This window comes from Acipenser ruthenus, chromosome 3 (genome assembly GCF_902713425.1).
Source record: "Acipenser ruthenus chromosome 3, fAciRut3.2 maternal haplotype, whole genome shotgun sequence".
NCBI lineage: Eukaryota > Metazoa > Chordata > Actinopteri > Acipenseriformes > Acipenseridae > Acipenser > Acipenser ruthenus.
The window spans coordinates 75,115,964-75,249,922 of record NC_081191.1 but is presented as its reverse complement, the minus strand read 5'-3'; the positions used below and the strand labels follow the sequence as shown (position 1 = coordinate 75,249,922).

The 133,959-nt window shown below is 36.4% G+C and overlaps 1 protein-coding gene across 4 annotated transcripts; it reads left to right on the top strand.

The window, feature by feature from the left end:
• The first annotated feature begins 33,769 nt into the window (after nt 1-33,769).
• LOC117394383 (RB1-inducible coiled-coil protein 1-like) lies at nt 33,770-115,942 on the top strand. 4 transcript variants are annotated; one of them, XM_059016831.1, is made up of 25 exons: nt 33,772-34,268; nt 37,164-37,188; nt 39,333-39,514; nt 44,968-45,097; nt 50,668-50,794; nt 51,890-52,060; nt 52,622-52,824; nt 59,690-60,107; nt 62,215-62,385; nt 64,768-64,952; nt 71,735-71,921; nt 72,005-72,086; nt 72,350-72,414; nt 72,866-72,969; nt 73,379-73,505; nt 73,701-75,631; nt 78,745-78,925; nt 84,062-84,170; nt 91,104-91,365; nt 94,520-94,574; nt 94,954-95,001; nt 97,931-97,989; nt 106,364-106,491; nt 110,965-111,035; nt 114,991-115,942. In XM_059016831.1, the coding sequence occupies exons 4-25, from the start codon at nt 45,027-45,029 to the stop codon at nt 115,066-115,068; spliced, it is 4,833 nt and encodes a 1,610-aa protein (XP_058872814.1). In that variant the 5' UTR covers nt 33,772-34,268; nt 37,164-37,188; nt 39,333-39,514; nt 44,968-45,026; the 3' UTR covers nt 115,069-115,942. The 4 variants fall into 4 exon arrangements, with proteins under 4 accessions (XP_058872818.1, XP_058872814.1, XP_058872806.1 ...); XM_059016823.1 differs by lacking the exon at nt 37,164-37,188; XM_059016835.1 differs by lacking the exons at nt 37,164-37,188; nt 39,333-39,514 and having other exon boundaries at nt 33,770-34,268; nt 110,971-111,035.
• The last annotated feature ends 18,017 nt before the right edge of the window (nt 115,943-133,959 follow it).

The window sequence follows — 133,959 nt, the reverse complement described above, 5'->3', positions numbered from 1 at the left end:
AAATTAGTGGCTTAAGGTGTAGGAAGGCTTTTGCTAGGTAAACAGTGGCAGTTACTAGTTTGGTTTGAAAATGGGGTGCAAGAGGAAAACACTTAATGAGTATTGTGCACAATCCCCTGGCCGACGTCTCTGCGGCAGAACGAAGAGGACCTGTCTGCCGTACCTTCCAGTGACTCCAGCTGTGCTGAAGAATAAGTGCAAGTAAGTGTTTGGTTCTGTGCATATTATTTTTACTTGTAAATTTATGCTATAAAAGTAATATACTTTTATATGTTGCATTTCTACGCTTTATTTAAGACATTTTTTTTTATTTATGTAGGATCTTTATCTTTACCAGATATAGCTGTGCTGTGACCAAAAGTTATTTCAATTAGAATGTGGTAACCATGGTTTTGTTGCATATTGAATATGATAACGGGGCTTCGCTAAATTAGACATTTCTCAATGGCATTAAGTCTGGGTGTTTTTTTTTTTTTTTAAAGCATAACGGTCGATTTCACCCATTCGCTGCTTGAATTGAAAAATAAAGATAGAAAAAAATGGTAAATTCTTTCTAAAATAAACATCGATATTTTTTATCATCGAAATTCAAGTAGATGTCTTTGTATTTCCTTAATTTTGCAGGGTTAATAACGGCTTGATGTTTTTTACTCACAACACCTCACTGTTCAGCCCTTGTTGAATGAAGTTCTGTATCATCATTCTGTTGGTTTTGTTTTGATGCTGATCGTCAAATAAAAAAATGTATACATATTAGATATTTATTGTGTGTGTGTGTGTGTGTGTGTGTGTTTCCAGTGATATGTGTATGTAGCATGGGAATCAGAATCTGGAGGCATATCGAGACATGGTCATCATCCAATGGACTGCATACCGCTTCAGATTAACCAGTGGGCTAGTGGACTGGTAGACTTTCTGCAGTCTTGCATGGATTGTGACAAGCATTTCTAGTTCTACAAATTTGCATGATCATTTGTTGCAGTTTTTCAGAATAATGTGAGTAAAAGTCATGATCTACTTTATCGTCCTACTAACATGTGATTGGTTTTGTATACTGTTTCTCATAAATCCCAATGAACTGATGCATTTTGCTAGCTCTTAGTGATAACCTCAAGTTTTGAAGGTTGTTCTTGCCTACATACAGACTATATACAGAGTTTCCAGTTTAAACTACTGTACCTTTGGGTCAAGTACTAAAACTAAGTTTTGTTGCTTGTAACCCTTACATGGAATTTTTGGGATAAGTGTATTTATAAATGAAGATCCAAGGTTACTAAAATGGAAACAAAAGGGGAAAGGGAATTTTCCTCCTCATAATAAGCTTCCACCACTTCCAATCACTCTCGTGGGCAGAGTAAACCTAAATCTTAGCTAAGGCAAGTTAAACAAACAAATATAAATCATAATGCTGCCCAATTGCTTGGTATTCCAGGTGTTTTTTTTTTTTTTTGAGTAATCTCAATCACAAAATACAGGATTAAAAAATCTGGATCACATTTATCCAGATTACAAGTTTTGAAAAACCGGCACTAGGATTGTTAGACTTAATACTACATACGAGAAACTGCAAACTGAATACTTCCCAGTTCTCGCAGATTCTCAGAATGCACATTCTGCCTAGATTTAATATGCCCCTCAGTCACCACTTGCCTGGTGTCGCAGTATTCAATCACATAAAAACAACAGACCTTAATAATGATTTATAGTGCTTCAGGCATCAAATGGACTGTCATTGAATTCAGATAAAAGTTCTATATTTATACTCAGTTTTTCATTAGGAGTGGTAATTTAGATATTGATTGACACCCCAGATATGCACAACCTCTTCTGTTTTGGGGAAAAAATATACTTTAAAAAGCTGGGGCAAAACGTCAAATATTCACACAATCACTGCTTGAAGTGAATTTGTTGACAAAAGTTACATTATTGTATTTGTTCATAAAACAGAATTAATAAATGAATGTGTTAAAACAAAACAATTTCATGCAAAGAAAGAAACATAAACTGTACAGAAGGTAATTTGAAGGTTTATCAGTTTTTAATATATATATTTTTTTACTTTACAGAAACGTTTTTTGATAATTTTATTTATACTTTTGTTTTCTAGCTAATTCTTATCATCTTAGTCGCAAGTAGATTTCTTTTTATTCAATGTATTTTTCTTCAGCGAACTAAAATAAAATAGCACTTAATAAATTACATTTCTCTTCAACTAACCTAAATAAAATAGCACTCAGTAAGTTACCTTTGTTAGTCTGAAACTTGAAAGATTACACCACAAACAGCTATTTAAAACTAAGTTAATATTTTACATGACTCACTTTGGCTAACTTTCCATTACATGTAAGTAAATATTTTCAAACTGTCAAATTACATGTAAGTAAATATATGTATATTAAACATTAACTAGCATTATGAAACATTTGCAGTAATACTTTTTATTACTTGTAATTGTCTTTCAAAACAATTATATATCACTAGCAAACAGGTGGGTTAATCATTTAATCAGTTGTAGAGCAGATGATTAATTGATCAATAGAAAATGTCAAAATTAAAACCTTATATATATATATAACACAGTATGTTCCATGTTTGCTTTGGTGCTGTTTATTTTCAATGTAAACTTCTTGTTCACATGTTTGCATTGAATGTTCCATTTTTTTTGCACCCCACTCTTGCATATGTGCTGTTATTTATTTCGAAATAAAGGGCAAGAAACATTTGCATCTGTTGCCTGCTGAATGTTACATGGACTAATTAGAAAACAATATCCGGTAACTGGACCATCAAGTATAAAACATGGAACTTTTTAAACCATCTAAGAAATTATACAAGAGATTGATCCTGTAATCATTGGGGTTCATATGAGAGCAACTGACACACCAGATACTGCAAGAACAACAGATATGACAAAAAATCTGTCGGTTGATTATTGTCTGCACTCTTAAATGAACCTGATTGTTGTGAACCTGTGTTTGGTTGTTATAACTCAGAAGGATGTCCAGTTAGTAACCAGTTTGTGTGTTTCAACTCCAGTTCTGGTCTCGCCAGTTTACCAGTGGTTCCTAGAATTCAGCAGGAAAGATTCAAGCATGACCGTAGGAGAAATTGCATGCATTATATTAATGAAAGCTGTTGTTATAGTAACAGAGCACAGTTAATAATTAATTGGATTCATTCTAAATTCTTTAAAGATCAAAGTATATGCTGAGGAACAAACATTTCATTTTTACCACTGGTTTATAGAAAAAAAAGACATAATTGTTTTTATTATCATTAATTACTATAAAACCCTTTATTTTCAGCTGGGACGTATAGTGGGTTTGGTGGAAGAGTGCTGAAGAGTTGTGTTGATGCTTGTTAATTAAACACTTTGGCAAAAACTATTTATTTTGTCATGCCAATAAAGCCTCTTTTGAATTTGAATTGAATGAGAATTGAATGAGAATGTGTAAGATTCAGACTCAGAGCTCTGGCTTCAACACTGTTAAACACTGACATCACTATTTCCTAACCTGGTTGTTTATGGTAGTTATGGATCAATTATCTTCAATACTAATCTGATTCAGTTCACTATCGATTGTCAATTATAAAGTGATTTGAAAGACCACTTTTGTTTAAATTGTTTTACACATTGCTTTTTTGTATACCATGTTTCATGAAATCAACATTTTAATTGTACAGTGTTGAAAATTAAGAACACAACTGTATAGCAAGGATTGTTATAAATTGAATACAGAGTTGTTTCTGCAAACTTCAAAATTGCATTCCCTAGTTTCCATGTTTCATGACAATCCACAATTGTATGATGATGAGAATTGTTTACATTAAATACAGTACATAGGGGCAGGTGTACTAAGATGGGCCAGTTGCAGAGCAAACAAATCACAATTTGCATTTTCGTTCATAATTTGCGAAGTATACATTTTGTCGTATGTAGAGAAAATATGTTAAAGAGCCGCAATGTATAATTGAAATCTTTGTTGTGTCTTCTTCACAAGATCTCTGCAAGAGTCATGCGATATTGTTAAATAGCGGGAGTTGAGTTGTGGTTTGCTGCAGCAGAGAGTGCCCGAAGTCCAATAATCAAAACAACATTGTTTTTGTTAGGAGGTGTCGGGTTAAAAAAATACAATAAAATCGCACACACATACATTTTATAGTGCTCAATGTATTTTACATGTATAACTCATTGCTCTGAAATAACACTAATGTGTTTTGGGTAGGCTACACATTACATTATGCAAAAATATATAAATCTGTACAGTAGTAAAACCAAATGAACACCTAGCGCACTTTCTTTTTACTTTAGCCTGTAGGCTACCGGTATGGTAACACATAATAAATCATGCTGCTGCATTGTACACATTGGTGTACAATGCGAATAAAAGATTATTTTAAATTGAAACTAAATTATTTTAGCATTTTATTATTATTATTAACTTGGCAGTTTAGACAATTAACACAAAATAGATCATGGTGCCGCATTGACAAGTTATGATACTTGCAGGAGGACAGTCAATTCTCATTAATACGAATTTCAAGGGACTAGCAACAAATTTTGCATTATACCACTAATTTGTATCATTAGTAGCCTATAAGCCAAATGTATACTGCCCGTTTTTATTTAACTTAGTCACGGGTGCAGTGCTAAATTGTGCACAATTACAAACCACCTGCACATTAATAGAATAGGTGTTTCCTATTCCTATACAGATGTGGAGGGCTTAACGGCACAGTCTATTGTGTGCAGTCTATTGCTCCCAACACGTTGGGGGAAACCAGAAGTGTCATAGAAATTTGATTTCAAGGCTTTACGTACACCCTGCTTTTAGGGAAAAATAGGGAAAAATTTGTCTGTTTGCCTAAAAAATGCATTGAGCACAACTGGCAACGCAAGAAAAAAAGCAGACTGGGAAATGCCAGCAACAATTGCGACTGTTTAAAACATGCTTTCAAATGTTCGTAACAAATTGATGCAATTGTAAGTGTCGCAATTGCCTGCAGCTTTTGTACCTCTCATTATAATATTTGAGAACCCTCATTTGCACTATCTCTATCCCCTTTTTGCGAATTTATGCAGGAACATCCATAATTTCATATTCATCTACGCTTGAACTGCAAACAGAAACTGCGGCTGCAAAGCATTCCCTAAAAAGTTGCAAATAGCATTGCCCTTGTTTTGTACATTTCACCCAAGACTTCTGACTTGTTTACGACTATTGCGACAGCCACAACACTTTCGTACACCTATCCCATAGTTGTTTGCTAATGCAACATTATAATAAGTTTTATTATAAATCTGGGATTCAATCATCCTGACATATTTTATTTACCCTGATTGTGAGATGAACACACATTTACATTTTGGTTAATATTATATTTCCATTTCTGTAATCCTAATGCATTTCAGCTAACCTTTCACCAAAACTTCACCCCAGACAAAGGCCTTCTCTTCAATGGGTTACATCAAGTGATAGTGTAGATCTATCAAGCTTCTTTGTTTTGAATTTGAATTGTAATGAAAGTGTTCAATTAAAGTGTAAAAGAAGGTTTTAATCTGGAGAGTAGGTTTTCCTCTTCGATATTCTGCATAATGCAATCAATCTAGTCTTCAATGTCTGTGTCAGCTTTTAGAGCTTTATAAATAGAACATTCATTATTAGAGAAAACATGAAGTAAAAACTCTGAAATGTCAGTCCCTTTAACAAAATGTCCAGAATCAATTTAAACCTTTTTAAATTTCTCTTTATAGTGAAACATGCCACATTGCACTTAGGAGTGGTTGGTTACACTAGTGCCAGTGGTACTCAGACCTCAGTTGTTCAGGTGCCATATTAGTGATCAGAATTTACCAAACAGCCACAGAATACACAGAGGTGAAGAATGGCAAACCCACCGTAGTGTGAATTAATTATTTCATTTACTATAGTGCCATACATTCATATTTATGCAGTATGACCGGAGGGGGCCAGTTAGTCTGTCACTTCAAGGTTACATGGTTCAGTCTGGCTTGTCCCATGGTTGATCGAAAGTAGGTCTTAATCCTATGAAGGGTTGAGAATGACCTTTCCGATGTACAAGAGGACACTGGGATCGTAAGTGCAATCTTTCAGTTTGACCAGCTCTGGTAGCAGTGGTTGCAAATGTTCACCTTGCTCACAGCTCAGGAGTTTTACTGCATTCTCAAATGTTGACAGATGAACGCCATGTTCTTTTGGAAGAGTGGGGCTTTCCAAATCCAACTGCCTCAAGAGTTGTTTTTGCCCAGAACTGATTAAATCCATTGTGGAGTTGACTTATACTACCTTTAAGCAAATTAGTAGTTCATTCTGCTTGATGAAACTGCATGTTACTCCTCTGCAAGGGAGTATTTACCATTTCCACACGTGAAAAAATGAGTAAAAGCAACTGGAGAGTGAAGTTAGTGCTAAACTTCTGGAGATGTACAGCGAATCCACTTGCTTTCCCTCCCGCTTCACCTGACCTAATAGCAGAGTTGAAATCTGTTGAAATCAAAATCACGCATGCAGTGGATGATAATTTTGAAACTCCTGCATACTTAGGGCTCTTTATTTTTCAGTTTATATTTTTGGTCACGTCATGTCCCTTAATTAAAATTCTCCCGTAACTTGAATGAGACTAAGATTCTGTTTGACAATGAAAACAAACAAAAAAAGGCATCTCCTTATTTAATTCAAACAAAACACAAAAAGCAAGTTCATTTTAAAAAGCTTTTCCTGGATTTAAAATCTTTATGATTTGTTGCAAGCATGCTATAACCTGTTTTGGAAATAGTTTCCTCTTTAATTATGATTTAATTAAATCAATTTAACTTCACTCGCTGTTTGAAATAAAAATAAGGAATTGCCTTATTGTTTACATTATTTGTATGCACAGTGGTTTAGAGATAACATATAATACTGTTAAAATCAATATTTTCTTTTCATTTCTTTTTGCATTTCTTAGTCGACCGCCTATGACCCTTAGAAGTACCCCCAGGGGTTTCCATACCCCCGGTTGAAAACCCATGCAATAGACTACTATGAAATCTATAGAATTACATCACAAACAGGAATCTGCAGTAGTATTAAATAGTAGCTAAATTCTGAATGTGTGTTCTTTGCTTGCATTATTCGGATCATTTAATTGGAACAAAAACGGTGCTCATGCTGGAATGTAACTTACGGTTTACCAAGCAGAACACAAGACGGAAGTTTATCATGAAAAAAAAAAGTGTGGCATCTTACAGTTTTCCTCCAAATATTATCCAGTTTCCAGGAAAGACAAACAACTTGGGGTTGGACCTTGGGGTGCACAATAGGCAAAAACCTTTGGTTCACTAAAAATAAACCCCTGAACTAAAAATCTTTTCGTTGGTGAAAATTATAAAGGATGGTATCACATTTTGAGGTACCACTGCACTTTTTGATATATTTTTAAGCTTACATTTAAATATTTAAAGTAAATGGTCTGAATGGAGTAGAATTGAACCAGTGTGGATATTGGACTGTATTTGTACACGTTGCAGTATGTTATTGTTCTCTAACACATACTGTATGCATGGCCCACTTTTTCAAAATAGAGAATTGTTGTATATAACAGAACAAAGATGGAGGACAAAGAAAGGACAAAGGTGGAGGTTGCACAGCAGGTTGAGAGTGTGAATTCCTGACAGTTGCACTTTTAGCTTTTAAATAGCTGTCTAAATCATCAGTAATTAGTTGGAGATAAAAGTTAAAGGCTTTGCAGAATTATTTTACTCTTTATTAAAAGTATTCATGTCAGTCCGAGCTGTCTTTTCAAACAGTGTCTTTGAATAGAAAGCATCTAAAATATTTTTTCTCTCTTGCACATTCATATTCTGTTATTTCAAGGGAAAAGGTTTGAAAGAATGTATACTTGCAATTTACATCCTATCCACATAAATGCAATATCACATTGGTCTATTTTAATAATCTGAACAGTGACTGATATCAATACTGCATCACTAAAAGTCAAATAAAAATCATTACAAATGACCATATGAATGCCGAAGGAGTATTTGACACAAAAATCTGTAATATCAACTGTTTAAATGATTGAGGAATAAAAAGGCAATTATATGACTTGCTTTTACACTTTTAGTGTGAACATCACATGCTTTTTCAGTTGCACATATTTTATGAAGAGCTAGTGTTAAATTATTAGTGTTATTCACCAAGATTAAATCATTTGTTGACCAAAAATTAATTAATGCAACAGGTGCAAGGGCTGCGTGGAGTAACAACCAGGAATTGAGATAGGAATGATGTGCTTGTGACTTTAGAAAGAGGACAGGATTTCCACTTGTCTCCTGGAGGTGAGACTGAACTGATTACCCTCCAAGGCTGGGAAGCAAGCGTTACTTCCCACAAGGGGAAATGAAGAGAAGGATAATGGATAGATCAAAGAGAAGTCTAGCAGTCTCCCTGGCTTACAAGGGTTACCTACTCTTATGGATGTCGGCACGGTCATACTTCTGAGGCTGAGCCATGCAGGGAGACAGGAATGCTAAAAGTGAGAAAAATAAACATGCATGGAAGGTGTCTCCAGAGAGGGAGACACAGATGAAAGCAGATAATTAGTAAATAATGCAGGATTTCCCCTTGACCAATGGAGAGCCGTCCTCACAGTGGTGAGATCGGCCTTCAAGGCTGCAAACCGTTATTTACCCCAAGAGGAACCTAGTGATAGAGAATGGGAAAACAAAAGAGCGTTAGGATATATTTGGCTGGGGGTTTCCTCTGGCACTCAGGAACTTTCCTCTTGGAGGATGAGGCTGACGTGGTTGGGAACTGAGCTTCATGTGCCCCCAAAAGGAAACCCCCGGTTCTTTGCAACTGCATCACCAATGCAAAGAAGAAGGGTTAGTAAAGAAAATAAAGTTTAATTAGTTACAATTTCACATAAACAAGATTGAACTACACTATAAGGTACTATAGTTATAAACCCAATTATGACTAACATATAAGTGAGCACTTAGCTCAAAGCGAACACATTACGTTGTTTATACTCCGATTGTAATTCTCTATAGTGAATCTTTGTGTATATCACATGGACATTGCGTGCCAAACACTTATACTTAACATACACAAGATTTAACTAGACTATAAGGCATTATGATTGTAAACCCCTTTATGTCAAACATATAATTAACAAGGAAACACTCACTCTCTCTCGTCCCACTGCAGTGACTGTAAATCTCATAACCTGCTTTCTCTGACGACTAGTGTAGCTGTTCTCTTGCCCTCTCCCTCTCTAGCTCTGTCTTTTATGTCCTGAATCTCTTACACGTCTCTCGGTTTTGTTTTTGTTATCGTTATCTGTTGTCCTTTCTTTCTTTTCATTTTCCTGTAATGAATCTCGTTGTCCACTGCTACTTCCTAAAAATACTAAAAACACTGTGCCCACCTGACCACGTGAGTCAAATCCCTGGTCACGTTCAATCTAATCCCCTTAGATTACCATGGGTTTCAGATGAAAGTAATGATACAGTCCAGCAAGTTGTGTCGGTTACTAATACCCTTGTGCAACAACAAAACACACAATCTAGTTTAATAAATCAAACCTTGCCATAATAGAAGTAATAATAATTTTAAAAAAAACACAAAGAAATGTGCTACTAATCATAAATATAATACATAAAAACAGCGTATTTTCCAGTTTTCAAATGAACTTGGTCACCTTGTGACACAGAAACAAAACATTAAACGCAAAACAAAATGGCACGATGGCCAAGCAAACAAAAATAGAACACAGAAAATAACACAAGTACCGTGCTGGTGCAAATCCAGTGCACGTAGCAATTGTCGTCTTTCGATATTTCTCTTTCTCTCTGTCGTCTTTCTCTTCTACTCCAACACAACCAACCCCAGCTATTGATTGCCTTGCTTATCCCTCGACCACCAATTTGTTGATGGTTAATTTGTCAATAAATTATTAGCTGCTGACCACAAATTCTCACAGGAGGTATTTTGGCACAAGAAGCAGACAAGAAGCAAACATTGTCCCTGCCATCGTACATTTAATTCTAAAAATAACAATGCAAATACATTTATTATTAATAATAATAATAATAATAATAATAATAATAATAATAATAATAATAATAATAATAATAATAAACACAGGGGTGGGGTGTACCCCGTCACAGTGATACATAAGTAATCATTGCAAAGCCACGAGAGACAGGGCTAAGCACATTAAAAACATACCATGGCAAATTAACTCCCATAAATGTTTCCCATAGTAAAAACACAGAAAAGTGTAACACAGTAAAGCACAGGGAAGCACAGACAGCAGAAATGGAAAGAAAAATTAATGGCCTTTGGAAGTCAGTCCATCTGCTCATATTGGTATGATAGTCTAGTATAATCAAAGTATCTGATAAATTAGCAGACATTTACCAGATAATAACTATTAACTGTCATTGAAATTAAGTAATGTAAATGTTATTTACAGTCTTCTAATGGAAAATGTTATTTAAATCACTAAAATAAATAATTGTAACTTCAGAATATTACTTCCACGGTACATACTGTACTGTGCAGTACATTCGACTATATAGGACAACGTCAGCTGAAGGCACAACTACACCAGTTTTATTACTTGTGTTTGAGAGTATAGGGTAAATCAGGTCCCTGTTAGAATAATACATAATATTTTATCTGTACTTGATTCTTTAAGATTTCTTACATTACACCCCTAAGGGTTGAAGCACTCTCTCCTATGTGTGGTCACAGCCTAAATGCATACAGTCATTCAAAAGGGCGAAGCTGAAATACATTACATATCCATTGCAGAGTCATTTAAATAGTCATATTGACACCTTACGATGGTTAAAAATTTACAATTTAGTCTTCTATATTCTCTCTGGAAAATGTGTAACATAGTCTCATAATTACTATGTGTAATTCCTAGCAATCTAATTTGCCTTTGAGCGAAATAGACCAGCTTTAAAACTAATGCAATGTTTGGAACAATCATCTCAGTTCTAAACAACATGTGCAATTAATTAACTACAACATTTGTTTTCTGAGCCGGCTCCATTATCTAGGGTAATTCTCTCTCTTTTTCCCTTTTGGCTTCATCAATACGTTTACATTGAAAGAGATTTGAATTACACTTTGCATACATATGCGGCCTTAGCAGTCATGTGAAGCCAGCATGTTCATAATTCCTTCTTTTATCTTTCAAGCAGAAGGGCAACGTTTCAGAAGCTATTGATAACCTATCACTACATTTTACATTCAAAGGGGTCTGTCGAGCCAGTGATTTAAAAAGTTTGTGGCATTTGCTTTCAGAGTTACATACTTGTCGTCCACAGAGGAATTGTGCACAAAGAAACGGCAAGGTTGTGGAGTTTTAATCCATATCCAATTTTATGCAAATTGACTGATGTGGTTAGAATGTTTTTTGACAGCGCACACTGGATTTTAGCTTGTGCAGTGTTTGTTTGTTTACCTAAAGGCAAGCGGTGTAGGTTTTCTTAGTCTAGAAGTAACATTTTATTAATGATGAATGTTCCTTTTTTTTCTTTTTAGACAACTCCTACAGTAAACACTCTAGCAATGGGCTATTGACAGATCCGAAAAGGTTTATGGAGGCATCTTTTGAAATTTCCATGACATTTTATTTCTAAAATACGATTTTACTGTCCTCCTGCACTGTATGTCCTTCCAAACAACCCATTTATATTTTAGCACATTATTTTATCTGAAGTGTGACTGCATGCTTTGGAGGATTTGAAATCACATCTGACCTCAAGCAAGATCAGGGTCAGTGTTATCATCATTTCAGGCTCAATATATTTTCTAAATAGGTCTGTATAACTGCAGGGCACATTATAACACTGCTGACTTTTGTGAAAACCTTAAAATGATAGACAAACCATGTTACAGTCACGACCAAGAAATGAGAATTGGGGAAACTGTGAAAATAAACATAAATAAATAAATTAAACATCTACCAAACAGCACCATAGAGTGCTTAATATAATCAATGGGCATAAACACTGGTGCCGTACAATGCAGTACAAACAATGTGTATACTCTATACCAGTGGTTCTCAATCTGTGGTCTGCAGGACACTGGTGGTCCACCAGCTCCCTTCAGGTGGTCCATGGAAAGGTTACATAATTATGGAAAGGAAGCGGCAGCATAGTTTATAGCTCCCATTGCAAACCCAAAATTTGAGACCTTAAAAACTCAGCTACAGAAACAGGAAGAAAATGCATACATGGAGAATATCTCCGTTAAAAAAGGTCTAAACTCTCCATCATATATAGTTTTGGAGTGTCTGAAATATATTCTTTAATAGGGAGTTTTCGTGTATTGCGCTCATGTGCACTCAACACAACAGTTTGTAAAGTAAGGGATAACCACTACAGGGCGTGCATTGTGTTGCATTAATATACTGCTGTAGTTGGGTTGGAGGCAACACATCGCACAAGCCCTGGAGTGTTATCCCGCTGATAAAACGGATATAAAAATAGTGTTTTTATTTAAAAAATAAAATAAATTTTTTTTAATTATATATCCTTCCGCTTTGGAGACAAAATAGTCCCTCAAACCAGGTTATATTTGTTGTAAGCATTAAACTGGAGGCTTTCAATGTGTCCAATAATTGTAATTAATTAAAATGAATGAAGCCTCCATGCTGGTCTCAATCGCTCCGCAAACAGAGCTGACATAACTGCAATGTTAGCCTTGTTAGTGACCAAGCATTTAAAAATGCCAATCATTTTTTTTTGTTGATAATAAAAAGATACCGAAAATGAGGCAAAGACAAAGTTCACTATCCACGCATTACTACCGCTGACTTGGAGAAGCTAATACAAAAATACATGATTGGCATTTTTAAATGCTTGGTCACTAGCAGGCTGTCAGCACTGTTTACGGAGTGATTGAGACCAGCACAGAGGCTAAAACATAACAAAATGGAGTACTCCTTGACCAGCCGAATTACACACTGAAGCATAAATGATCATAAGAGACCATTTAGATTTTCAAGGCAAACCGTTTTGAAGTCTGTGGCAGGGTGAAGGTAAAAAGGTGGGTAAAAAGGTTGAATCATAAAAGGGAACTGATTAGTGGGAGATGGTGCGTGGGGAGACAGGAAGGCCGGAGAGCCAGAAGTTTGGTTTGGTTTGGTCTGGAACGTCTTTTGCCTGCAGCAGTGGAGTAAATAGTGGAACAATGGCGGTAAACGAGGTCAGTGGACTGAGTACCATCGTCAGGACTTGAAGCAAAACACTGCGAAACTACAGCAGGGGCAGACGTTTCCTTCCCACAAGGATATATCTGTGCACATTGTGTGATTATTGGTGATCTGGACTGTGGGAACTGTATTTGTGGATCTGTGTTTTGTGTCCGTATAATTGGATTTCACGAAATATAAACTTTGATGTGCACCTAAACACAGTGCCTTGGTGTATTTTGTACACACACACACCACCCAGGGACAAAGTTAATTATCATTTCTTTATGTTTCATCAAATCAATAAAAACACTAGCTGCCAAAACATTTTTGTTTTCTTCGATTTCATTAAGTTGTTGACTTGTTAAATCTTTGTGTCTCTTGCTTTTTATTTTTTCTTGTAATTCTAGCCACCTGTCCACTGTCATGCCTCCGAAAAGATCAAATGTGACGAAAGGAATGTCGCTCATTTCTATAAACACTTCAAAAGGCTTCTCACAACAATGTGTATATTCATTGCGAGTTTAATATGTTGTGTATTGATAATTTATTAATTGAACTGTGCTTCGGCAAAAAAATTTGCATTGTACAGTATATAACTGCATGGTAAAAAAATCCTCAACATCCAATCAGCATGCAGCATCCAAACATTCCGTTTTATAAATAAAGATTATAGCTGGTGATTCATAGCTCTGATTGTGCTGGTACCTCATGGGTGCATTGCAATTTCACAGATTATTAATTCACATAAATCAATTTCTGCTGTAATGATCAATTTAAAAATAAAAACTATATATTTTTTCCCCCTCTGTAAATTTGTATTAATGAAAAGTAAACTAGAACCGTTCTTTAAAACTCACATTTTAAAATAACTTTGCTCACAGAAACAGGCCCATCCATCGCATTAAAACAAAGAAAGGTAAGTCTATGATTATTCTGTGTATTATAGTGATTTTTTTACGTGCTTATTTTTCAGTCAGCTATACTGTTTATTGTATGGTCCGCCGAGATAAAAAAAAAAAATCAGGTGGTCCACGAACACAAAAGTTTGAGAACCACTGCTCTATACCTCTGTCAGGGAAAGAGGGAGTTATGTAATTCCTGAAAAAAATCCATTTGACCATGTTCTTTTTTATTTTCACCATGGGTTTACAACAAACTTCTAAATGTCGCACCAGCGGGTGTGATTTTATGGTAATTAAGGAGGGGCTTTGCTAATATCTTGGATGTCACGCATCAAAAGAACCGTCCCTTACAAAAAAGTACCATGGTATTACCATGATAGTACCATGGTACTGCATGGTACATTGAAGGTACAGCGTACAGTGTGCTTTGTTTTGCTGATTCACTATTAAATGAAAAGATCACTATATGAGCTACAAGATGTACCGGTCAGATCTTTTGCTAAAAAAAAAAAACACAGAATATATCACGTCTGTACTTACATGTGTGATTTCAATTGAGTGGACAGGATTTCCATTAGGGTGGGTGAAGCAGGCATCTGGCAATTGTGCCTATGGGGAGCGCTCTGTGCTGCTCATGAACCTTGCTGTTAGACAGCAAGATAGCTAGACAGCCGTGTTCCCCCCGATACCATTGCTGGTAGAAGGGTGGTCCTTTTCTGTTTCCTTAATAAAACACAGACGTTTTTGGGAGTACAATACTGTTTGGACCTTCACTTTGTTCACCACAACACTCACACCTGTCACACCCTACTATAAAGTACTGTTTTTTACCCGGTAAAGGGAATTGATGCTTAAGTATAGACGCGCTGGTGTGGCACTTTCCTACTGGCCATCAAAAAAAAAAAAAAAGTGACGTGAAGCGCTGGTGTGTCCAGGCCTTTAGGGTGCTAAAAGGCATGGTGCAAACATAGATACACAGTATAAAAAATGTAGGCATTAATGAATGGGTTAACTTTGCGTTTGTTTTCACATTGAAACATTTTACTCCTACGCACTCAACAGCTGTATAGTTGGCTCACCAATCTGAGTGCCTCTCGTGGCGACACGTTCTTGCAAAATTGAGCTACAACAGTATTACATTGAAAGTCTTAAATAGAGTGAATACAATCTACGTTAATAACTTTTACCTTTTTCCAGGGGCCTACATGAACATTAATGTGATTTCTACAGTAAGTAGTCATACTTTAATTTAATATAAATTAAAGCTAAGCCGTGTATTGCAGTGTTTTGTGGCAGACTGCAAGCACCAGCCAAAAAGGGAAGTTTCTCCAGATTTCCTATAGTAGCTCATGCTAATCTCCTAAGGAAGTGGTATGTCGGTTTATGCTAATCTGTATTAATAAAATGAATAAGAAATATGCAAAACCATTTCTGTATATAAATGTAATTTGTAGACCAAAGTGATTTTCCATTTCAACATTACTCTTTTTCATTTGAAGTAGTTTCCATGTTTTTCCATTTAATATACCTATAACTTTATATTTATGTACTGGACTTTTACTTTCAAGCTACATTGTTCAAGTAAATGCCAATACATTATTTATTGTTATTGGTATTTATTTTAATCAAGCAACAGTTAACAGAATTGAAAACATATTAAAAACAAAAGAAAAAAATACAACTTACTATAGAAATCGCATTAATGTTTACAGAAAATGCAACAGTGTGACAGAGAGCAAATTAATCTGAGTCAACAATCTCCCTCCCGATCTGTGAGGACACTGTATAATCGGAGCAGAGTGCCCCGGAATGGATGGTTTGGCAGTTCGTTCCAGGGTCAGTCAGAAGCCGGCCATCCAGGAAGGGGACAGGGCCACAATATCAGAAGTCATTGCCTTAATGCGGTAGGCGATGTGTCAGTCACAGATTGGAGAAGACTTGATTGGCCGCACCACCGAAATAGGGCGTGACGGAGGGTGTTTAGGGGAAGTGGCCCCAGCAATCTGTTCCTTTTGATGTGGTTACCTCTAGGACCAAGAAAGGAAGTGATCAATCTGTAAATCGTGAGTGAAGTGTTTTGTTTGTTTTGTGCAACTGTGTATATTTGTCTTTGCCAGACGTCTAATATGAATCCGGGAGCAGCTGCTTCAAGCCAGCGATAAACCCGGACTGCAAATAAATCTAATAACTATGTTATATAATGTTATATAAATCTAAAAATAACTGTTATATAATGTTATATAAATCTAAAAATAACTATGTTATATAATGTGTTGCCAGAATTAGTTACCTGTCTGAAAAAGGAACCATTACAGTTACAAGTAACCGAAAAATGTAATTGTTTACAGTAATGCATAACATGTAATGTATTTACTCTCAAACGCTGCTTAATATTGTTCTATTTTTTAAAGAGAATTGCCTTCTCCTGTGCTTCTAAACAGGTCTCAATATCTTAGTGTCAAAAGCACAGTGCAGCACTGGCAGCAATGTCAAATTACTGGAGCAACAGAGTTAAAGTTAATTTGAATTACCCACGTTCAAACTTGACCTGTAAAAGCATGAATATTAAACCAATATCTAAAAGAAGTTGTTTTTATCATCACCTATATATATTTTTTTATTTTTTCCTGAGGAGTTTTTATTACACTGAAAACATGATATTGGCATCATCTGAAACGGTTTATGACCAGTTAAAGAAGCTCCGGCAGCAACTTTCAATGGTCCAACAAAAGGCTATCAACTCTCATCCTTCATCATAAAGATATAATTTTTTTCTATACTTGTCTTGTCCAATACTAGTCTGCTGAAATATAATTTACAGGTGTCAATGCAAACTCTGCATCTGGAACCACTGCACTGTACTGTCCTTTAAAGAGGTTCATCTTATACCAACAATACCCAAGAACCCCAGCTGTTTTAAATTGCTGAAAACAAGATACAATTGCAATGTTTTTTTTTAAACTCTAAACATAAAATATTGACCACATTTTCCTGCTGTAGTTTTGAAATGAATGGCAAAACACGGAAGGTACAACATAAAAACAAAGGATAGTTCTTTTGACAGCTCTCAAGAGAAACATGATTCCTTTCCATTGGATTTAACAAATAAGGACTAGACTCTCAAAGCAATTTACTCCAAATTGTCATTAACTTATTTTCTTTACAAGTTCAAACACACTCAGTAATGTTACCAAACCAGAGTGAAACACCTCAGACATTTAATTTAGGGACTGGTTAATAATCAGAACTGAAAACCTGTTTTATGGAAAAGTTTAGTCCGTTGTTCATAAAAAAAACATTATTTTATATTTTGCCTGACTGAGGCACTTTTCTTTGTTTAAAAAAGAAGAATAGTTTTGTTTTGTATGAAGTATTTATTTTATTTTGTTACTGAACAATAAAGTGTGCAGACCTCCGCTAAAATATAGTTCTGATAAGAACGATGTTGTATCCTTACCACATTGAGCAATCTGTTGTAATTACATTTGAATATTATTTTGTATATATGTATTTATTACATAAGTGATTATTAAAAAATGAAGCAATATCTTTCTAAAAACATTTCACATATACACATACAGCTAAGTAAGGCATAAAGTATCCAGCCATATAAAGATGCGATTTTTACAAAATCAGCCAAGTTTTAAATACATTTCTAAGGGTGCTGTAGCATTTAGCTGCACTGTATGATTGTACAGTTACACATGAAAAGAGATCAAATGCTTTCAGTTCTGCTATGCATAAATGCCCCCTATTGGATGATTAAAGTGTATCACTGTTGAACTCATAATTCCACACAATAAATATATATATACGGGCAATTATATATATATATATATATATATATATATATATATATATATATATATATATATATATATATATATTTACACAAAACTAATCTACATGGAAATGATATAGGACTTGCAAGAGTGTTGTTATGCTAATTAGAGGGAATGGTTTTTAAAAGACCACTTTATATAAGTTCCACTGAGATGCACATCTTATTTTCAGGGATGCCTCATTTCCATTTACTGAGGCAGGGGAATAGAAGAATTAATTGAAAATTAGCCAGGGTGATTTATGCAAAATGTTATTCTTTTTATCAATGAAATTTGACCTGGACACCATACCACGATTACCACTAGTCTTCTTAAAAATATCCACAAAACAGTCAGGATCTTTATGTAACATCTCGTAAAAAAGAAGAAACCGTTCAAGAAACATTTCCTGCATCAAGAGTAAGCTTTATAGTTTTTTTTTGTTTGTTTTGTTTTTTACTGTCCTGTTACCTTTTATGGTGTTTGAGTAGTTCTTAGTGAAATTACTTTTTTGTTTGTTTCTTTTTTAAAATGTGTCATTAATTTTTTACATTAAATCTACATCTGTTCATAGCTATGGCAGATCAATCTTATATTTCATATCTCTAGAGTGGGCATACAACTACTGCACAACAAATATAAGGCAAAGCACCTTAATGCAAACTCATGGAAAAAAAAAAAAACATTGTAATTTCAGTAAGAACGATGTCAAGAATAAGAGTAACAAACTGACAAATAAACATTTAAAATATTATTTATGTGAATTAAAACAGTTTCCTTCTTCCATAAATGTAATTTACAGGAATAATAATTCTGCTTGTGGAAACGTCATTCAGCGTAAATGCTGGTATTTGCTACCACCTAGTGGCATTGTTCATTACTTCAAAGGATCTACAGTTAAGAACAAAAGAAAAGTTAAACAAGAGGAGGCCATTCGGCCCATTTTGCTCATTTGGTTGTTACTAGCTTATTGATCCCAGAATCTCCTCAAACAGCTTTTTGAAGGATAAGGATATAGGGCAGCAGTGTGGAGTAGTGGTTAGGGCTCTGGACTCTTGACCAGAGGGTTGTTGGTTCAATCCCAGGTGGGGGACACTGCTGCTGTACCCTTGAGCAAGGTACTTTACTTAGATTGCTCCAGTAAAAACCGAACTGTATAAATGGGTAATTGTATGTAAAAATAATGTGATATCTTGTAATAATTGTAAGTTGCCCTGGATAAGGGTGTCTGCTAATAAATAAATAATAATAATAATACCAGGGTGTCAGCTTCAACAACATTACTGGGGAGTTGCTTCCAGACTCCCACAATTCTCTGTATAAAAAAGTGCTTGTTTTCTTTTCTGAATGCCCCTTTATCTAATCATTTGCAACCCCTGGTCCTTGTTTCTTTTTTCAGGTTGAAAAAGTCCCCTGGGTCGACATTGTCAATACCTTTTACAATTTTGAATGCATGAATCAGATCGCCGCGTAGTCTTCTTTGTTTAAGACTGAGTAGATTCAGTTATTTTAGCTTGTCTGCATATGACATGCCTTTTAAACCCGGGATAATTCTGGTTGCTTTTCTTTGCACTTTTTCTAAACAGCAATATCCTTTTTGTAGTGAGGTGACCAAAACTGAACATAATATTCACAATATTCTAGATGAGGTCTTACTAATGCACTGTAAAGCTTTAGCATTACTTCCTTTAATTTAAATTCAACACAACTAGAACTTTTTCATAGATTCCTTCTTCAATTTTAGTATCTCCCATATGGTATCTATAATGGACATTTTGAGCATGCCAAAAGGTAAACTTCCAGTATCAAATTAAACAGGTAAATTATTAGTTAAACTTTGTATGTTGGTGAGGTTTAGGGGACATACAGTACTTAATGGAAATACTTAATAATGTATATTTGTGCAGTATATAAAGCTATATAAAGCTTTTTCTGTAATATATAATTACAGAGGTTTAGCAGTATGAATTCTAAACAAGCAAAGCAATCGACTTTGTTAGGCAAGAGAATAAACAAGCCACAGTCAAGCAATGGTTTTCAATGTATTTTATATTTCAACAGGTGACTTCTACCATGAAATAGCCTAGATACAAAACAACAGCATTATAATCAAGTTCAGCTCCAGTAGATTATCCAAACTGGGAAGAAGTGGATCCAATGTGTGAACTGAAAGTCAGGAATAGGTTTAGTAGTATTTTATAACTCACATTTTTAATCTTATGGACATCCTTGGGGGAAATCCAATGGCACCTTTAATATTGACCTTAGACTTAAGATGCTGTTGTCATGTGACTTTTTTGTTTACAATGACCTAACCTGATAGCAAAGCTTTAAGATATTAACTTCATACTCGGTGCACAATTGTCTTCTGTAATGCTCAGGTTAATTCCCAATTGTGGGTATCAAACAAGAAATAATTTTGTGGCAGTCATTTTACAAAGATGACACCACTAAAGTGTAATATCACAGAGACCATTTGAGGCCTTGACTTCACTTGTGTATGTGTTGGTGACCATAAAATTGACCTACTAATGCTTCCATATTAAGGTTATGCAACATAAGTCTTATTGTCTTAATATTTGGTACACAACTGTATTATATTATTATTATTATTATTATTATTATTATTATTTATTTCTTAGCAGACACCCTTATCCAGGGCGACTTACAATCGTAAGCAAAAACATTTCAAGCGTTACAATACAAGTAATACAATAAGAGCAAGAAATACAATAACTTTTGTTCAAGTAAAGTACAAGTTTGACAAACCACAATTCAATAATACAGCAGGTAATAGTGATAGTTACATCAGGATATGATTAAATAGTGATAGTTACATCAGGATGTGATTAAATACAAAGTACTACAGGTTAAACACTTGGCAGATTACAGTATTCTGAAGTACAGGATTAAATGCAGTAAAATAGGGGCTGATAAGAGCAAAATAAAGCACATTTACATGAAGGGTGATAGTGTCCCAGGATACAAACAGAGGAGTTCTACAGGTGCTCTTTGAAGAGGTGAGTCTTAAGGAGGCGCCGGAATGTGGTCAGGGACTGGGCAGTCCTGACATCTGTAGGAAGGTCATTCCACCACTGCGGAGCAAGGGTGGAGAAGGAGCGGGCTTTGGAGGCAGGGGAGCGTAGCGGTGGTAGAGCTAGTCTTCTAGTGCAGGCGGAGCGGAGAGGTCGAGTGGGGGTGTAGGGAGAGATGAGGGTCTGGAGGTAGCTGGGTGCAGACTGGTCAAGGCATCTGTAGGCTAGTACAAGAGTCTTGAACTGGATGCGAGCGGTGATCGGGAGCCAGTGGAGCGAGCGGAGTAGTGGAGTAGCGTGGGCGAAGCGAGGCAGAGAGAACACTAGGCGGGCAGCAGAGTTCTGGATGAGCTGGAGCGGACGGGTGGCGGACGCAGGGAGGCCAGCCAGGAGGGAGTTGCAGTAGTCTAGGCGGGAGAGTACCAGGGCCTGGACCAGGAGCTGGGTAGCATAGTTGGTGAGGAAGGGTCGGATTCTTCGGATGTTGCTCAGGAAGAATCGGCAAGTGCGTGCCAGTGGAGATGTGCTGGGAATAAGAGAGGCAGGGGTCCAGGGTGACTCCAAGGTTCTTAGCTGAGGAAGAGGGAGAGAGTGTGATAGATTCCAGAGGAACAGAGATGGAGAGATCAGAGGAGGGGGAGGAGGAGGGAAAGAAAAGGAGGTCAGATTTAGAGAGGTTGAGTTTGAGGTGATGCGAGTGCATCCAGGAGGAAATAGCAGACAGACAGGTAGAGATACGGGAGGAGATGGTGGAGTCAGAGGTGGGGAAGGAGAGGAAAATCTGAGCATCATCAGCATAGAAATGGTATGAGAAACCATAGGACTTTTCCCTGATTCTAAAAGCCAAATTAGATTAACGTTGTAGTCCAGTATAAATTCAACATTGCACTTAAATATTTTTAAAGGTTTATATTATTCATTACTAATTAATCATTTAGCAGATGCCTTTATCCAAAGCAACTTACAGTCTCTAGGGGGTGAACTATGTGTCAATAGCTGCTGAGTCACTTACAGTAGGACCTCGGTTTTATGTCTCATCCAAAGGATAATGATACCCATGTATCATTCCTGTTAATTGGTTTCCAGTTATTGTTTTGCTTTTTTTAATCAAATACTTTTTGCAAGCCATTGTGGGGAAATATTGGTGTTTAGATACCCAATTAAGGTAATTAATGTGTGTAATGGTTTTATTCAGAACTTAGAAAGATCGTGAGGTAACAATCACACAATAAAACACGCAATACTGTTATATATTTTATACATTTTATAAAAAGTTTGCAGATAGAATACAGTAGAAAAGTAGGAAAGAAGGTTAAGATAAAAATAGTAGAAATCAGCACATTAATCTAAGTAAGCAATAATGGTCAGGCAAAATTTCACTTCAGTGTCAATGTAAATTACATGTGAAAGCTAGAAGACATTAATGGTGCATAATTTCTCATTAAGAACTAATTATATTGCTAAGTCAGTAAATATAAAAATGTGAATATGCAAGCAGGATAATTGTTTTAATAAATATGAGTCAGTAGGCAAATGAATCTATATTCAGTGGATTGTAATTCAAAACCCTTTCCAGCCCAGCGATTCCAAATAGAATCATTGGTAGTAATGAAGGTACTAATTGGTTGTAATTTGGACCAATGGTGATGGATATAGGAGAGAGGGGCTTTCTTGGTCATTTGACTTACTGTATGACTTGAGGGTATATGCTTCTTGTATTATGCCTAACCTATTTTAACTTATTTGAACATTGATTTATTTAATTATTACAGTTATTGTGTTAAGAAAATGTTATGTAGATGTATGTACACATAGTCTATATGTTTTATCACTTTTAAAATTATTTTGGTTATTTTTATGTAGTTTGAAAATGTGTGATTCCAAATGGAGTCAGTGGGCCTTTATTATGCACAATACCTGCTGCAGTACCCTAATTCTTTATCAATCAGTTGTCAAAATGATATATCCTTCAATTAGAATTACGGCACAAAAATATTTTAACACTAATTCATCTGCTCTTTAAGGAAAATAAGATTCAGCACCCCTTATTCAAGTTCATAGATCACCTTTTTATCTGGTAATTCACTTTCATGGAAGATTAAAACTAGACTTCTTTTTTTAAGAAAACAAAATATAACACACACCGTTTTACATCACAGCACTATCAGCTTTTCTGCAAATATCAATTTTTCCATACCCCAAGTATAGTTTTCGTTTAATAGGAGAAAATACTTGGGGCTCCTGAGTGGAGCATCCAGTAAAGGCGCTATGCGCGGAGTGCAGGATGTGCCCTATAGCCTGGAGATCGCAGGTTCAAATCCAGGCTATGTCACAGCCGACCGTGACCGGGAGTTCCTAGGGGGCGACCCACAATTGGCTGAGCGCTGCCCGGGTAGGGAGGGCTTAGGTCGGCAGGGGAATCCACGGCTCACAGCGCATCAGTGACCCCTGTGGCCGATAGGGCGCCTGTGGTTCTGCAGTGGAGCTGCCAGATCTGTGTTGTCCTCCATCACTATAGGTCTGGTGGCATCGCTGTGGATCCGCAGTGCGAAACAGGAGCACGTTTCGGAGGACGTGTGCTCCAGCCGCCATTTCCCGAGTTGATGGGGGGATTGTGAGAGGTGAACTGAGGATACAGATAATAATTGGGCATACTAAATTGGGGTAAAAAATTGGCGACTAAATTTTTATAAAAAAAATAAATAAAAAATACTTAATTCAGATGCAGTGTTAAAACAATGTGTGACAACTTGCAGGAAGGTGCCCCTTTTCAGGCTTTGTTTAACAAAACATAAATTCTCAGTAGGTTAATTCAGTCCATTAAACAGTCCCTAATCATTACTTGTCCTCTTCTTTAGTGAAGTTCTCTGTATTTTAAAGTCCTTTTAAACAATCTTTTTCTTCAAGTTTATTAATTATTGGGTGTTTTCTAGATATTATTCAGAGCTGCAGTTTAAGATGTTACATGCTGCCTTCTTCTGACTGGCTTAAAACAAAACTCATTGAAAACAATGACAGCTTCTCCCCTGGCCTTGAAGTTTTTTTTTTCAAACTTACAATATCTCTCAACACCTTGCACTTCTATGGAGTAGAACTTGATCAAGTCTGTGGGCTTTGCTTATCAGTGTAGCTTGACTACTCCTTTCTACATCTTTTATTACAATTTTGCAGAATCTGTACAATTATAAATAACTTTTAAACACAAAGAACAAAAAGCTATACTCCTTTCTCTGGTTGTCAGACATATGCCTATATGCTGAATCTTATTAACCTGTTATGTTCCTTTGTCATGTTCATTAAACAGTCAGAAACAAGGCAGTTTAGAACTGGTTCAACTACAAGTATAATTTATCAACAACAAACATCATTGTTATTTTTAATCCTTAACTAAATGTAGTACTGTGGCAAAGTGGTAATTAGTGTGCAGGTGTAGAGCAGGTGAAGTGCAAGTGCAGTAATCCAATGAAACAAACCCCTTGGTAAACGATTGCAGCCGCTCCTCCAATCCACGGCTGCCACATCATTTCCCTTCCGGGTCGATGAGTTCGTGTACGGAAGCTCCGCCCCCTTTCTAGATGACCGACTTCCTTTTAACCCTGGGAATGAACCAACCAGTCCAGGGTACTCTGTTCCCATTACTTAGCACCCTCACAAATATATACACAATAACAAGACTCTTAGTTGTGGTTCATCAATCCTCTTGTGCTTTTATCGAGGAGTAATGCGGTAGCTCACTGATCATCGAGTTTTCCAATGTTTCCCCAGCCTCCAGCAATCCCCTGCTTGGCTCTGCGGTTTCAAAACACCAGGGTGACAAAACAACAACAGTGTCAGCTCTCTCCGCTTTCCTCCTGTCCAAGGTACACAACCAGACTCCACCTCCAGCCAGGGATCTCTCACTTCTTCTTCTTCTTCTTCTTCTTCTTCTATTTGGTTTATGGCCACCAAGTTTTTGTCGAAACTTATTGTCGCCACCTACTGTTCAGGTTTGTCAATTAAAACTGCTGTGAACACTTATTTTAAAATATCTATGTTATATATTTTTAAATCTTCTGTTTTTTTCTAATTCTTTCCACACCTCCCTATACCTAACACATTCAACCATAATACGCTCCACTGTTTCCTTTATACTACATTCCATACATAACCCATTCTCATGCGCTCCAGTCCTATATAAGTGTTCTTTAAGTATTGAATGCCATATAAGAAGCTTTATTAATGCCACCTCCTCATTTCTATTCCACCCATACCACCCTTCCCTAATTTTAACTTTACTTTGGGCCTTATAAAACTTCCTACCCTTTTTTCCTTTATCTCATATATTCTGCCATTCATTAATCTGTTTCTCAATTATTTTATAATATTAATTTAAATCACACTGCACATCCATATCCACTTCTTCTTTCTTCACTGCTATTGTATACAGATGGAGAAGGAGGATGGAGAACCCTCATGACTGTGTGTCCAACCAGGGTGGGTTATCATAACGTGCATACCAGGAAAACTGCCATGTTTATGTAGGGATTCATTTAGGGGAATTTTAATCCAACCATAGTTTATTTCAGTTATGTTAGGAAGAAGGTTCCTGGTGTGGGACTTCCCTGTGTAGCGGGAGTAGCACATGGCCCAAAGTTTGGCCACCTTTTATTTCTTAGCTGTTTTTGAACAGTGTTTTGTTTTTGCCTTCTTGGATTTCGTTATTGTGTACACTGTGTTTGTAACAGCACACTCCTGTTACACCATCATTGTGTTTCTTCCCAAATGTAAAAGTCTGTATAATAATCAGAATGAAATGAAAAGCAGTAATTACAGCTATTGTTATAGCTGTTACCACCCTCACAATTTCCATAACATCTTCACATCTTGACTTAACTGAAAATAAAACCTGATATATTTGCTTCAATTTAAAATGTTATCTTATTTTAATTAATTATCTTATGCCAAGTCAAACTGATCTATTTGTCTATTAGATTTCCTGCACATTTAGTCTTTTGAGTTTTTCATAGCACTGTAAGGAACAATAAAACTACAAAAATACTTAGTACAAGATGTGCTACACATCGCCTTAGTCATAAAGCCAGTCACATGTGCTACAAGTCAAGTTATAGGTTACTCATTGTTAAGCACAGGAATTAATTCAGTTACAGACATTTGAGCAACTCACTTGCTCTTCGTGTTTAACTTTAGCATAGTTTTTACAACAAGGATATTCTCAATCAGCTACTTTAATACTATAACAAGTGTACACCGCAGTTAATGGTATACTTGTAAGTGGTTTTCTACAGAACTGTAAGCCCACTTGAAAATATACAGCATGACAGGACAGACACACAGCAAAAGACAATAATACAAAAAGCCGCCCGCATTATCATTAAGGTGAACAACACCACTGCTAACCATAAAACCGCCCATCAGCCACTTACTTTCTGCTGTCTTGGAATCCACAGTAACAACTGACCTGCTCCCTTGCAAAACTTATAGAACATAAGAACATAAGAAAGTTTACAAACAAGAGGAGGCCATTCAGCCCATCTTGCTCATTTGGTTGTTAGTAGCTTATTGATCCCAGAATCTCATCAAGCAGCTTCAACAACATTACTGGGGAGTTGGTTCCAGACCCTCACAATTCTCTGTGTAAAAAAGTGTCTCCTATTTTCTGGTTGCTCTTCTTTGCACTCTTTCTAGAGCAGCAATATCCTTTTTGTAACAAGGTGTCCAGAACTGAACACAATATTCTCGGTGAGGTCTAGGCATTGTAAAGTTTTAACATTACTTCCCTTGATTTAAATTCAACACTTCTCACAATATATCCGAGCATCTTGTTGGCCTTTTTTTTATAGCTTCCCCACATTGTCTAGATGAAGACATTTCTGAGTCAACATAAACTCCTAGGTCTTTTTCATAGATCCCTTCTTTCAATTTCAGTATCTCCCATATGATATTTATAATGCACATTTGTATTGCCTGCGTGCAATACTTTACACTTTTCTCTATTAAATGTCATGCATGCATTTCCTTGACTCCCTACTGCGTTCAGTTTGAGAATTAATCTTTTATGCGGGACTTTGTCAAAAGCTTTCTGGAAATCTAAATAAATCATGTTGTATGCTTTGCAATTATCCATTGTCGATGTTGCATCTTCAAAGAAATCAAGCAGGTTAGTTAGACACGATCTCCCTTTCCTAAAACCATGCTGACTGTCTCCCAGGATGTTGTTACCATATAGGTAATTTTCCATTTTGGATCTTATTATAGTTTCCATAAGTTTACATATAATAGAAGTCAGGCTTATTGGTCTGTAGTTATCTGGTTCGGTTTTGTCTCCCTTTTTGTGGATCGGTATTACATTTGCAATTTTCCAGTCTGTCAGTACAACCCGTGTCAAGAGACTGTTGCATGAGCTTGGTTAGCGGTTTGTAAATAACTTCTTTCATTTCTTTGAGTACTATTGGGAGGATCTCATCCGGCCCAGGGGATTTGTTTATTTTAAGAGCTCCTAGTCCCTTTAACACTTCTGCCTCTGTTATGCTAAAGTTATTTAAAACTGGATAGGAACAGGTCGACATATGGGGCATGTTGTCTGTGCCCTCCTTTGTAAAAAACCTGTGAAAAGTAATCATTTAATATATTTGCTATTTTTTTTCTTTGTCTATGATTTTGCCATTTTTTATGTGTGTGTATATATATATACAGTCACCTCGACGTGCAGAGAGAATTCGGGCTGCCTTGCATCAGTCAAGTTTACCTTGTTTCTAGGTAAGCTGTGGGGCAAGGCTGAGTCGATTGGTGCTGGTGTAGCATGAGAAACTGCATCCTAAACTAAACAGAACCGTGAATGAAGATCATGTTTCCGAGTTGTTGTAAGATCAATAAAGAACTTTTTAAGTATTTATGTGTCTGTTTCTACTTTTGTAAACCGATGTTTTTGTCTGGTGTCTATGTATGCCTCTTCTTTACCCCTTTTATTTTCCATAAAGCAGTTTTTTTCAGCTGGTGAAGGGTTAACCTTTAAACAGGTTCTGACTGTAAGGTGTCGATCATGTATTTTTGTTACACTTGAATTATCTGTACACCGGTTTTGGGACGATCAGAGTTGGTTTACTCTGGTCCATCTGGCGGCTTTATGTTTTACCCATTCACAGTACCTGAGTTGTTTGGCACTGCGTTTTTCCTGAGTTTCAGGTAACTATATTTAACTGGGTGGCTTTTACATGTTTAAACTTAACTGCGATTAGTATCTTGCTGATATTGAATGATCTCTCATTCAAACAACGCAACTCTGCTCAGAAATGTTTATTGTATTGCTGCAATAAGAATAAAATAAAACATTGTTGAATTTTATTCTGGACTCGTTTAAAGGCAACAAAGGTAATCCACTCTCTATTTGTATTGTACTGTGTCTGTTAAAAAATGTTCTTTGCCTGGGTGGCTGTGGGCAGTTGACCAGCCAGGGCAGATGCCGAGATGACATAAAATTCTAAGCTAATTCGGCATCTGCCCGGGTGGCTGTGGACTTTGCGAACTGCACGCGCATTCCGGCAGCTGCCCGATTTCGGCATGCCGGGCAGTTCGCAAAGTGATCGAGAATGCCCTGTTCACATTTATTTTGCACTTCTATGTTATTTTTAAAATTATTTTATTGATTTGATTAGTGGACGCTTTATGTTTTCTGACACTTTTTGATAATTGATTTGTATCACACGTTATGTTGGCTTCTCCACCTGCTTCCCTATGTTTGCCCTGTTGGGCACGGACTAATTGAATTATTGACAAATTTATGCACCTGAATATAAACACCACATGTTTTTACAGACGGGATGGCTACCCTGGGGTTTGTATGTCTGTGCAGGAGTGTATGGAGTGCCATTTGTGCCAAAACTATCCGTCCGTTGGTTTCTCAATTTGTCAATTCGTGAATTTGTCAATTTGTTTGTCAATTCGTGAATTGGTCAATTTGTCCAGCAATTCGTCCACAAATTTGTCAGTTCATACAGTAATTCATAAATGTATTTTCTAATTCATCTAATAAAACATCTAGTTAAACATCTTTATTTGCCATCAGCGCGGGTGGCTGTGGGTGTCATGGCAAATTTTGCCCCCCTGCCAAATTTGTCCCCCCCTGAGTCATGTGACATGTCAGCGTTCTGTTGCTATGCACGTCACTGCTTTTGCTCCACAGATCTTGACACTGACAGTTGGAGTTCGTTGGTGCCGTCATACAATTGTAATCAAATCATTTCTCTTTTTACAGTACAAATTTGTAATACTGTGTTTTTTCCCCCTCAGAAAACTACATTTATCAATTGATATGGATCACTTAAGAGCGGTATATCGCTACCTCAGCACAGGTGAGTATCCTGAAAAAGCCACCAAAGAAGAGAAGAGGGGTATCAGAAAGAAAGCCAGTACATTCGTTTTGAAAGGTAAAAAAAAAAAAAAAATATCGAAAATTAATATTAATACATTATAAGTTATTGAAGCCGTCCTGTATTTTTGAAGATGTACATAGACATTTAAATAAATGATAAACATGTGTGTGTAATATATATATATATATATATATATATATATATATATATATATATATATATATATATATATAATATGAAAGAAAAGGTTTAAAAGATTAAAACATCTCTCTATATATAACTAATAGGAGAAATGTGAGTACCAGAAAACAGAATTTGTATTAAAGAATATATATATATATATATATATATATATATATATATATATATATATATATATATATATATATATATAAATTATGTAACTTAAGAGTCTAAGAAATGACCATTATAAAGGGCAGAGACAGTTTTCCACATGTCAGTATTGTCAGTGGTTCTGATTCTTTTGAATAGGTTTTAGCTCATTCTTTTTAAAAACATTCATTTAAAAACCTCCACTCATTAAAGTATTTACTGTAGTATTATCTTTCCTTTTGGGATCAAGAGAATGATGGGGAAAATCATTCAACGATTTTACTGGAAAGGGATTATAAAGGACGTGGAGCAATGGGTACTTTTTTATTTTTTAAAAACCTATTTTTTTTGCTTTTTGTCGCTTTTCCATTCATGATTTAAGTATTACTTGTTTCATCATTACTGTTTCCCTTAAGTTCCTGAATTGTGAAGCATGCCAGAGATTTGAGAGGGTGAAGACTGTTGCCCCAGAACTGAAGCCAATCAAAGTTGTTTCTCCATGGTACATGATCGGTGAGTATTACATCATTAAACTTTTATAGTGAGGTCACACAAAGAATGGAAGAACATACATAATTTAAATGTAGTCTGTAATATGTAGAAAACTAAGAGCTTAGTCTGATAACAAACTTTCTTGATAGCCAGTTAAACAGATTGTAAGCATGTGCTCACAAAACATCATTTGACAACAGGTTGCAGTTTACAGACTAATTAGAGCAAGTGTCACATGACATCCATCTGTAATGTGATTAATGTGTCATCCACAGGGGGTGGAAATCTGCTATGTTTTGTACCGATAGGTGCATCAGGACAATTTCTAGTACAAAAGGATGCAACACCCATTGACAACAATGACTGCCCAAAAAAAAAAAAAAAGGTGCCCCATTTGAATGTGTTTGACTCTTTGGGAACTAATAATAACCATGATTTCCGTTCCCAGGTCGTATCACTGCTGCAGTACAGTGGAAAGACAGTTCGGATCGTGTGGCCACATGTACAGCAGCAGCAGGGATGTAGTGACTGTGATCCAGGTAAGTTATGTTATGATCAAAAGCAAATGCGTGATCATCTTTTTTCTTGTTTTGTAGCTGGATCTCTTACTCCTTTCCCGAGCTGTGAGAGAACTCCCCTGCCAGAGGTACATTTCTGTGATGTGGAGGTCTACTGCATTGTTAATAAGGCTCATTGTCTTCAGTGTTTATTTTTCATGAGCACACAACTACTCATTTTGAAGACTTTTTTTTTCAGGAGACCTTGATTCTGTATTGAGACGTTTTTATTTGGAGAAATATTGCAGATGCTTTTGCACTTTCATTTTTAATTGGTATGGTAGTCTTAGTTTCTGAGCTACTGAATTATTGCCTGACTTGAGTATTTCCAGGTCAGAGATATCCAAAGTAAACTGGATGTCAGTTCTAACACCCACCTTGTTTAATGTAGTTATTGTGAACCAGCTGGGGGAGGGGTTGATTCACTGTATTGAAGTGAAATTGTGCCAAATAAGGTGGGTGTAACATGATATAAAAGTACAGTAAATGTAATTCTGAAGTAATAAACAACTTCACATTTTACATGTACATGTTTCAGACAGTACATGTAATGCTTCAATTTCAAATTCGATTTCCATTCCTATTAAATGATATTAGACAATTACATACTATACAAGTTAACAGTATGAAATGTCATTTTTAGACAGACAGCCTCTTCAAAGTCTTTCTTTTTTTGTGGGTTATGTGAGAAGGCATTTTAAAGTTCTGTTAAACCTGCTCCTAACACCCCACTCCATAGGTCAGGACCTTGACGTGGTGAGTGGGCTTTTTACCAAAGCTGACCTACAGTATAGCCTTTTTTTTTTTTTTTTCACCACTGCTTACGCATTAAGTCCTGGATAGCACTTTACAATGGAAATATGCAACCTGATCATGTACTGATCATGTTTTATTGTGAAGAATACAGAAAATAAAGTTTGTTACATTTTTCAACATGTTGTGCCTTTTTTGTGAATGTCTTTCTGGTTCTGACTACTACAACTGATACACAACTCACTAAATTATTGAGTTCAGATTTCTGCTCGCCATGCAGTGCTCTGTTAAGGGTTCACCAGCACTAAGACTGGACAACTCGGATCTAGATTGACTTCTACTCTAGCATTTACACAAATCTGACATCCTCTATGCTTCATTAGTTAAGAGCCTGAATTATAGACACTAAAGTCAGGGACAATATGTAGTGGTTAACAATCACATTGCTTTGGTTCCAAATTTGTACTTTTGAGTGTTCGAAGTTATGGAAGAAACATTCTTATTTTATAGCATATGATATAATTTGGCTTCATACATATTTAACAAATGCATATACAGTATTACTCATAACAAAGGAACAACAACCAATCTGCAGACCTGCTTTGAGAAATGATAGGCTCCATTCCAGGATGATGCCAATGATCTGACAAACACTGTAGGAAGTGGCAACACATACAAGAGGGTGTATTACTTCATTTTTTTATGACAAGTTATATGGTTAAACTAAGAGAACTTTGTTTGCAGATTTAGTGCAAGACCATGCATGAATAATGCTAAATATTAAACCTTTTGACCTGTTAATTCCTTTAATTTTTAACATTCCCTAAATATTTCTCACAATATACACTGAAGCTACTGTATAACCTATATTAATCATACTGCCTTATTGGAGTAAATAACAATATTTGTTGATCACAAACTTATTGGCACATTTTCAATTAAAGTCTGTAAGTTAAGGTTAGTCTTAATTGAGTTAGTCACTATTAATCAATTAGAAACCGCTACTTATCAATTTAGCAATATTAAAAAAAAAAAAAAAAAAAAAAAAAAACATTAGCTGTAAAACATGCACAGAAACTGAAGCAAAATAGTTTGTGCACTTAGCACAGCATGGTCAAAACAAAGGAGTTGGATCTAGATGTGAGAAAACCACTTGTTACAGTAACTACTACAGCAGAAGGGGAATCGATAAAGAGCGTTGTGGATAAAAAAAAATCGTAATACAAAAATCCACAATAATCAAGAAGTATTTGAAGACTAATTTAACTGAAACGATGGAAATAAGTGGACGTCCCAGGAAAATTATGACTATAGCATAAAGAATTGTTCGAGCAGCTCGCAAAAATCCACCATTAACAGCCAAGGATTTAAAGAAACATGTGGTATTGCAGTGTATGAAATAACTATACAAAGTCATCTAAACACAAAAGGCTTATACGCGACCTTAATGGTAACCACATTTGACAACAATTCAAATAAAAAAAAAAAAAAAAATAAAAAAAAAAGCGTCTTGAATGATCTTTAGTTAAGGGTGTCAATAATTTTGTCTGCAACTGTATGTAATCATGACAACTCCCTGATTGTGATCCATATATAGCAATAATAAACATCAACATGACTACCCACAAATGTGTAGAAATTATTACCAGACTATACTTCTAACTTATTGTTTGTTATAAACATTTTGTTTATTTGAAAAGTTACAATTTTAATATAACGTTTGCGTTACAGTTGTGATCATTTAAGCTGTTCTACTTTATTATTATTATTTATTAGCATATATATGTAATTAAACAATATTTAATGTATTTTATATTTACTGTAAAAGCTATTATGTAATCGCGTGAAGAGCAATCAAATGCAATACAACCATTTATGATACAAAAAACATTGTTAAATATTAAAAATAAATATAATACGAATAAATGCCAATAAAAAAGCAAACGTAACTTTCAATAAGTAAAATGCCGAGATGTTTTACCCTATCCTCTCTTCGCATTGCGAAACTTAATCGTCACGTGACTCGTACGCTAATATGTCACATGATTCAGGGAAGGGAAGGGAAGGGAAGGGAAGGGAAGGGAAGGGAAGGGAAGGGAAGGGAAGGGAAGGGAAGGGAAGGGAAGGGAAGGGAAGGGAAGGGAAGGGAAGGGAAGGGAAGGGAAGGGAAGGGAAGGGGGGGCGAAATTTGCCATGACATGGGCAGTTGACGAATTTACATAAAATTCGATGCTAATTCGCCATCTGCCCACCGGTGCTGGGCACTTCTGGCGCTGCCAGAACTCACACACACATCTTTGAACATGCAAGATTATTTGGATAGATTTAAAATTAACACACAATTATTTGTTTGTGAATTATCCTAAATACTCTCAACATAACAATTTGTTAATATGCTGCATAATTCAGCAGGCCTACTTACAATATTATTTATTTAATTAATTATTTATGTATTCATTTCTCACTTTGAACGACATGCTGTTGTCCCCGGATGGAGGTCACCCTTTCGCCTTCCTTCTGCCTTACTTTGCCTCACTCCCAATGTGCACCGCGCTGCGCAGTGACGACAGAAGCAAAACACAACAGCACTCAGAAACAGGGTGTTGCTTGAGATAAACATTACACAATCTTACGCGTACAGAACCGACTGAAAGATAACAAAAAACACAGTATAGTTTGAGCACGAAATATATTGATACTGGACAACACACACGTTGCTGTATATAAATTAAATGCTAGCAATCCCAGAGCAGTTATTTGGAGGATGTAATACGTGCACAGATAGGTAAGTCTACCACTGTTGGTTTTGTTATTAACATCAGTTCTGTTGCTGTAATTTGAGTTGGTACATTCAGTAATGTAACTGAATAAATTGTTAGCCGATATGGTATGGGAAGTATTTTCTTTAAACAATAATAATAATAAAAAAGATTTCACATAAAGCTGGTTAATCCCGAACAGCCTGACAGTTGAGTATCTGTGTAATGAATGTTGACAGCTGTTTGTGCTGAGGCTGACCAGCATGCAGTGGGCCTGGTAATTGAAAACAAAGCACAAAGAACGTTAGACAGGGCAAATCTAAGATCAAAAGGTTGTGAAGCATATTTAGAATTAAAATCACGCATAAAGAACATCATCTTAGTAGGCCATATTCAGTTTCTGTTTTAGTTACCGTTTTGAAAAGGTAGGTTAGGCCTTGGAGTAGAAATGTATTTTACTGTGCGACTGGTGCTACTTAATGCATTGAATATTACAGCAAACATTTTGTTTTAAATACTGAACATTGCACTCTTTGTAAAAGTAAAGTAGTTGTTAGTTCTGTATTGTTACATTTGAATGTGACAGTGTGTACTGGAGATGACTCAGCCTGGATTTGTTCTGACAAGCAATGGAACAAAAAACGTTCACATTTGTAGATTGCTATGGAATTATATGAAATAGGAGCCTACATGTGCCTGTTAATGAAGTCAAGTACATTTTTTGTTTTTAAATTAAAACTTGAAACCGTAAAGTTGGTCACCATCATCAAAGATGTGTAGGCTATTGTTTATGGAGAAAGTGCAGTGAACATACGTACTGGATGTAACCTCGACAACCAAATTCAATACAGTGGACGATTCACCATTGTTCTTGGTTTATAAATGACAGTATTAACAAGATATTTTAGAGTATATTTCTGTGCTTGAGAAGCACTGTAATCAGGTTTGACACTAGTACAAAACAAAACACCTGCACGGATCTGATACTTTGAGAACAATTTGTTTAATTTACAAACTGGCTGGCATTACATTGTTATGCGATTTATCTGCATACTGTTAATTTTTGAATATATATATATATATATATATATATATATATATATATATATATATATAATATATATATATATATATATATATATATATAATGTGCTTTAGATAGAAGGGCTTAATGCTTAATCTTTGAAATTCCAGTCATTTAGTAAATAGCTATCAAGGTCATACGATTTATAAATGATTGCAATTGCGTTAGTAACTAAATGTGATTGTAAAATTTAAATCCTTATTGAACTTTTGACAGTAATTTGATATAACCTACTAATATACTAACTACTGAACACTCATTAAGTCAAAACACTACCACCAAAGAAAAAAGCAGAGATCTAAAATGTTATATCAGTAACATTTTTGTACATAATTAATTTTTTTTTTAATTGAGAGAAGTATGCTATCTTGATGTTGTCATATTGCACACCCATTTTATTCGTCCACATTCTCTTAATAATGTAGCACCCTTCTGCAAGTATAACTTTCCTATTACTGTGTACAGTTTTAAGTGTTTGTCTACTGTCCTGCACTGTTCCAGTGACTAAAGTTTGTCTCTTGTATACTGTGTTTTTACAATTAAATACAAACTTTTTTTTATACCTTTGAAAGTTCCTATTTTTTTGAAAAACAGATTTTTTTTTTTTAATATTCTTTAGATAGCTGAATAATTGTGTAAAAATATGGTATCAGGTATCAGTTGGATTTTTGATGATTCTGTAAAATTGGAAGATTTTTGTGTTAAAAACGTTTTAGCAGTACATTTACTGTAGCTCCGGTTGTCATTTATATATATATATATATATATATATATATATATATATATATATATATATATATATATATATATACTGTCTGTGTGTGTGTGTGTGTGTATATATATATATATATATATATATATATATATATATATATATATATATATATATATATATTTTTTGTTCACCCACCCTTTTCTAGATTTTTGCAGTCACTCTGAATGTTTTACAATTTCTGTTGCTCTGATATTTGCATAGTTTTCTCTATTACTCTTCTTACTACCTGTTGTCTTGCCTAAAGGCTTATCTGGTTTTCCTGTGGTTTTGTGACTGCTCAACTATGTTGACACCACCTGCAAATGGAGTGTTGTATAAAGCCCCAAACAAGCAATTATGAACAAAACATTCTGCATTTTATACATGGGGGGGCGCCGTTGTCCTATTTATATTAAAGCAATTTGACACACTTGGATTATGGGGGGGGGGGGGTGTAGTGCTGTTCACTTAAGCTTATACAATAGGTGAAGAATTGTTGCGCACTGAAGTCTTTACATCAGTGATACATTTACCTTACTGCAAGTAATTTAACATGTTTTGAAACTACCCCTACACACTTTTCTGTTTATACTGTAAATGAATCAGCAAAGGATGCAGATTATAAAATATAGAATATAGGGTGCTATATTTAGTTCATATTTAAAATAAGTAGGCCTGTTTAGCAGTATAGTAGTATTAGTGTCATCATTTTAACCCATCTGATAAATTCAGATTGTTGTATCTCATCAACATCGGTATACATAATAATGTAGTTATAAATAACAGGCCCAGTTTACTGCAGCTGTTTTGCTTTGGTGCAATCTGGGTTTCACTATCATACAAAAAAATCTATAATTTTTTAAAATGTCATTAGTAATGTTATAATTTCAGTAAGATTGCCTATATTAATTTTGTAAATTATAATGCACATAATCCTGAACTCAACATTGTTTTCTGACCGACATTCTGTACTTGGAGCAATTGGCCTAAACCCTACCAATGTCAAGTAAGGCCAGTTGTAGCCCTTTAATTTTACTAAAAGTCCCTTGTCTTATTTTTTCCCCATTTTATTTCTGTTTTCAGATTACAAGCATTTTATTAACCCATGGTAAGCATTTCAGTGATCATTTAATATCTAAACTGTCAGTATTTGTTGCTAAAAAATATGACCATGTTTAAAAGTAAAGGAAAATGCATGGCCCAATCAGTAAACTATATTCTGTGGTGAGATAGTCAGAATAGGGTTTTTGAAGGCGAGCACAGCCACAGTATGTTTTTACAGTAGGGCAGTTCATTTCAGACACTTTAAAGTGTATCTTTCAGGTTTTTTAAAATGTTTTTTAAACATTTTATAGGCCACACCAACCTGTCAGGGTGTCGGGTGCATGCCTTTCCAGGGAGAAAAAGTGCTGTATTTCGCTCCTGGGTGCGGTTTGTACAAGTCAAAAGAGAGGACTACATCGCGAAATCCGTTCAATAAAAATAATTCTGTCATTTGTTGCGCACACTTTCTCTTTCTGGAGGGCGACTTACTTGAATATAGCATGGGATTTAGAAGCAAGCAACGAGTCAGGCTGAAGTCAGATGCGGTACCTTCAGTGCAAGTCAAATGTTTTGTTTTTTTTTTGTTTAGTTTTTTTTGAATAAATATATAAGTTAGGTTTTATAGGAAACCACCATGAACACACATCGGTATATATATATCTATATATATATCACTATTTTGAACAAAAGTTATTGTGTTATTTCTTGCTCTTATTGTATTACTTGTATTGTAACGCTTGAAATGTTTTTGCTTACGATTGTAAGTCGCCCTGGATAAGGGCGTCTGCTAAGAAATAAATAATAATAATAATAATATATACAGTAATGAAAATGGATAAAACTAGCTGCAGTGATCATGTGGAAAAGAGTGGACTGAAAAGGGATCAAGTATCAAAAGGATTACAAAGAAGTTATGATGCAATTTTTAAGATCATGATTATCAGAAAAGCTGATTCATACAGCAATTATTGTGCTGCTGAAAAATTTGTGTCACCTAAAACAACACAGACAAAACAACTACCATTGAGCGCCCACTCAGAGGAAATCGTTTTGTGGACTGTGGGTTGTCTGTTTCTTAATTTCCTTGCTTACCTAACGAGTAAGTTACAGTATTTGAGTTACATTACTATTTTTGACAGAAACTTACGGTCATAATATCGGCACTCACTTTTAAAATTATATAGAGACTTTAATTATTGTGTGTGCATCATCAGAATACAAAGCATGTAAATAGTTGTTATGGCGTTACCATACTGGAATATAAACCTGTATTTCTGGACTACAAACAACTGTCCGAACTTTACTGCATCAGAAAATTTGTACCACTGACGTAATAGTGAGTAAAGAAACGTTTATTTTTCCATATTGATTGCTGAAGTTGTCTTATCTGCTATAATGCCATCTTAACAATCCTTATGTCTGCTGTACGTTATTGTAATGTTTGTAATTTATCGTCTTTGAAAAGGTTTCAGTGTCACTGTCAGTGGTCTGCTGTTCTGTGACAGTCTGTGGCCTGTGATCACAGACAAAATATGACAAAAATGGGTATTATAGGCCATAACAGACAATCGCTAAACTAATATAAACTAATTGCAGAGTATAGATACTGAAGCGTATATTATTGGTAATCAAACGCATTGCAATTTTGGAAATTACACTCACCATGCAGTGTTGCTGATCCGCCACAACTCTATTTCTTGTCGATCCCCATTTAGTCGCTGCCTCGTCGGCGGTTAAAAAATGTCAGGTTGTGGCCCCTGTTCACTAAAATTAATTGGGTCTGCGCCGTCATCTTCGATGTTTTCAGTGGATGTTTTCATGTGTGTTTACCTTTTTGTACGTAATTTCTGGTTTTATTCCCAGCCAGCGCAAAATCCATCATATCTTTGTTGTTTATTAATATTTTTTAACTGCATAAAATATATTTTATTTCTATTGATGAAATCTATACAGATATGTATTGGTGTGTTTGACCTGCAAGACACACTTTAAAGATGTGGGCAATCATTAGTATAATAATGAAGTGGCTTTTTACTTGGGCATAGTATGTCAACCAATTAGGACTGGGTCTCAACCAGAAAAGGGACATTTTGTTGCCCAACTGTCTCAGATTTTGCTAAAAAAAATTAACCAGGGTGTTTTGGGCCCGCTGAGTTTAGAAATGATACCAATTTTTTTATTTTTTTATTTTTTAATTTCCCCTTCCAGCTGTGATCTGGCAAAAGTCAACCTAAAGTGAAAAAGTGACCCTGACCAGAAAAATCACCCTGGGCTCAACTTAGACGCTACCATCATGTGTAGCACCTCGTTCAACTCCTAATCAGGGCTTTCGGAAAAAAAAAAAAATCCAGGAGCACCTAACTCACTTTTAGCAAGTTGCCAGACGAGGGGTAAGTGACAAGTTTATTCGAACTTCAACCCAACCCTTTATCCTGCAGGGGATGTGGGTCCTAAAATGTTAGTATGGCTGTAAGGACCTTAGGGACCACTCTTCCTAATTTTGTGAAACACTTTTGGTTTCAGGTCCCTCCACTGGTCATTAACCCCCTCTGAAATTTTATTTTTTGATATTTGTACCAAGTTTAAGCCAAAATAATTCACGTAGGGTGGATAGATGTTGATGAGATCTATAAGAATCAAGCAAAATATAGATTTTTGGCAGATTTAAGTTGCATTTGGCATGCATTTGAGCATTGCTTATGGCCACTTTGAGGCTAAAGTACCACATAGTCCTAACCGAACTGTTGTTATTCTTCAATTTTGCATTGTCGAGGGTTAGATCTAGAGTAAAAGGTGACAGGGTGTGCTTCCAGTGGCACTAGCTTGGAGCTAAGGGGTTACGAACAGGGCCCTGTGAAAATCGCAATTTCACGGGCTGTGTGAAAATCGTGAAATTAGCCCAATACCATGATTTTTACAATATTCTTAAGAAACAAAAATTATTTCATAATTATTTGTATTTCATACAAAAAAAATCACATTAGCGAAACTGTACAGCTCTGATATGTGCCTGCGTGTAATATTCGCCATGCACGCAGTGCTGAGCAGTGATTGTCATGTGACTATATGCAGTCTAAGCGGGAAATTAAAGTACTACACACTGTAAACAAGAAAATGGATGTCTCCTAAAAAGGCAAGAAATGTGTCTGCAGCAGATCACATAAAGCGGTATCCAGCAGGAGTTTACACAGCAATGGAGGTAAGCTCTTCTGTACGTCCTGCAACGTTACTGTAGATCACTACCGAAACCTGTCTGTTGACAGCAAGTATTCACCGAAAGAGAAAGGTGGAAATCCAGAGCAGTACTGCGACTGCTTTACTTGTGAAGAAACAAAAAACGGTGACTTCCATATTCCAAAAGTCCACATTAAATTTTGACCTGACAGAGGCTTTTGTTTGCGCAAGTATCCCTTTTGAAAAATTGGACAACCAAAAGTTACAGAAATTCTTCAGACAGAGTGTAGCAAATGGTGGAGTGATTCCTTCATCAGCCCAGCTGAGACGTGAATACTTACCTAAAGTTGCCGAGTATCACAAGCAGAAGATTATGGAATTGGTAAAACAGTCTGATTGCTTGTCAGTGGTCGCACTGACGAGTCGACTGATGCGCAAGATCAGTATGGGTTACACATTGTATTTGTTTTGCAAGACCTAAATGGTGAACATGCACCTGACGTACTAGAACTGAAAGCTGTCCTTGCAGATACACTTTACCTACAGGCTGTTAATTACAACACTGTTTCACAAGCTATTGTAAAGTGCTTGAATAACTTGGATGTTAATTTTGATGTCAGTGCATTTATCTGTGTATTTGCTGTTTAAAAAAAAAAAATAATAATCTGTACACATAATTTATAACATATTTCCATGCACATTCCGCAAAATATGATACTTTACCCGTGACACTGCCATGAATTTTAAAGAAAATGTCCGCGATTTTCACAGGGCTTTAGTTATGAACTTGTGTGCGGAACTTAGATTTCTTTGTTACAGTGACACATTTGAAACTACCAAAACCTCACTTAGGTGTGTGTTAACTACAAACTGATAGAAAACATCGAATCATCAAATTTAAAATTATTGCGGGTGTGAACTGGAACAGGGAGCGAGCTATTCTTCACAATGTTCTTCCATTCTTAGAACAGTCTGTCCTTGCCTGAAACCAAAGCCAGGCCAAACGAAGAAATCATAGAAAACAAGTGCTGCACTGCACAGTCAGTTTGTCAACTCTGTTGAAATTAACTTTGTACATTCAACTTAAAAAAGAAACGTCCAAATTAGAAACATCAAAACTCCCTTTTCGCCAACACAATTTTAAAATGAATGTAGTCTGCCTTGATTGTAGTAAATGCAGACTTATGTGAAACAAATAGGCCTACTAGCTAACTATTACACATTATGAAGGCACATTTGTTTTGTCAAAATTACAGATTACTTTTTTTTTTTTAGTCAGCATTATTTAAAAAAAAAAAAAAAAAAAACTCTAGCATTCCCTTAAATGCACATCTAGTCCTTGCTCATTCTACTGCTTGTGTTCACTGTTCAGGTGAAAAAAAACCTAATCTGGCTGTCCCAGCCTTTTCGCACCACATAAATGTAGCGCACGGCATTGAATATTCCTAACTCGGTTGGAATGACTAAATCAAAACAAACAAACAAACAAACAAAAGAAGAACCATAAGAACCACAGTTTTAGTACTTTTCATTTTCAAAAGTATAAAATAAGTGCTACAGTGTTGCCAGGGATATAGGAATATCCCTACTATTCCTATATTATACGTTTTTGGAGAGGTTAGCTGCATATACAGAAGTTAATGGGAAACAAAAAGAGGCTATATTTGTAGCTTGACTTGACCTTAGTGTGAATGATCGATTTCAGCTCCATGTTATCATATGGATTTATTCAGCCAGGTTTAATATCTCAAGACTATGCCAAAAGGAAATTCTCTTAACATTACTTTTGGAAATAACGTGTACAGTCTGTTGTGACGGAGTCATATTTAACCAAAATGCTATAAATCCTATCGACTGTGCGCCACCAATCCCATTTAATTTACACTTCGCAGCCTACCAGATGTGGTATGTATCCTGTACACTCTCCGAGCATTTTTACATTTTTAAAATTGCTTCCCACCCACCTTGTCTTTGTATTCCGGTGTGTTTTTTATATGTACATTGAGTGAAGTTGGCGACTCAGTGAGTGCAATAAGTTGCATTAGAAATGGAGAAATTAATTTGCTACACGAGGTAACGGTTGCAGGGACCAGCACTGGTATTTACATTTACTGGATCCGAGGATGACCCAAGCCCCAGTGCATTATTTGTCAGAAAGTTTTTTCATACAAAACTCTTAATCCTGCAAAATTGAGATGCAATTTATCTACAGAGTTCAGAATGTGAAAGAAATAACCTTTTTAAATAAAAAAAAACAGCAACTTTCAATGTGTAAAATTACAACATTCCTTGATGAACTGGTAGCGAAGATTCAAGCACTGGAATCTCATTAAGTTCGGTACGTTATATATATAGCCTTCTTTACTTCCTACATGTACTTATACATATAGGCTACACATACAAGTTAGTTTCAAAATGCTGTTGTGAGAAAATCCATGGCAAGTGGTCTTTTTTTCAGATTTCAGGACATTATATGTTAGCACTCAGTTTCTTGTATTTGTCAAACCATTGACTTATTTAATAAATAAGCCATATCTTCTAAAACTATATGTATTTAGCAGTGTGGAGTAGTGGTTAGGGCTCTGGACTCTTGACCGAAGGGTCATGGGTTCAATCCCCAGTGGGGACACTGCTGCTGTACCCTTGAGCAAGGTACTTTACCTAGATTGCTCCAGTAAAAACCCAACTGTATAAATGGGTAATTGTATGTAAAAATAATGTGATATCTTGTAAGTCGCCCTGGATGAGGGCGTCTGCTAAGAAATAAATAAATTATTTATTTATTTATTATTATTTACCATTAACATGACACTCTATATGAATTATTAGGATGGTTTTGAAATTGACTGAGGTTGCCTCATTTGTGCAAGCCAATATACTAAGTAAATGCAGTACTGTACATCTGTTCAGTACAAAATGCTTTCATTCACGCCGATGTTATACCTGTATTTTTCAGTTACGATAAGAACTGTTGTGCAGATGATTTGAATGTGAAAAATTCCACAACTTTTGAAAACAAATTGTTTAAAACTATTTTCTTTCTTTTTTTCTGCTTAATTTTTTTTTAAAAAGTCTGTAAAGTGAAAGGAATTCTCTCTCTTTTTTTTTCTTTTTTTACATTTTCATATAGACCTATTTGTTGTCTCCATAACTATGTGTTTGTGTATCACTTTAATAGTGGACAGGTGTCAGACAAATGACGATGACGTTTTGTGTGTGACGGGCAGCAGTTTATCGTAGTGGAAACGCTGGACCAATACAAATTACTTATTTTCTGGCCTACAATTGTTTAAAAAAATTCCTCTTGCTTCTCTTTGTTTCAACTTTACTATTTTTAAAAGATCTATTTTTTCAGCAGGCGTGATTGTGCTTTTCTCAGCATTTTCAAAAAGAGCTTTTTGAGCATAGCAACGCCAACGATGTCAACGTATTGACGTTTTATAAACGTGTGTTCTATTGAGTCATATTGGGTGACACTCCTAAACAGTGTCATTAGTGTATTCACTGGTTCCCATCCGGTATCTGTATGGTTAAATGTGCTTAGACTGTGCTACATGAGATGTATTTGGGCATGACTATCATCTGTATGACATTTCCCTGCCGATGATGACAACTGAAAGTGCAGAGGCTAGGACCACCCCCACTCTCCCCATCAAATTGCACCCTGATGTGAACTGTGGAAATTTTGTGAGAATTTGGTCAACCAAAAGAGGAATGATGTGGTGACAGAATTCAGGGAAAATAGAATTTACACTTAGTGTCTTTCTGCTGGAAAATGTCATTTATACAGATGATATTCATGCCTAAATATATTTGTGCTGCATCTCATGTAGCACACAAATTATGTTAATGTCATTTGGGTCACATAGTTAGAATTTCTCCAAGTCTAATCTGCAGGAAAACAAAACAAAAAACCCCCAAAAACCTTAAAAAGAGAAGTCATTCAAACATCAATATAATTCAGCTGCATGGTTTATTATTCATGCAGCTTACTATAATAAATAAGTTTTTGTAAAAAGACACTGTTCTGCTCCAGTACATTCTTCTAAATGCAGTTACCGTACAGGAGATCTGTGGGCTGAAATTGTCAGGAAGTACTGCATTAAATTGTTCTCAACAAAGTGGGTTATTTTGTGATGAATCGAATGAAGGGTTTTAGGAAATACAGGTATACTATTCTAAGTTTGGTGGCTACTGTATACGTAGCGTTTGAATGACATTTTTATTTGGTAGTGTGCTTATAGGTAATGGGGTGCTTTCACCACCAAATTATTCTGCCCAGATCCAACCAAGGTTTAAGCTCTTCTACTGTGTGATTTATTTTTAAAATGCATTCGCTTCCTAATAAATGGTGAATATAATGCACAGCTGCCCAAAAAGAAGTAATTTGTTACAGGTTGTATAATTTTTAGTGGTGCAATCAGCACACTAATTTTGTGTTTGGTTATCGTATAGACATTTATCAACAGTAATTGATGCATTGATGTTTTATTTTTCAAAATAAAGAACAGGCATTAGTTTTTTTTTTTTTAACAGAAGATCCAATAACTAAAAACACCATTGTGCATAACAGTGTAGACTTTGTTTTTACAGCTGTAGCAGGGATTGAATGTTACTAAAGCTTGTTCCTAATACTTGTTCTGTTTTTTTGTATTCTTTCTTGGTCTAGGATTCTAAATGACTAAATGAAAATCGAAGGGAAACGTGAAGGACGCTGGAGAAATCAACATGAACTTATATGTGTTTCAGGTCAACAATGGAAGTACCCTGACTTTTGATACTGAACTTGCTGTACAAACGTAAGATTTAATATTTAAATAAACTTATTCTGCAATGTATTGACAGCAAGTTAAACAGTAAGTAGAGGTGTTCCGATAAACATACTTTTTATATATTTTTACACTTACAAATTTAAACTCTCTCTCTCAAAGGTATTTTCAAGATGTCTGCTTAGTGTACACGGGTTTGAGATCAGAGGTGTGCCCTCTCCCTGATCACTGACAGGAGGCGAATGTTTTTTTTCCTACTAGTATTCCTGAAGAGACAGGCCCCAATAAAGCACGGGCAGTGACGATGGTGTGGTTTCTTTCTTTCTTTCTTTCTTTCTTTCTTTCTTTCTTTCTTTCTTTCTTTCTTTCTTTCTTTCTCGTGTGAGTGTGGGTGAAGCTTTGGAGTGTGTGTGAGAGCTGCTGAGGTCTGTGGTTGAATTATTTTTTTGTTCTACTGTTGCGCTGTTCTGTTTTTTTTAGTATTTAAAGTGGTTTTTAAAAAAAGGGGGGCTGACTGGCTGTGTCAGTTTCTGGCCAAAATGGCCAGTTCGGGGGGTCATAACCCCTCGAATTAACCCTTTGAAAAACTAACTAGGAGACATGGAGTAAAGCTTTCACCGGAACAGTTTTGCCCCCTCGAGAGGTGTGTGCTAGTGGTCGGGGAGATAGTGGGATGCGAGAATATTAAATCTGCCTCCCATATGAGTGGAGCTATTATAATTTTTCTGAAAAAAACTGAATTAGTAAATCAGATCGTAGAAAAGGGGATAGTTTTAAACGATACGTTCACACCGGAGTTGCCGCTTGCAGCCCCGGCACGAAAAATAACTTTAAAGTTTAAAATCGATAATCACAATTACGTGATTGTGATGTCTTTTTATTGGTATTAATCTGATTTTTAATACCACAGTTTTTATTTTCGGTACCAGTTACAGGAAAAAAAAAAAAAAAAACACAGACCAGCTTGCAAACTTCCAGACAGGCCAGGCTAAAATGGCAATTTACAAGAGTAGAAAAAATAGAGTGAAGGGGGAGGGGAGTGAGGATGTGATAATTGTTTTTAAAATGTTAGTGAAATGTAGACTAAAAATTGAGTATGGGTACTATAAATTAATGAAAGATATAGGAATATTTGAAGAACTGTGGTGTGTTAATGACGTATTGTGTAAAATAGATGGAATAGATTTAAGTATTAAAAAAAAATAATAATAAAAAAAGGTTTTTGAATTTTGAAGTAATAGGAAGCGAGCTATTAAGACAAAAAAATGTATTCTGTTTAATCAAATGAAAATAAAGGAAATTGAAAAGTCAAAAAGTCTGTCTCGTAGCAAAGGATTGTGGGTCGTGCGTGAGGAGGTGCTGTGAGTAGAAGCTCTGCAAACTTTTTTACTGCATTTTTCTGGTTATAAAAAAATTGCAGCTACTGTTTGTCTTTTTAAACTTGTGAGCTGACTTTTGTCAGCTTGAGGCTCCCAGTATGTGGTCACATTCAGTGGGTTTTGAGGTTTTTAACCTGCAGGCACGGGTTTAAATGCCTGCAGGTTAAATCTGAAAACACTGTAGAATATTTTCTTGCTGTGGGAGAATTTATTGGTTGTGGTAACACAAAATCAGCTTCCAGAATGAACAAAGCAATTTGTTGCTTTCCTTAGCCAGGAGCAGCTTGTTAATAGATTGGTTCAGAGTGGGTTCTGGGTTTAAAGAAAAATGTTTCTGGTTTTACCTTTATTCACCCCTTCAAAAAAGGTCATGCTGTCTAATGTTCCCCCTTTTAATAAAAAATGAAGTCCTGGAGAGAGAGAGCTGTCCCGTTATGGCAAGACTGTGTCTCCTATAAAAATGATACCGCTTCGTTGTAAATGCCCAGATATTAAGCACTTAATGTCTTTAAGGAGACAAACATTCATGTTACTGAGGGATCAGAAGGAAATACTGGACCTTCCAGTAAAGATCACTAGACAGTAAGGACTATATTATTATTATTAGTTCTGAAACTATGAGATGTTTTAAATGTGGAGAGCATGGGCATCTGAAGCAGGTCTGCCCCCAAAATAAACAACCAGCTGACAGTGCAGACAAGTTTATCAGTGCTAAGATTGCACAGAGAACGCAGGTGGAGAGTAAGGAGGCTGGACAGGAGAGACCAGAGCCAGCAGCCCAGTGCTGCGGTGAGACAGAGCTCTTTGAGTCACAGCAGCGCTGTCGCTGCGGTGGCTCAGGGCTTGGGGACAGGGAGTCACGACAGAGCCGGACCTCAGTCTGAATCTTTGTTGGATCCCTGTTAAGGGAGAGGGGTGAGCGGTAGCACTGGGGCTCAACTTAGTGCTACTGTCGCTTGTTCCTCATCTGGCTCCCAGCCAAAGTTGGAAGCGCTTGATGCTGAGGAAATTGAACAGGAATCGATGAAGAATCAGAGATATCCGGCTGTGACGAAGACGGTGAAGAAGATGGGGCGCTCCCTGACATCTCGCTGTTCTCTGACATCTCGGCTAGTCAGCAGGTTAGACCCAAGCTTTGCACTGAAACAGATCACTGATTTTCTAGATATCACCAAGGAACAAAGGGGGATAGAAGTGAAGCATTACTTCCCTAATTTAAAATTATTTCTGTGTTCCTGCAACGTAGTACTAAGGAAATCTACAATTGTTGAGTTTGACCAGAAAAAACAGTTCTGTTTATTCAGTGGTGTTAGATGTCTGTTATTATTATTATTATTATTATTATTATTATTTATTTCTTAGCAGACGCCCTTATCCAGGGCGACTTACAATTGTTACAAGATATCACATTATACATTATTTCACATTATACAGATATCACATTATTTTTACATACAATTCCCCATTTATACAGTTGGGTTTTTACTGGAGCAATCTAGGTAAAGTACCTTGCTCAAGGGTACAACAGCAGTGTCCCCCACTGGGGATTGAACCCATAACCCTCCGGTCAAGAGTCCAGAGCACTAACCACTACTCCACACTGCTGTTACAACACTGTTTAAAAAATTAAGCTTTACTATGGGTAAGTTTCACTCCAGTGCCCTTTCATCTCCCTTTGGGTTTAGCCTATTTTGGTTTAAACTCTTTTTAGCTTCTATGGCATTTTTTCAAATAGGATCCCTAAATAAAAATGGCAGCAGAGATGTACATAAAAGATCCTTACTGTTTGAGTTTTGTTAAACAGAAGCAGGGCGGTGTTGTGTTCTTAAAAGAAACGCACACAGATGCAGAGAATCAAACACTGGTTAAGAGACTGGAAGGGAGAAGCAGTTTTAAGCCATGGCTGTAATGTTAGTGCTGGGGTTGCTGTTTTATTTTCTCCAGGGTTAAGAGCTCAGTTAAGTGGTATACATGAAATTGTGCAGGGTTGTCTTAAGAGTGGAGGCAAATATAGACAATGTTTTTTACTTTTTGTAACATATATGCCCCTAATGTAGGGAATGAATGTATTGCCTTTTTTAAAAAACTAGCCCAAGCTCTTATCAAACTGAAGCCCTGAAAATGTTATTTTACTAGCTGGTGATATTAACTGTACCGTGGACCATGTTGCAGACAGGAATCATGAAGAACCTCACCCTAAATAAGAGTGCTTTTAATCTAGTTGATGAGTGGAGAGTTTTTAATCCCACAGAGAAACAATACTGTCTTGGTTAAAAGCTAATTCAAATCAGATAACAGCTTACACCTTACAGCACCTTTCATTTTTCTTTATACAAGATCGTCTTCAGTTTTATACAATATTAATACATAAATAAATAAATCAGATGGTTTGATCATTCCATTTAAAAGCATAGGCATGCAATATAGCTTCTTTAATCTGAAAAATTCCCGGAAAACAGAAAAGGTGGAACACTGCTCATATGGTAAACTTACATTCTAATCACCCTGTATATTGTGTGTGTAATTTTGTACACTCTATACACTGAATGCATGCCTGCCACAGGGCTCCCCTGGGTCCTAAACCCTGCTAGATATAGACAGGGATTGCAGTAACCACACACTGGCCATGACTTCTGCAGACATTAAAGGTTTGCTGACATAAGGGCAGCAGTGTGGAGTAGTGGTTAGGGCTCCGGAGGGTTGTGGGTTCAATCCCTGGTGGGGGACACTGCTGCTGTACCCTTGAGCAAGGTACTTTACCTAGATTGCTCCAGCAAAAACCCAGCTGTATAAATGGGTAATTGTATGTAAAAATAATGTGTAGAAAAAAAACCCAAATGTAATTGTATGTAAAAATAATGTGATATCTTGTAACAATTGTAAGTCATCCTGGATAAGGATGTCTGCTAAGAAGTAAATAATAATATAGCTATTTATTACCATTCACTTTTGCCCCTGCCCCCCCCCCCCCACTCCAAAGTAGTCTAGTTTGATACATTTGGGGCTACCCAGAGAATAATATAAACAGATTGATAATTCAAAGTAGTCTCACTTTGATATGAAGGAATTTATGTATTTATGTATTATTAATATTGTATGAAACTGAAGATGATCCTATATGAAGAAAAATAAACTAACTTACTTTAAGAAAGGGACATACTGTATTGTATTGTGTATGTTTATCCACAACTTTAAACACTCAATTGTAAATCTTACTTAAAAAAACATCCCTGTTTTCATCCCTTCATGTAAAAACGAGACTAGTTGGAATTCTCCAGGGTAGCCCCAATTGTAAAACTATTAAAAAATAAATAAATACATAAATAAATAAACCTTAATGTGGTAGCCTAATAAATACATTGCCGACCTAGGCGTTTAAATAACATTATCAAACCATACTATTTATTTAATATTTGTTTGTTTATTTATTTATTTATTTACATTTCAGAAGTACAAAAACTGATCTTCTTCAAATCGGCTTTGGGTAAAGTGCATTTTCTGGATTCTGATGGGGTCATATTTTGGCTTGGGGTCCTTATATACATAAATAGATTTAAAAAAAAAAAAAACACCCTTGTCACTGCCGCAGCTTCATTGGGGCCTGTCTCTTCTGAAATACGGGTAGGAAAAAAATGTACGCTTACTGGCAGTGATCAGAAAGAGGACACACCTCTGATCTCAAACCTGTGCACGAAGCAGACATCTTGAAAGACCTTTGAGAGAGAGTTTACATTTATAAGTGTACAAACTTGTCAGGATTAACGGGTATGTTATTTACTTGTCAGAAATTAAAGGTATGTTATTTAAATAGTTGTAGTAACGTGGGGACGTATAACTATTTTTCAGAACCCCGCTACTTACTCTTTAAGTTGCTTTCATAGGTAGTGTACAGAGATACAGTACAATGTACTGTATATTTTGATCACACTCAAAGCTCAGCAACCGTATCAGCATCATGAATTGGAAAAAAAAAAAAAAAAAAAAAAGAAATACATTACTAGGGAATGCAGGGGTGGGGCAAAGCAATATATCAAGTCTTGCGTGCTCACCCTTGTCCCCAATTCCTTTGTGCCTTTTCCTTTGTTTAGTTTTTTTTTACAATTTAAGATTAAAATGTGATATGTCTGTTTTAAATACTGTTGTCATCTTGACCGACATTTGTTAAAAAAAAATCAATTTCTATTAAATTTTTCTTTGTTTTTTTATGATTTGTGTTTTTAGTGTTGCAGACCTTAAACATGCTATCCAGGTCAAATATAAGATTGCTACCCAGCACCAAGTTCTTGTCGTCAATGGTGGGGAATGCATGGTTGCGGATAGGCGTGTTTGCAGTTATAGCGCAGGCACGGTAAGTGTAAAGTAAAAATCTTTTTGCATCTTGCTAGCATCTGAATTTCCCTTTTGATACACTTTAGGCATGATATGTCGTATCTGCCAATTCCTGTACAATATGCAGCGCTATTTTCACTTCCTTTCCCACTATACATTATTGTTACTCAATTATCAGTACAAAAAGTGTACCATTTAAGTAAAATGATACATTTTACAATTCTCATAACTTTAGTGCTTATTTTCATCCATCACAGCACCATAACTTCAAAAATAATAAGAGTTTAGAGCTAATATTTTGGGATTCTTCCCAAATCAATGTACTTGCATAAGCAATATCAAAATAATCAGACAGTGAGGTGGGAAAGATCCCCAAATGTAGTCCATTTGGTGTGGAATGACCCTGTTTTCATTACAGTTACATAACTATATCTAAAGATGAGGAAAGGTTTACCTGATTTTCACAAATGTACTGTCAGAACACATTATATTCTTAGCACTCGTTTAGCACTGTGCCAGAGAATCAGCTGAAAGCCTGTATACCCACTGACTTCATACATACACAGTCCCCCATACTTCCTGTGTTGAGGCAGGCACACAGTCAGCGACACTTAAAACAACCAATGGGTGATCACATTTCAAATCAAATAGGAAAGCTTGGCTGGTGGCTGACACAGCCACTACATGTGGTAAGAAACTGCTTTTAATCAGAGTTCCCATTATCATATTTTCTGATGCATTCTCTTTTTCATTTTTTTCTGTTTTTTTACTTTCATTTTAGTATTCTGTATAACAATATACTTAACTGATCAAAACGGACTTGCTTAAAAATAGTTTTAAAGCTGGTCAGATAGAATTCTGGAAATAAATCAGGCTGTAACAAAATAATCAAATTCCTTTATGGTAACCTCCGACCCCCATCCCATCCATCCCATCCATCCCATCCATCCCATCCATCCCATCCATCCCTACCAAAGATTCATGCCCAGAAATTAGTGAATACTTTGTGGGATTTCACACGAACATGTCAGGAATTAACTGCTTCTTTTGCTTGAGTCTGATCTAAATCTGAATATGAACAATCCCATTTCTGTTCTTTTTCCTTGCCCTATAGGATACAAATCCAATTTTTCTGTTCAACAAAGAGATGATTTTGTGTGATCGCCCCCCAGCTATTCCTAAAACAACTTTTTCAGTGGAAAATGAAATGGAGCTGAAGGTGGAAGAATCTCTAATGATGCCAGCTGTTTTTCACACTGTTGCCTCAAGAACACAACTAGCTGTGGTAATTAGATTTTGTTTTTTATGTACCCGACTGTATGATTAGGTATCTTAATATGTTTTACCATAGTCTACTCCTGTTTTCTTGTCATTTGATACTGAGATGTATGATTTCAGTATTATCAGTATGTGTCCATCTTGAAGCAAACAATTATATTTTGTCAACATTGGGAGTATAATCGAGATAGATGGACAACCTTGATAATTTCCTAGATTTTACTCTACCCAAAACCAAACATATTTCCATTAAATTATAAGAATAGGCAAATGCCAGCCCCACCTGTGCTCTACCTGTCTGAATAATTGTAGAGTAGGTGGTGCTGGCAGAGTTATAAAGTTACTCTGTCATGTTGTTTGAATGGAATAAGGAAGGCTGTTCAGTGCTGGCACTTAGGATTCTATAGACAAGCACAAAGTAGCTCAAAGGCAGATTTATAGAAAATTATATAACTCAATATTATAGCAACAAGCACTTAGAATTATTACAAAAAACATGAAATAGTAAGGGCAGTATCATTGACAATTGACATGACATACTGAGTGATTGTATTTATTTATTTCGAAGGAAATGTTTGAAGTTGCCAAGAAGCTTTGTTCATTTTGTGAACGCCTAGTCCATGATGAACACCTTCAACACCAGGGCTGGGCTGCCATAATGGCTAACCTGGATGACTGTACACTCTCTTATCAGAAGCTGCTTTGTAAATTTGAAACTGCCTATAACAATTATCAACAGAGCATTGAGGACATTAAGCAGAAACTTGCCAGGTAGGCTTCTTTCCATATATATTTTATTCGGTGTATAATGGTATAGTAAATATAGACTGGTGAGGAGGCTCATAGTGGGAAACTGTAGCCCACCAGAGAAGAACTATAGTTACCAACAGGGTATTATAATGCCTGAAGCCGCAGGCTGTCTCCTGGAGGTAACTGTAGTTCTTCCTGAGGGGCCTTTAGTTTCCCACTATGAGCCCAGGTCTGCAGTCTATATGTTTTATGACTCAGTCAAGTAAATTACAATAATTAATAAAGCTTTAGTTTTAAATGGTACATTACTGGTTTTTTTTTTTGGCATAGAACTGTCTGTCTGACTTTCTCATTATGTTGTATTTATTTACATCAAGTTGGATTTTAGAAAGTCAGAAAACACTGAAAGCAACGTTTTTATTACGATTTTAGTGTTTGCAGCATCTTTGTTATGTAGTATATTTTGTAATTAATTTTCTGTTACGTAACAAAATCGATGTCCAGGTGCGACATTTTTCTTTGTGTGTGGAGAGGAGGAGGCTCAGCATGATTATGTAATTTGTGGGAGGGAAAAACTAATTATTGACTGAAAACAACATCACAGGGCAATAGTTATATCTATTTTTGGTCATTTGATGAGTATTTGATGAGGTTTTAACCAATTACATGCCAGAATTTCCAAGGACTGATTTTATATAATTATATAGTTGTAGTAAAAAGTTTACATACCCCAATGGAAATTTATAATTTCTCAAAAACAAATAATTATAAGAAACATGTTTTGTAGAAAAAAAATTTGCTTTTGTGAATGAGGAACAAAAGTTACAAGAAATAGATGGCTACAATTACTTATTTCAAGCAATTTTTTGGCAAAAAAATGCTAATTCAAAAGTATTCATACCCTGACAAGGAAATTGAAATCAATAGCTAGTTGAGACACCTTTAGCAATAATAACCTCTTTTAAACAATTAGGATATTTGTCAATGAGTTTTGGCATGATTCATTAGTGATTATTGACCATTCAACGCAAAATTGTTCCAGTTCATTCAAATTCTGAAGACTCCTCTTGTGCACAGCCTTCTTCAACTCATACCAAAGATTCTCAATCAGATTTAGATCAGGACATTGACTAGACCATTCCAGAACCTTGATTTTATTCTTCTTTAACCATTCTGAAGTAGATTTTGATGTGTGCTTTGGATCGTTGTTGTGTTGGAATGTCCAGCTGTGCTTTAAACCAAGTTTTGTAGCGGAGGGTTTCAAATGATTGGCCAGTATCTTTTGGTATGCTATGGAATCCATTTTACCATGTATTGGAACTAAATTTCCTGTGCCATTAGAGGAAAAACAGCCCCATAGAAGGATATTACCACCTCCATGCTTGACAGTAGGTATGGTGTTCTTTTCTTTGTACGCCTCACCAGACTTTCTCCAAACATATCGACTATCAGCGTGACCAAATAGCTTGATTTTTGTTTCATCACTCCACAAAACCTTTGACCAGAACTCGTATCCATCCTTCAAATGCCGTTTTGCAAACTTTAAGCGATTGTCCTTGTGACGTTTTCCTAAGTGTCTTTTTCCTTGGACTGCGACCATTGATACCATTACCATGCAATACTCGGCCTATGGTTGAAATGGAAACGCCAGTCCCACTTGCAGCCAATTCACTTTGAATATCTTTGGCAGTCAATCTCTGATTGTTATTAACCTTCCTCACAATTCTTCTACTTGTTCTTGGTGAAAGAACCTTCTTTCTTCCAGACCGAGGGAGCGTTGTGACAGTACCATGAGTCTTGTACTTCTTGATAATAGAAATAATAGTTGAAATTGGGATACTCAAATGCTTGGAAATCTTCTTGTATCCTTCTCCAGCTTTATGACAATAAATCATTTTCTGCCTAAGGTCTTCAGATAGCTCTTTACTTTTTTCCCATATTGACTTATTGGTAATGACAGCAATCATCCTATGCCTAACCATTTTATACACTCTAGAAATGTTCACCTAAAATCCAGCATTTTCTAGACTTTTGTAGATTAGATTCTGTATTATCATATTGAAATTTCTCACACTTTGTAGACAATACTCTCATAGCATCAAAGGGTATGAATACTTTTGAATGAGCATTTATGGAGTTTTGCAAATAAAATTGCTGAAATAAATAATTGTAGACATCTATTTCTTGTAATTCTTTTTCCTTGCCCACAAAAGCAAAACTTCTGCTACAAAAGATTTTTCCTGAAATTCTTTGTTTTTCGAGAAATTTCAAAAAATTATAAATTTCCATTGGGGTATGTACACTTTTGATTACAACTCTATGTGTGCGTGTGTTCGTGTGCGTGTGCGTGTGCGTGTGCGTGTGCGTGTGTGTGTGTATGTATATATGAGGTCGACACGGGTAATATATTGTACTGCATAAAGTATACTTTAGTCTCTGACATGTTTGGTTGTTTCTTGGACTTTATCCAAACAGAGAAAATATAATTGTCCCTTCAAAATACAGCAATTACTAATGTCACTTTTCACAAGGAGGTTTGCATGAGGATAAGGAGAGGCCATAAATTACAACAATAATTATTTTTAAGTAAAGTCACATTTAACATGAGCTAGTAAAACCTTATGTTTGCTTGCTTACCAAGCATTCCAAGCTGTTTGGCAGTGCAATTGCCTTATACAGTCTCATCAACAATGGAACTCCTCTTTAATCTGGCAATATTTTCTCAGGGACCTTAAAGGCATGTCTCCAAAATAATTCTTCAGGCTTGTGACTTGGATACAGGAGCTGATGCAGTTGTAAGAGTTAGAAGAAAGCCAGTTGTGCATGACAATGTGTTTAATGTGACCCTGCTGAGAGAGCATTAACCCTCATAAGGTAACCGGTGCTTTAGTATCAGTTATTATGTGGATCTAGTGACTTGATTTTTGTTTCCTTTTACGTAGTTGTCAGGCACCCACCATGTTACACTATGCATAGGATAATTCTAGTCTAGGTAGCCTGGTTGAAGTTCCCAAATTGTTTTAGGTTTGGGGTCCACATGGACCCCAGGTGTAGTGATCGATGGGTGTGAATATCTCAGGCACCATAATAGCAAGCTTTCTGGCTTGTTTGAAAGTACATAATTAAAGCTTTCCAATTATGTATCATATGTCCTGAACAGCAAATTACAGCAAACCGAAACTAAGGCTTGAGTCGTGACATAAGTCAGCTCCAAAGTTTCGTTTGTTGCCTATTACTCGGTCGCTTCAACAAATAGAGTTCTGGTTTCAACTTCATTTAAAAACGCAGGCCTTGCACTTTCAATTGATGTCAGGCATGCCTGTGTGCATACTTTCTACCACCCCCTCATTCAGTGCTCCAGTGCTGTGATGCACAGAAAATCAGTGTGTTCAAGTGCCTGCAACTCAAAAACGGAAAAAGCTAGGAATACAGTCAATATAATGAAAGAGGAGGCTTGGGGCTTTTCAGTGATATCTCACCTGCCTGTGACATGTTCCTAGAATAAACTACAGTGTCCAGAATACAGTGGTGCCTTCACTTGCTCGGAGACAGCTGTGCGCATTGAGCATCTTATCCATTTTGCATAGCATAAACAACACATTATACCAAATGATGTCTAGAAGTAAAGGAAAAGCAATATAAAGTGTTCATATACACATTTTCATTCATTCATTTACTCCAGTTGTTAGTTATATGTTGTTTTATTGCTGGGGTCCGGTTGGACCCCAGGTTACTAGGAAAGCCAGTTTTCTGACATGTCCTTATGAGGGTTAAAAAAGTTTAGTTATTAAATATATTTAGTATTAAAAAAAAAAATAATAATTAAAAGAAAGAAAACAAAACCAATGAATGTAAAAATATAAACACAAGAAATAATCACACCAACAGATCTGTTACAGACATTCTCATGATTCAAATTACATGTAGCATGACCCAGTAAGTGTTAATTTATCAGTATGTGCATTTTCCGGAAGGGTTGTTAAATATTAGAATATATAATAAAAACAAACAAAAAAAAAATACTAGTAAACATATTAGTAAGTCCACCTACCTACATTTGTTTCCTTGATGTAACAAGACCAGAGGGGGGTTGATCATACTTCATTTTTTATTATAAAAGTAGCTGTTTCCTTAGGTAATAATGAAACATATACATAACCACAATCTTTATGGAAATTTACTCCAATCAGCCCTGGTAGAGAAACCTGTGTTATTGACTGTCACAAAGACGGCCAGAGTGGGTGGCGTCAGACCAGAAAAGGAATACACAGAGACGGTGGTTGTGATGATGAGCCGAGTGCAATGGCTGCACTCAGCGTTTAATAACAAATAAAAGGGTTGTAAACAGTACACAAAACAGGACACGGCACTTGTGCCAAAATAAAAAGACAAACAAAACGTACTAAACACTAAACAGACGGTGCAGGACAGACGAACACAACACGGTGAGCAGATTACTACTACTACTTCTTCTTATTATTCTTCTTAACATTTACCTCCGCTCCAATCCCGTTCTCCACTCACCGAACACCTAACCCCGACTGCATGCTATGTGTCTCTATATATACTGTTGTGCTGGGATTCAATTACTAATAAATTATTCACTTGAATCCCAGCACGTGAATTAATTACGTGCAACCCCGTGCCACACATTACATTTAACCAGCACGTGAAGTGATTTGTGCTCTCCTCGTGCCTAAATACAAATCTACACTTTCTAAATACACGTGAAACACAGACCCGTTTATATACCGTGTACCAATGACTATACACCAACATTAACACACGCAACATACATACACAAATGCACACAGGGACGGGGCACATTGCCACATTGACAAATAGAGGAGCCAATAGAAATCCAGTAATTTTATGATTGCTCTGTTGAACAGAATCCTGCCTACCAAATGTAACCCATTATTAACCTCAGAGGCAAAGATAAAACAAATAAAAGATGCTGTACAAATCTTCTCAAATGAAATGTGAAAAAAACAGCACTGAAACACTATGTTTAAAAAAAAAAAAAAAAAAAAAAAAAAATGCTGAACCTCGCCTTCTTTAATATTAGTATCACAAGGGTCTCGTAATTTATAACGTCACAGAAACCCTAGATGTAATTATTTACCTGTAACTCAATGAAGCCTATCTATCTATCTATATATATATGTGTGTGTGCACATCATTAAATCGAGTAACAACAGATCAAATACGTTAAGGTGTAAAAAGAAATAAGGCCCAATAAGTATTTCCAGGAAAGAGATTGAATGTATTTTATTTTAATCTATTTTATTTGTATTTGCACATTAAGGTGTTTTCTCAACTTTTTGTGCAAAAAATACAATTTAAAACTATATGTAATACTAAATATTCTTTTGGGAGATCAGTTCAATGTATGGCTCCGTTCCTATTTTTTTTCCTATTCCTGTTTTAGTAAGTTTCCAGACCTTTTTATGGATACAAGGCCATTGCATGCTGCCTCTGTAATATAGCAGGGAATATGTCACAAAAAGCAGATGAGGGGGGCATAGAAACAGCAATTGTTTACATTAGTGCAGTAATATATGTCAGGAATGTTTCTGCAGTTCTGAAACTTAATGAAAGGACAGCAGTAACCAATAGGTGTTAAGTATCCGTGGAAGCTCTGCTGTTATTACATTGTTATATATCCAGTGTATGATGGTTTTCCTCAAGATAAATGCAATCCTTCGTTTTTTTTGTCCATTTGTGAATTAAAGAGCCAGTATCATGTCCATATAAGTTGTAACAATACCTATAAGATATATTAGACCTTGCTGTGCTGCTTCATTATGAACTGTTTTTTAAAACATAACTACTTATTGCTGTATCAGTAAATATTACATTTTAAACTGTGTTTTTGATTGATACTAAAAAAAGCCTGAAAAAATGTCTTTGTGAAGCTAAGGCAACCTAATTTTTGCTGTTCAATCTGTGGCTCAATTTACTGTTGTAATTGCAAACACAACATTTTAGAAGGTAATTTTCCATAAAATAGCCAATATATACAAATGATTTAACACCTATTTTGGGTGGGGGTGGGAAAAAAAGGTTTATTTTGAAATTACAGAAATAGCTTATTATCAATGTACTTTTTTTTGTTGTCATTGGACCAGTGCAATCATCAGTTGTGGGCTCTCCATGGAAAAATAACTTCACGCTATTTTGATAGTACCTTCAGGTTTTGTAGTAATTTGGGTGTCGATGTAGTTTTCTTTCATGGAGAGAAACGCCTAAATACAAATTACCTAATTAATATTAAGATACAGGAGTGTATATTTAAATGTTTCTGTCTGCGTTCGAGTTTGGCCTTACGTGACTAGTGATAATCATGCAGTTTTCTTAAACTGGGTTTCCACAAAGTTTTTAACTTGTGTTGAAGAACTGCAAGTGCAGCCTGCCTCATTTGGCTACCAAAAAATATAATAAAAAAGCAAGGAAACAAAACAAAAACCCAAACATAGCGTTACACTAATACAAAAAATGAATAGATACCAACATTACATAAGAAAGTCCTGTGTACTATTTGTGTATTATTTGCTAAACCATTTTTTAACTGCATATATATTTATTATAAACATATTCTACATGTACATATATCATATATACAAGTTTTCCTACAGAACCCTAGCTTCAACAATTCTGATCCTTATAGTCTACGAACTGAGATAAAATACCATCACTTTAGGTTAATGATATATAAATGATCTAGTCAAAATGTTTAGTACACAGTATATTTTCAAAATACTGGTAGTAAATCTACAATGTGCTGTTGCTGTTTATATTACATTTCAATATGCTATTAGTTTCATTTAATATGCTGTAAAAGTAAACATTAGCACATTTAATGATGTCTGTTGCCTTTTTAAAGTCTAGGGAATGCGGTATCTGTTATGGCTAAGATTCCACTCCTGGAGTGTCTGACCAGGCACAGCTATAAAGAAAGTTTGGAAAGACTGAGCTCACCTGCTGATCAGGAAGGAGCAGAGGATGAAACTGATGAGGAAAAATCTACTGAATCAGTGCTACACTCTGGAGAACCTAGAGCTAGTCATAAATCGTCAGCTTCATTTTCCATATCAGTGGAACATCCAACTCAGGACTGTGCAACACAAGAAGACAAAGAGACAAGCAGTAAAAGTCAAGATGCTGTGCTGCAAGACTGTGATCCGCAAGAGAAGAGTGACTTGCCATTATTTAATGTCTCTTTATTAGACTGGATAAATGTACAAGATAGACCAAATGACGTTGAATCTGTTGTCAGAAAGTGCTTTGACTCCATAAACAGAGTAAGTTTTTTTTTCTTTTTTCTGTCAGTTTTTATTTATTATTATTATTATTATTATTATTATTATTATTATTATTATTATTATTATTATTATTATTATTATTGTAGTAGTAGGGCTGTATTTTTTTCACAGTAAAAAATGCTTATTTCACTGCATTTCACAGAGGTATTTCAAGATATTTCACGATTAAACATAATATGTATCAAAGCAGAAAAAATAGCGTTGTCACATTTAAAATTGATAATTTTCTCCAGAATCATTATACAGCAAATGTTCTAAATATTTAAATACCTACCTGACAAACAGTGAGTAACCTCATCCAATTGTGGTAACATTGTTTTGTTTGTCTGACTCCAGTGACATACTTATTTTTGTCTGGAATACCCTTATTTCCCAAGTTGTTTTTGAATACTGTATGTGCACATTTCTGAACGGCACATTTCAGCTAATTTGCAGTCACATTTCCAACAACAAATATCTCAAAAACCATATGAGATACAGACCTTACATTTGGAGGCTATGACCGCTCATTCAGAACTTTTTGCTTTTTGGTACATATATAATTATTTCTATCTAATTGTATAATTGGTATCGAATAACCAAAAAATAATGGGTTGATGTCAATTACATGACCTTTGATGCATTTCTGACATTTCCATATATTCAGGATTATACTTTGTACAAGATTTATCCTTGAACTCTAACCCAGTGTTGCTCACTTTGGTTTATAGATGACATATCTATCTATCTGTCTATCGATCTATCTATCTCTATCTATCGATATTGATATAGGCCTAGATGTTACACTCATAGTCTGCATTCGGGCAATTACCATTTCGCGATTTGAGCATTTACAAATTATCAGAGAACAAAACGAAAAGTTATTTCGGTCTTTGAGCAAATTATTTTGATCAAATTGTGAATTGGAAAATATCATACCAGCAAAGAACGAAAAGCAAAAGGGACCGCTTCTACGGTCTTTGCTTGTTTGGTATTTTCCAATTCCGCAATTTGATTCGCTGTACTCAAATAACGAAACACAAAAGAAGAGACAGCTGCTTCTTGTCTCTTTTGAGCTTCGCTCTTTGCTTGTTTTATATTTTCTATATTTGATTATTTTTTTAGGTGATTGACTGAATCCTGACTGAGTGTAACACACACACACATATATATATATATATATATATATATATATATATATATATATATATATATATATATATATATATATATATATATATATATATATATTATATAAACATTTAAAACAAAAGTTGATAGTTTAGTACAGAGAAATAAATCCCAGTTTACATTAAGTATGGCGTGTGATTGTTTTTAACCCCTGGACTTAGGAATAATTTTCCACAGTATACAATAAGTTGTATTTGTGAAAATGGTATGGTTTTCCTGTCAGAATACTGAAGTGTGGTTATCCCATTTTACCAAAAGTATTAATTATTAAGATACTGCTTCTATAATACCATTATAAAAGCACGACTTTAAAATACAGACTGTTTGTTGCATCGTCTCTGTTAAAAAACAAAACAAAACTCTCTCTCTCTCTCTCTCTCTCTCTCTCTCTCTCTCTCTCTCTCTCTCTCTCTCTCTCTCTCTCTCTCTCTCTCTATATATATATATATATATATATATATATATATATATATATATATATATATATATATATCTTTATGTAATGTTATGGACCGATAGCCGATATAAACGAACTCCAGCTACTCGCCCTTTTTTCTGTTTTGATTAATGACACAAATAACACAAGCCTAGTAAAATTATTATTATTCCATATATGTATTGGATGTCTATCCATTTTTTAAATGAAATAGTTCCCTGGAAGTATTTTAGTTGACATTTATCCTGCTTACTTTAGTGTCCTTACTGCTTATATAAATTGATCAATATAAGGAGTAGGACAATGAAACATTTTGTATTTTGCAACTGAAACAGAGGAAATAATTGCACATGTCTTGGTGAAAGAGGCATCTGGATGTAGTTAATAAAACGTGTAATTTTTTTTATTTTTTTATCTCCATTTAAGTTATAAAATGTTGGAACCTCATATTTATACTGCCATATTTTCTTCACGTTACAGCTTGATCCAAGAATCATTCAACCCTTTTTGGCAGAATGTCGGGATACCATTGCCAAACTGGATAATCAGAACATGAAGGCTATTAAAGGTCTTGAAGACAGGCTATATGCACTAGACCAGATGATAGCCAGCTGTAAAAAGCTGGTAAATGAACAGAAGGAACTAGCACAGGTAAGTTCACTGGAAAATAACCATGGATGCATTCATGCTGTGGTTATATTACAAACTAATGCAATATTTTACAGCAGATTGGCCTTATCAACAGTAGATGCATTGTCAAAAGAGTTATTCTGCATATTGTAAAAATAATAATAATAATAATAAAAATAAACTGTTTCTTTTTTTCTTCTTTTTTCCCTCCACATGCCCTGTCCCCAATGCTCTCAATTACACTGCCCACATGAGTGGTTGAGAAGGACTCATATTTAGGCAGAATCATCAGCAAAGCCTCAGTAAAACATCTGTAAATAAACTTGATTATAAACTTAGTCTCATGCTGAACTTTTGGCCTTACCCCTAAATGAGACAGTAATATTCCTTTAGATTTGCAATATCATGATACTGCAGCTATGTTGAAAGTACTGTGTTCTCAGAAAAATCAATTTGCTAGACATTGAAGAGGAACTTTTACTAGATGATGCCTAAACTCATACAACTGTTCTTTTCAGGTAGAAAAAATAAAACCATGACAAAGCTTACTCTTGTAGTAAAAGACGTCAAGCTTGTTTTCAACATCATCTCCTGTATTAAACCCCTGCCTCTGCTGACAATTGGGATTAACGAAGGCAAAGGAGTAGTAGAAAGTCAGATTTACTGTAGAAAAATACTGTTGAAAAAGTGGGCAAAAAGGGGATTGAATGTTTAAGTGATAAATTCAATTTAAACAAAAAGGGTGTTTGTGCTAGCAAATGATAATAGTCAGATCTATGAAGTCAGTGGGTGGGTTTTTTTTATTTGTTTTGGTACAAAATTATGTACAGTAACTGTACTTGTACCGCCAGCATTTTGAAGATATATGCATATACGCAAATAATTAACTATGTAGGTCTAAAATGCATTTTGTATTAAGAAAAAAAAAAAGTGTATAATTGATACCAGCAGGTGGCACTGCTTGAAAGAATACCATTTTGTAATGAGCCGTTTCTGTGTGTTCAATAGGAAGTCTTAACAACACAAAGTCCTAATCATGTTTGTATTTCATCACATTATAATTTCTGAGTTATGAATATAAATACATCATAAATGACAGTAATGCAATTGCATTATTTAAGAGAGTGGATTAACTTTTTTAGCATGCTGCATGTGCAGCACAGTTAAATGTGTAATATTGTACTGTAATAAAAAAACAAAAACTAAAAAACAAAAGATACTTGAGTTACACCAGACCAAATCATTTTTTTTCCCCTTTTGTGAACGAATTCTGTTCAGTGTGTATACACAATAAATACATATTCAAAACTGCCAAAATTGCTTTTTTGGTTCTACTACATAATATTATGATAATTTTAGGCTTAAGGCTTAATCCATGTACATTGGAGCATCTGGTTATGGCTAAAATCAGTATCTTTGGGAATGTCATTGATGTGTGTAAATATTGATTTAATTCAGCTCAAACAAGCCTATTTGTAGATTTCTCAGACTTCCTGCTGTGTTCACTTATACATTGATAGGCATTAATCAGCCAAGTCTTATCTGCTAGACTGTTATATACAGGGAATTAGATTTTAGTTACATATTGATTGAATGAAACCAAATTACATGGCACATTGTTCTTAAGTTTTTCAGGTTAACATATGCACAGGTGTGGCCAAAAGTTTAGCATAGAATTCGAGGATTGATACATCATTACTATATATATATATATATATATATAATATATATATATATATATATATATATATATATATATATATATATATATATATATATATATATATATATATATATAGTAGATTGAACAATTGCTCTAACATCCTTACACCACCGGTCAAAAGTCTCCGTCTGTCGTGTGATTGGTTCACATCACCGTCAGTCCCGCCCCTTTTCAAAGGAACACCTTTCTCCCCGGCACTCTTCACGAGAGAAAATGGCTGAACACCGATTCTGTGACTTAACAGAAAATTAATTACAAAACATACTACAAAAGAAGGATGTTCCAAACACTAAAATGGTGATTAAAAGTCACTGTCAGTGTTTAGTGACTTTCTGAAATTCTAACTGTTCAAATTATTCAGCAGGTTTCATTTGACTTTATGAAGCAAAATGTGTTAGGGTGATGAAAAATGTTTAGCCATAGCTATAGATCTGCTACAAGTTAGATCATTAAGAGTGTACTGTAGCTCTCTTCATAATGACCTGAATCTCTAGTGACTATTGACTGCTTTGCTTTACAGGTATTGGATTTCACTTTGGCTCTTTTTGGTTTTATGCTCATTTTTATTGTTGCTAAAACAACATTTGCCCCATGTTATTTTACAGCCTTTTATCAGTGTATTTCATATTACTATCTTTGAATTTATGTTAACTAATAATCTCCATCTTTTCTGTTCAAAGGGATTTTTAGCCAATCAGAAAAGAGCTGAAAATCTGAAGGACACTTCTGTTCTACCTGACTTGTGTCTGAGCCATGCAAACCAGCTGATGATCATGTTAACCAATCACAGGAAACTATTGGATATTAAACAGAAGTGCACCACTGCCAAACAGGAGCTTGCAAACAATCTGCAAGTCAGACTAAAGTAAGTCATAAGTATGTTTACACTGCATAATGTAAAACTTATTTGTAGGACAATCCTATAACAGTCAGTCAATTAAGAACTATTCCAAGTTGTATTACTTGGAAAAAGCTGCATAGTTACATTAGTAAAGTTCAAATGCAGAGATGCTTGACACAACAAAAAGGCAGAGGTGTTTGGCTAAAACAAAACAAAAAAATAATAACAACAAAGAACCATCTGAAAAGGTCATCCTGTTTTATTCATATGTTCTCAAGTAAATGTAATCGCCCTGGTTTATTAGCCATTATTATCCTCAACACTCAAAAAGGTGCCCAGTAAGGGGTGCTTTTATGTTTGTCACGGCAGCACCACACTTTTAACCTCCACACTTAGCACACATGTCTCAGAAACAGGCTTCATATTTGCAGGGTTGTAGAAACACTCTGGGTGTAACGTGTCAAGATGAAAAGTCTAGAAGTGAGTACATATCATGGTACACACAGCACAGTTCTCACAATCATTAATGCCAAGTGAGTATATGCTGACATCATATCCAAGATAGATTATTATTATTATTTTGTCAGCAGATTTTTAAGCAAACCCGACGACTCATCTACTACTAATATCTCAATAAGCACTTAAGCTGGCAACTGGAAACATGTTTTGCACAGAGTTTAATAAAAACTCCTCTGGGATAATCTAAAGGCACTCTTTCCTTTAACCTATGAACTAGGATGTCTGCCATGATAAATATCTAGGGCCCTATGTAAGGGCAAAGTGCCTTACGCTTGTGCTAGATTGCGCAGTCCCCTTGTTGTGAGTTTGAGGTGGCGCAGGTGGAATTCCGCTTACGCTGACCAGGCTTTTTATTACCTGTTTTAATTTTTTTAAACCTTTAATATTTTAGATCCGCACTAAAGTTTCTGAAGCCAGAGTGCATTGCCAAAACAGAGTATTGGAGCTCTCCTAAAAATCAATAATGGTACATTGTAAAAATACACATACTAACTAATGTTTACAGAAATGTATACTAACTCAAGTGGCACAGTTAAATCAATTAAACATAATAATAATAATAATAATAATAATAATAATAATAATAATAATAATAATAATAATACATTTACCGTTGTTTTGCACTAACTTTTTTTTTTTTAAGACTTCTTCCTGGTGTAAAATACGAATGCCCTCATTGTAGCATAACCTGAAAAATGCAGCGCTTTTTTAATGTATATTAAATAAAGTGCTTTACGTACACCTATGTTTGTAGAAAGTCTGTGTTAACAGTACATACCAGAATAATAGGTCGCAAGCAGTGATAGGCTACAGTATAAATAAGGTGAAAACTGAAAGGGTAAATACTGTATCGCTGGAAAACAAAAAACAAAGATGTGTTTTCACAGCCTGGCGATTTCTATGTATGGTGTATAAATAGGGACCTACCTAATTCGCGATTTCGCGGAAATCGTGAAATTGAGGGGTCACCGCGAAATTCACCTCTTAGGGGCCAATGCATACAAACAAGTACGGAGAGGAAAAAAAAAAACTTGTTTAAATGAACTACTGCACAACGCAAGTGACGCAAACTACGTATCTTCCTTCTGTAGATATCCCATTTTTATTCCTTCGCCGTCCCGTGTGCACTGCACTTAAGCAAAAAACGAACAAAAAATGTCCACAAGTAACATTTACAAAATAAATTCTCCAAAGCAGTTCACGTTCTTGTTTACTATTCAAATGACAACGTTTTAATCAGCCTATCATTACGTCTTTACTGCTTTTATGTGACCTGTACTGTGCAGGAGGGGGTGGGACAAAGTTGGTGCTGCATTGTTTCATTTAGGTTGCTAAAATCTAGTTTTCAGCATTGGAGGTAAAATAGTAGAAATGGACGACAAAGAAAGCAAACTATATTTCGGCTGATGATCGTTTCAAGTTATTTCCCAAATAAACTACATGCAGACTAATTGTTTTCCATATCTTAATGTGTATTTGGAGAAAATACGATCGATTGCTATTTAGCTTCAGAATCACACATTAAAGAAAAGGCTACTACAGAGGCTACTGAACAGAACGTAAAATAAACAGCTTTCAGAAACCAAACTGGAAAGTCAGCGCAGACAAGAAGTATTCCTGTCTGCAAGTTAAATCAGTACTAAAACGATCCAGCAGAGCCACCTCGCTTCAACCTGCTGCTGGAATTTTAGACCCGAATAGCCACGTCTTCTTTGTTTTGACTCGGTACTAATAAAATAAATTATTGGATGGGACAAATAACATGAGAACGAACGTGCTGCATACATTGACTTAATTAAAGTATGCCAGATGCTCTTGTGTAACCGAGTTTTTGCGCTGTTTCTAATCGATTTCCACATCTGTATAACTTGGCAAAGCTTTGCCTTAACTTCCAACCAATTCAGTGGATGCAGAACGTGCAGTCTCAATGTATGGGCAAGTCAACTGCAAGGGGATGCTGCATACTTGCCTTTAGTTTAACAAATGCCAGCACTCTGTTTTAGTAAGGAAGCAAGTACCACTATTTTTAGGCTTTATAGTGTTCTGAAATACTGTCTACTTAGGTTTATTTAATGTTTAAACATGTCCGCGAAATCCTAATTTTATTCCGCAACATACCCGTGAAAAATACGTAAATTTACCGCAATTTAAGTAGACCCCTATGTATAAATAAATAAATAAATAAATAAATAAAACCTTGCCTGCTAGCCAGTGCTGTGTTAGTGTTGCATTGGCACAGTGAATTGTATGATAGTGAGTGACAGCAGTACAGGCAATTAATCCTTGACAAATGTGAGTTGCGACTGAAATCCATGAAAAGTGTCTGCATTAATAAAATACAAATACCAAAATAAAATGTGGACTTTAGGTATTAAATAAGTGGTGGCACCTCATCCCCCAAAAATGTCCCAATGCCCATGTCTGCTCCGGCCCCACTACACCCCTGTTAGCGTGTGTCATTCAGAAGAGCCGTGTCTACTGCATATCTTACACAGAGTACAATCAATACAATAAATTCAGTTATTCACAAATCCAATACATCATTCGAAAGGTTGGAGTCTATATTTAGAAAACGTGGATATTATTCATTTAGGATAGTGTTGCAAAATGGCAGTAACATCTAACTAGGGCTCCCCCAGTTGCCAGCTGCATACAATGTTGTCTGTAAGACAGATCCGTGGGACAATAAATACATAACTCTGTACTGCATACATCGTTAATGTTCCCTTTTTGTAATGAGAACAAAACCTGGTTAGTTTGAGACGCAGTCACCCCCGCCTGCGCCATCATCGAAATCGTTCAAAGCTAACATGCAAACGAGGCCACACTGCAAGTTATGCCGACCACCAGCACTGAAAAACACAGAACGGAAAACGGCAGGGCAAAATCGCATGACAGGGCAAAAGCAGTTTGCGCTGAGTTCTTTCATCAAAATATCGGGCAAGTGCGTTTTGTCCTCGAGGTTTGCCCCGTCATTAAAATAGGGCCCCTAAAGTTAAAGATAAAAGTCAACCTATCTAGGTATAAACTGAGAAATAAACAATTGCTTAAATGAAATGCCTGCTGTGTTTGTTTCTATTTTTGTAATGTTTACAGTTGTTTTTCACATTTTGAGTAAAAGGCATTAAGAACCAGCCTCTTTGGCTTAGAAGGACAGGTTGAACAATATGATCAATTAACAGTTTTTTCCTAATTTACACTAAAACCCAATTCCAGTCCTCCCTCGCTATAACGCTGGTCTCGGGGGACACACAACATGAGCGTTATAACCGAAGAGCGTTATAAATGGGGGAGGGGGTGGGGCCGCGGGACACATAACAACACACATCTGACTAAAATCTAAGTAAAATAACTCCCTCTCTGTAATGCACATATAGTGAAGAAAAAATGTAACTTTCTGTGAATTAACCGTGCATAACGCACCATGTAATCAACGCTATATTTTTACAAAAAAAAAAAGAGCGAGCCGGGAGAGGGGAAGAGGGAATGGGCTCGCCCCAGGTTCGGCTGCCGGAGCGGGGCTGAAGCGTCTCGTTTCCCGGAGAAAGCTGCAGCTCCTCTCGCAGAAAAAAAAAGTAAATACATTAGGAAAGATAACCACGTAATAAGCCTAATATTTATTTAGTTATAAAACGAATGCTGAATAAGATGTCTGTGTTATAAAGTGCCAGCGCAGCTGTTCTTCAGTTCAGATACTGTATCAAAAGGGATAGACAGAAACGGCAGTTAGACTGAGAAGTTGTTTATAGTTTGAACAACACCGGTACTGTATTTACTGTAGAAATATTGCATGAATCACTAGTATAGGGAATTGGGGGACATGCTGTAGGAGTCCTGAAAAAGAAACTGGAACACAGACTGGCTTAAAATGTACTAGTTAATGTTAAATGGAATGTATAAGGTAATGTCCTTATTAAAAACAGTTCCTCCTGCACGTGTGCATTTATTTCAGGAGACGTTTTGAAGTGATCGGAAATCAATACTTCCCTAAAAAAAAAATTCTGCTTTCCAGATGTCTTCCTTGGGTGCCTTGACCCTACAAGAGGGGTTAAACTGCACCCCTATAAACTGAGATTTTTAGCAGTATTCTTTTGACTGCAGATTCATTTGTTAAGATCCATTATTTGATCTTATTTCATTGGTTCTTTTTTTGTGGTTGCTTAGGCAATCGGAAGTGGTATACTGTACCGTGCCTCGAGGTACTGCAGATGTGCAGTGGAAGTTTTCCATGGATCCCACTGTAGATGTAAATGTTTTGGACAGTATTCACAAGCACTAGGAATACATTCAAAGCATGTTTTCATTTCTTTGAAGCAAACCAGGCATGACAACAGGACATTTTAGCTCCAGGACGTGAAAGAGCATTTGCAGTACCGTGCCGTACCTGCGTACGTCAAGGATTGCCGTCTATTCTATGTCTTTTTTTTTTTCAATCAATCTGATCTCTTTGTGTACATGCCCTAAGGCAGTGTTAGTAATGTGATATGTGTTTTGTCGGGAAGGAGAGATCGAAATAATCACATGACTATTATCCAATTGCGTTCCGTGCAGAAATCCCTATCTGTCTGTGAAGACACTGAGAAGAGTTAGGGATACCGCAGCAGACAATCAATGATCTGAAGTATATACATAGTATTTCATTGTGTTATTTCTGCAGTTTTGTTTCTTTACCTTTATTTTATATTGGTATTTGATTGAAAACAAAATATGCAAGCGTACATCGATTCTGAGAACGGGAATGATGAAGAGTTTGAGCCATGTTCGGTGGATTACGAAAGCAGCAACAGTACTTGGAGTATCTTTTACAGTACTGTGACAAAATACTGTAAAGCCATAAATATTTGCGACCAAAACTTTTGCCGAATCACATCAAATGTTGGCGACCTGTTGCAATATACAAAGTATGTATTGTTAGTGGAATAAGATATTGTGCCAACAATTTCAATTAAAAATATTTTTTTACCGATTTTCCCGGAAAACAGAAAATGTGGAACACTGCTCATATGGTAAACTTACATTCTAATCACCCTGTATGTTGTGTGTGTAATTTTGTACACTCTATACACTGAATGCATGCCTGCCACAGGGCTCCCCTGGGTCCTAAACCCTGCTAGATATAGACAGGGATTGCAGTAACCACACACCGGCCATGACTTCTGCAGACATCAAAGGTTTGCTGAAATAAGGGCAGTAGTGTGGAGTAGTGGTTAGGGCTCTGGACTCTTAACCGGAGGGTCGTGGGTTCAATCCCAGGTGAGTGACACTGCTGCTGTACCCTTGAGCAAGGTACTTTACCTAGATTGCTCCGGTAAAAACCCAACTGTATAAATGAGTAATTGTATGTAAAATGTAATTGTATGTAAAAATAATATCTTGTAACAATTGTAAGTCGCCCTGGATAAGGGTGTCTGCTAAGAAATAAATAATATAATAATAAGGGGGGTTTAACAGTAGAGTTTTGAGCAAAATACAGGGGAAATCTGTCCCGGGATATGTCCGGGAGAAGGGTCCAAAATACGGGAGACTCCCGGTGAATACTGGAGAGTTGACAGGTCTGAAAAGGTAGAGACTTTGTCAGTAAGCTCAGATCCTTATTGAATGTAATTGTCTGTGAATTGCTTTTTTGTTATGTTATGTTATGTACTGCAGCTTCTAAAGTTTCTGGAAATATATTGAGAAAAAAAACTCAGTATTCAATACAGTTGTTTAAAGTCATACTACTGATGTGCTCCCTGTTTGGTTTGAATAAGGTAGTGTTGTAGTATCAGCATATGCTGTCTGTTTGCAACCCATCCAAATATTTTATTTTAATGGAATAATGGTGTGGGAGTGACGACACCAAAATTAATATTGTATTTCTCATAACCTTTTTTTGTTTTTTCATAAAAAAAATAATAAAATAGGGGTTCTTTTTTTCTGTTTTTTAAACCAGATCTTAGTCTGGAATCTAGCATTCAAATCCTACTATAGAATAACAGGGAAAACTGATGATGTGGCCTTACTAAGCAGCTCTTTATATACTGTACAGTAAGGAAAGTTATGGAGTATTACTGTGGGTATTCTCATTCAAATATTTCTCATTACCCCATGAACATTAATGGAGTATCCTCTGTACCTGATGTTTTTATTTTTAGCCCTGTTTTCTTTAGTTAACCACCCTGTAATGGATTTATGTATCAGAATAAAACATAATTTCTTCAGCACCCTGCAGAATTGTCATATTACTCCTAGTTTTTAATGCTATGAAAGCAAGAAATGTAACCAGATTTTAATGTGCATTTTTACAGGTGGTGTTGTTATGTGATGCTTCATGCAGATCAGGATGGGGAGAAACTGCAGGCCTTGCTTCGTCTTTTAACTGAGCTGTTGGAGAGAGTCCGGGTGGTTGAGGCTCTTGGCATTGTTCCTCAGATGTATTGCTTGGCTGTTGTGGAGGTTGTTAGGCGGAAGATTTTTATAAAACACTACAGAGAAGTATGCAGTTTGATGCTTTACTTTATGTCTCTAATAAAAGTTGTGTGTTATGTGTTTGTATATTTACTTTGTTTTCATTGCAGTGGACCAATGCTCTAGTAAAGGATGGAAAACAGCTCTACGAAGCAGAAAAAGCTAAAAGAGATTCATTTGGGAAGTTGTTCAGTAAGTACAGTATTTCCATTCCTGAAATAAGCATATTTCTATGAATATAGTAATTGTTACAGCTGCGTATAATGGTATTTAAAACAGGATTAGTTTAGGTTAAACAAAAACCTATCTCCATTTGGAGACCTAGACTAAACACTGTTTTACAGGAACTAACCTCATCCCTGCCAACCACCACCCAAAACACATAACCACAACACTTTATTTACAGAGAGAGACAGAGAGACAGAGACTCTTATTGTTCTTTTATTTTTTCCCAGGAAAATCTTTTCTCAGAAATCGCTTGTTTAGAGGACTTGATTCTTGGCCTCCCACTTCATTTTGCGTAAGTGAACTTGTTTTCAAGCAAATATATATTGGGAGAGAATAAATAACACCAGATGGAATTATGAGTCACATCAAGGTAGGTTCTGACATTATGGACTATAAAAGCAAAGCTTGAGTGGTCTGGTCATCTTGCTTTGTTTTATAGTTTTGTCTAATAAAACAGACATATTGGCTGCACATTCCACTGCTGTCGTAATTCACAGTTTTGATTACAACCATGAATTACAAGTCAGAACTGTGGGTAACAGAGGCTAACCATATAATATAAATATTTCATTGCTTAATTGTCATTTTATAAAGTGTATTATTATCCTGGCAGATGATGCATTATCTCTGGCAAAAGTTAAATAGTGGAGCTGGCAATACATATGTTACATTTAGTATATGCCTATGTTTTTTTGGGGGGGGGTGTTATTTATTACTAACATATTTATTTTACTTTTATGCAGACACGTAAGCCTCGCAAGTTTGACTTTGAGCTTCCTGAAATATCTTTATGTGATCTGCAGTTTTTGCAGTCTTGCTGTCCTCCAGAAGTTCAGTCTTTTCTCAGGTATGAAGACATTTCATTAGATTTGCTTGCTTTGGTCAATCTGACTGATTTTTATATATAAAAAAAACAACATTTAGGACAATTCATGTTTGATTCCGCTATACATTCTGGAATTATTAAATATACACCTTATCACTCTTTAATTAATTAAAAACTAAAAATCATAATATTTTATTTTTGTTCACTAACATTGTGTGCCTTAAATTTATGTATTCTAGTTTAAAGTCAAATACAGCGTGAACAACTATACAAACAAATTTTTTTAGCTGGATATCTCTAGCTATTTTAAGTGTATGAGGGTTGATCAAAATTCTTTTGGGTGTAAATACAGCAGTTAAAAATAAATAAATTCAAACATATTTATGTATTTTACTGTGTCGTTTATTTTAATCATGGTTTAACTTTTCAGGGTTCCAACACTGTGTGACTTTGAGCCTTTACACCAGCATGTACAGGTCCTTCACCAACTGGTTAAAGCTGCTCAGAGTGTGGATGAAATGTCAAAAACCATAACAGACCTACTGAGTGAGCAAAAGGTACCTGGCATAATTATTGTCATTGAAAGCTACACATTTTAGTTTGTTTAGCTTTTATTGAATGCAAAGTAAAAAAAAAAAAAACATTTTAAAACAAAGGGAAAGATACATTTCTATCTGATTGATAAATGGGAATGTTATTTGTTACAATTTAATATGACTTTTTCGATAATATTTGTTTTATGTTCCCTATAGGCATCCAGTAGTCAGCCAACTCCAAAGTCCACTATAGTACCAAGGTCGGAAAGCACAACAGGAGCTGCATCTACCTCTTCCAAAACGCCACCCTCACTCAACCTTCAGGGTGGCATATGTCAACCTCTGAGTCTCCATGGCCTGTTAGAAGATTTATCTCCGGATAGCATTGATGCCCATACATTTGACTTTGAGACCATTGGCCATCCAAACATGGATACACTTTTAAAGCAAGGATCTCTAGACTTGGACTCCTTAGCAGAAAGCCCCGAGTCAGACTTCATGTCTGCGGTTAATGAGTTTGTCATTGAGGAAAACTTGACTTCCCCTAACGTAATCAGTGATCCACAAAGCCCTGAGATGATGGTAGAATCTCTTTATTCCTCTGTCATTAATGCAATCGACAACAGGCGCATCCAAGATACAACTACTTTGGAAAAGGAGAACACCAAAGTTGCAATGTTGAAAGTATGCATAGAAAAATACAGGTCAGCTGCTGAGGAATCACAGGGCAGTTTAAAGAGCATCAAGGAGGATCTTTGTCATTTCAGAGGACTGGTTCAAAAGGAGCAGAGAGATTTTAGCTTTGCTTTAAAATCTGTATCGGGAGAAGTAAGAAACATAATTGATAATATTAAGTATTCTCACAATGAGAACTTAAAAGAAATGCATCAACATGAACAACAAATCCTTCAAAGGGATTATGAAAATGAAACACAAAGATTGAGGGAAGAATCCAATTTGAACCAGAAAAACCTGGAGGAATTAAAAAAGGTGTTGTTAGAGCTTGAAGAAGGCATCGAAAATAAAGAAAGTGAAATTTCTTTGTTAAAAAATGAAAAAGACATGTTTCTAGAATCAGAAAATAGCAAAGATCAAAAACTGCTTGACTTGGAGCAAAAAATGCTAGACCAAAATAGTGAAATACAAGAGCTATTGCAATCTAGAGAGTCACTGAAAGGAGATTTAGCTAAATTATATCTTGAGATTGAAGATAACAAGCAAAAACTAAAGCTTGAATTTGAGAACCTTGAAAAGAGCCACCTAAAGGAACTGGAGGAAAGGCTACAGATCAGGCATGCCAAAGAACTGCACGAACTGGAAAGGGAAAACCTTGAAAACCAAGAAAACATAGTAAAAGAAAACCAAGAAAAGCTGCATCAAATGCAGGAACTCCATGCATCAGAAGTTCAAGCACGTGAAAATCACCTGAAGGAACTTGAAGTCAAAGTTTCTGAGCTATCTGATATAAGGTGCAAGTTGGAGGTCGAAATAGCCCTAAAGGAAGCAGAGACAGAAGAAATAAGACTGCTTTTGGACGAAACCAGATCCCAGCAGCAAGAGACTGTGAGGATCGAGGTTGAAAAGGAAACTGATGCTTTGAGAAGAGAGATTAATGATTTAAAACATCAACTTCAGGCTATGAATGATGAGTATGAAGTTGGACTTGCAGAGCTGAGAGCTCTAATGAGAATTGAAAAAGACCATTGTATCTCTGAGTTAGTTGACAGTCATGAAGAAGAGACCACTCTTCTCCACTCTGAGCTAACATCTTTACAAAAAAAAGCCATGGATGTTGAAAGGGGCCTTAAAGAACAAATTAGGCAGTTTCAGAATGACCTTGATAATCAGATTAATGCTCAAGAGAAAGAAAAAGAAGAAAAGGAAAGGGATTTTCAGGAGCAGCAACAACATTTTAATAATGTTATATGTGGTCTTCAGGAAGAAAACAAACTTCTATCGAGCAATCTGCAGCAGGAGAAGCAGACTAATATGCAGATTTTTAACAAGGAAAAGGAGGAAGCCGTCAAAGCTGCCCTGGCAGATGCTTTTAAAGACTTTGAACACCAGAAGAAGGCTATTGAAGAAAAACTGTTAGAAAAGGTCAAACAGCTTGAGAATCAGTTGAAAGAAAAAAGCTTTACAGAAAGGTAATAAAGTTAAGAACTCAGGAACGTACAATAAATTAGCAAGAAAGCATACGTTATTGACAACCTAATCACCGTTTTCATGTGTCCCTTTTGGAATTCAGGTCAGCATGAGTTACAGTTTCCATACTCTGCTACCTAATTTGTTTTGAATAGGATATGACAGGATTTGGAGTGCTGAAAAACACCCTCTTTCAAGTGTATTCTTGCTGTTATAAATCTTTAAGAACTTTAATTATTAATGGCGTTTTTTGTGCAGTAACTGTTGAGCAGGTAAATTGAGAATAATGCTAATGACTAGCAGTATAATAAGAAGGAAACATAAGACATATAGAAAATAGTTTTTAAAACAATTCAGTCAATCTGAAGAAATCTTGAACACATTTTTAGTGAAACTTGATTTTCATAAATGTTTACAAAATTCCACCTAGCCTTAAAGAATAAGTAGCAGGGTTCTTTAGTGCGGTGATAGTGTAAGGATTATTGCCCACATTGTCAAACAGGTAACACAGCAATAATGATATGGTACGGATCAGAAAAGCCAGAGCACTTGTTGTTATGTTTTTTTTTTGTGTTTTTTTTTTTTTTAATCGCTCTTCCTGCAGTGATTTAGAGGACAGATCTCAATCCCCCTGTGCAGCCATTTTGAAAATAACTTTTAAAACAGACTTTAAAGTTAGAAATGAAAAAAGTTATCAGGATGTTAACAGTGAAAAGAGAAATTACAGGTATGTTATTTAAACAGTTGTAGCAACACCTGGGGATGTATAACGCTATACTTTTCAGAACCCTGCTACTTGCTCTTTAAGTCGTGCTGCTAAATGTAAGCTAAGAGCTTCAATGATTTGGGGATACTGGAACTCAGGTTGGGACATAATTCAGTCTATTGCTAGGGATATGGACATTCTCCAGCTGAAGTTGAACCCAATTTCAACATGAATTAGGAGCTATGTTGTGATACGATGGGGCGTGTAGACAATAAAAGACGAAAAAACAAAGATGGTTTATTTACAAAAAATAATCAAAAGGAAATTGTGAGGGGATTATGGAGAGAGATTAAATATTGTATTTATTTATATATATTTCAGCAATTTTTTTGCAAAACTCCAGAAGTGCTAATTCAAAAGTTACCCTTTGATGCTGTGATAGTATTGTCTACAAGTTGCTAGAAATTTCAATATGATAATGCAGAACCTAATTCTAGAAAAGTCTAGAAAATGCTGGATTGTAAGTGAACATTCTTAGAGAGTATAAAATGGTTAGGCATAGGATGATTGCTGTCATTACAAATAAGTCAATATGGGAAAAAGTAAAGCGCTATCCGAAGACCTTAGGCAGAAAATTATTTATTGTTATAAAGCTGGAGAAGGAGGCAAGAAGATTTCCAAGCATTTTGGTATCCCAATTTCAACTATTGTTTCTATTATCAAGAAGTACAAGACTCATGGTACTGTCACAACATTCCCTTAGTCTGGAAGAAAGAAGGTTCTTTCACCAAGAACAAGTAGAAGAATTGTGAGGAAGGTTAATAACAATTTGAGATTAGGTTGAGTATTGCATGGTGAAGGGCTCAATGGTCGCAGGCCAAGGAAAAAGCCACTCTTAGGAAAACGTCACAAGGACAGTCGCTTAAAGTTTGCAAAACGGCATTTGAATGCTGGATATGAGTTCTGGTCAAAGGTTTTGTGGAGTGATGAAACAAAAATCGAGCTATTTGGTCATGCTGATAGTCGCTACGTTCATAGACGCCGGAGACTGGTGGGACAACGGGCCCTGCCCACCCACTTTTAACAGTGAGGACAAGAAGAATATATATATATATATATATATATATATATATATATATATATATATATATATATAAAATACCCTGAATCGCATCGTTCTTCCAAAACACAGTGACACAGATAAGTCAAATGAATCCACAAATTAAGACGACACCGGAACAGTGTTGATAGACAATAATCCTAACGTTTCGCTAGTTGTACAGAACTAACTTGAACTTAATATTTGGAGTCTGAGCTCCCCCCTCTCCTTCTTCAGCACAGCTGGACTCGGAGTCAAAGGAAGGTAAGACAGACGGGTCCGGGTATTGTGCACAATATACATTAAGTGTTTTTTTCTCTTGGGGCCCATTTTCAAATCAAACTAGTAACTGTCACCATATACCTAAAGCAAAAGCTCACATACCCCTTGACCTGCTATTTTCAAAGTAGGCGCTTTGAATGACAGACGCTGTAGCTGGCAAATTAAAGTACAAGTCTTGATGCCTGACCGTCATTTAAACAAATGAGAGCATTCTAGGACTACTTCACTCAACGAGATCTGTCAGAACAGGGTGAAACTACAGTACTAACGGACCACTGAGATGACTGACAGCGACCCCCAGCCATTCAGTGCGGAACGGAGACGGGACAGACAGCAAGTATAAAAACTATGCAAACTAGAGAGCAGGGGCGGATTGACGAACGGGCCCGTGGGGTGTGTGCCCAGGTACCCCAGCAATTTAGGGGGCCCCCACTGTAACCAGTGGATCAAAATATAGCAGTAAATAAATATAGCAAAAATGTAGCAATAAATAAATATTCTTTAAAATAATGGATGAATACAATATCCAGGTGTTTGTAAGTATATCAGAAGTTTGTCGCTGAAAGATCTCTCCGCTATCAAATCAAATACACTACTACGTCTGTTTTCCACAAACTCTAATATGCAAATAAGTGATATTTACTGCAGGTTGATAGCCCGTTACACAGCACTGGGAAAATGACTGTCTTAGTATTCTTGCGTCATTAGTATAGTAAGCGCGCCTGACCAAACATTCAATTCAGTGCTGGAAGAAATTCAAGCATGAATATCAGTGTACATTATCAGCTAAAATAACACAAAAAAGTGACGGTCACCGATTTTGTGTTTTTTTTTTTTTTTTTTTTTTCCTTATATCAGTGACATGCCGATAGTGTGTGTAATATATATATATATATATATATATATATATATATATATATATATATATATATATATATAATATACTTAACTCATCAAGATTTCTCAACAGTAATAATATAATTTTGTTTATTTATTTGTGCTGTTGTGTTTTTGTTTTTGTTATATAGAGAGGTTTTGTCATCTAGTCATACTGAGGCACTTGCTGGGAAACCACTAACTAGTAATGCAGATCTTCAGGAAAAGTTACACGAAGAAAGGGCCTCTTTACTGGGACAACTTGAACGGCTTGAAAAAACAAAGAACGAAGAAATGCAGACCCTTAAAACATCATTGATAGCAGAGCAGCAGGTAAAGTTAATGGATATCAAAAACAGTGCTGTTTAACCTTCTTCACCAATCTACTCTTAATGTAAATCCTACAATCCTAGTCGCTCCACTATTTTATTTTTGGTAGTAGATGGCAACCAAACACTTTGAGGTAACATTGGTACATAGCACTGTTTTATAATTCTCTGTCTGGATACTGTGAATACAGATCTTAGTGACATACTTTCCACACTTACTTGTATTTTAATTATTTTTATTTTTTTGCACATTTTTCAAAATACTGTAATTTGTATGTCACATTGACCTTTGTTAATAAAGTATTGACACATGTTTAGCTGCAAAATTGGAATTCATATATTCAGACTACCACTTATCCATTTGACCTAAGCATTAAAGGAAAATAAAAAAATAAATATGTTAAACAATCATAGGTAATTTTGGAGATTTTTTTTTTTTAACTTTAAATTAGACACCATTAAAGTAAAGTGCAATTATCAGCCATTTAAGTTAAACTTAACTTAAATTGACCTTTATATCACATGACTTGTATGAAAATGAAAGTGTATTGACAGTATGTGGATGATTTTCTCTGTCCATCTGTCTTTTATGTCATATGTTTTTACATGTACATACTGTAAATGTAGGTCATAATGTTTCTTCATGATTCGGATAGCTCTAATTTTTTAATTTATAGCTAGGCGGAGGATATGCGTGTTTTTTACTTTCTTTTGTAATAAATCCATCAAGAACTGGAATGAAAATAAATCAGCTAGATGGTTAGCAAAGGTTCTGTGGAAATTGGCTGCTTGTCTCTCAGTCTGTCCCTTGTGAAGTTCGTTACCTCAGTAGGAGGTCATACAGATGGTTCATAATGATTCATGTGGGAGTGTTTTCTTAACTGTTCCTCACTCAGAGGTATATTCAGTTAATCTGCATGTTTGGATCAGACAGTTAACTTTAGTGTTACATCGTGAATACAATGAATTCAGAAAACTCCAGAAAAGAATCTAAATTGCACATTTTAATTATCCAAAGCATTCTTTTATCAACCTGTTTTTTTTTTTTCTCATTTTACATTTGCTAGTTTTGGACAACAAAGTTTGGTATCTGTACTATTCTTAATATAGTTTCCTTTTTTTTTCTTTTTCCATGACAGTCAATGCCATTAATTTCATGTAAAATCTGTCGGACACATCCAATGCAAATGCCATACTGCAGTAATCAAGGAATGTGATTGGGGTTTTGGACTGACTAAAGAAATCAAGTTAGCTGGGGGGGGTTGGAAAGCAACAAACATTTTGTAAATCAATACAGTTGTACTGTATTTTCATAACCTACAGTATTTTGATGTTGTATTTTTCAGAAATACGTGTGTGCTCTAAAAAGTAATTGTTAATTTATATATTTCATTATAAAAGTTTACCACAGTAAAATCATAACAAAGTGTGATAAGGCACAGTGAACACATTTTAAAGCAAGTACTGTAAAGCCCAGAAAGGTATTGAAAAGCATGCAGTACTGAAAACATGGCAAACCATAGTAAACTGGTTAATTCATATGTACATGCATAGAATACTTATAAACTCATTCTCTAGTTCTACGCTACTCCATTCTTTGACATAGACCAAAATCTTTAAACATCTTCTAAAGCTTTCTGTTGAGATTTATCTTTAGTTTTAATGATCTTTTCATCTTTTTAATCTTGCTAAGGGTCTGACCTAGAGGTTACAATTAAATACCATGTGAGCAGGAATCTTAAGCACAGAATGATTGAATGGTCGGAATTATTGGAATGATTTAATCTTCTCTAAACCCTCTTTTTCCCACAGTTACTTACAAACCGAAACACACAAACTTCCAAAGAGTATCTGAACTGTGCTTCTTTATTACTGATCAAAACAAATTAACTTCATTTTGGAGCAATCCAGGCCTTCTGAGTCTAAAACAAAAGAAATGGTACCCAAAAGTCAAAATGTGTGCAGTGACAGCAATTTAGGTTTTCTTCATGCAAATGGGAGGTGAAAGGTGAAATATAATTCATTTTTTCACACAAAACTTGTGACAAACAGGTGTCAAAATTGTTTCTTATCTTTTTTGTATTTATTTGTATTAACTAATTAAAATATATATTATTATTTATTTATTTATTTATTTATTTATTTATTTATTTATTTATTTCTTAGCAGACGCCCTTATCCAGGGCAACTTAGTTGTAAACAAAAATACATTTCCAGAATCACAGTACAAGTAGTAATACAATTAAGAGCAAGATAAAATACAATGACTTCGGTTCTAGCAAGTACAAGTATATGACAAAGTACGATTCAATAACTGAGCAGATAACAGTATCAGTGATAGTTACATCAGGATATAATTAAATACAAAATACTACAGTCCTAGTCATTCCACCACCTATATATATGTGTGTGGTTTGCAGAAGTATTCACCCCCTACCAATAATGTCACATTTTATTGAATTACAAATAATGTGTGCACAGTTTTTCAAAAACTTTTTTTTATTCAAAGCTGTAGTGGTTAAACTGAACACTGTTATATGAGGAGGAGGTTAAATTATGTCAGCAAAACTTGCAAAGAAAATGTACTAAATGAAATTCACTGGTTGCATAAGTTTTCAGCCCCTTAAGTCAGTACTTGGTAGAAGCACCTTTTGCAGCAATTACTGCTATAAGTCTTTTTGGATAGGTCTCTACTGGCTTTGCACAGTAGGATGGTGAAATCTTTGCCCATTCTTCATGGGAAAATTGCTCCAGTTCTGATGAGTTTGTTGGGGATCGTCGATGGACTGCAATCTTCAAGTCTTGCAATAAATTTTCGATTGAATTCAAGTCAGGACTTTGACTGGGCCACTCAAGAACATTAATTCTCTTCTTGTTCAACCACTCCAGTGTGGCTTTGTCCTGCTGAAATATGAATTTCCTCCCCAGTTTCAGAGTCTTGACTGACTCAAACAGGTTTTCCTCAAGGATTTGCCTGTACTTTGCACCATCCATTCTCCCCTCTATCCTGACAAGCTTCCCAGTCCCTGCTGAAGAGAATCATCCCCATAACATGATGCTGCCACCACCATGCTTGACAGTTGGGATGGTGTTGACTGGGTGATGTGCAGTGTTGGGCTTGCACCAGACGTAATGCTAGGTATTTAGACCGAAAAGTTCAATTTTTGTCTCATCTGACCACAAAACCTTTTTCTACATGTCTGCAGTATCATCTACGTGCTTTTTCGCTAACTCCATACATGCTTTAAGATGAGGCTTTTTGAATAATGGCTTCTTTCTTGCCACCCGTCCATACAGGCCAGCTTTGTTTAGGGACCGACTTATTGTTGATGTGTGAACACTGACTCCCATCTCAGACACAGAAAATCTCTCAAGGTCATTGTTGGCTTAAGAGTGACATCCCGAACCAGTTTCCTGCTTGCCCAGCTGCTCAGTTTGGGAGGGCGTCCTGATCTGGGTAGTGTCTGGGTGGTATGATGCATCTTCCACTTCTTAATGATGGACTTCACTGTGCTGAGAGGGATAATCAGCGCCTTTTTAAATTTTCTTGTACCCTTCTCCTGCTCTGTGCCTCGCTACCACTTTATCCCTGACTTGTTTTGAAAGCTCCTTGGTCTTCATGGTTGCTTTGTTGGATCACTATATGAGTTACAGCTTGAAAGTCTTTATATACCTGAGGGAAATTATCTACAAGTTAAACCACTTTGAGTACACACAGGCTGAAACCATTTCACTCATTTTGTGACCTTTCAAACAAATCATTTGCACCCAAGCTGATTTAGGGCTGCAGTAGCAAAGGGGTTGAATATTTCTGCAACTGAGATTAATCTGTTTTTCTCTGTAAATCTTATTTATATTCTATAAGCATTTTTTAACTTTGTCAATGTGGAGTAGTTTTGTAGATTCTGCATGTAAAGTCTAATTTGAAAGTGTTGTGGAGTACACTCAGGTGCCAACAAAATGTGAAAACTTTGCAGGGGGGTGAATACTTCTGCAGTTATATCAGAAGTTGGTTATATATTGTCATTTGAACCTAGCTTAACTTTTCCCAATACAGTCTTGAAACAGACGGGGAAAAAAAAAAGTTATTTTAGATGATAATACTATACAGGCAATTTACACTCTACACTCAACCTGAGTATTTATTTGGCAGGAAGTTGTCTGGTCAAGTGCATTATGGACCCTGTAGTTTTTTTTTTTTTAACAGGCTATTGTATACTGGTCTGGCATGCAAGTATAAGAAAAAAAAAAAAAAATACATCTACAGCCAGTCTTTGTGAGACAAAAACCTAGATTGTTTAATAATGAACCAGAATGCCACTGCAATTTACAAAAATATACAGACTTGCCAGCCGCTTGCTTATAATTTGTTAATTTTTATAAATATGTCATTAGTAGTAAACTAAACTTGAGGCATTTACACATTTAAAATTGGCAGCCTTAATTTAAAACTTTACTTTTGAATATGCATGTATTTGCATATTCAAAAGTAAAGATGCTGCTGATTCATGGTACCTTATGTGTTGTAGTTCAGACTCAGTCTAGCTGCAATCAAAGCAGAATATATTTATGCTTTTCTGTGACTTTCAAAGCAGTTGATACATATTTGAAAAACATTGAACGTTCCCATTATTTCACTACAGGATGTGAATGGAAAGTATTATTATTTTTTTTAATACTGTGTGAAAGCCTCTTCTTCCTAGTTACATATTCCTAAAAAGATGTGTATCTAAAAGATTATCTTTGATCAGCTTTAAAACCTAAAAAATGCAGGCCAATGTGTCTAAAGACAAAAGGATCATTCTAGCTCAAGTAGACCATTGCAGGGGTTGCTCGTTGACTAATGTCAGTTAATTCTGTTTTGTGGAAATCCCTTGAAACAAGCTTTACAATTTTATTATCAGTATTTGACTAACTCCCCCACATGGAGAGAAATGAGGCCTTAAGCCACCAGAATGTGACTTGTGCAGGTTCAAACATTGTCCTCATGTCAGGCAAGCGTTGCATTGCTCTTCTATTGTGTGCACACAACACCTACCTATGAACCATGTTCTCCATCACAAATGCTTCTGAGAACAAGAAATACTAGTTGCTGTGTTGATATTTGTTAAACTTTTTTTGTTTTGCTTTGTCATGGCAGATGAATTTCAATACTGTTGTTACAAGAGAAAAACTGAAGAAGGAACAAATAATAAACGAGTTAAATGATAAGCTGAAAAAGGCAGCACAGCAGCAGGAAAGGGACAAAGGTATGTTTTTAAGTATGCTCTTTGTATGCTGTTTTTTTTTTTGTTACCTACTGTTTGTATTTTAAAAAATTTATGCGTTAGTCGTATTGGTATTTGGGTATGTTTAGAAATAATAATTTGTTATTGCTCATTTGAGTAATGCCAGATAATATTAAGAAAGCACATTCGACCTGTGACCAGTTAAGGTGGTCATATTATGGTCATGTGAATTTTCAAGCCTCAGTCACATAAGGCCCAATTTTTATGACGGTGTGTGTCCTCAGATTTTGATGAAAAAAAAAAATACTTTGCCCTGTAATGTGATTTAGGTGAAATGCTTTCCCCAATCTTTTTTCCGTCAGCACTAGTGGTGGACATGATTTTTGGGGTTTGGCCTTATTTACATGTTAACTTTTAACTATTTTGATGATGGTGCAAATGGGGACAGGGGGTTGCATTTCAAGCTAATTAAAATAAGCAGTATACTGTAGTGCTGCTGAAAAATACAGATTTTAGATTTGTATAAAACAGCTGTGTATTTTAAAAGCTGTGTCTGTACAGTGTCACTTTGGACACTTTCTAAAAGCTGTATTGGTGAGACAATTTATACATCAGTGATACTGTGAAAAGTTAAACAAGCCAGTGTTTGGAATTAACAAACCTTGGTCATACAAAAATGATAAGTAAACACAAAGAAACAAACCAAAAAAAAACACATTAAAACAGTACTATACCTGAAATGTAAGCTTTTCCTTATGAATTCCTGTCAGCAGATACAGCAAATTGAGGGTTACTCTGTTAGACATTAATGACATTTTGTAAAGCTGTTGCATACAAGTAATGTTCATGTACAAAGTAATCTGTTTACTTTTGGAGCCTGGAGGCTCCTTTTATTTTATTTATTTATGTATTTATTTATTTTTTTAAATGGTCTCCTTATTACTGCTGTAACTGCTCAAACTTACATATACATGCATCTTATTGTTCAAATAATACTTTAAGCATAAAGACATGACTGGGGTGGGGGAGGGGGAGTGGAGTGATAACTCTTTTAAAGCAAAAACTTTTTTTTAAAATGTTTTATTTTTAATTATTATCTCAATGTGTAAATGTGTGTCAATGCTGAAAAAGTTGTCATTATTTATATATATACACTACCGGTCAAAAGTTTTAGAACACCCCCATTTTTCCAGTTTTTATTGAAATTTAAGCAGTTCAAGTCCAGTGAATAACCTGAAATGGTACAAAGGTAAGCGGTAAACTGCCAGAGGATAAAAAAAAACTTTAGGTTACCAAAAACTGAAAAATAATGTACATTTCAGAGTTATACAAAAAGGCCTTTTTCAGGGAACAAGTAATGGGTTAACAACTTACAGCTGTTCTGCAGCAATGGAAGTAAATTAAGCCTTGAAAGTTGATGCTACAGGTGTCCCAACTTTTGTTGATTACTTACAAACCCTCTGTCTGTATAAAAGCAGTGTTGGAACAGACTGTGTTACTACACCCTCTTGAGCATTATTTGGACAGTATTGTACTGCAGGAAGTAGTATATTGCTCTCATAATGGCGAGAAAAAGGCAATTAACAAAGGAAGCCAGACAGACCATTATAACCCTTAAAAGTGTAGGTCTTTCCTTTAGAGAAATTGCAAAGAAAGTTTCCTACACCATCAAAAGGCACTTGGAAACTGGAGGAAACTCTGACAGGAAGAGGTCTCCTGTACTCCAAATAAACAAGAAACCTAATGCTATTGAAGAACCCTCAATGGTAATGAAAGTTTCTTTAAAAAGCCTTTATTATTTCTTATTCTTTTTATTGTTATGTCCCGAAATCAGTGCACAGAAAACACGGACATTTGCAGAGCTTTTTTGAGATGTTATAGTAATAAAATAATGACTTGGATTGCATTATTGAGGAGTTTGGTGATAAAACGAGTGATCCGGAGATGATCGATTGGTATGTACGACTATTATTATTATTATTATTATTATTATTATTATTATTATTATTATTATTATTTATTTCTTACATAGGTGAACGCTATAGCAAACAAAAGGGTGGGGCGGGGCTGGAGATGCCTAGTGAGTGCTTTGTTGATATGAGGGCCATTTAAACCCGTTTGACTGTGAAAGAAAATACTTTTAAAATTAATTAGACCTGGCGTGCCTGACGTGCGATTAATAAATGGACTGCAAAGAGTTAAACTGCGTAAATTTCAATAAAAACTGGAAAAATGGAGGTGTTCTAAAATTTTTGACCGGTAGTGTGTGTATATATATATATATACACACACACAGTGCCTTGCAAAAGTATTCAGACCCCTGACCAATTCTCTCATATTACTGAATTACAAATGGTACATTGAAATTTTGTTCTGTTTGATATTTTATTTTAAAAGACTGAAACTCAAAATCAATTATTGTAAGGTGACATTGGTTTTATGTTGGGAAATATTTTTAAGAAAAATAAAAAACTGAAATATCTTGCTTGCATAAGTATTCAACCCCCACACATTAATATTTGGTAGAGCCACCTTTCACTGCAATAACAGCTTTAAGTCTTTTGGGGTAAGTATGTACCAGCTTTGCACACAGTGTCGGAGTGATTTTGGCCCATTCTTCTTGGCAGATTTGCTCCAGGTTGTTCAGGTTGGTTGGACGACGCTTGTGGACTGCAATTTTCAAATAGTGTCACAGATTCTCAATGGGATTGAGATCAGGACCTTGACTGGGCCACTGTAGGACATTCACAGTTTTGTTCTTGAGCCACTCCAATGTTGCTTTGGCCTTGTGATTGGGATCATTGTCCTGCTGAAAGGTGAATTTCCTCCCAAGCTTCAGTTTTTTAGCGGACTGAAGCAGGCTCTCTTGCAGTATTTCCCTGTATTTTGCTCCATCCATTCCTCCTTCAATTTTAACAAGATGCCCAGTCCCTGCTGATGAGAAGCATCCCCACAGCATGGGGATGCCACCACCATACTTCACTGTAGGGATGGTGTGTCTTGAGGCATGGGCAGTGTTAGGTTTGCTTTGGTGTTAGTTAGTGTTAGTTTTGGCCAAAAAGCTCTATCTTGGTCTCATCTGACCACAAAACCTTTTCCCACATTGCAGCTGGGTCACTCTCATGCTTTCTGGCAAACTGCAGACATGCTTTCAGATAGTACTTTTTGAGTAACGGCTTCTTTCTTGCCACCCTCCCATACAGGCCAGTGTTATGCAGAGCTCTTGATATGGTTGACTGGTGCACCATTACTCCACTCCCAGCCACTGAACTCTGTAGATCCTTCAAAGTGATTGTTGGCCTCTCTGTGGCTTCTCTCACAAGTCTCCTTCTTGTATGAGCGCTGAGTTTTGAAGGACGGCCTTTTCTTGGCAGTGCCTGGGTGGTGTGATGCAGCTTCCACTTCCTGATTATTGATCCAACTGTGCTCACTGGGATATCCAAACACTTGGATATTATTTTGTACCCTTTCCCTAATCTATGCATTTGTATTACTTTATCTCTAACTTCTGTAGAATGCTTTTTGGTCTTCATTTTCCTTCAGATTCACAGCCTGACCAATGATCCTTCAACAGTGGGGTTTTTATCCAGAAAATGTGACAGCAACTTTAATGGTTCAAAGGTGGAGGCCAATGGTAAGGTAATTGTGTCCTCGTAAGGGCAATTTCTTTCACCGGTGTAAACTGGGAGCTTCCACAGCACGGGTTGAATACTTATGGAAGCAAGACATTTCAGTTTTTTATTTTTCTTAAAAATATTTCCCAACATAAAACCAATGTCACCTTACAATAATTGATTTTGAGTTTCAGTGTTTTAAAATAAAATATCAGACAGAACGAAATTTCAGTGTACCATTTGTAATTCAGTAATATGAGAGAATTGGTCAGGGGTCTGAATACTTTTGCAAGGCACTGTATATGAATGATAGATTTAAAAAAAAAGACTGCAACTTGCAACATTTGCTCATCGGTGCTTTCCTTTCGCGGCAGTAAGCTGATTTTTTCTTTTTATTCAACCTATTTCTTTCAAACGGTATCAGAAAATGAACAGCTATATCATACTTTTTCTTCAACTAACTAAAATAAAATAGCACTCAATAAATTACATTTCTCTTCAGCTAACCTTTATTTGTCTTTCAATACAGTTTCATACCACTAGCAAACAGGTGTGATTAGTCGATTGTAGATCGCATGATTAATCGATCCATAGAAAATGTCAAGATTAAAAACCCTAATATATATATTCATTGCTAGCACTGTGGTGCAGACAGCTGCTACAATGTTACTTTCAATCTTTTTGGAAAACTAGGAAACGTTGGTATAAGGTGCATCTACCCCTTCTAGAATGTCGCTGGCATAAATCTTCTTTAAGCATGGTAGTGTTGCAGCATTGGAAAAAATGTTTCTTATTAAAATTTACTGTGCCTTAATAAATAGGCAACCAGGCATATACTACAGCCATCTAAATGTACTGCGGGTCTGGGTTCACAATGTTATTGGGTGCAAAAAAGGAAAGCGCTCCAAACTATATTATGAAAAACAAAACTGTGATGAAGAATCTATACGAACAATTGGAGACAATTGGAGCTGTGATTTTCAAGATAGATGTAGTACACTTTGTCTTTGGTGTACTGCTGTATTCTTAATGGTCATTTGCCTATAAAAATCTATTGTACATTGTACAATCTATTACACATTTGTTGTAACCACTGCTGTATCTCAAACTATTTGGTAGTTAGACTTAAATAGCACAAATAGCTTTGTTTCCAACGACTTTTGGGACCTAGAATGGAACTTATTTTTTCTAGAATTGAGTAACATCATGTCATCATTGTACTACATTTTCCTATATTTTGGAAACATGCTTTTAATACATAGCCATTGGTACATTTAATAACACCTCTGGCGAAATGCGTTGGTGACTTTGAACTTGTGTAATGACCTGTATGACTGTCGTATATTTGCTGATGTGTAAATTTTTCATTTCTAGATGATAAATGCTGCACACGTTGAAATACTAATTTGAAATACAATTAATGATTCTTTTTTTTTATTTTATAAATTTAGTTGTTGCCAATTATTTTTTATTATTTCCTCCCCAATTTGGTATGGCCAATTATTTTTAGGCTCAGCTCACCGCTACCACCCTTGCGCTGTCTCGGGAGGGCGAAGACGAACACATGCTGTCCTCCGAAGCGTGTGCGTCAGTCGACCGCTTTTCTTCACACTCCGGACTCACGATGCAGCCACCCAAGAGCTACGGCGTCAGAGGACAACGCAGCTCTCGGGCAGCTTACAAGCAAGTACGCAGGCGCCCAGCCAGACTACAGGGACGGCTGGTGTGCGGTGAGCCGTTGGACACCCTTGCCGACCTAACCCTCCCTCCCACCGGGCGGCGATCGGCCAATTGAGCGCCGCCCTCTGGAAGCTCCCGTCCTCGGTCGGCAAAGGAATAGCCTGGACTCGAACTTGTGACGTCCAGACTATAGGGCACATCCTGCACTCCACGTGGAGCCCCTTTACTGGATGCGCCACTCGGGAGCCCAATTAATGATTCTTTGTCAAGTTTCATTATGGAAATCATCCCGTTTAAAAAAAAAAAAAAAAAAAAAAAAAAAAAATCAGACATTCCCTATAAATGATACTACTAGCTTTTTTTTTATTTCGTCCTCAGATTCTTCAGGTCTGTTTTTATGATTCTATCCGTCACATTTGAATATTGGTATAATTTTGTGGCTACGCTGGTTTCAACCTCTCAGTATATTTTAGAAACTGTTAAGGACACAGTTTTTTTTTGTTTTTTTTCACATAACAATTTTCCGTCAAGTTTACAATCTGTTCAGTTACCTTACAGTGCCTGGCATTGGTAGCAAGGGTGAGTTAGAGTACTTGAATAGTTAAGTACACAAAATAAAATCATCATTCAAAATACTTTGATAAATATTGATTACTCCAAAAAATATTTACTTTAAATTACTTCAATTTAATTAATTTGTAAAACAACTGATTGTGCTGGATACAACAAGGAAACACTAAAGGCATGGGTATCACTTTGGGAGGGATGTGGCTCTATGCAAATCATGATACTGAGTTTTACCCAGCCTGCTATTGGAGTAGACATTTTGTATTGCTGAACTATTCAAATATGTTTTTTATTCAAACCTTACACCCCTAATTGGAAACAGAAATAGTATCAGTTTTTTTGTGAATAGCAAAATTGATCCCTGTAACTTGTCCAGAGGCTTGCTCGTGATGCTATAAAAAAAAAATGCTCTTCATTATATTATGTACTTCAGAATGGTAACCCTACACAAATTGCACATGTAGGCTAATAAACAGTAAAAACAGTGTTTTGATAATAAACTGGACTCAAGTAGATACACATGTTGGCTAATGATTTCAATCTGTTTATTGACTGTCAGTATCATCAGCAGCCTGGTAGAATACAAAAAAAAATTGAATGCAGAGTGCATGATGTTGGCTTACTTGAAATTCCTTTTTATGCCATTGAACTCGCATCAATGGGAAATATGACAATAAACAGATGTTTTATTTCTAATAGAATTGCTAGCTGCCCCGATCAGTAAGCTTACACAAATATTTCCAGTACAGTCATTTTCTTTGCAACACAGTGGCAATGAATCAGTGTCAAGTTCAGTTGTATTAATTTTCCCACTGTGTTTTCCATGTATCTTATGGGGAATAAATCTTAAAATGGCAACATATTTCCAGTTAAAACAACATATAACTCTCAACAGTAATGAGTACAGTGTAGTAAATATAATTTCATTAGGGGGCACTGTAGGATTAAATTAGACATTGTTCATTTGCACACTCTGAACCCATACTATAACACGCTAGAAATTACTGAATTTTGTAAGTGTTCCTGAAAATCTTGAGAATTGGTTTGACCAGGAAATTGAATGTATTAATGGCATTGCTCTGCTTCATTTTAGATTTGATTGAAACTCTCTCAGAGGACAGAGCAAATTTGCTCCAAGAAAAGAAGCAGCTAGAAGAAGAACTTAACAAGATGCGCAGCAGTTCATTGGTTTCCTCGGCATTCTTTTCTTCTGCTAATCATCCGGCTGGGGCCGATTTGGTGGGAGCATGTGCAGCAGAACCCCATGTTGACTCCGAGAGGCTGGCCTCAGTTGCTGCCATTGGGGAGGATGGGAGAATAGATTCTGCAGTGGAAGCCAGTATGATGGCTATACAGTAAGCATACGTTATAAAAACAATGAAGTAAAACAGCACCATAGTAAAAAGCTTCTTTAATCTTATTTTCTTTGTCACTTTTCTTTGTGTCAGCTTACCGTAAGAATTATCTTCCTACAATAGCTAGTACTCATGGGCACCAGCTACTTTATAGGGGCAAAAATCACCCATGTACTCCCAGCAGGCAATTCAAATAGATTCAATTACTTGTCACCCAGATCTTTCTTATATTTTTAATTAAATACTGGCTTATGAGGCCTTGCGAAATAATGTAAAATGTGTAAAGAATATAGTTATGTAGTAATATTTTGTGAATACAGTCTGGAGCTGAAGCTAGTTTTAAAAAATAGTCTGGAAGATCCAAAAAGCTGTCTAACAAGGATGAGCAATACTTGAAGAGAATATCCTTAAGGAATAAAAAGAAGACAAATGTTGAATTAACAGCAGAACTGGCAGAAGGCACAGGTGTCATGGCCCATCCATCAACAGTCCAATGCACCTTTGACCATTGTTCCATAGTCCAATTTCTGTGTTCTTGTGCATAGTTTAGCCTTTTAGTCTTGTTCCCCTTTCTCTATTCTTACTGCAACACATCCTTTAAGTCCTGATTTCAAGAGTGACCTTTGTACTGTTGATTTGATGGACAACGACACCTGTGCCTTCTGCCGGTTCTGTTGTCAATTCAACGCTTGTCGTCTTTCTATTCCTTAAGGATATTATCTTCAAGTATTGCTCATCCTTGTTAGACAGCTTTTTGGGTCTTCCAGTCCTGGGTTTGTCAATTACAGATGATGTTTCTCTGTACTTGTTGATTATGCTTCGGATACCACACCATGAAAATCAAGTGATGCAAGTCAAGGTTGTTATAATAGTAGAAATCACTAGTGGAGGCTTTGAGTAAATTGTTGATGTTCATAATGCATCAGAGTAGAAAAATGCAACATGTCTAAGACTTTTGCACATCAGTGTGTGTGTGTGTGTGTGTATGTATGTATGTATGTATGTATGTATGTATGTATGTATGTGTGTGTGTGTGTGTGTGTGTGTGTGTGTGTATATATATATATATATATATATATATATATATATACTGTATATCATATAGCTTACGTTTTTTACATTTAATGTAAATTGAAATAATAATAAAAGTGTTAAAGAGTGTAAGTAGTAGTTCTGAGTGAAATGTGAAAATGCAAAGGGCAGATACATTTAAAACGCCTGGATAAGGGCGTCTGCTAAGAAATAAATAATAAAAACAAAGAAGAGAAGACAGGGGGGGAAGTGTTTTAAGTAGACAATACAAATTAAGGCAGGATACTGAGATGTCTGCTGGGCAGAAAGGAAGACAGACAAGAGGAAAAGTAAGTTTAATTTATTTGTATTTATATACCATTTATATTTGCAGCATTAATCATACATAGTTGTACAGTGTTTTTAATTTATTTATATATATATATATATATATATATATATATATATATATATATATATATATATGTGTGTGTGTGTGTGTGTGTGTGTGTGTGTGTGTGTGTGTATTTGTATATATATATATATAAAGAGGATACAAAGAAAGAATTATAGAGACGGAGTTAAGAAAAGTGGATAAACTAAAAAGAGATGAGCTACTAGATTATAAAAATAGAGATAAAAAGGTCAAAAGAGTCCCATTATTAATGACTTACTCTAAACTTTTGCGCAATATTTCTAAAATAATTTGGAAACACTTGCGGATTCTTCATATTTCAGAAAAATTAAAAAAAATTCTTAAGGCCCCAGTTGTAGCATTCAAAAGAGAAGCTAATTTAGGTGATATTTTAGATCACAGTAAACATAAAAGAATAATTGACAAAATAGGTTCTATGAACATGTGCACCAGTAGATGAAAAGTGTGTAAATACATGGACAAAAGTAAAAATATAATTAAACATAAGAACACCACATATCCACTAAAAACTAATACCTACTGTAAAAACAGCAATGTTGTTTATGGAATAGCCTGTGAAAAATGTGATGAAATCAAATATGTTGGAGAGACTGGAACCACTTTATATAAAATAATTCAGAACCACCTTTCATTAATTAGAAATAAAAAAAAATGAATGAACCAATAGTACAGCGCTTCACCAGTCAAGGACATGACATAAATGATGTAAAGTTTGTAGTATTAGAACAACTAAGATTAGACAATGCAACATATAGAAGAATAAAAGAAAGTAAATGGATAAATAGACTGAACACGATTATGCCAGCGGGACTCAACAGAAAAGAATGAACTAATAAACTTCATTAAATATATAACAGTTAAATAAATAAGCAAAATTCATTCAAAAGTTGTGCATGCTGATGCGCTGGGGAGGCCAAATCAAGACTGATCCTCAGAGCCAGCATTGCATGATATAATAAAAATATAAGTTTATATAAAGTAAAGTTAATTAGAATTAATACAGATTCAAAGATAGAAGTAGAGATAATGTCACAATATATAGAACACCATTACATCATGTAAGAATAAATCATGGATTTGAATGTAAACAATAACAAGTAGTTGTCATGCCGTCAAAAACCTATAAATACCTCCAATGTTTAGATTCAAACACAGGCTCCCTTGAGAAAGATATGTACAACATATCGAAATGTTGGGCAGCTGGCTCTTTGAGCTAATATATATATATAACTGCAGTGTACAATAGTGAAGGCATATGAAATAAAAGGTTTTTTTTTAAATGTACACAAAGTTTAAAAGATTAAAAAAAATATTTTATGTTTTATTTTCAGGACGTTTTGGGCAAAAGTAGAACTTTGGAACCTCTGGGAATGAACATTCTGTTCTAATAATCTTGACATCATCCACATAATTTTTGTATAATTACAATTCTTGAATAACAACAATAACACTGTGTTTACTTTTTTTTCTTTTTAAACAGCTGAAGAAGGGCTTTTGTCTGAAACATCCTGAAAAATAAAATATTTTTTAATTTTTAAAACTTTTTGTGTACATTTTTAAAAAAACACACTAGTGTGTGTGTGTGTATATATATGTATATATATGTATATATATATATATATATATATATATATATATATATATATTAGAGATACATTTTCTTAAAATTACTATTATGTGATCATTTTCATTATTCTCCCCATTCAGTGAAAATATACCTGTAATATCTGAAGAAAAACAAAGGATCATTTTATTAGAAAGGGTGGGTATTGTTCTTTTGTTTTTTATAATTATAATAATGACTTTGTTACATTAAGTTTCAGTATCCATAGTTCTGTATATTACAGTTAAGTTAAATAGTGTTTAAAAAAGAAAATAGGTGCATGGTTCTGTTGAGTGATGTCTTTTAATTAATTCTCATGCAGTAAGAAGTCATCAACATATGACACACACCAATTAGAATCAAATATGAATATTTTATGGATACACTAAAGTATTTATTTGTAACTATCTGTTTTAAGATTTTTTCTCCCCAGTGCAATAGTAAACAAAAAAATAATAATAAAGTAATAATTACAGTAATATTCAAGAAAATTTGAAAATAATAATCTAATATTATGCATTTTTATTGTGTTTTACAGACTTTACACATAAAGGAAGAAGAGAACAAACGTCTGAATCAACGGCTGGTGAGTTTTGTATTGTTTATCATTAACTTTTGTAATAAAATGTTGTATCGCATACAGCCAAACTTGCAAACAAATCTTAGCATACCAGTATTTTATTACTTTATTCATTATTACATTGTTCACACAGTGGATGTATGTATCCCCTCTGGATGAAAAACACAACGTCTTCAAATAGTTAAACATCCTAACTGTAAATATCCTGCATTGACCCTGCAGAATCAAATCTTCCATGAACAATCTACCATCATCATGATCCACCTCTTGTGATATGTCAGATATGAGAAAAAAATAAGAAAGAAAACGGCAGCTTGTCAAAGAAAAGACAAATACGTGCTTCAATGTACTTCTCCCTGTACAGTTCCTCAAACCCAAGTCATATTTTTTCTTTCCGTACGAAACCTGTGTGTGTGTGTACGGCAGGGGGTTGTTTGGGGGGTAGGGGGCAGGTTACAACGTGCTCACCTACATATACGTCAAATCAGATAAAATAATCAGATAAGCGTCACACTTGTTTAACTGTCACTGAAGTCAAAATGTTATAGGGTCGGATATGTGAGTTTATCAAAAATGTGCCTTTCTGTGTTACACAAAATAACTTTTTGAACTAAGAAAGTTGATTCAAACCTTACCAAAAAGTAGTCCTTAAAAAAAGTCCTTAAAGTTTTGTTTATATGGCCTATTGACTTAAATAACTATTGTTTGATTTTCTTAGTTAAGTTCCATTGCTGGGATTGTCCAGCAAAAAATAGCCTTTTCACTGCCACTACCATTTTACTGCCATAACCACTTTTTCACATTTTACTTCATCTGATATGACATTTCCCTTTGAGTGAGATGTCCCCCCGGGATGCTTTGTTTTTGTTCACATAAAAACCCATTTCTTGTCATATGTTGTATAAACAGAGATTATTTAGGTGGTACCAGTTGTGATGCTTCTCTGGATTAAGTACAGGTTCTAATTACATGGTGTAAATCCTAACCATGGAAATCAAACATGACGTCTGTGTTATAAATTTTTATATTCCCGTTTCATTGTCAGTCTGCTAAGCTTACAGCAGAGATGCTGTCTATGGCTTAGCAGGCTTCAGCTCTCACTCAGGTCAGAGTGCAAGTGTCTGAGGTGCATTTTTTTTTTACAATTTACATTCCAATGGGGTGTATTATTATTATTATTATTATTATTAATAATAATAATAATAATAATAATAATAATAATAATAATAATAATAATAATAATAATAATGCAATGCAAGGGTAGACTTCATTCCTGAGGAGTGAAAAGTGGCACATGGTTAATCTCCATTGAAATAGATGGCATTTTAATAATAACTGTACATTATAATTTTTTTTTTTTTGTATTATTTTTATCAATTATTTTTATTCATTTTCCTCCCCAATTTTGGAATGTCCAATTATTATTCAACCTGGCTTACCCCTGCCACCCCCAAACTAACTTGGGAGAGACGAAGATGAACACTCACGTCCTCAAACTAGTGCCGTCAGCCGTCTGCTTTTTTTTTTGCTCTGCAAACCTGTGTGCAGCCATACCCAGAGTTTACAGTGTCAGAGGACCACACAGTTCTGAACTGACCTGCAGACGCCCAGCCAGCAACAGGGGTCGCTGGTGCGCGGTGAGCCAAGGACTCCCCAGCCGATCTAACCCCTACCCTGCCCGGGCAGGGCTTGGCCAATTGTGCGCCGCCACCTGAGAACTACTGCCCACGGTTGGCAATGGCATCGCTTGGATTCAAACCGGCGATCTCCAAACTATAGGGCGCATCCTGCACTCCGAGTGCCTTTACCAGATGCACCACACAGGCATCCAAAACCGTACATTATTGTTTCATTTTTCTCCCTTTTTTTTGGTAATGCCCCTTGGCAATATTGTATAGGAAGAATAAATACGCCTTTTGTTCTTCGTATAATATCGCTTGTATAATCCAGTTTTTGCCTTACTGATTCTTGAAAAGTATAAAACATTAATAAACCTTGTTTAAAATACTTGTAAGATATTGAATATTACCAGAATTTAAGATTATTATACAACATGAAATGCCCCCTAAGGTTATAAAATCTTGGTGTTTGAAAACAAAGGCCTTTTTATCACAAGGCACATCAGCACTCTTATTTAACAAGTTACTTGAATTCTGATTATTTGATTTATTATTTATACACTGTAGTGAAGGCTGTACATATGTCATATTTTAGAGTTTAACTACTTATTGTGATCAAACTTGTTTAAGACGTTTTTAACGCAAGTTATGGTATTAGAATCGATGACTATATAATGGAACTTATATGCATGTTCTTATGATGTGTGACATCCAAGATATCACAGTAGTTTGATTTCCATTTAAGTTTTTGTAATAGCACTACTATATTTGAGTGATCTGTCCTACTAGAGCAATGGCCAAAAGTTTTGCATCATCCTATAGAACAAATTTTACTTCATAAAATGAAACCTGCTGAGTAATGATATGTTAACATATTGAATTACATACCGCTTTGTAGTATTCCATATACTTAGTGTTCCAAAATTGAAAATGCAGTATTTCAAAATTAACATGACTTACTACTATTATGGCTTCTGGTAGACTTTTTCAATATCATTTTGTAGTTTCTTTGATTACATGATGTTAAATAGAAGATCTAAATTATGTTAATATACTCTAATTTATTTTTTATTATGTCTCAATCCAAAAATTTTAGGTGACACAAAACTTTTGGCCATAGCTGTGTATAGCATGGTAGATGTAGGTCATGGTGAAGAGACTAATCGCTCTAATTTTGCGTTAACAATTTTTTTTATATCTGTTAATCTAATGTATTAGTTTCAGATACTGAAATCATGGGCACATGATGGGTTTTTTTTGTTGTTGTTTTTTTTTACCATGACTTCATTTTGACCCATTCTACATTTGTTTTACAGATGTCTCAGAGCATGTCTTCAGTATCATCAAGACATTCTGAAAAAATTGCCATTAGAGAGTAAGTATGCATTTCTTATCTACTCTATGATTATATTTTAAATATGCTGACACTATTATAGGTGATTTACAAAAAAGTACCAAATAAACCCATTACTGACCAGAATAGAACATTATTTTTCTAGAATTCTGATGTTGTCATACAATCATTACACTATGTAACACAATTTTTGTCCCTGGGTAGTAAGTGTTATTTCCTAATTGCTTATGCCTCAAAAGTATAGAAAATGGCTATTATTCCCCACAAACTTTGTTTTTGTGACCAGGACAGTGATATTTTGAAATTTACCTATTTCCAATAAGAAAACGGGCGAATTTGTGTCTCTTCGTTCACATAAAGTCAGAAAAAAACAACATATGAATCCAAATTAACATGTATTTATACTAAAGTAATACAAAATGACTACAAAAGATTTAGAAGTGAGTAGTTTTTCGAGATTTACGATTATACTGTAAATCACTTTCACGAATCGGCCCCCAAATGTAGTCTCCCATCATGTTCTCGTTATACTGTCCTTGGTAGCGGCGTTCAAAGTCCAGTATATCCTGGTGGAAGTGCTCGCCTTGCTCCTCCGAGTACGCTCCCATGTTCTCCTTGAATTTATCAAGATGAGCATCAAGGATATGGGCTTTGAGGGACATCCTACAGCCCATTGTGCCGTAGTTCTTCACCAGAGTCTCAACCAGCTCCACATAGTTTTTGGCCTTGTGATTGCCCAGGAAGTCCCGAACCACTGCGACAAAGCTGTTCCAAGCCGCTTTCTCCTTACTAGTGAGCTTCTTGGGGAATTCATTGCACTCCAGGATCTTCTTTATCTGTGGTCCGACGAAGACACCGGCTTTGCCCTTTGCCTCAGACAGCTTAGGGAAGAAGTCTTGAAGGTACTTGAAGGCTGCCGACTCCTTATCTAGAGCTCTGACAAATTGTTTCATAAGGCCCAATTTGATGTGCAGTGGTGGCATCAGCACCTTCCGGGGGTCCACCAGTGGCTCCCACTTGACGTTGTTCCTCCCCACAGAGAACTCGGTCCGCTGTGGCCAGTCCCGCCTGTGGTAGTGCGCCTTGGTGTCCCTGCTGTCCCAAAGGCAAAGATAGCAGGGAAACTTGGTAAAACCGCCTTGGAGACCCATCAGGAATGCCACCATTTTGAAGTCTCAAAATGCGTCTGCCGGATGCTTGCAGCCTCTTGATGCCATCTCAGAAAAATGCAGATATGTATCCACTTAGGCAGCTGGAACTAAACTGAACTGGTGGGCTTAAGTCCCCTGTGTTTATACTACTATTTATATTACTGGAAAGTTCTAGAAGTTACTCCAAGTTTACTCAGCACTGAATCTATCTGGAATGTTCTGGAAAATAGGTAAATTTCAAAATATCACTGTCCTGGTCACAAAAGCAAAGTTTGTGGGGAATAATAGCCATTTTCTATACTTTTGAGGCATAAGCAATTAGGAAATAACACTTACTACCCAGGAACAAAAAAAAAAAAAAAAATTGTTACATGGTGTTATCATACTATACATTTCTAGATTTTGGAAATGCATGTTTAAAGCCTGGTGCATCAAAAGGGGGGTAGAACAGCGACATTTTGACTTGATTTAGGCTCCCATCAATTTCTGTAGACAATTAGAAAAATCGCTGAGACAAAAACACAATTCCTGATCTTCTGCAATCGCGTTGCAAATACTATGTTAAGAAATGCTTATCAGACAACCTCAAAATGAACAAAGCATAGGCAGCTGAAACTGAAAAAAAAAAAGAAAGAAACCAGAGACCGAGAAAAATGGGCATGGAACTGCATTGCCATTATTGTCAAAAGTATGTTTTACTTAGGCATTTTAGAACAGATGTCCCTGAATTAATATATGTATATAAAAAGGTGTGATCATTCTGGGCAATAACCAAATGTCTTGGTTGAAGTTAATAAATGTAATTCATTTTCAGCTTTAACTGATTAATATACAGTATCTACAACAACTGGTAAAACCTGAGACCTGATGCTTTTTGAGCATCCTCGTAAGGGGTGCTTGTACTGTAAGTTTACAAACCGTTTGCTTCGGCTGTCAATGAACCTACTTCTGCTAATATCTCAAAACTCATAAAATAATGCCGGCAACTTCAAATTTCCAGTGTTATGGAAATTCTTTGGGCAAAATGTAAGTCAGCTTTACCCATATTATTGATGTAGGCCACTCGCTTTCAGACAGAGACTTCACCAGCTTTATTCTTTGATGATTTCAGGTGGTGTCCAGTAAGAAATAACCTTTTCACTGCTATATTGTTTTTAACATCTGGCCAGATCTTTTTACACATTTCCTGATTACTTTATGCTTCCAAATCATTCAGCCTGATACAATATACCCGTTTATGTCACATTTCTTCTTTCATTTTGTTTTTATAGTTGTTCGCAGTAAACAGCACATGGTGCCTCTCATCCACTCCAGCTACTCCTCCCTGTTTTAGATAAAACTTTAAAGCCCCTTTTCTCTTAGCTGCCTTGGGTTCCTTAGGTGCTCAGAGTCTACATCGCTCACAAATTCAACCCCAGATTCACCCCTTCATCTCTGACCTAGCAATCCCCTCATTTGATACCTTTTCCTTCCTGCCCAAAATAAGTTAAACTGACCAGGAAGATTAGGAAACACTTTCCAATTTTGTTTATAAATTAAACTCCCATGTTCATCCATATGACCCCTTTCTCTCTTAACCATTGCTGTCTTTCTCAGGGCGCATCACCCTCAGACCCGCTGTTTATTAACAAAAACTGAACAATCGTCAACCAATATTAAAGATCCTAAAAATGCTTTTACAAAAATGTGCTCTTCAGCGTTAGTAGCCTACCCGGAGGAAGGGCAATCAAATCAGCCATGGATTCCCAGAGGTTTATTTCCCAAAAATGGGTTTTGTTTTCCTCTCCTGCGTGCTGATGATCATTTGTTAAAGGTTGCCTAAACCTTCAAGTGGGCTATATTCAATACTAATCATGGCATTGAGACCGGCTTGTTCTTTTTGGGGGTCTCAGCCTCGTCCAGTAGGCCAGGCAGCGAGCTCTCAAACCAAGTTAGGTTTGATGCCAAATGAATGTGTATGTACAACATACTTCTCTGTAAAATCGCATACTCCGCATTCTCCACAATAAATATTTGTACTAAAACATTTTGTGATTGGTGTTTGTCCCGAACTACTGAAATGAAATTTATAATTAAAGTTCGGGAGGAGGGTCAGATACCAATCTCCGCGTCACCAAATTGAATCATTCAATTTACACATTAGCTAATTAAGATTGTTAGCACTATAAATACCCCTTTTCACTTACCTCTCAGTTGCGTTTGGATTTCATCGTAACCCACCACCTCCCCATCTCCACCTTTCTTAAAAACAATTTCTAGGTTTTATCAATGGGGGTCTCAGCCTCGTCCAGTAGGCCAGGCAGCGAGCCCTCAAACCAAGTTAGGTTTGATGCCAAATGAATGTTTATATACAACTTACTTCTCTGTAAAATCGCATACTCTGCATTCTCCACAATAAATATTTGTACTAAAACATTTTGTGATTGGTGTTTGTCCCAAACTGAACTTAGTGTTATCAGTCTGTCCCTCAACGGCTTTCTCTCGAGTGGAAGACAGTGAAGACGTTGCGCGAGGACACAAGCGCTGATCTAAGTTAAGACCCCCCAGAAAATCGTTTCGTGAAACAGACTTAAGACAGTCATAACCAAGCCAGAAAAAGCGACTTAAGCCCATTTTTTGGTCTTAGACTTAAGTCAGCTTTGTGAACACGGCCCCAGGGGATTTGCTAGTTTAAGTCTCCAGTCCTCTTAGTCAGCACTCCAGATAAGCTGTGTACTTGGTGTTTTTTTGAAAGAAAAATGGAATTATGCATGATATTTAAGTATAATGTGTAAAGAATAAGCATAGCAAATTTGCAGAGCTTGAGTATGCATGTTATCAATCTTCTTGTACTTCGTTGCTTCCCAGCTTCTCAATGGTCAATTGTCAATATACTGCAAACGGTAGCTAGAGAAATGATGGGACAGCTTTTAGCCTACCTGGGAATTGGCAGAAACACATGACCAATAAATCTGGGCTTTCAATTTAAAAAAAAAAAAATTAAAGTATGTTTGAAGCACTCACTTGCACTTGTGACTGCTGAATAAGAGACTGTATCCTATTAAGGTGGGTCTTTGAACAGGGTATAGTTAGCCTGTATAAATACATTTGTACAACAATTTAACTGACACATTTTTTTCATTTATAATTAAATAAAAAATAAAAAAACAGAACAATCATTCAATTTTTCTTTTATAAAGAATATGTTTATCTCCCACTCCCCATGCAATGGACTCAACATAGCAGAAATATCATCAAAAAAAGTCTTGCTATTTGACTGTAGGCCATTTGTTTAGTATTCGTTGTGGTGGTAATGTTAAAAAGACTATTTTGCTCAATTTCCCAATAACAAAACAAACAAAAAAACCCAAACAACATTCTTTAGTGTCATTCCGTGTTGCAAAACAGAACCATGCAATCGTTGAGAAGCTGATGTTATTTCCTGTCTCAGTGTGGACATCATTGAAGATAATGCTCAGTAAGAAGGCTGCACAATAAAATCTAATGTGTCCCGCTGTCGGAATAACACTGTGTATAGCAAAGTCTAATTGAAGTCATGTCAGATAATGGAGGTTTGCAGCTAAATGGCTTTGCTTTCCATATTGATTCTGAACAATGGTATACATTTGTATAGGTACTGTAACTTTACTGTGTTAATACTCCTGCATTTGATTGATATAGTGATCATGTTCTGTTGTGTAGTTTAACTTTAACATAAAATTTAAGGCAGCAATATTAGGTTAGGTCTGCATTAGTTTCCCAACAGCAACAATATACCCCTTTCACACAGACGAGTTATGATGGCTCAGAACCAGCACTGATTCAGCATTTTGGTCTGTGTGAATTGCCTGTACCGTCACAGAGCTGTCATATTTTATGCCGTCTCTGAACCACCTCCTTGTGAAAGGCTATGACAGCACTGAAGCGCTATAGTGGGCATGGATTGAAAGTCAGCATCCCACGTGACTGTATACAGGACATGTGGGGTCTTTTTGACGCTGTGTTACGCCTTCAATTTTTTCAAATACAATGGCTGATCAATAATAACCGTACATTATTATTATTATTACCATACATTATTATTATTACAAGGCAGTAATTGGAGAACTGTGCAGTAGAATCTGGGGGCACAGACTGTGCAAATCCAGTTAATGTGATCGGGGGACTTCTCGAGAATGCAGAGGTAATTCGAAGCAAGTAAACGATACAATCGGCTATTAAAAAGATATATATATATAGCAATAGGTTTAACCTTTTTTTTTGATGGTTGACAAGCCTAAAACTTTTATTACACTTCAGCTGGTATCAGATGGCTCAATGAAAATAATATTAATAATGCATCCCCACTTAAATCTTTTATTTCAATTTTCCACATTATACATATACAAGTGTTTTGTATGTTTTCAAGTTTGATCTCCTCATCAGTTTTACTCCCAAACTGGTGTAATGATTGTTTAAAAAAACAGCAGTTTATATGTAGCTACCTAGTTTGTGATACTTCTGTTGGAAATAATGCTAGTAGGCCTAACATTGTTCACCAATCAGTACAATACTTGGTGGTAGTAGGTGCAGAGGAAATGGTTCACGAAAGGCTTGTCAAATTGGAAAAAGACAGCTGAATGTAGCGATCACGAAAAAAGCAGTTCATATGTTTCAGTAGCTGAACTATGAACTATGTTTCAGAATCCTACATTTTGAGGGGGGCATGAAGGGTGCCTGAAAAAAATTGAAGGGGACACATCGGATTACAGGTACAGCAGGTAGGAGAATCCAAGATTAACAGACAATGACTTAAATAAAGATTTAGAAGCATCAGGTATAAACGTGTTAGAAAGAACTGTACAAAGGCACCTGAACACAGAAGAGTTGTGTGCACATAGACATCGCTGCAAACCACTTTTAAAGAAAATTCATGAAACAAACCGTCAAAAATGAACAGGAATCTGAAGCATTCTTTAACTAAATTCTCTCGTCCAATGAGACTTAAATACCATTGCCACCGCTTAGAATGGGTGCGTTTGTGTTAACGTGGTTCACCTGCAGTAAGCGATGGATGGTATAAACTCACATACAATAACCTGACATTCAAAATGTCCCCCAATCACCAGTACAGTAATCAAAACAAACAAGAGGGTATGCAGTTAAAAATCTTTATTAAGACACTCATTACACTAATAAAAAGATGTATTAAAACCTATGAATGTAATAAAAAGTACAGTAATCCGTCGCGTATCCAACTGCGATGGGACCAGATTAAGGCAGATAAATGAGTCCTGTTTTAAATACCATTATACACAGCTGTAACAATTACTGTACTATATTATTGTTTTGAGATTCAGCTATTGTTAGGGAGCTCACCTAAATCCCTTGTTTAGAAAGATACAGGGTATTAATGCTTGTGACAAAGTAGCTGTCTGTCGTGTGGATGTGTGCATACAGACAGGAGATTGAGACGGAGGTTGAAGTTGATACGCCCCACAGGCGAACAGGATTTATTTACATATTGTAGCGTTGAGCTGCAGGTTTTCCAGGATATAATGAGACAGACAACAGTTGCGGTTCAAAGCAGTAGGAAACCGCTGTATTTATAATTTTTTAAGCTTTATTGAACAATGGCTCTCATTCTCTCTCAATTCTCCTGCCGCCAGATCCTGCTTCTATCTTTCAAACTGTCATCTCCACACACACACACACACACACACACTCCAGTCACTCCCCTTTCCTCACTCATTGGTCCAACGCTCCCTATCTCTGAATGGTCATGTCAGACCTGCTCCCACCCCCCTCAGTGATGCAGTCACAGAGGCAGTCTTTCAGCTCTGTCAAACAAGCACCAAAACACAGAGAAAACGCTAACAGATCTGAACAAGAATAACACATTATTTATAAACACATTATTTACAGAGTACTCCCATCCCCTTCCCCAGTCCATAATCAGGTCCATTCCCACATTGTCCCCAGCTTTTTGAAGCAACGTTGCATTGTTTGCTGACTGACAGAGTTCCAAGCATGCTTTAGCAAGCACACAGCATCAAACAGAGACATTTTATTTATACTGAATTTTCATGCTAATGCGCATCGCTTTTCTCTTTCCAGCCATGCTTGCTGTTGCGGTCATTGCTGTTTTTTCAAACTATAAACCCAACACTGCGTACAGGGATTAAATAGCCAAGGTACAGTACAGGAGTAATGAGGTGCAAACAGCTGATGATCGATCTGTCAAGCTTTTACTGCAGTAAGGTGCTGTCTTTTCTATTGAAATCTATGTGAATGGCAAGGTAACGAGGTGAAAACATTTACTTGGTGGATTAGTAAGAGCGATCACTACAGTATAAGCAGTGTGACACATAACAAGATCTAAACAGCTGAGTTTCCCCGAAATATATGGCATGCTTAACACCGTATAAACGATCCCCTTGTTATTGAAATCAGTGGGAATGGCAAACGCTATTTGTCATATATAAACAGCTGCCCAAAATAACCCTGTATGGTGTAAGCAGTAGATACTGTATAACTGTTTTCCAAAAATGGACCACAGTATGTTTGGAGAAAAAAAAGGCAAAGCCTGCATGAAAAAAAAACTGTGTACCTACAGTTAAGCATGGAGCTGGTTCGATCACGATATCATGGTGTATCAGCTGCCATTTCCCTTGTCCCTCATGTGTTTGAAGTGTCTGGTCCTGGTTCCTGCAGGGGTGTGTACATGGTGGAGGTTTGCAGCTCTTGGACTGCATTTATAGGATTGGTTCTTCCTTTTCTTTTTCCTTGATGTACATAGCAGATAATGAACTAAACAGTCCAGGACAACACTTGTTTTTTCTGCTTTAGGACAACAATTTGGTGGAATTGTTCAAAATGACACAACTGTGCATTGAGGACTTAGGTTGAAGTCCTTTTGGTTAGTGATCCACGAATGGTCTCCATATGTGTGAGGGGTAACACCTTTGACATCTCCCTCACAGCATTAAACTTCTACGACTCCTGAGTTATGCACTGACTGGAACGCCTGCTCTGGGTCTCATCTACAGCTTCCCGTCATAAGTGACTGCAGTTTCAACTGACAACCTCACAAAATATAAGTTTCCTGTGTCAGTATTCAAACAAAAATATTTTTGTTACTTTTTACTGAACTTTGGGTCTGCCAGTTATAGACTTGAGTGCCATTTATTACATACTGTACATTCATATTAAGCTAGCCTTTTCATAAACATTTAGTTTTCTTTGCTCAGAATTGGTCATGTATATTGATTGACATTTTATTTCAGTTTTCAGGTTGGAGATTTGGTTCTTATTATCTTGGATGAACGGCATGATAATTATGTCCTGTTTACTGTTGGCCCAACCTTATACTTTCTGCACTCAGAGTCTCTTGCAGCATTGGATCTCAAACCAGGTGAGTGTGGTACATGATTGGTCATATTGTAATACCGTATTTTCATATTTGCATTGTTTTTGTTGTCTGTAACAAATATGAGTAAATGGGAACAAATTAGAAAATAAAGAACACTATGTTTAGATGAAAAAAATTTATACTTTAAATGTAGTTCTGCCATTCATGTAAAATAGATACATCCTTGTAATTGAATTTGTGTTAATATTTATTGGCCTTACAAAGCCGTCTTGTTGAATACATTATATAAATAAATGTAATTTTTGGGGGAGCTGGTTTCACTAGTTGTGAAGTGATTTAGCTTTGACGAATGTCCTTTTGAAGTTAATTACTGCTTTGATTTGAGATAATAACATAATTTCAGAACATGTTCCAGGATTGACAGTCTGACAGATTGACAGAGTTCTGGAAATAATGAAATAAGGCATGATTCTAAATCCAGGATACTAAAACCTGTTGATTTCTATCTATCTATCTATCTATCTATCTATCTATCTGTCTGTCTGTCTGTCTGTCTGTCTGTCTGTCTGTCTATCTATCTATATATAATGTGTGTATTTATATAGCTCCTTTGGTTGCAGGAATCACAAAGTGCTTAAAAGAGGAAGAAAAAAATAAAAATAGAAAAATACATGTAAAACAATAAGCACAATTACAAAAAAAGCCAATTGATAAAAATATATATTGAGTCTAGATTTAAAAACCTCAGTAGTCTCACAGTCCTTCAAGTGTCCAGGCAGATTGTTCCAAAGGCGGGTGGCCATCGAGCTCTGCTCTGGCAAATAAAGGTTAAGCATGTCCCTGACATATGATGTGCCAAGGCCATGCAAAGCCTTGAACGTCAGCATCAAGATCACAGCGATTATATGCTCATGCTTCCCTAGATCTTGATGAAAGCCGTGCAGCACTATTTTGTACATACTGCAACCGATTAATTGATTTTAAAGAAACGCCAGCAAGCAAGGCATTACAATAGTCCAACCTTGATTTTTTTAAAGGCATACATTAGTTTTTCACATCAGGCAAAGACAAGGTTGACCTAAGGCGGACAATATTCCGTAAATAACAAAAGTACACTTTGCAGATATTTATTTTTTATTTATTTTGTTAAATTTAGTCGTTGCCAATGTTTTTAGCCAATTTTTCTCCCCAATTTGAAAACACCAATTGTATTTTTATTAAACGCGGTTCACCACTGCAGCCCCCCTCTGAAACGTGTCCCTGCCAAGCTGTCTTTTTTCACACTGCGGATCCACTGCGAAGCCATCAGACCTATAGTCCCTATATAATATTTCATATATATATATATATATATATATATATATATATATATATATATATATATATATATATATATATATATACAGTGCCTTGCAAAAGTATTCAGACCCCTGACCAATTCTCTCATATTACTGAATTACAAATGGTACATTGAAATTTCGTTCAGTTTGATATTTTATTTTAAAAGACTGAAACTCAAAATCAATTATTGTAAGGTGACAATGGTTTTATGTTGGGAAATATTTTTAAGAAAAATAAAAAACTGAAATATCTTGCTTGCATAAGTATTCAACCCCTGTGCTGTGGAAGCTCCCAGTTTACACAGTTTACCTTACCATTGGCCTCCACCTGTGAACCATTAAAGTTGCTGTCGCATTTTCTGAATAAAAACCCCACTGTTGAAGGATCATTGGTCAGGCTGTGAATCTGAAGGAAAATGAAGACCAAAAAGCATTCTACAGAAGTTAGAGATAAAGTAATACAAATGCATAGATTAGGGAAAGGGTACAAAATAATATCCAAGTGTTTGGATATCCCAGTGAGCACAGTTGGATCAATAATCAGGAAGTGGAAGCTGCATCACACCACCCAGGCACTGCCAAGAAAAGGCCGTCCCTCAAAACTCATACAAGAAGGAGACTTGTGAGAGAAGCCACAGAGAGGCCAACAATCACTTTGAAGGAGCTACAGAGTTCAGTGGCTGGGAGTAGAGTAATGGTGCACCAGTCAACCATATCAAGAGCTCTGCATAACACTGGCCTGTATGGGAGGGTGGCAAGAAAGAAGCCGTTACTCAAAAAGTACTATCTGAAAGCATGTCTGGAGTTTGCCAGAAAGCATGAGAGTGACCCAGCTGCAATGTGGGAAAAGGTTTTGTGGTCAGATGAGACCAAGATAGAGCTTTTTGGCCAAAACTAACACTAACTAACACCAAAGCAAACCTAACACTGCCCATGCCTCAAGACACACCATCCCTACAGTGAAGTATGGTGGTGGCAGCATCATGCTGTGGGGATGCTTCTCATCAGCAGGGACTGGGCATCTTGTTAAAATTGAAGGAGGAATGGATGAAGCAAAATACAGGGAAATACTGCAAGAGAGCCTGCTTCAGTCCGCTAAAAAACTGAAGCTTGGGAGGAAATTCACCTTTCAGCAGGACAATGATCCCAAACACAAGGCCAAAGCAACATTGGAGTGGCTCAAGAACAAAACTGTGAATGTCCTACAGTGGCCCAGTCAAAGTCCTGATCTCAATCCCATTGAGAATCTGTGGCAGTATTTGAAAATTGCAGTCCACAAGCGTCGTCCAACCAACCTGAACAACCTGGAGCAAATCTGCCAAGAAGAATGGGCCAAAATCACTCCGACACTGTGTGCAAAGCTGGTACATACTTGCCCCAAAAGACTTAAAGCTGTTATTGCAGCGAAAGGTGGCTCTACCAAATATTAATGTGTGGGGGTTGAATACTTATGCAAGCAAGATATTTCAGTTTTTTATTTTTCTTAAAAATATTTCCCAACATAAAACCAATGTCACCTTACAATAATTGATTTTGAGTTTCAGTCTTTTAAAATAAAATATCAAACAGAACGAAATTTCAATGTACCATTTGTAATTCAGTAATATGAGAGAATTGGTCAGGGGTCTGAATACTTTTGCAAGGCACTGTGTGTGTATATATATATATATATATATATATATATATATATATATATATATATATATATATAATATAATATATATATATATATATATATATATATAATATAATATATATATATATATATATATATATATATATATATATAATATATATATATATATGCGCAATAAGGACCGGCTGGGCATCTGTATACGTCTAATATACAGACGCCTCGAGGCGTTGTGCCTTCACCCCCCAAGAAGTTTGTATATTCAACATATACGGATGCCCAGCCGGGCCTTATTGCATTTCTAATCCAGGTAAAACATAAATCATGTTTTTTATTAAATATCCTTACGCCAAAGAAAGTAGTCCCATGTATAACTTTGAACTACACACTAACTTAAGATGAGTAAATGAATTCAGTTAAAACATATAAAAGAAAGCAAATCGTTTTTTTGATAGTGTGCACATTGCCATTGAAAAAATACACCAGGGGGTGGAGTTGAGACAGCACTGAGTTATTTTATTTCTTCCTGTCAGTGCAGACACTGAGCAGAACAGACGTGAGAAATAAAATAAATTCAGTGACGTCTCGGATGTCAGTAATTTGTTCAAGATCTGTGTCAGAGAGGGGTGGATAATGTGCACAAATGCCTTTTTGTGTTTTTCTTTTTCTTTTTTATAAATTTAGTCATCGCCAATGGTTTTTACCACAGTTTTCTCCCCATTTGGAATGGCCAATTATTGTTTTTATCCTGGTTCACCGCTGCAACCCCCCGGCGACTCAGGGAAACGGAGGCTGAAACACGCGTCATCCGAAATGTGTTCCTATCAGCCACAGGGGTCGCTGGTGCGCAGTGAACCGTGGATTCCCCTGCCAACCTTATCCCTCCCTACCCGGGTGGTGCTTGGCCAATTGTACGCCGTCCCCTAGGAACCCTCGGTCACGGTCGGTAATGACATAGCCTGGATTCGAGCCTGCGATCTCCAGGCTATAGGGCACATCCTGCACTTCATGCAGAGCTCCTTTACTGGTTTTGCCACTCAGGAGCCCCTGTGTTTTTCTTTAGCGTTTACAGACTGCTAAAAATACATTATTTGAAGTGAGAAAGTCGGGGTGAGTGAGCATAAGACAGCAAATTTATTATTTTTTATTTATTTATTTTTCTGTTTTGCTATCTTCCAGTTCATTTAATTGTTGTTCATCCAAATTGGCATGTCTACTTACTACTTTGGGATTATTTGCAGGTAATTGGTCACTCAGTTTCATAGTTACAGCTGTACAAATGTAAGTGAGTGTAAGCAAGATGGCTACCGATACTTAGTTTAAATTCTGTGAGGCAGCACAGTGATTTAGAATATATGACAATGCTCCAACTGTCCATATCCATCAAATATACAGACAATCAATCATATATATATCAATCATATATATACGTTTTCCAGGTATTTTCATTTAAACTTGGATTGCATTCATGTTTGGACAGACTTTATTTCTGTATCATAATATTGTACATTGAATTATAACCTATTACTCTTGTCTGTTAAGCATCAGGTGCTCCACGAAGGCCATGGGTTCTTGGAAAAGTTATGGAAAAGGAATATTGTCAAGCAAAGAAGGTAAGAACGTCTTGACACAATATTTATATACAGTCAGCACTCGGATATTCGACACTCAGATACACATCAGTCGCGTTTGTGTTTTAGAAACAAATCAATTCCCATTATATATACGTAACAAATGAATGCACTTACCAGTCACACGCGACTCCCTCACCAGTTTTCTGATATAAAACCCATCTCTTCAGTGTTACAGTTTATTTGTTTATCCATCACAGCCCACGTTTTTTTTTTCTTTTCTCGCATGCCAAATCAGTCTGTCTTTATTGTGCAGTTACACAGCGCTTACTCCAATTTCGAAAACGCAGTAAAAACAAAGCGAACGAGACAAGCTACGGTAATGTAAAACAGTTAATCATTAAACAGTTTTAGAGACTGTGATGCATTGTTTTTAAATCTGTGACCTTTAGTTGCTTTTGTGCATTTTAATTTGCAAGTGAACTGTGACATTAAGGCCTTATCGTTCACTATATTTTGAATACTGACTTTGGATACTGTTATTTCTGGAAACTTTTTTTTTTTAAATCTTTTGCTAAATTGCATTGCCTTTTACATTTTACGCAGTTCTGTGCATGAGTAACATTTTAATAACATTTTGCTGTTGGGTCGTTAATGGTTTATTTTACCTACTGCTACAATACGTACCGGAGTTAAAAGTATGTACTGTGTTGCAGTCCACGTGTCGTCTCTTTTGGCAAATAATATTTTCATAATCATATCATTCTGAATTAAAATACTTTTTTCTGTTGAAAATATTGTACTGTACCAACGTAACCAACTACAGTACATCTAAATGGAAGCCTACTTATTTTAAAACAACGTTCTTTCAACTATGTATTTTTTGTGTGCCCTGAAAAAACGGACAAGGGTTGGAACAGGCCAAAATTAAATAATGAGATATGCATCCCACTCAATTAAACTGTCACTTAAGTCCCAATATTATAGGGTCGGATATGTGAGTGGCTACATTTACAATAAAAATAGCATGCTATGATACTAGTGCTATTATTCCTGTTTTTTTTTTTTTTTTTTTTTTTACTGACCCTGTCCTTTTTTTATTGGTTTCCAACAAACTTCTAAATACTGCTCCAATTGGTGTCATTTTATGGTAATTAAGGAGGGGCTATGCTAATATTTTGGGTGTCAATCATAAAAAGAACCGTGTTATAAATTAATTGTGCATTGTATTAAAAAAGGAGTTTATAACAACTTTGTTTCTGTAATATTATTCTAACATTTTACATTCTAATTTGACTTACCTAATTGTGGCCATCCAGGATTGTACTTGTAGCCCAGGATAGTTTAATGTACTTATTTGCTGAATGTTTGCATTACTACCAATTGTATTGAATTTTTTTTTTTTTAATTTATTATTATTATTTTTTTTAACTATGTACTGTGTTATATGTGATCCATGCGGTTATCCCTTGTCAGCAATGCAATCATCAGTATTAACCACTTTACTGTAATATGAATAACACCTTGGTCAAATTTTTACAGCTTTAAGTAAAAAAATATATACAGTATATGTCTGGTAAAAGATATATGATTTCAAATTAATTCAATTTTCAAAGAGAGGTTATAACTACTATAATTATAGTCAGAGAAGTACCTTTGTATTAAAATTATTTGCAACAGCAGGATTTGGTGCTGTGATCTGGGGGACCATTTTTACTCTCTGTGTCAGTTTTACTAAGTGAGAGTTGTGCTTGGTGCTGACATTTTAAGTGTTTTTATCAGCAACAGTCTGGAGGGGCGTACTTTTGACACTTGTGGTGAAGCACAGATGTGGCTTTATGCCATTTCCTTGGTTTACTTATTTTTTTAATTTTATTTTTTTATACTGAGTTTTATTGGCTCAGAGTTATTTGTTCTGAAGTTTTATGATAAGCATTGCTAACACAAAACTTTTAACTGGATTACATTAGATAAAGAAGTATTTCATTCTCAGTATGATAATAATATTTTAGTTTTTGATGCATTTTGACCCATGGAACGAAGTCAGTCATACAAAACTGACACTGGCCTACCGCCTACAAAACATATTCTAGTGTTATTTTAAGACAACTGTGAACGAGCCAGTAATCAATAATATAGCAGTATATCCAAACATTTTGATAAATCAATTACCAATATCTAACAAGATTGATCAGTTTGATTTAATAACTTGATTTAGCTAATATTGAAACATATATCAAAGTACTCAATATTTTAAATGTTAATAGCTAATTAGTCACAAAAATGTATTTATCATAGCCGTCAATTAAATTTTTACATGAATGTTATCAAGTAGAAAATTTAGTATGAAAACATTACAAAAGAAAAAACTAATTCCAGTACCTCAAAACTGAGCCCGCGGTAAAAATGCATTAAAACTCCTGTAGCTTTTGTTCTTTTTACTTTGCAAAACGTATTCTTTGGTAGTGGATTCGACATTGTAATTTTATTAATACTCAACACACTTTTTACATCTGCCAGCAGAGCGATCACATGACCTTAACACTGCCCTATTGTCTGTTAACTCTGATTTGTTAATTTCTGCTTTGACTGACAGTCCGCCAATACTCCCTTGCTACGCTTTATTTTTCTACAGTTACAGCTGCTGCCGGCGCCTGCTTTTTGCTATTAATAGAAAAAAAATACATAGAATGTCATTGCTCCTGCTGCCCACCCGGGTTTGTGGCGCGGCCCACAGACCACAGTTTGGGAACCCCTGCTGTACAGAACTCAATACTCGTACTCAGATTTTTACTCAGAAAATTACCAGTTTTTAACCATTTATTTACCATGGATTTTGATTGCTTTAAAGTCTGTGTGTCACTTTAATTCTTGTTGTGCACAATTTATTATTATTTATTTACTAGTATATGGGGATTTCAGGTGTTTATTGTGATGCAGAGGAGGTTGTTTATAGTGCACAGTAATCAGAGATCAATCAGAGAAGACAACAAATCTAAGTCATATTATTTTAATTATTTATTAGTTATTTGGGGGTTTCGGATATTTATTGTGAGGATGAGGTGCTTGTGTTCACAAATCTAACTCATAGTATTGATTATTTTCTATTTATTTAGGGGTTTGAAAATAACAGCACAAGAAACTCAAAATATATTTTGTTAACAAAAATAGTAGCTTTTTTTGTAGCAGCCTTGTAAAGTGTAAATATACAAAATGGCTGCTGCATTATCAAGTTGACAGATAAAATACAATATTCCACACAGATCCCAAAAAACACAAAACAACTGAAATACGAAACAAAAAAAGCATAAATAAATAAATAAATAAATAAATAAAATTAGTCTCAAGGTCGTTGACATCCACAGACTGAAATAGTAGCATTGAAATAAGCTTAAAAGGGGCAGTTGCAAAATTATAGGCTTTTGTCATTTAAGTGAGATAATGACCACTATAGTCTGCCTGAGATGAACCGGAAAGTTTATAATTTCTTCTTATAACCAGCATTTAGAATTATTTCATGATCTACAGATGATAATATTGAAAAGTCTTTAACAGCTTTGGAAAATGATGTTTACTTTGCACCATTTTTTTTTTTTTGCAAAGCTGCAAATAATTAAAAAAAAGAAAAAGAAAAAAAAACAATGACAAAGTCACTATCCATTAGGGCTGCTACAATTACAAGTATCAGTAGTGTAATTGTAGAAACTATTTAGTGAGACCTTCAGTTAAATGATATACTGTACTACAGTGTGGGCAGCAGTGTGGAGTAGTGGTTAGGGCTCTAGCTTTAATTTAGGGAGCTTCAAAGGAATTTAGAACCTGTGTTTTTTTTTTTTTTTAGGGTCTCAGCTTTGAACGTTAAAATGTGTTGCTTTACATTTACTTTAAAGATACATTATGTTTAAACCCCATATAACAGTGCATTACGTATCATTATTGGTAGCATAACACTTTACACAACTAATCCACTAAATATTTTATATATTATGTCTTCTAGGCTCAAAACCGATTTAAAGTTCCATTGGGCACAAAGTTCTACAGAGTGAAAGCTGTACCCTGGAACAAGAAAGTGTAACTTCAAGACAGAAAGAACTATCAGATCATTGATTGTTTTGTCATTTTTCTTTATTTATCTCATTTTACTCATAATGTACCTTTATCATAGTTCACAGTGGCAGGCAGGATAAACATGATCAATTCTTGGGCGCCCTTTTGCAGTAAGTTCTTGATTGAAAATTTGAAAATAAAAAATAAATGTGATTTACTAATTTGCATTGTTGTCTGTTTGGTTTTTTTTTACCCAAAGGACTTGTGGACCAAATTATTTTTTAAGGGCATGCCCTGTATATAGTGGCTAATAGCCAGACTATTTGTCTGTAAAATTAACATAAATATTTAAATGTTACATATTAGTTATTATATTTACCAGCATTTGTCCTTTTGTGAAAAATATAATTATCAGCATACTTTCTCTGTAATATTCAGAAAATAAAGTTTTATGGAGGAATGTTCATGGCATGCATATTAATATATTTTCTTTAGTTTGCTACTCTAGATGAAAGTTCTAGTTCATACTCTAGATAAATACTGTATGTTTTTCACAACAATCCAGTATAATGGCCCTCTGTTGTTACAGAACTGTATATTTTGACAGACTGAAGAATCAGTCATCATTGCAATCTTTTAAATGCACTTTTAGCAAATAGAAATGCTCTCATGGATTCAGAAACTGAAGAAATAGCACCGTTTACAATATAATTCAGTACAGAAGCTTCCCGATATCATTAAACATGCATATGTATAAAGACTATTTCATATTGGTGATCTTGTGTCTCATTATTGGGTTAAAATGTAATTCTACATTAACCATAAAAAGTCATATAAGTAACAACAAATTATTGTACTGTAAAAGACATTTAGAATTTTGAAACAATAAAGGTTTGAACCCAAATTGTGATACTTTGTTTTTGTTGTGTCATTGTTACACTTATTCCACTTGTTTATTTTTTTTTACTAATAAATATAGAAGTGTTCGGTCTTTAAGACAACAGAGAAAAACAAGGTTTGATACCTACAAGAAAATATTGTTGGCAATCAGGGAAAACTTATGGCATTTTCAGGGGTCTCCCACCCTGGTCCCAGAAAGGCCCAATCCTGCAGGTTGTGTAGGTGTCTTTATGCCATCAAAGGCTAAAGATCTGGAACACATGTTAATCTTGACTAGTTAAGACAATAATTGGTTTAATTAAGTAGCTCTCCAGATCAGGGTTGGAGACCCCTTTTCTAGATACTGGCATTAATTCTTTGTGAATGCCAACTAAAAAAGAGTGTATATAGGACAGACGTATCTAGTGATTTGTACTATGAAATGGGATGAGATTAGGCCATTGGTAAGAGTATAGTAGGATTGGGGTCAAATATGTCTTAAGAGCTTTTTACCCATCTAGCCCAAGTGTTTTACCCTTAGGGAATACATTCAGCCAATGTAATTTGTGTTTATTGGACAGTGGTTTGTAACAGACAGTGTTGGGGTTAATTACGTTTTTCCAATTCCAATTCCTGGTCCCTTTTTAATCAATTCCTGTTCCAATTCCTTTTATGACATATGCTTTACTGAGCAAACATATATACAACTTGTCAAACACATGTATAGCTGTGGCCAAAAGTTTTGGAACAACCTATAGAATTAACTCATTTTGCTTCATAAAGTTGAATGAAACCTGCTGAATAATATTACGTTAACATGTTGAATTACATACCCTTTTGTAGTTTCCCATATACTTAACGAAAAACTGACAAATTGAAAAACCTAACAAATACTATACTACTAGTATGGCTTCCGGTAGATTTTTGCGATATCATTTTGTAGTTTCTTTGATTACATGGTCAATAAAAGATCTAAATTATGTTCATATAGTTATTTAAAACCAAAGAAAAGTCTCAATCTTAAAATTCTACATGATGCAAAACTTTTGGCCATAGCTGTACAACTTGTCAACAACACATGCAATTACACAACAATACAAATGTATCAAATCAATTCAACATATTACAACTTATCATTGTTTTCTTAAAAGCCTCTCAACAGGTGCTGATGAAGCAGGTATTGCCAGGTCCTTGCAGGCCAGCTGAGCAAGGGTAGAGTACGTGCAAGTGAGTGCCTCAGAGTCAGTTGCCTTTGTGAGGTAGTCTTGAACGTCTGGGTGGAGAGTGGTAGGAGTGTTGAAACTGGAGCTAACTTCCTGCTACTCCTGAATTCTGTGAGCTTCAGTTACTTTGCAGGTGGAGATGGAGGTGATGACTTACTGGAGGGCGTAGAAGGGCTGATACCTCAGCTAAGAACCTCAGAGTCACCCTGGACCCCTGCCTCTCTTATTCCCAGCACATCTCCACTCTGGCACGCACTTGCCGATTCTTCCTGAGCAACATACGAAGAATCTGATCCTTCCTCACCAACTACGCCACCCAGCTCCTGGTCCAGGCCCTGGTACTGTCCCGCCTAGACTACTGCAACTCTCTCCTGGCTGGCCTCCCTGCGTCCGCCACCCGTCCGCTCCAGCTCATCCAGAACTCCACTGCTCGCTGGTGTTCTCTCTGCCTCGCTTCCCCCACGCAACTCCACTGGCTCCCGATTACCGCTCACATCCAGTTCAAGGAGTAAGTAATTAATTAATTCATTAATTAATTAGTTGTAACACATTCACGTAGAATTGAACTGTTAATTATTTAGTTTGCACCCTTTGCGTGTGAAATAACTTTTAGTGAAAGTAACTGAAGTAACTATAAGTAATCTACCTCATATTGTTGTATGAAGAATTTATTTAAAAGTAAACTTGCCATATCTTCAATCTATATACCATTAATAAGCTTAATGTGATATATTCATAAGATTGTCTGCATCATTTCAGTTTAGGCTGTATGTGTGTATGTGTGTGAGCAAGTTACTAACTACATCACAGCCTGCTTGGGCTAAGGAAATTGGTACATTGTGTGTGAGGAGACAGGCGGTGTCATATTTCAATTGCCCTGCTAGCCAGCATGAATGCAGTGAGAGCTTTTGACTTGTGTTTGGTACTTGGAGACTAAGAGATTTACTTTCTGACTTTTCTGATTTCTGTTTAATATTTGTGTACTTAATAAATACTACTATTGATTAAACATTCTTTGCGTCTAGCATGTGTATGTGTGTTCATAGTAAATCCTCGATCTTCGTAACACGTCAATTACATATTATTAATAAGAGTACTAATCAAGCCAAATAAACATTAAATTATCAATTATTGAATTCCTACAGCTAAACAGGAAGCAAACTTCTGGTGATATGGGGACCAATGTACCTCCCCTCGGTAACTCTACCCCAGACTTTCCCACACATGTTACACGTGTTTTTAAGAACATTACATCTGGGAGACAGAAAGATTGTTTCAGGAATATTTCCATGTATATTAGGTCCTGGAGTCATTTAACCCTGTGACATTTGGTTCAGTACACTGACATTTAATTAGACAATCCAGATAGATTACACCGTGTAACAATTTTTTTTTTTTTTTTTTTTTTTTCCTGGGTAGTAAGTGTTATTTCCTAATTGCTTATGCCTCAAAAGTATAGAAAATGGCTATTATTCCCCACAAACTTTGCTTTTGTGACCAGGAGTGATATTTTGAAATTTACCTATTTCCAATGAGAAAACGGGCGAATTTGTGTCTTTTCGTTCACGTAAAGTCAGAAAAAAACAACATGAATCCAAATTAACATGTATTTATACTGAAGTAATACAAAAATGACTACAAAAGATTTAGAAGTGAGTAGTTTTTCGAGATTTACGATTATACTGTAAATCACTTTCACGAATCAGCCCCCAAATGTAGTCTCCCATCATGTTCTCGTCAAGACCCCTTGTTATTGGTACATAAATTAGTGCTGATTAGAAGCAATTTCAAAATCACAACCATACTCTCTGGAATCCTGTTTGTAGCTGTCAATCTGCTGTTACTGTCATATTTGAAATATATGCATATACCAAACTAAAACAAATTATAGGTCTTTTTAGATTAGCATCTGTAGTGGCAGTCAACATACCCCATTATACCTACCAATTACTTTACTATGTACATTACAGTAAATGTATAATTAATACATTTGCTATTGAGAACCAACACATCAGTCCACAGGCAGGGGTGAAGAATTACTTCCACGTTGCTCTAAACTTTTGAACTAATTATTAGTGAGGTAATAGTATGATTTTTTTAAATTATTATTTCTCTTCTTTGAACATGTCTTTGCCAAAAAAATACTTGACAACCAGCTGCTGTGTTGAATTAAGTTTTCAAACTGCATAAATAATGCTGTTTTTGTTTTAAGATTAATATGAATTGGAGGTGACTTCCAATGAGCTGTCAGAGATGACTGAAGAAAATAAATGAAATAGGTGCAAATGTATGAAACTTTTATGCAACTCTGCTTGCATTGTGAATTTCTTGCAATTATTCTCAAGTCTGTGAAATTCAAAGAGATGCAGGAAAATTGCTAATACCACAAGGCTGCAGAAATTAATACATTTAATACTATAGTCTACATATTAAAAATAATGATCATTATATAACTTTTTATATTTTTGTTTACATTAAAAGGCGAACCTGCCCAGGCAGGGAAGTAAATCAATGATTTATATATATATATATATATATTGGGGCTATATAGAGGCTGAGTGATCATGTGGTATAATTTTCATAGTATCTCTTTTTAAAATATTATCTCTATCCCATAGAACAGTTGAAGCAGCAGTAACATTTTAGTGCCCAGTCCAGGCAGTTTTGTCTTCACCCGGCTTTCACCCACTCCCCAGATAATGTTAAACTGTTTCAACTGTTCTATGGGGTACAGGTGAAATTAAAAAAAAGATATTATGGTATTATGATTATAAATTTGAGTTAAAGAACCAACCACTTTAATTGTGAAGGAGTGTCCCATATTCCCATAGAGGTTGAGAGCGGTCCAGACAGAGCGGTGTTTCTTTTTTTATACATATTTAATATATATTTTAATTCAGTTCCACCACTCTGAACAACTAGAACTAAAGTTAATTTCAACAAAGCTTAATGAGCTCTAAGGTCCCTCTAGCAGTAACTGTAAAGCAAGTTTATTTTTCAACAATGACATGGTCATGTCTTATTACTAAGACATGACCATAATAAAAATCGCTTGGCTTTTTTGGAGGGTGGAGTTGGATGATTTCCTCATCACTCAAGAGCTTGTTTTCTGAGGACCATCAGGAGGCATGTGGCTGAGGTAATTTCTTGCTAAATTTATGTTGCTTATAGTACTTGTGTTATTCTTTCACACATGTATCCCTGTCTTTTTTTTTTTTGCTGGCCATTAATATTTGTTTTGGTATAGATTGTTGTTCTGTGTTCATGTACTGGTGATAAAGTCAACCTTATTCTATATGCCACCACCATGTATAATAAGACTGTACAAAGTTTATTGGAAAATGATCATTCACTGTGTATAGTAATAATAATAATAATAATAATAATAATAATAATAATAATAATAATAATAAGTTTGATGTAACACATGTGCTTTATGTAAGAAATAAAATGTAACCATGATAAAAGTGTTCCCTATGTCTAACAAGCAACATATGAGGTTAACATGGTTTTACCTTGCCAAATATACTGATGTCAGATTTATTATTTCCTTTCTCCTTTGAGACCATTTTTTCTCCCCACTCTGTAAAGATATATTAATCAACAATTTGATTTAGCAGGAAAATATGCACTTTAAATTGTTCAAAAGTGATTTATTTATTTATTTTCTGCACCACAAGCTGGCTACAGTTAAATAATCAAAACCAATCAACACATATTTACTAGAAATGAAAAATACTTAGACCATATTGAATAAAAGGTTACATGTATGGGGGAGGTTTACACTAATATATACTGATATCTGATTTGCCATATAAATTGCCTTCAACTGGCCCTGTTAACCTTTTTTTTTTTTTTTTTTAAATATTATTTATTCTTTATTCTTTTAGGTTAAAAAAAAAACTTTTCTTCTGTTCTAAAATATATAATAGGTAATATTACCTGCAATAACCTGAAACCACTATTTTAAAAACTAAAATCTTCAGTTTTTGTTAATGAACAAGTAACAATGTTTTCATTAAATAGCGTGCCTCACATTGAATAATTTTTAATTATATACCCAGTGTTTTTTTTTTTTAATCTTACTGTTCTCATCTTTAGCCTATCCTCTCAAAAACAGATTCTGTTTCATCGATAATGTAAAAAAAACAAAAAAAAGCAGCTCCTTATTTTTTATTCAAACCGAACACAAACAGCGAGTTCAGTTAAATTGCTTTTCCCGGATTTAAAATCTTATTGACTTGCTGCAAAAAATGTTATAACCTGTTTTGCAAATAATGGTTTCCTTAGTTAAGATTTAATTTAACTTCACTGTCATTGCTAACACAAAAATGTAGACAGCTTTTTAAAGGGTATAGATGTTCATAACATTTAATGTCTTACGCGTTTAATAGGGATGTAAAGGGATGTGCAGCTGTGTTCCTTCTAAACAATGTTTTGTACAGAGATTTTTCACTTGTTAACACAGGGGGGTTGAATTCTGCAAGATGCAGATTTGCACACAGTATGCTGATTACTTTAAACATACTTTCATTGATTTCTGAAAAGAAAATGCATGTTGCCCCTAAATATCAATTTAAACTTTCTGGCAATGTACATTTTGTACTGGGTAAATTTAGATACTTAATTTAGCCGACCCCACCAAATCAATAGTTCTGCATGGAAACATTTAGGACAGATTTCACAGTACCATAACCATTTCCTCATGCTCCAGATGACTCTCTTCAGGGAAATAAATATCCCTAGTGTCCCTAATGTTGAAATAAATCAGCAAATAACACAATAAGACATGTACTGTTTAAGCTATGATAGTCGTAGGTGCTTTTTTTTTCACTGCCTGTCTTTCTTGTTCAGCCTTATAACTGCATTCACTGGGCTAATGGACAAATAGTATGTATGTGCAGAGGTGCTGTCACGTAAAAAAAAGGGGTGGGGGAGGGGTGCTAGACGACTGTTGGATGAAGACCCTTAAAATTACATTTTTTAAAATATAAAACTGGCCTATATTTATCATAGTACCCAATATTTTAACACAATTTAAATATAACATCATAGCATCCATTTCTATTCACTCAAATTGGAGTTTTTGTGTGAAATTCTGATAACTGCTTTTTTTACTTTCTTTTGCATGGATCATTTATTATATTGGATCATTTGTATTTATAGTTTTAGAAATAGTAGCAGCTTTTTAAAGTATTAAATATTAGTTAGTTTTATATTGTCTTTTCTATTAAATAGTTAGTGCTATGGCCCCCTTGTGGCTTTTAGTCAAAAATGATTTCTGCTGTTTTGTTGTTCAGTGTTGTGTGTTGGAACATAAAACCATTTGATTCTTAACTGTTGTCGTCCCTCTATCTCAATGTCCAGTGGTCTGGGTTGGATACCTGAAATCCAAAGAACCTATAAAGGGGGAAAATAGAAACATTAGTTATTTATTAAATATTACTTATCACTGTCACGAGTCCCCACGTGACACTGATACATGCATATGCAACTCCTACTGCAACTCCCTCCTGGCTGGCCTCCCTGCGTCCGCCACCCGTCCGCTCCAGCTCATCCAGAACTCTGCTGCCCGCCTGGTGTTCTCTCTGCCTCGCTTCGCCCACGCTACTCCACTACTCCGCTCGCTCCACTGGCTCCCGATCACCGCTCGCATCCAGTTCAAGACTCTTGTACTAGCCTACAGATGCCTTGACCAGACTGCACCCAGCTACCTCCAGACCCTCATCTCTCCCTACACCCCCACTCGACCTCTCCGCTCTGCCTGCACTAGAAGACTAGCTCTACCTCCGCTACGCTCCCCTGCCTCCAGAGCCCGCTCCTTCTCCACCCTTGCTCCGCAGTGGTGGAATGACCTTCCTACAATGTCAGGACTGCCCAGTCCCTGACCACATTCCGGCGCCTCCTTAAGACTCACCTCTTCAAAGAGCACCTGTAGAACTCCTCTGTTTGTATCCTGGGACACTATCACCCTTCATGTAAATGTGCTTTATTTTGCTCTTATCTGTCCCTATTTTACTGCATTTAATCCTGTACTTCAGAATACTGTAATCTGCCAAGTGTTTAACCTGCAGTACTTTGTATTTAATCCTGATGTAACTATCACTATTTAATCATACCCTGATGTAACTATCACTATTATCTGCTGTATTATTGAATTGTGGTTTGTCACACTGTCACAAAGACGGCCAGAGTGGGTTGCGTCAGACCAGAAAGGAATCCAAACACAGACAGAGACGGTGGTTGTGATGAGCTGAGTGCAATGGCTGCACTCAGCGTTTAATAACAAATAAAAGGTTTTAAACAGTACACAAAACAGGACACGGCACTATATGCCAAAATAAAAGGACAAACAAAACGGACTAGACAGTGCACAACACACAGACGAACAAACACGGTGAGTGAAAACACTTTAACTATTCTTCTTCTTATTATTATTATTACCTCCGTCTCCAATCCCGTTCTCCACTCACCGAACACCTAACCCTGAGTGCAAGAAATGTGCGTCTATATATACTATTGTGCTGGGATTCAATTACTAATTAATTATTCACTTGAATCCCAGCACGTGAATTAATTCTGTGCAACCCCGTGCTCACATATTACATTTAACCAGCACGTGAAGTGATTTGTGCTCTCCTCGTGCCTAAATACAAATCTACACTTTTTAAATACACGTGAAACACAGACCCGTTTATATCCCGTGTACCAATGACTATACACCAACATTAACATACGCACCATCCAACATACAACACAGATCACACAAATGCACACAGGGGCGGGGCACTTTGCCACATATACCCCCCCTTGTGCGCAGCACACATGGCCTCAACGGCCACCTCCCCCCTTAAAAACCCAGCAGTCCAGAACAAAGTCTCGGGCTGGGAAGGGAGGCTTCAGTGGGCCCTTGGCTGGCAATGCTGTCAGCACCCCTGCCGGTAGTGGCACGGCTGACAGCCTGTTGGTCCCGTCCTGCAGCGAAAAAGCTGCGGGGGCAGGTGGTCCCCCGACCTCCCCCTTCTTCGTAGCCGGCAGCTCCCTCCTGTGGGGCTCCGGCCACAAGAACTCCTGCAGCGAAACTGCTGCTGGGGAAAGTGGTCTCCAGACATCCTCCCCCTTCTTCGTGGCCGGCAGCTCCCCTTTCTGGGGCTCCGGCCACCGTACTCCCTGCGGAGGTACGGGCAGCAGAGGCAGCTCCTGCTCCTCTGCTCCGGGCGGTGGTGGAGGCAGAGGCAGCTCCAGCTCCTCTGCTCCTGGCGGTGGTGGAGGCAGAGGCAGCTCCAGCTCCTCTGCTCCTGGCGGTGGTGGAGGCAGAGGCAGCTCCAGCTCCTCTGCTCCTTGCGGTGGTGGTGGCGGAGGCAGAGGCAGCTCCTGCTCCTCTGCTCCTTGCGGTGGTGGAGGCAGAGGCAGCTCCTGCTCCTCTGCTCCTGGAGGTGGTGGAGGCAGAGGCAGCTCCTGCTCCTCTGCTCCTGGAGGTGGTGGTGGCGGAGGCAGAGGCAGCTCCTGCTCCTCTGCTCCTGGAGGTGGTGGTGGCGGAGGCAGAGGCAGCTCCTGCTCCTCTGCTCCTGGAGGTGGTGGGGGCAGAGGCAGCTCCTGCTCCTCTGCTCCTGGAGGTGGTGGGGGCAGAGGCAGCTCCTGCTCCTCTGCTCCTTGCGGTGGTGGTGGCGGAGGCAGAGGCAGCTCCTGCTCCTCTGCTCCTTGCGGTGGTGGTGGCGGAGGCAGAGGCAGCTCCTGCTCCTCTGCTCCTGGAGGTGGTGGAGGCAGAGGCAGCTCCTGCTCCTCTGCTCCTGGAGGTGGTGGAGGTAAGGCAGCTCCAGCTCCTCTGCTCCTGGCGGTGCTGGCTCCCTCTGCTGTGGCGGCTGGGCATGTGCACGCCGTGCTGCCTTCAGCAGCATAGCGAGAGGCTGCTGGGGGACACCAGCATCCTGCCCTTCTCCCCCCAAAAAATTTTCAGGGGGTTGAGCCTGTAACTCCTCCCCTTCTGGCTCCTGGGGCTGAACCAGCAGGCATTTTCCCTCTGCTGGTGGCTTGGGTCCCAGGGCTGTGGAAGCCCCGACTTGCCTCCCTTTGGGCTGTGGACGCCCCGACTCCTCCCTGTTGGGCTGTGGACGCCCCGACTCCTCCCTGTTGGGCTGTGGACGCCCCGACTCCTCCCTGTTGGGCTGTGGACGCCCCGACTCCTCCCTGTTGGGCTGTGGACGTTCGGGCTCCCCCCACTCAGGCGTAGGACGTTCGGGCTCCTCCCACTCAGGCGTAGGACGTTCGGGCTCCTCCCACTCAGGCGTAGGACGTTCGGGCTCCTCCCACTCAGGCGTAGGACATTCGGGCTCCTTCCGCTTGGGCTCCTCCCATTTGGGCTGTGGATGCTCAGGCTCCTCCCATTTGGGCTGTGGAGGCAAAACCAGCAGGCATTCACCCTCTGCTGGTGGAGATGGGGACAGCAGGTACTCACCCTCTGCTGGTGGAGATGGGGACAGCAGGTACTCACCCTCTGCTGGTGGAGATGGGGACAGCAGGTACTCACCCTCTGCTGGTGGAGATGGGGACAGCAGGTACTCACCCTCTGCTGGTGGAGATGGGGACAGCAGGTACTCACCCTCTGCTGGTGGAGATGGGGACAGCAGGTACTCCTCTGCTGGTGGTCCTGCTACCTGGGCTGCTGTTCCATTTATGGTTGCCTCCAGGTAGTTGAGGACAAACTCCACACCCTCCTCCAAGGTGTTTGGGGTGTGTTCCTCCTGATATGCCTCCCATCTCTCACTGTCCATCATCCACAGGGCCCGGACGACCATGGGCAGAGACTGGGCCTCCAGCCCAGCATTCTCCAGGAACCAGCCCCGCAGTTTGATGGCGTCTTCTGTCATTGACTCTTTTTTTTTTTTTTTTCCCCCAAAACAATATTTGTAATCCCTTTTTTTTTTTTTTTTTAATCCAGACCCCTCCTGGTCTGACGCTTTGAGGCGCGGCTATCCCACGATGACACCACGTGTCACAAAGACGGCCAGAGTGGGTTGCGTCAGACCAGAAAGGAATCCAAACACAGACAGAGACGGTGGTTGTGATGAGCTGAGTGCAATGGCTGCACTCAGCGTTTAATAACAAATAAAAGGTTTTAAACAGTACACAAAACAGGACACGGCACTATATGCCAAAATAAAAGGACAAACAAAACGGACTAGACAGTGCACAACACACAGACGAACAAACACGGTGAGTGAAAACACTTTAACTATTCTTCTTCTTCTTATTATTATTACCTCCGTCTCCAATCCCGTTCTCCACTCACCGAACACCTAACCCCGAGTGCAAGAAATGTGCGTCTATATATACTATTGTGCTGGGATTCAATTACTAATTAATTATTACATGAATCCCAGCACGTGAATTAATTCTGTGCAACCCCGTGCTCACATATTACATTTAACCAGCACGTGAAGTGATTTGTGCTCTCCTCGTGCCTAAATACAAATCTACACTTTTTAAATACACGTGAAACACAGACCCGTTTATATCCCGTGTACCAATGACTATACACCAACATTAACATACGCACCATCCAACATACAACACAGATCACACAAATGCACACAGGGGCGGGGCACTTTGCCACACACACTTATACTTTGCTTGAACAAAAGTTATTGTATTTCTTGCTCTTATTGTATTACCTGTATTGTAACACTTGAAATGTATTTGCTTACGATTGTAAGTCGCCCTGGATAAGGGCGTCTGCTAAGAAATAAATAATATTAATAATAATAACAATAATAATAATAATATTGTATGTAAAACACATAGAAATGTTGTTGAAGCTGATACTCTGGTATCATTCAAGAAGCTGCTTGATGAGATTCTGGGATCAATAAGCTACTAACAACCAAACGAGCAAGATGGGCTGAATGGCCTCCTCTCGTTTGCAAACTTTCTTATGTTCTTATGTTCTTAAATTAACCGTGGACTGTAATTAGCTGTATAAAAGAAATACCGGGCTGAAGTTAGTTACTTATTCCTGATTCAAGGCTGAAGTTAGTTACTTATTCACACAGTTATTTATTTAATATTATCTCTCATTCTAAGGGTTAAATCACATTGATAGCCTGGTTGTGCCACCTCAAATTATTATTATTATTTCTTTCTTAGCAGACGCCCTTATCCAGGGCGACTTACAATTGTTACAAGATATCACATTATTTTTACATACAATTACCCATTTATACAGCTGGGTTTTTACTGGAGCAATTTCAGGTAAAGTACCTTGCTCAAGGGTACAGCAGCAGTGTCCCCCACCGGGGATTGAACCCACGACCCTCCGGTCAAGAGTCCAGAGCCCTAACCACTACTCCACACTGCTGCCCATCATTGTTGACATCACTGCTACAGAGGAGTGAACGGCACAACTCAGGAGATCGAATACCAGCAGCACAACACACAACCGAACTACAAGGCCCTACTCTATGTTAATTCGTAGAGCAGGGGGATTCTACTAGCCAACCCTCTAGTAGAATGTGTGGCTACCCGTCCAGGTGGGGGCAAGCCGGCATTGTCATATGCAGTTGAGACTGTGTCCACAATCCAGTGCGACAGTCGCTGCTTCGAGAGAGCCTGTCCTAGGGTCCGTATACCATGACAGACAAAGAGCTGATCAGAATGATGCAGAGCTCTTGTCCTAGCCACGTACCACCTCAATGCCCGGGATAGTAATCAACAACCTGTATGGGCGCAAGGCCGCGCACAGCAAGTGCGTGTGCCGAGGTAGCCCAGAGTCCTCAACTCAGCAGTGACGTGCAGCAGAGCTGGGTCTCACTGGAGGAATGTCTATTTTTCAAAAGCTGCCAAGTGGCAGAAGATAATAGAAAAACACAGGCAGTAAGCTGCAAGGTTAGTAAAGCAGACTACAGTCACTAGGCGATGTAGTCCGGGGAAGTGGCAAGCCAACTTCCAGCAATAAATTGCCAAGGAACTTACAGAAAACTTGGAAAGAAGGGCTCTTTAAAAGAGACAATCAAACAAGTGGAACGAGGTTAGTTATACCCACCTTACTTACCTGGTTGTGAGAGGCAAAAGAGAATGAGTTCTTTGTGTGGTGACTATTTATTACCTCGGTGAGACAGGACCAAGGATGGCACTCCACGGAAGGGCCTATCGGCATCTTTGATATAAAATGCTCAGTGAATACCTGACCAGTGCAGGCATATCTCAAAGGTATTGGTTGATGGTTGTCTTCGAATTGAAATGGAACTCTGAATGTTCATTGCAACTGACCCAATGTCTTCAGTTACTTGGAAACTGTGCACAATTAAAACCCGCCCAACAAAACATTATCCAGTATCTGGCTAGCGCTGTTATCTTTGCAGTCAATCACAGTAAGAATAAGAAAAAATCGAAGCTAACAGGTTGAACCATAAACACCCAGTCCAGCTACAAATCCAACTGGAACCATCATCAGAGGCAACCGCAAAAAAAGGTGCCTATAATATTAAACTAACTGTTTTATAACGTATTAATGCATTTCCTTATTTTATTTATCTGTATGGCTCTGTATTGAAGCTTTAACATGTTCACTGAGTTTAAGAACAGAATGTTAAAATAGAAGTTCTGTTTCTGTGCTCATCTTTATACAGACGTGCTCAAATTTGTTGGTACCCTTACAGCTCATTGAAATAATGCTTCATTCCTCCTGAAAAGTGATTAAATTAAAAGCTATTTTATCATCTATACTTGCATGCCTTTGGTATGTCATAGAATAAAGCAAAGAAGCTGTGAAAAGAGATGAATTATTGCTTATTCTACAAATATATTCTAAAATGGCCTGGACACATTTGTTGGTACCCCTTAGAAAAGATAATAAATAATTGGATTATAGTGATATTTCAAACTAATTAGTTTCTTTAATTAGTATCACACATGTCTCCAATCTTGTAATCAGTCATTCAACCTATTTAAATGGAGAAAAGTAGTCACTGTGCTGTTTGGTATCATTGTGTTCACCACACTGAACATGGACCAGAGAAAGCAAAGGAGATAGTTGTCTGAGGAGATCAGAAAGAAAATAATAGACAAGCATGGTAAAGGTGAAGGCTACAAGACCATCTCCAAGCAGCTTGATGTTCCTGTGACAACAGTTGCAAATATTATTAAGAAGTTTAAGGTCCATGGAACTGTAGCCAACCTCCCTGGGCGCGGCCACAAGAGGAAAATTGACCCCAGAGTGAACAGAAGGATAGTGCGAATGGTAGAAAAAGAACCAAGGATAACTGCCAAGGTGAAGGTACGTCAGTTTCTGATTGCACCATCCGTCGCTTTTTGAGCGAAAGTGGGCTCCATGGAAGAAGACCCAGGAGGACTCCACTTCTGAAAGAAAAACATAAAAAAGCCACACTGGAATTTGCTAAAATGCATATTGACAAGCCACAATCCTCCTGGGAGAATGTCCTTTGGATAGATGAGTCAAAACTGGAGCTTTTTGGCAAGTCACATCAGCTCTATGTTCACAGACGAAAAAATGAAGCTTTCAAAGAAAAGAACACCATACCTACAGTGAAACATGGAGGAGGCTCGGTTATGTTTTGGGGCTGCTTTGCTGCGCCTGGCACAGGCTGCCTTGAATCTGTGCAGGGCACAATGAAATCTCAAGACTATCGAGGCATTCTGGAACGAAACGTACTGCCCAGTGTCAGAAAGCTCTGTCTCAGTCGCAGGTCATGGGTCCTCCAACAGGATAATGACCCAAAACACACAGCTAAAAGCACCCAAGAATGGATAAGAACAAAACATTGGACTATTCTGAAGTGGCCTTCTATGAGTCCTGATCTGAATCCTATCGAACATCTATGGAAAGAGCTGAAACCTGCAGTCTGGAGAAGGCACCCATCAAACCTGAGACAGCTGGAGCAGTTTGCTCAGGAAGAGTGGGCCAAACTACCTGTTAACAGGTGCAGAAGTCTCATTGAGAGCTACAGAAAACGTTTGATTGCAGTGATTGCCTCTAAAGGTTGTGCAACAAAATATTAGGTTAGCGGTCCCATCATTTTTGTCCATGCCATTTTCATTTGTTTTATTATTTACAATATTATGTTGAATAAAAAATCAAAAGCAAAGTCTGATTTCTATTAAATATGGAATAAACAATGGTGGATGCCAATTACTTTTGTCAGTTTCAAGTTATTTCAGAGAAAATTGTGCATTCTTCGTTTTTTGTGGAGGGGTACCAACAAATTTGAGCACGTCTGTATATACCGGTATGTTCTGTTTCTGTGCTTATTCTCAAAGTCGTATTGGCTGTGGTCAATAAAGTGAATAAGAATAGCTGTTGTCTCTGATTTTATTTTAATACTAAGATATTGTACAGTAGTTAAAAGTAACATTGCAGTTAAAATGAAAGGCTCTTTTTTAATGCCTACCCCATTACCATTAAAGGTCGTACAGTATTTATCAAGATTACTCATGACTTCAAGGTAATGTTGCATTGTACCCCATGAAAATACATTTTACTCTCCCAGTGTTAAAATTAGAGGGTAAGTACTCCCAGACCCAAACTGACTTCACAACAGCACACAAACTGGCAGTTAAGTTAATGAAAATGATGACCAGATTTCAAAATGTTACTGATGAAAACAAAGATGTGTTTGTTGAAAATGCCTTGCTCAAGACATTGAGTGATACACATTTACTGAAACTTTTAGTAAAAGTGTAACTAGAAGAAAATGGAGAAAACATGAGTAACTAAAAAAAAGTTTATGTTTATAAGCCATGCTTAGGGGATGAGTAATGATTAGTTGTAGTGATTGTGAGACAAAAATAATTAGAAATGGAACCAGCATTAAATATTTGTGAGCTAATTTTTCCCCTAGTTTAAGTCTGTATTTCAAATACGTCTATTTGTAGCTTTTATTATTGTGGACTATTTGGCTGTCACTGTAGTTGCTGTTCTGTCTCGATGACAGCGCGCTGTGATTATTCATTTGTAAAAAGGTAAATTCAGGAAAGAATGAAAATGCAGCACTTTGATTGGCTGAAACACTTTACAGCGGTGATGCTAAGTCGTTGTCGGCATTAGATGGGATGTGGGTGTGGTTCAGTTGTGCATACTGTAACACAGCAGGGAGGGGGTTAATCCTCCCTGCATGAAGAAAAAACATGTGCGGAATGCACATTTGTGTAATTTAATTGTTTTGCTTTATTGTTTAATTGAATTTGTTAATTGTTTTATTATTAATTATCCCCTGCACCTGGTAGCCATTGTTAAATTAGTACCAGGTGCAGGGTATTTAAGAGAGGCAGCTAGTCTGCTCATGGCTGCTGTCTAGAAGGAGGCAGGAAGGTGTGCTCTGCTTCCAAGCAGTCGTCAAGGGTGGCAATACTGTGTGTTTTGTGTTGTGGGGAAACGGCTTAGCCGTCCCACTTTATAGTAAAGGTGTTCGTGAGTTTTAGTTAGCGCTCCGAAGGAGCTAGGTGTTTGTTTTTGTTTTGTATGCGCGGAAGCGCTGAACCCCCAATTTCTGTGTCTGGGTCAATTTTTAAAGGGGCAACGAACCCGAGTGGGGGCAATATATCACAATACCATGTGAAAGATTTCTGGGACCGTGCCTGTTAACCTATATATATTAACTTAAAGTTTGTGAACCACTGTTCTAAAGGGACAGGATAAATGTAAATGTAAGGTGAAATTTTTAACTTATAAGTATGAATTTGATTGATCATATAAAACAAAGGTTTAGCCCAGTGTAAGCATTTCCTTGATATATACAAATGTGGAAATACTGCTGCTGTTTTACCCCCACCTTGGTTTTCTGACCCCCTTATTAGCAACGAAAGGATCCCTTTAGAGTCACATTTAAAGGCCTAATCCGTATTCCTGAGTAACATCTTATCTGTACTTTTGTTTCCCCTTATCTTTCCACATTGTCAGCTAGACTGTTAAATACTGCATTGTTTGATGGCTATTTTTCATTTCTAAATAGCCCTCTATCAAACCCACACATATACAGTATACTGCTCATCCACTGGAAAAAAAGGATTACAACCCCCTCTTCCATCTAATCCAATCAATTGAAGATGAACTACAAGCAAACACTGCTGGAGATTTAACACCTGAGCCTTCGTTATCATAATTCCTTCATCATAAGCTCTGAAACCACTCCTACTAGAGTCATATGGTTCTGAAGCAAATCTACACCCAGGGCAAACCATTCCTCAGCAAAAAAATACTTCAGACATCTGTCCTATATCGCATATATACAAGCAGCCCAGTAGGATTTACTATATGTCAGAAAATCTGAACATAATGTTATGAACTGGAAAAGTTCAAACTACAGTAGCTCATGCAAGAGAGAATTCGTTTTGAGATTTATTTGTATTCTCTCTGTGCAATTAATGAGTAGGCTTAACACAGGTCATTGGTGTTATTCAATGTTTTCGAAAGAATCTGTTTCAGGGACAACTGATATCACAAAAGAGGCATGCTTGCATTTCTTCTTGAAAGATACTTCTCAGGTGAAGTCTGGTCCCACTCTGAAGTGTCCCAGGGCATGAAGTATGGTTCTGTCTTCATCCTCCAGTTCTCCAGTACTGTATTACCATTCACAAGTGCATGACTCCTTCATAAATTGTAACTGTAAGATGTATTACAGATCCACAAATAGAACAAAAGACTTCTTGTTCACCATCACTACCTAGATCAATCCACATTTCCAGTGGACGCAAAGACAGAAGAGTCTATAAGTGAAACTCCCACTCCAGGGAACAACAGCATAAAGAACCAAACAATTGGCGTGTTTAAGAAGGATGATGTCTGCGGCCCAGCTGCCAGCTCCTCCCACATTTGCAGAATTTTAATCTACGCATCAACCTCAGGATATTCATACTCCACTATCTACCATTCAGTATGCGAGAAATGGTTAGACATTTAATGAATTTAACTAGCATATCTACCAGCAGCATAGTAAATGCTTCATGATCAAAATGGTTTAAAAAAAAAAAAAAAAACCTAGCCCAGAAGGAATCTCTATCGTCTCAATCTATGCTGGAATTACTAGGCTGTCAACCTCAATCCTTTCATAGCATGCCACTAGAGGTTGATTTATGTTTGCTACACCAGTGGAAATCCTAAACACTGTTGGCAAAGGCAAACAAATAATACAGTTACCCCATAATATTGGCATTAAATTAGTTTTTCTTGTCTGTTCCCTCAGCCTAATCCACATCATGATCTCACTGAATCCGTTTACCTCCTGGATTTGAATACAGGCCAAAATCACAAGTAAAACAAACAAACAAAAAAGGGTTGGTGGTCTAATCATAGCCCCCAGTGGACATTAATCACATAAAACCACCCATTTTGTTAACAATTGTCAGTCTTGTTTGAGAGGGGCCTAGGATAGAATTAGTGTTGATGTCCCTTTAAAAAAAAAAACAACTCCCACTCTTAATCTTGCTTGAAGATGACATGACTTAGCGTTTTACATCAAATGGTATCTAATTTTATTTTTAAAGTCCACAATTCAGACAGCAAATACGATGTCACAGGAGAACAGGAGATATAGCAGACAAAATGGTAGCCCAATTCTTTGTTTATTAAACTACATAAAGATGTCCAGGAGTAATAAAATAATTGATAAACAGTATTTTGTTCATTAATATCCTGGGCTACATTAAACTTGGACTTGCGTTGGTTTTTAGAGTGGAACCTGTTTTGAGGTAAAGAAGTGAAGAAAATATTCTCAATCACTATCACAACTGGCCCTGTAATACTTTTGCCTTTAACCTTTTTCCAAAAAACTTTACAATGGGTAACACAGAATGTATTTTATCTACTG

Excerpts from the sequence above, each read along its gene's own strand:
- LOC117394383 (XM_034921105.2), top strand. The coding sequence starts at position 45,027 with ATGAACTTATATGTGTTTCAGGTCAACAATGGAAGTACCCTGACTTTT. Across the intron at positions 71,922-72,004 it reads TTATAAAACACTACAGAGAA|TGGACCAATGCTCTAGTAAA; the intron begins GTATGCAGTTTG and ends TTTTCATTGCAG. Across the intron at positions 95,002-97,930 it reads AACGTCTGAATCAACGGCTG|ATGTCTCAGAGCATGTCTTC; the intron begins GTGAGTTTTGTA and ends TTTGTTTTACAG.